The following is a 144,179-nucleotide window of genomic DNA, read 5'->3' as shown; positions in this document are numbered from 1 at the left end:
ATAGCTCCAGTACTGTTTATGTTTTTTACTCAAAATAACCGTTGAATTACAGTTTTTAATTTAAACTATTGATTGTTAGAATCAGCTAAATTCAAAACTCTACTATATCAAGAAACGATAATAATAAATCAAATATCATAAATTTGATTATTTCTAGGATATGATAATTATTTCGACACTGCCGAGCAGAATGGGTCTTTTAGTAAATTCATATTTTATTTCCCGTGCATCGCAGAGAAAATCTACACAAACCTTTTAGAAAGATATTGTCCTGTATATGTACGGAAACCCTATATAAATAAAATAGGCTCAAAAATAAGTACAAAGAATTAGTAAAAAAATAATACCTCCGCTGCAGCAAGCCTGCAGTCTAAGCGAATTCCCATTTACTTGGACTGATTTTAAATTAAATGTATTTTCAGCATTCAGTTTAGTGAGTAACTATGTTTGCTGCTACAAACTAATAATAACTAATAATAGGGAAACTAATAAGTGTGTAGTTTTAGTAAAAGAATAACATCTCAGTATATAATAAATAAATTTGCCAAGTTTGATCAAAATATTTCCATAAACAAGCAACTACAACATTTTACAATATTCTCCATAAGAATAACATAGGAATTTTCATATCAAATTTTCTCCGTACAATAACCAATAATTGTACAGAAATACTTAGATATACTGAATTTTTGGTTTTAAGCTCTCTAAAGAGGTCTATAGATAAATTGGGAAATTTTGTGACATGAGGGGCAAAAATTAGAAAACCCAGATTTTTAGTGGAGTGGAGCTCTGACGTCGACTCTTATAACAGTTAATAGTAAACAGTGATTAACAGTTAAATAACAGTTAAACATTTAACAGTTATATTTTGTTTTATTTTTTAAGTAACCCGTTTTATTAGCAATGGATTGGTTTGTTAGTTCGGGGGTTAAAAGAACAGAATGACGTGTTTTAATGCGAACAAATTTGAAGTGTTTACATGGTAAGACATACAGCTTTTTTAATAATAGTGTCTTAGTCGGTATTGTGTTTTTTCATGTGATAGGCTTACTTGAGAAAGATTGAATTTATAATATTAGCATTCATAAAATAATTAAGTACTAGTGTACCTGTTGCTCGAAATCGAGCAATTGTCAAGTACCGTTGTTATACAGGCGTTATTTAAAACTGCAGTAACTACAGTCAAAATCTTCGATTTCGATAAGTTAAAAAAAACTCAAAGTTTGTATATTTGTATGAACAAGAATACCTTTTACTTAAGTCAGGTAAATGTATCCTTTACAATTTAAAAGTCTATTCTTGAACTTCTTAAGTGTTATGTGTTCAATATGTAAGATAAGTTTCTTTCAGTGCTTTTTGAAAGCTTCTATTTTGGAATATCAGGTTTAATTTTTAATTGAATAATAGTTTTAATCTGTTGAATAACGTGGATTATAAAAATTAAATAGATATTTGAATTTAATGATTATAGTAAGCTAAAGTAAAGGAACTTAATTTTAATTTAGCATGAAACGTATTTTTTTCTGACATATCTCGTAGTTTTTTTTTTTATATTTAATTAGTTCATTTTTGTGTTTGAATGCAAGAAACAAATTTCTCTCGTGGCCATAGAAGGCCTAGTGTATAATAATTATTAATTCATCCAAATACACTATGAGCTATTTCAATGTATGTTCAATTAACTGGTCAAAGGTCTAACGGCGTCTTAAAAAATTATTCTCAAATGTAACATCTGTTATGATCTGGAACTAAGTTTAAATTTTGCACTAACATGAACAATTTTAATCGCAAAAGGTTGTTTGTATTTCCTCAGACATAATGACTTACTTCTTTTTAAGCTGAGAGCATGCAATGTTGGATTAAACAAAAAGTTATGTAACAGTGTCACTGATTTTTTTATAAAATCTCCTACATTGGAAAATGTCCAAACATTTCAATAACTTCATTTAGATTGCAATTGTTTTTTTTTACTTGTTGCAGTATACAGAACCAACCTAATGTTATTCAGTTCTAACTACCTGTATTTTAGTATTATTTTATTACTTTGTGTTCGATTTTTTAGTTTTATTACCCGGCTGGAGCCTACGTGTATCATCTAGTTAGTGAAGATTAAACATGAATAATTTATAATGCATTTTTTTATTATTTGTTTATTATTTATTGTAACATATACAATTATTTGTTTTTAAGCATGGTAGTGCTGATAAACCAAGTGGAGAAATCCTACTATGCTTTATAAGAAAACGTAAACAGATGGAGCGGGGTGGCAGGTAGTCGGGGTGACACGTTGTCGCGAGTGTACGAGGTGACTGTTTTCGTAAACGGCAACGACAGATCGTCACCTGGGCCTAGAGTAGGTGACGGGTAGTCGGGGTGACACATTGACGCAAGCGTGCGAGGTGACAGGCAGTCGTCTCTACACACGACAAACAATCACCTCCAGAGAAGAGGTGACAACTAGACGAGGTGACACCTAGACGGCATCGTTATATTTTTACGAGGTGACACGTTGTCGTCTGTGCCCAAAATACCGAGGTGATGGGTTGTCGAGGTGACACGTAGACGGCTACCCTTGTAAAATATGTGTTCTAAACTTGCTTGGGATGACGATCCTGTAACCCCACATTAAGAGTCCTTGTTCAAAAGTTAATTGCGATTGTCGCACAAAAAATGGGTTTAACATAGGATCCCTCTCATTTACGTCATTTGGCCATCCAAATCTAACATAACCTATTACTCTACTTAGTATAGGATCTAGTGCTGACTCTCATTTTACTTCCACATAACTTAGAGGAAGTTCACTCTCAATTAAACACTGTAAATAGGTCCCTACAATATTTACATTTAAGTCATTGATTTCATCGTTCACAGGATTACTTACTGGTAAACGTGATAGACCATCAGCATTTCCGTTACATTCGGATTTAACATAAGAAATGTCGTACTGATAACCTGATAGAAACAATGCGTAGCGTTGGAGCCTACTAGCTGCAAATGCAGGTAAACCTTGTTTAGGTCCAAAAATAGCTACAAGTGGTTTGTGGTCTGTTTTTAACAAAAAATGGTTACCATACAAGTACTGGTTGAATTTTTTTACTCCATACACTATACTAAGAGCTTCTTTGTCAATCTGTGAATACTGCTTTTCAGTATCATTTAACACTCTACTTGTAAATGCAATAGGTCTTTCAGTACCATCTGTTTGAATTTGACTTAGAACTGCACCTATACCATAGGCACTAGCGTCACATGCTAACGTTAACTTTAACTTAGGGTCAAAATAAGCTAGTACTTGGGCTGATACTAGTTTTTGCTTAACTTCTTCAAAAGCTTTCTTACACGCTAAATTCCATACAAGTTCAGTGTCTTTCCTCAATAACATTATACATAGGGGTAAGTATGGTTGAGATTCTAGGTATGAAACGAGCATAGTAGTTAACTAAGCCTAAAAATGCTTTTAATTGGGTGACATCTTTTGGTTCTGGGGCGTTTACAATAGCTTTGACCTTGTCTTGTGAAGTTGCCAACCCTCGTTTGCTTATGACAAACCCTAGATACTCTAAACTTTCACAGAAAAATTAACATTTACTTTTACTGACTGTGAAACCATTGTCTTGTAGTCGTTTACAAACTAACTTTAATTTACTAATATGTTCAGAGTCATTTTGTCCTGTTACAAGAATGTCATCTAGAAATACCGCTACACCTGGTATTACTTGTAAGGTTTGCTCCATTGTGCGCTGAAAAATACCAGGAGCATATGATATGTCATAACATAATCTATTGTACTCAAACAAGCCCTTATGGGTACTAATTGTACATAACCTTTTACTTTCATCATCTAGTCTTAGTTGTTGATACGCTTGTGACAAATCTATTTCAGAAAACCTGTCTCCATTTTGCAAACTGGAGAACAATTCTTCAATCTTAGGTAAAGGGTGTCTGTCTATGTCTAAGAAAGGATTTAGAGTTACTTTATAGTCTCCACACAATCTTAACTGACCATTTGAATTTCAAAACTGGTACTATAGGGGTAGCCCATTGGCTTGAATTTACTGGTGAAATAATACTCTCAGCTTCTAAACGTGCTAGTTCTGCTTCTACTTTATATTTAAGTGTGAAAGGTAAGGTCCTTGGCTTATGATATTTAGGGGTTGCATTAGGTTTTAGTTTAAGTTTGACTGGTTCTCCTTTAAAACAACCTAGCTTGTCTGTGAAAACATCAGGGAATTCCTCATACAACTGTTTAACTAGCTGCTTGCCCTGCTGATGTACTGTGACGTTTGTTTGTTTGTTTACATTGGTAACTGCGGTGTCGGCCACCTCAGTCGGCGCGCTAGTGTCGACCATTCTGCTAGCAGAACAGCTGACAGTTGTACCATCTGAGCTGTCATCCACAGCTGATTGAACATTGTTTACTTTACTACTATTTGGGATACTAACAACTAGCTGCAGTGCTTTCATCCAATCCCTACCTAACAAGGGGTTTGCACCGTTAGGGACAACATACAGCTCTAATTGTTTACAGATGCCTTCATGTTTTACATTTACACATAGTTTACCGATAGGTACGATCTTTTCGTAAGTGTACGAACTAAGAACTAAGCTTGTTGGTAGTAACTTTACATGACTTAACTTTGTAATCTTTTTCAGATATAACTGACACACAAGCTCCGGTATCAATTTCAAATTGGATGTTTTTGCTCTCTACCTCTAATTGCACTCTAATTGGTTCTACTTTTTTCCTAACTTCTACTCCCTGTACCTGAAATAAGTTAGATATGTCATATACCGTGTCTTCTTCTACACTTTGTTCAGGGACATTTTCTGTGACATAATGTTGCCTAGCCTTAGCTTAACTGTACTTTGAATTAAAATACGACTTATTTCCTCCCCTAGCCTGTCCATTAGTCTTAGATACATCATTATACTGTTTACTAAAATGGGGCTTATTTACACTTCGACTCTTAGATCTACATGCTTTTTCAAGATGTCCTTTCTTCTTACAGAAATTGCAATTGTACTCACGATACCGACATTGCAGAGTATTGTGATTGTTCTTTCCACAGCAGTAGCACTCCCGGGGCTGTGACGTTGCAGAACCTCTGTTGGCTGCGAATCTTCCCCCGCTTCCGCTCGGCGCTGTCCTTGTCGTCTGGCTGAGGCGCTGAAGTCGTCCTCCTGGATTAAGTGTCATCTGGGCTGCTCCTTTCTCGGCGAACTCCATTGACGTTGCCAGCTGTACTGCCTTGTCGTAGGCCAGGTTCTCCTCCCCCAGCAGTCGTCTCTGGATGTGGTGGTTCTTGAGGCCTGATACCAGTCTGTCTCGTAGATGGTCTGGAAGCTTGTCTCCAAACTCACAATGTTGCGATAGCTGCTTAAGTTGTACGATATAATCACTCACTGTTTCGTGTTCTAACTGATGTCTGCGGCTGAATTTAAAACGTTCTGTAATAAACGACGGTTTCAGGTGTAAATGTTTACCGACCGTGTCTACAATTTCCTCGTACGTCTTGGACGAAGGTTTATCCGGTGTGATTAAGTCCTTTAACAATTTATACGTCCTGACTCCCATTACGGTTAGTAGTGTGCTCGCTTTCTTTGTGGCATTAATCCCGTTGCAGTCTACAAAAAGTTTAAATCGCTCTGTATACGATTGCCAAGTTTCTTCGGCACTGTCAAAAGGACCGATATTACCAATTGTTGCCATGTTTGTTGAAAAATACGTTTCCGCTAACTGTCCGAATTGCAAAAAATAACTTTCATTCAACGGCATAAGTGCCTTTTTTACACTTATTTAACTGTCCGTATTCTAATATTACGTCCATAAAACAAAGAATAAAGTAATGTTAGGTGTACCTTACTACACTCACGAAAACGTTTCCGCCAAGAATATGAGTCTGAGTCAATATTCGCGGTTGTTTGACGTTCGTCGACCGTTTCTTCACGTTCAGTTGTCACTTTGTTCACTTGCACTGTCACTTTGTTCACTTGCACTGTCACTTTGTTTACTTGCACTGTCACTTTGTTTACTTGCACTGTCACTTTGTTTACTTGCACTGTCACTTTGTTTACTTGCACTGTCACTTTGTTTACTTGCACTGTCACTTTGTTCACTTGCACTGTCACTTTGTTTACTTGCACTGTCACTTTGTTTACTTGCACTGTCACTTTGTTTACTTGCACTGTCACTTTGTTTACTTGCACTGTCACTTTGTTTACTTGCACTGTCACTTTGTTCGCGAATTTAAGTTTTAAAACGCGATAATATTCCGTTTTCCTCGTCGCCAATTGTACAGTACGTCGACATCGTACTGTACAATTGGTGACAAGGAAAACGGAATATTATCGCGTTCGCCAACCAAACAGGATAACGTTATACGATAGGCCAAGGAAGCAAGATTCAAGTTTGGTTTATAAAATGCAGTAGCCTAAGTACTGAATGTTTTGTAATAAATTAGACAATAATTATACTAAATTAATTAACAAGCCAGTCTATTTGTATTGATTAAACCTAAAAAACTTACATGTATGAACACATGTTTACACTCACTACAGCCAAAATGGTTCATCCTCAAATATATTCCACCATACTTAACCGCTTCTAGCTAAAGAATTTCAACATTACATATTTTTGGTCGAGTTTTCGACCACTGGACGACCTCTAGTATATATAATTACATTCTGTAAATATCTTAAAAACATTTAGAAATAGTTATTTAGAACTATATTTTAAATTGGAGTAATGGTGTTTGGTGGTCATTCTCTTCATAGCTATATTTTGACAAAAAACACATTGATCAACATTAATTTTATTGTAACTGTACTTCGGGTCGACTCTAATGTATTTCGTAATACGCAAACTCCTACTACATGGGAAAAGCAATCATTCTCAAATTTCGCATGGTAATAAAGATCATATCGGCGAGTGCTAACATCTATTTATGGTGTTAACAGATTCTCCAAGGAATACACCACACGGGCCTCAAATTTTCAATGTAATCCTTATCAAAGCAGTATTTGACACAAAAACAAAGGCATAAGATCAACTGTTGACTTGAGAGTCCTTGGGGCCTAGACGTTCTAACTCGTAAAACTAACAAAGAACTACAAAGACAATTTTCCTACAGTCACCCGACAAAGTTGGCTTCCCTGTACTGTTTATAGTACAGAAAGCTGCTAATTGCTGCATATTTATACTTTGCCGTACGGTTTATACTTTGCCGTACGGTTTATACTTTGCCGCACATCAGGATTCCAACGAAACAACACAAAACAGCGTGGTTCTATTATGCACGTAATCCGTGTACGCTTGGAAATAGGTTGGCAACACTTAAAGATAATAATACTATGAGCAGCTGATTGACTATTATAACTACGATTTAACCTGTCATTTCGTGTTTATAGTTTCGGTATTTCTGAACTTTCTGGACTTTTCTTTTAAACGTTTTTAAAACATTCCTACGATCTTAATAAACAAGAAAATACCTTTAAAGCATTTTTTAGGCGCGGAAACCACTTTAAATCACAAAAAACATACGGAACTATATTCTCAAAACGCGGAGCACATTTCTTGCCCAGGAAAAATAGCGGAGTGATACGGACCGCGGGTACTACTTTCTCTAGGGCACCATTTGTGTTGCCAGCTGAACCTAAAAACGTGTTGTATAGTGTTTGAAAGACTAATAATTATTTGTATGTTTTATAGTGACTGTAGGAAAAATATAATGTGTAACACGAGTGAAAAAGGCCTTTGCTGCACTCGAGATCATTCCGCACTCGCCTGCGGCTCATGCGTAAACATTGCTCTCGTGTGCAGCAAAGTGCCACTTTCACCACTAGTTACACAAATAACTATTTCAATCCCACAGTATACAAGATATTTAAATTACAATCACTTTGGTGTTAGTAAAAATATTTTAAGATTGTAAATAACTCTTCAGGGGCTGTTTGAAATTAACGAAATTAACATTGCTCTTATGGCAGGCATATCCAATATGGTCGTTAGATTCCATGGACTCGCTTGGAGAACAATTCAAAACTGCAAAAAACATTTCTTATCTCACAGTATACTAGATATTTAAATTTTAATCACTTAGGCGTTTGAAATTGTTATTTGTGTAACTAGTGGGCGAGGTGGCACTTTGCTGCACACAACAGAAATGTTTACAGTTCTCGAAAAGTTTTTCTAGTGCAGCAAAGGCAGTTTGCACTTGTGCTACCCATTATATTTTTCATAGAGTTACTATAAATCATATAAATAATTAGTCTTTCAAACACTGTACAACACGGGTTTAGGTTAGGTTAACCTAACAGTTACAAATCCAAACATTGAACATTGAAATGGGAAACGCTGCACCAGCTGAACGGAGAAAATTCCAAAAAAATGTAAATTTAAATTCCCATGTTATTATTATAAAGAACAAGTAAACTGTTGTAGTTTGCTTATGAACATATTTTGATCAAATTTAGAAAATGTTTTTATTTCTTACTAACTATTAACATTTTACAAAAAAAAACAAAAAACAGTTTTACCCTCCCTGATGCAGCAAACCTAAGTAGGTACTTGTTAATCTAATTCTATTTAAATAGGAAATAAATTTTATATTTTTAAGTAGACATTTTAGTGTAAATCCAATCAGGCAAATGGAAATTCGCTTAGTCTGCAGGTTTGCTGCGGCGGGGTATTTAATTATAATTCAAGATTTCCGCTAGCCTCCAAGGACTCTTAACGTCATAAAATCCACGGTCGCGTATACTTTAGCCCCCCCCCCCGGGGGCAACAACAAAATTAATGAAAAAGGACCAAAAAATTATATTATAATAGTAAAAAATAAATTATAAAATACCATAACTAAAATATTTATTTAAAATATTTTTTTAATATCTTATAATGCCAAAATCTTCAAAAACACGGCCCAGGCATGTATATGGTAATATAATTACTTTAAAGGAACTCTTGCAACTGTTATCAAGGATTTTAGGACAGAAACTGTGTGGATCATAAACATAAACAAATGACGTTACTAGCTAGAACCAATAATAACATTAACATATGGTTTGGTCGGGCTATGACAGTTAAATTAAAATATGAACACAAACATGACGTTTGCTTTTGGGCTTGTGACTTTATTTGTTAATGATTAATAATGTTTCTGTTATAATATTCAAAAACTTTTAAAGTTAACATACAACTGTTATGAGTATACTGTAATAGTAATGTTGACCTCCCTAGAGAGTGCACATCTCGGTGCTCAGTCCTCCCACTATCCTCTGTGACAGGTCATTTAGTCTAAGGGGAGTTCTTCAATTTGGCTCCAACTTTAATATGTTAAAAAAAAACACACGTTTTCAGCTCTGAACCTCTCACCCGCCGCCATGACAGTATTCAACTTGGCTCCAGCCACCCCTCCTACCAATTCCACCTCCACTACTCCCTCTTTACCCCTCCTATATCTTTTCTACCCCGTCCAGAGTTATTATACATCGATGGTCCAGGCTCACACTTTCTATGTCCTCACGATACCTCCCTTAAAATAATTGGGCACCGAGCTTTACTAACCAAATGTGAATGAAGGCAACGCAAGTTATGTATAAATAAAATGAATAAATAGTTATGTATGCATTATTACAAGTACCAGGGGAACGATCATTTCTTGTGGTGTTTAATTTGTAGGAGACGTTAAAAAAAATAAACGTACGCCTACATATGTTAAGTAATAAAACAAATTATATAATAACATTTTATAATGCTCACGTATTTGTGCTATTTGCACAACATTTGGGTACCGCGCTGTCGTCTCGAGTCATTGAAAACCTAAATAAACTCGCATTTATATTCATTGACTTGCATTACTGACACAGTAAAAAAATGCCAAATGGAAAATTTGGCATTTAAAAATAATGTTCTTACAGTTTTCAAAACTGAGCCATTGTATAAGACAAGATGTTAAATAATCTCATATTTTATAGTTTTCACTGATGAATTTACCCTTACAAATAAGTTAAAGTGTAAACATAAAAACAACAAAATAGATATTAAATACTGCAAATGAACACTTCGAAAACTCTAAGATGTGGTTTACTGCTGTATAATGTGTTTAAAGGCTGAGTTCAAGGGTTTACGAGAAAAATTTTATAGCATTTGCTGTATGCTCTTGAGTGTAGAGCATATTTTATACGAGTTTAAAGATGTTGGTTTTCATACTGAATAACATTTAAAATGTATCTAAATAACAATCATTAATTTATAAATAACAACAAACAATTAATTTCGACGTGAAAATCAATCCATTTTAAATTGTGCCGCGTTTAATTAAGTTGTAAAGCCAATTTCTCTTCGTTGGTCCCCCCTTCATGCTTAATTTAACTACTAATCATTCAATCATCAAATTGAAGGCATGCACGCCAAGTTTTCACATAAAGCATCGGCAAATATTTACCTACAGTATTAGTTGATCAAAACACATTATTTCATTTATTTTCTAATTCTTATTTCAATTTAAGATGTACCATCACCAGTTATAATTTTATAATCCTATATATTTTAGTTTAAGAACCTTCAGTGAAATACTGGCTTTCATTTAAGGTATTAGTTATTCAAATCGGACGAGTTTCAAGCAAACGCAAGAGCCACAACCAACATAAAAATTATTTTATATAAGGTTTTTATATGATTAACAATCATTAGCTCCAGTATTGCTCATGTTTTTCTATACGTTTTATACTCAAAATAATCACTAAATAATTATAGGCTTTAATTTGAGCTATTGATCGTCTTAATCAGTTAAGCTCAAGATACTGTATTACTCAATCAGAAATCATAAATTTGATTATTTCTCGGATATTATATTTATTTTAACGCTGCGGAGCAGCATGGGTCCTCTAGTCAATACTGAAAATATCTACAATAAAGTTCAATGACAAACTCGTTAAATTTGATCTAAATAACTGTAAACATGAACAACAATACGATTGGAATCATATGAAGTCAAAAAAACATCTATTTAACAGCAGTATTGCCAAAATAAACCTGTAAACATTATACATGTAATTATTTTTGTAATTAACTATTTGTGTTTTATTACTTAACTACAATTGAACGAGCGGAAGCGAATCCTGTGGAGTTTAAAAACAGCTGATTAACAACAGTGCTGTATTACCAAAATATACCTGTTAACATTATACGTATAATTTTTTTTATAAACTACTTGTGACCTATTACAAAATAAAAGAATTGAATGAGCGTAAAAAAAAGTATTGAAACAAATTGTATTACTTGACTCAACACAGAATTCGCTTATGACAAATATGTGTGTGTTTGTATCTGTGGAGACGATACAGGCCACGATGAATTGTTATCCAAGCGTACCAACTAACAATTAAGATATGGTAATTTTCAGAATTCCCATAAGAATTACATAGTTTTTTTTATAACTATCCCACCACCACTTAAGATAATTTAATGATTAAGAATACTAAATTGCATATATTTTTTAAGGATTTACAACATGGGTATAGCACAGACTAGGGATAAAAAGTTTTGTTCCCTATAGTGACCAAAATTGAAATAAGTTATTTACTACTAACAACTTAAGACAGATTTTTACCTATTTTCAACCCCATACAACACGTTTACTGTATATTTTTTATCTTAAATCATGAATAGTTTATAGATAATACAGTTTCAAAGGTTTTTACCAAATTCGGTCTAAATTGGAGGTTCAGAAGAAAATTTACAGGGAAAATAGTAAGGTTTATTATTTTTTTAAATTTTTGGACGCCATATTGGAAAAACCCAACTTCCGAGACTCCGATTTTATTAGACTTTTAGTATGTTATTTAACATACTTTTTGGAAATGAAAACCATCAAAAAACCTTTTAGAGCAATTTTTTTAAGGTTAAGGGGTTTTTTTTCATATCTTGACTAGACTATCTCAGCTGTTAACCAGCATTGTTGCGAGTTGCGAATATCATGCGCTCTCTTGTTCTTGTAGCGAAATGTGGTCATTGGATCACTGAACGTCGCAACAATGGGGTCGTCCACGGATAGTAGAACAGACACGGTACATGGGTCAAAAACTAAAAAGAATTAGTCACTGGATGGAATCTAATACTAAATATATACATGTGTTTTCGAGGTTTTTTGACAGTTGCATTGAAATAATAATACAAACATGTTTATTTTCGTTTCATTTGTTGGTTTATGATCGATATCGTTCCTATTTTATAATAAGTTGGATCCTCAAACAATGCGCCCGTTCCGGTGGCGCATCGTCAAAAAATACGATTAGGGTGAAATGTAAAAAAATACGAGCTAAACTTTGTTGTAAAATTAAATGCCCTAAGTGTTCTTGGTTACCCGGGACCGCTTAACTTTTGTTTGTAAATAGGAAGCTACCATATAAATATTTGTAATTTACACAATTATTACATTAATAACTGTCAAATCAATGTAAATTAATCAAAAATCTGCATTTCAATAATGATGTAATGCCCCACCCAGTTGACAAACATTCACCATTTTTATTATTGTTTTTGGCCCAAAAAATAAGATATTTCTAACATTTTAAAAGGACATGACAGGAGTCGTTTTTGAGATCACAGAAAGACAGACAGTACAGTGTATACTGTAGATAGACTTCATAATACACAGTCACAGTACTAACTTCTATAAACATCTCAAATTAAATTGTAATGCAATGTTACAATATTGTACTGCGAAATGTTCTAATTTCTTAGATAATCACTTATAACTGTACTTCGTTTTACTAATTTAAAAACATTCAGTACAGGAGTACGTTGTTGAATTAAAACATTCTATTAATTTTAACAGTTATTACCTAAATTGAAGTAATAACAAATCATTAAGGAGGAGTCATGATCAGAATAGGTTTTACAGCATGTAAAATTCATAAAAAATATGAAAAATAATATTTTTACAACATGTTTCAATGTGAAACTCCTCTTAAACGCGGCCTAGGAGTAAACTACATTAAATTTGAGACTTTGTCAAAAATATTTTATAGATTATCCCATGTTCTCATATTCTCGATTCTTAAAATAACTATTATTATCTAGATAGGAAGCACATTTCAACAATTTCTTTCCATTAAACAATTGTAAGAAGTGAGATTCGTAAAGCATTACTGGTGACATCGGGAAGATAACTCTGGATCCACCGCTCATTATTATTCCAAAGCCTAACCAAATGAGTCTTGGCGAAGATATACCCTGCCTAGGGTTGCAGGGAGCAAGAGAAAAAGAGCGTTGTGGAGGGGTCTGATTAACCTTACAGCGGTGGTCAGATTTGGAGCCAAATACGTGTGCCGCCGTGTAGAGGGTTCCGCAGGCTCACTAGTGTGGTTAAACAATACCTAAAACCAACAAGTGAACACGGTACAAGCCGGGTATGTAGTAATCACCATATTAACCTGGTTCGGAGCCAACTGTTATATCCGTTCCAGCCAAGTATTGGACTATAATAATGGCATCACTGGGAACTTGCCAAGGAACAAAATAATTGGCGAAGTCAAATATGCTATACATTCGACAGCTTCAATCGAAGAAGGCACAAATAAACCCACAAGCAGGGTTGGATATTCTGAGACAAACGGTTTGTAAATAAATTCCTGCTCGGAAACACGTCCCAGTTTCAAAAGCCTAAACTTGATTGAAATTATTGAACTGTGTTTGAGAATCCCTCGAAGTGAGCTGCTACATTACCTTTATTGTAAAGACAAAGTTTTACTTACTTTGGCGCGAGTTTTAAAAACACGCCAATCCTTATATATAATTCTGCCAAATTTTTACCAGAAAATTGTGGACGTCTGGTAAGTCGCAGAAATGTGCGAGGGGTCTTAAATTAAAGGTCTTTGACCCCAGGGACTCGGGAAAAATAGCAGAATCGGATAAAGTTACCAGAAAACGAGATATAACGTAAAATGTTCTAAGAATAGCATTAGAAGCCATTTACTACTCATTTTTGTTTACTTCAAATCATATGATCGTGCTTAATCATCAAGCCAGTACGCAATGTTAACATTTGGATTAATTATTTGCCAATCAATTCTGCAATGTACTATATAAAACCAGGGAAAACGATACCTATAATAATTAAGACTTTTTGTTACATTAAAGAATGTGGAAATAAATTATTTTACTGTGAAACTTTTCAAATTTGTGTTTTTTTAACGTTTAACCACATTGACTAAATAATTAACGATTCAAGATTAAATGAAAAAATTCTGCTTTGTTTTTCTTTCAAAACATATGTTCTAGATTTATTCTACATTTTCTTTACTTTAAATTTGAGATTTATTGAAGTGTTTAATTCATATTTTGTATGAAGTGGAACAACCTCAACGGCTACTCTTAAAAAATAACCTGGGAAAAAAGATGGAATAGGTTTTAACAGGAAATATATATTTCTTAATTAAGTAAGTACTATCATAGATAAAACATACTCCCTTAGTAGATTTCTCATCCTAATGGAACAGCTGAAGACAATTTTATTGTTAGTTCTGTACGGTTTATGTAGAGGTCGTGTTTTGTTTACAATTTGTTTCCCGTTAATACAGTCATTTAAAACCTCGTTTAACCAAATAATACGATCTAATCATAAACAATAAATTGTCCCCTATTTATTTAACCAAACAGTAGAGCACAAATCAAGAAATTAACCCTAAAATAATAGAAACAAAATTTCGTCAACACTAGCGCCCAGTGTGGCGTACATGAACTAGACATGAAAAACGAGCTTCAAAATTTACAATGGGATGAGAAGTCTACTTGTGTTGGTTAGTCTATGGTACTATGACAAGTTCCAATGGGAGGAAAAACAATATTGTTTAGAGATTTACACAGGTACTGTCTGTTGCTCGCAAAAAATTAAGAATCAGCCGATGATTATGCCTAATTTGATAGAATATGTAACTCAATCCATAGATAAAACAGGAAGGGTCTATGTTTTATTTTTATCTATGGTCAATCGCACCTTTAAGAGGATTACCACCACACAAACTTACACTAATTATAGTTTTTTTTTATGTTGATCAGAAAAAATCTAGGGTTTGGTCAATGGGATGCCTTTTTACTTTACCCTAATGTTGTTCAACCTTAACAAATGGAGTATACACTTAGAAATATTAACTGGGTAGGGATGCTAATTTAGCGCGTTTGGCCAAGAAACTAAGCTTACCCCAACACACTTTTATTTGCCTTTTCATATTTGACGAAGACGATTTCCTAAATTCCAATCAGGAAAGCCTTTTTTTATCACCATTAACCACAAGACCAAAGCTACCTTAATAAATCAGTATTTTTATTCACAAACAATTATATGTTTGCTGCCTTTAGCGTTAAACCTATGTAGTGATTCGAATGATTTATTGAAAATAACATCAACAATGGCAAACAAAGACAAACAACAAACTGTTTTTTACACAAAAGATATGTCGTACAGGAATATACATTCTGACACATAGCTAATATATTTCTTAGTTTGTTTAAATTTTAGAATAATTTGTTTTACATTATTGAGCTTTTTAGGGACTTGTGTCCCTTTACAAGCCACTAGTAATCATTATAACTATTAGAATATTGATGAGCTAACTATTAGATGTTCGTTAACTGAATGAATACTTCCTTATTGAATGCAAATTCTTCACAGCTCAAAATCACATTTTCAATTCGTCAAATTTGCATTTGTTATAGATCAAAAAGGTCTGTGATGCATTTACTAATGTCATTGTACGGATAATTATTAAACATAGCTCAAACTTCGTGACTGGTTTCTCTAATCTTGAAACCTGTATTTCAATGAACTCAATAATCAATATTAGTGCTAACCAGTATCAATATCAAGATGCATATTTTTTTTACCTAAGAGAATGAAAATAACATTGTGTCTCAGCAGATAAAACAATGTTTTATTTCTATTTTCATTAGTCATTTTATTTTACTTTATTTTTAATGTAACAGTTTTCTACTGTGACAAAATGTGTGGAAACTCGACAATGTATCTTTGCAACGATGTATGAGTATCAACTTCCGCCTTTAGATTGGTTTTACGGTCCGATGCACAAGATAGATGGAGCTATGCAAACTAATGTGTTATTTTGATCACACGTTTTGCATCTAACGATCTAACAGTTATGTTTGAATGCAGGTTCGGTATCTTTTGTTTCTACAAGAGAAGTGGGCCAATATTTTATAGTGGTTTAATTACCTTTTATTTTCGACCCGGCTTAAAATAGTTGTATTGAATCTACAACCATGGTTTCAACGCCAGTTGCGTCATGGTCACGTAGGTCATAACGAGAAGTATCACGTTGTCAAACTCACATAAACACAAACACAAACACACTGGGACACGTACATAGTTAACAAAATGGTTCTCGGTGACGGAATACAGGCCTGTAGGCCTACTATTGAATGATATCGTCGTGGGAGCCGGCTGGAGAACCAGGGCCGGATTTAGCATTTTTGCGCCCCTAGGCCCAAATAATTTTCCGCCCCCTAGTCTAGTCACAGTTACTTTCCTTCAAACATTTATTAAAAACTATATCATGCCCATATGCCTAAGTTAATTGCTTGAATAACACTCCTCGCTGGAATCATTGCAAGTTTTTAAACACATTTAGCAATTTTATGATTTTAATAATAAATGCTCACGTTTGTGGCCGCGTGGGACTGAAACAAAACAACTCAACCCACCGAGCAATCGAGCATTCCTGCAAAAAGAAAACATGGCCATTGATTCCAATTCCAGGCCCAAAAACATGAACTCCATACAGTACGTGATACCATAGATTAAACATACTCCTTTAGAAGATTTGTCATCATTTTAGATTAGCTGAAACCAATTCTTGTTATTTAAGGAGTATGTTTTATCTATGTTTGAACCTAGTTTATCCAAAATAAAACGATCTAATCCTCAAAAATAGGTCGGCTCCTGTTTATATTACAAGAAATTAAAACACACATCATAGAACTAACCCTAAAATAATAGAAACAACATTACGTCAAAACTAACGTCCAGTGTAACCAACATGAACTACACATGGAAAAAGTTTTAAATAAGAATGTCATAAGAAGACGACTTGAGTTATATTTAATCCATGGTCATACTGCATCTAGGTTATATTTCCAAAGCAAAACAGAGCAATATTCCGGCCAACCATACCGATTCTTAGGTCTGAGGAGAAAATTACAGCATTAATTGTGCTTTGGAGGATATTGATTTGTTCTAAAATCTAATGCAAACTGAAATTAATATTTTTTTGTTTATTTTAAAGGTAAACTCGTCGTTGTTTTAATATTTAACACAACTTATTATACATTTTAACTTGATCCTGAAGATTGTTGTAAACTAATTAAAAGATTAGTTAACAACTTTTGTTTTTTGTGATGTGAGGGTGGTAATGTCTAGCACCATTGACTATACACATAGTCAATGCTAGCACGCATGCGCCCCTAATCACTCTCTGATCACGATCAGTAGTGCCGAGCCAGCCAGCATAGTGGCAGTGCAGTGGCAATACGATGCGTATTCCTTGGGCGCTCGTCAACGTCAACATCCCTACAGCCTACTCCCGTATAACCAATGTTCGTTACCAATTTCGTAACGAAATTGATGCGTAATTCTGAAAAATAGTTTAAATTTTCTTAACAATTATTTCTTCTTATGAACTTCAGAATCACAATGCTTCGGAGTTTTTTATCAGCTATGACTATTTATTTTGATTTTTAGATAGCATAGGTATAAAAAAATTTACTCTCGGCCGTGCGCCCTCTGAGACCTTGCGCCCATAGGCCCGGGCCTACCGGGCCTATTGGGAAATCCGGCCCTGTGGAGAACAGTGTTCTCTAACCCTAACAGCACCAGATATCCATTGAATATTCAAAGTAGTTGAAATATGTCTAAAGATATCTAAATGTAATTAAATATATTTTTAAAATATCTTATCTAAGAAATCTGTAAAATATCTGTTAAGATATTCTATAGATATTTAATAGATATAAAAGTAGATATTTACATAATGTTTAGATGCAATATCCTAAAAATATTGTACAAATATTCAGTGCTATATATCTACGAACAGATAAACTGTAAATATCAATCCTACATTGACGATTGGATATTGATTATAAAGACGATAAATGCTGATAGGTGCATTATTGTTTCATCTAGAACATTTAATATTACAGTTAGTCTTATCACACAGGATCTAAAATCATCCAAAAAATAAAAAAACACTAATGAAACTAAAACCTAAATTGTATTTTTTATGTGGTTATTTTGGTAGATGAATTATGTTGTCTCCGTTACCCTAATCCTTGCTTCGCGTTAAAAAAAATCTTATCATTTTAATCTAAGTCCGAAGTGGACAAAAATTGCATTAGCGATGTTTATGAGAATGACTACACTTTTCCAACGGGAGTGTTTCATTAAAGTCAAAATATTTCCGTCAGAAGGGAAGAAATGTGCATTACACCACGTATAATAACACAAGTCTCACACGACCCAAAAGTTGTGAGAAACAAAAAAAACTGTTAAGGTATTCCGTAAAAACATTATACAATTGACTTTGAATGTATGATTAAACACCTTTTTATAATAATAATACACCTGCTTATAATAATAATAATAATGCAAATATTTTCTTTTTAATTAAAATTCTTTAACTTATTTGAGGAAATTATATGGGTTGATCAATTTAAGGGTAAATATATATTAATCATATAACAATAATACTAATGGTAATTAATTAATCTATAATCAGATACCAGTATTCTCTCCAACTCCCAGAAAAAAAAACAATTAATTCAACAACTTGATGCCTAAACAGAATCATGGTATCAAAAATATTTAAGTATTGCGATCATTGTAGCTGTTGGCTCCTCTTTAACCGCTTGAAAACTAGTAATCTCAACAATCACAGGTAGCTCAGAGGTAAGGTAAGAGGTTCATAAGTTGAAGGTACCAGGTTCGAAACCTGTCCGGGTACAAAAATTTTGTCTAGTTGTTTTTAAAAAAAATTGTTTTTATGAACTATTTAATCAAAATACTCAACTGATAAATGTGCTTTTCAGACTAAATCTTTATTATTTTGTGTTTTTGTGTATTTATTATATATTTTTTGTGATCTGTCAGAAGATATCCGTATAATATTCAGTCGTAGAAGTTCTTAAGATATTGTAAATCTAATATCTGTTGAAAGTAGAAATTAGTGACATTTAAACTTCTTCACAATATCTAACAAATATAAATATCTGGATATTGATCATCTATAGATATCTTAAATATCCAAGTGAAATGTTTATAAGATATTCTATAGATAACTCTGTGCTGTCTGGGAAGTTACATGTTACTAAAAATGTATAATGTCATGAATTTAATAATAATTAGTTTTAATATTTTATAAACTAAGTTTTGATTTGAACAACACTCATGTGCTTTAGTGTTTCAGGATGAAAAGAATAATGAAACAACACGTCATATTGTATGGCCAGTAGCTACTAAGCTAAGACTATAAACCTTGATTGCGCATTTGATAGCATTTATCACTTTACAACATATATTTAATAATTTCTCCAGCATATCAGTTATATATTTGGCACGTTATACTCCAATAACCTTACACTTTTACAAAAATTGAAAAGTACCACAAATTCTCGTAGTATATTGATACTAAGGGAACTAAGGGCTATAAAGGCAGAAGAGATGAATAACATGATATGCCCAAAGTACATGAAAGGGCCTTTTTGAGGGATATAAAAGGAACATCTCCCGAGAGTGCGTGGCCCTCAATGGACACATCACCTCTTTTCTGACAGTGAGACTCTTTTATCTTAAAAATGTGAAATGGTTTTTGATACTTGCCTTAGCCAAGTAATCTGCAGTAGCGTTAAAAAAAATCTAAAAATGTCTAAGGAAGAATCCTATTCAATCTTGTGCTTATTTTATTTCGTTGCAAATATATTTGATATACATTTTTAGACGTCGAAACATCACTAGCTTAACTTAATTACTATTAACTGTTAATTTTACATTTTGTACGAATATATTATTTTGGCACCTAATGCTTATAAGCAATGGTTTTTAATTTTCTAATAAAATATTTATTACAATTTAGTTTTCCCCTAAATAATTTACCCAGAATTTAACTTTGTAAAGGTGCCTAAGGAGAATAAGATCAATTGAAAAATGTTCTTATACGTCTCATATAAATCAAACACATTAATAAATACGCTCCTGATGATAAATATATATATTTTTTGACATGTTCTATTTGTTCAGTGTTCATTTTTTTATGTTTTCCAGAGGTCACACATTATTTGAGTAATTCATGGTTAACGCTTCGTACAACTACAGATGTCAGATAAATAAGTGGGCAAGATTTCGCAGAAATTTGGACTTCGTTTGGTAAACATTGTGATTGTGCGAAAATACATATTTTTACAGTACATTTTTATATTAGAAATGTTTCTTGTTAAATGAAAACACTGTCACAAAATCACTTGCAAATTTATTTATGAAAAATTTCAGGTAGTGTTTGGAGAACTTAAAGAAATCTTATGTTTAGAAAAATATTTTGAACAAGAGATTTCCATACGATTTTATCTATAAGTATTGGAGTATAAATCATTGTTCAAATAAAATAAAATAATCTTGATTTATTATTGGTACTGTATTTACATGAATACATTGAATAGAGTCAAATCTTATAACTAATGTCCTTAATTAAAATATGATATGATAGTTACAAATAAAACAGTTTTTATGTTGTTGTATGACAATGACACTAATACAAATCTTTTATTTTACATTCCTTAAATTTCAAAAAAATCTTTACATGAAAAGATAGGATGGGCCAATAGGTATTCTTTAAGGCGGGTTTTGAAACTGTTATATTTTTCTTCACAAAGAATATTCTTAGGCAGATTATAAAGAAATTTTCGTAATGCTTTCTTTTGCTGTTTCAGAATTTTTTAAAGGTTTTTTGTTGCTAGTCCCGCCATTTATAGCAATACAAGTAAGCCATAGGGAGATCAGATCAAAACAGATTGATTTCGTCTCTGCACATAAAACAGTGCAGATCATAGAGGTGGCAGACATGAGTGAGGTCATAGAGCAGTACTGCAATGATGCGCAGGTGGCTTTTGCACACTGCATCTCAGCCGACCTGGACAGCAGTAAGCAAATGTCCCAAGGAGTAGCAACAAGATTTAGAGATAAATTTGGAAAGCCAAAAAGCACAGATTATTACAGTGATCATTTAACCTACCAGAAAACAAAATCTGGAGCAAGTGTATATAGCCTGGTGACTAAACCTCTATACTACCTAAATGCTAACAATTTCTCAGACTATAAAGATACATATGATATGGCTTTCACTAATCTGATGAAAGATTTTAAAGCTCGTAATCTGGGAATGCTAGTCTGTCCCGCCATGGGGGTTGCCTTAGGGACCGAGTGCATCCAATCCAATTCGTAGAAAATATATTAAAGTTTAAATCATACACTGGTGCAGATGTTCTTGTTGTGACCTATGATGATACCTCCAAGAAAAATCTCCGTAATGGACTTTCACACACTACATTTATTAATTACATTAACAGGATTTTGGTAAATAAGCTTTATAGTGAATACTACTCAAAAAGTAGTTTCCATGAACACAAAGACACATTGCTAAATGTTCAACTGGTAGATGCGACAAGTAGTCTAACAACAGCTACACCCCTGACTAGAGAGGACAGCATGACTCTGACATCCCTTGGTTCCAGTGACTCTGGTGAAGCCTCACAGCTCTCCATGGAAGCCAGTATAGGAGCTCCTCATCAGCCTGACTCCACAATAACAACCAACCTGATGTCTATGGAGGAATATCCACCGCTGTCGACCCGATCAACCCCTGTGTCTAGTGATGAAGTGCTGAATGTGTCTAGAGGTGATAATACGGAAGATGAAGAAATTAGTGGAAAGAGTGATAGTTGTAAGGAAAACGATAATGTCATACCTCCTGCTTCTTTAAACGGTTTTGGAGAAATGGAAAAAATTCCAACTTAGGTAAATTCCCATCAACTTCAAAAAATAAAAGTAAAAATATTTCAAATATAAGAGTATTTCATCAGAATATTGAAAATTTAATTTCACGGATTGAATCGCTGGAAATAGTTTTAGATGAAATAAAACCCCATATCATAGTATTAACTGAACATAATTTAAAAAATGATGAAATGGTCAGACTTGATATAAAAAATTTTAGTGTCAATTCTTGTTATTGTAGAGAGACCACCACAAAAGGAGGTGTCGTTATTTTGTCTAGTAAATCTATTAAGTGGAAGCAGGTGGTAGAAATCAAAATTCATAATCTAGGAGAAGATAAAAAATTTGAGTTTTGTGCTGTGAAATTCATAGTTAATAAAAATATGTTTGTACTAGTAGGCATATATCGCTCCCTGAGCACAAATCCTTTTGAATTTATAGAGCGTTTGAACGAGTTAATAATGAATCTACTTTCTATTTGTAGTAATCTCATAATTGCTGGGGATCTAAATATAAATATTATTAATAACGAAAAAGATTGTAAAGCACTATGCAATATGTTGAGTAGTCATGGTATGTCTCACTTAGTTACATTTCCCACAAGAATAAGTGAAAAAAGTCAAACATGTATTGATAATTTCCTTACATCTATTTCAAAAGCACAAACTAAAGTAGAAGGTGTTATTACTTATCTCTCTGACCACGATGGTCAAATTTTAGATTTTTTATTTGATATACCTCATTGGGAAGGTGGAAATAAAACAAAATATAAGAGATGCTTTTCAAAAGATAATGTAAACCTATTTCTTGAATCACTTAAAAGTGAAAACTGGAATGAAGTTTATTTTTCATGTGTGGAGGACAAATATGATAAGTTTCTCAATATTTTTATGTATCATTTTAACTTAGCTTTTCCAAAAAAAGTTAAAAGGATAAATTATAAGCAACAATCCTGGGTCACAGAAGAAATAAAACAGCAAAGAATCAATATTATTGACTTAGAAAAAGAAGCTAGAATAACAAAAAACAAGGAGTTAAAGAAATATGTTACAGAGAAAAATAAGTTATATAGGAAACTGTTAAAAGATTCAAAAACCAATTTTTATAATAAGCAGATAAATGAATCAGAAAATGTCATTAAAATAACTTGGAAAATAGTAAATACTGAGGTTGGAGTTATGCCCAAAAACAAACAAAATCTAGAATTGACTGTAGATAATAAGAATGTATCTGATGTTTTAGTTATAAGTAATTTGTTAAACAATTATTTTATAAACTGCATAAAAGATCTTCAAACAAAACCAGATATAGAACCTAGTGTACAGAAAAATAGTCTTTCAAGTAGTGTCTTTCCTCATTTTCAGACTTTTCGCTGTGAGCCCACGGATGAAAACGAAATTATTAAAATATTAGATTCTTTAATCATATGGGTTTGATGAAATTCCTGTAACTATAATAAAATCTGCAAAAATACACCTATGTAAAATCTTAGTTCATCTGGTCAACTCTTCTTTAATATCTGGCATTTTTCCAAAAAAATTAAAAATATCCAAAGTTGTACCTATACATAAAAAAGATTCTACAAAAGACATGTCCAATTATCGTCCAATTTCGATTCTGGCATCCTTTTCAAAAATTTATGAAAAGTCATGTACAGAAGATCATCTTAATTCTTAGAAAATTCAAACATTCTAGATATGTCCCAGCACGGTTTTCGGCCCGGAAAATCGGTTTTCACTGCAGCCGTTTCATTTATTGAATCCATCATAGAGTCCATAGGAGAACGTAGTGGGCATATTTATGGATTTAACAAAAGCTTTTGAAAGCGTAAATCATCATCTATTACTTGATAAATTATTAAACTTTGGTGTCAAGGGAGTTGCATACAATTGGTTTAAGTCATACCTTTCTGACCGATATCAGTATGTTGAAATTAACCAAACCATTTCAAATAGGATCACGGGCGCAGCATCGGACTTATGTTTGGTCTCATGTGGCGTCCCACAGGGATCGATTCTGGGTCCTTTGCTGTTCTTATGTTACATAACCGGACTTCCTGAAGCGCTACAGACTGTTCCCCATACTAATTTATGTTTATATGCAGACGACGCAAATTTAAAAATTTCAGCAAAGAACCAAAATTAAATTGAATATTTAAGTTTTATAGAACTAGCTAATATAAAGCAATACCTCAATAATAATAGTCTTTTGTTCAATCCAAATAAAACTAAATTTATCACATTTTCCACAAAGCAAAATCGTAAAAAAATATCTCCAAATATAATGATTGAAGATGAAATTATTGAACAAGTGAATGAGGCTAAATTTTTAGGTCTGTATATTGATGAAAACCTATGCTGGGACAAACATGTCAAACATATATCGAGAAAAATTAACTCTGATTTATTCGCCTTAAGGTGCATTGTCCCTGAAGCGACTCTTGCGATAGTAGCTGAGCGATAGTAGCTCAGCGATAGTAGCTCAGCGATAGTAGCTAACCATGTCATTGTCCCTGAAGCGATTGTTCCAGAGCGATTCTGTATATTAGTTTGCTGACTTTCGAGTGAATTGGTGCTATGAGTGCCATGACACCTCCTAATTTTAAAACGTTTTTACTAGCTCGCTTTTTTGTCCGGTACAAACTTTGCAATAAATTTAGAACTAACTTCCCGACGAGCTAGAGAAATGAAACTAGAGAACACAGCTCACAAATGGATGACAATGTAATACTATAACATTTAATTTTCATATTTTCCTTGGGCTAAGCCCCATGGGCTTCCAAATTTTCCATGTTTACATTTTGAAGTCAGCCGTAAATACTTAAATTCGACAGTTCGAAAAGCTTGGGTAGAGGTACAGGTTCTGCTCCCGAGAGATTCTAAATATAAAATAAGCAGTTCAAAGGAAATATAAAACATATGACTTCAGATAATAAGGGTTTGGTATGTATTAACAGGCCATATAAAATAGATTTAACATATTTACACATTAAAGACTAAAAAGTAGAAAATAAATTATAAATAAAAATCCTTTTTTTTAATGCCACGTTTTTAAACGCACTAAAAAGTAAAAATAATTTATAAATATGTGGAGGGAAATACTTAAAATATTTAAAACTAAAAACGTGGGGTGCATGCAATAGATAATAATAGTTCAATAGGTAAAGATAATTGTAAATCAGCATGCGCCCACGTTTTTTTTTAATCTTACAAGTATTTATTCTCCCCACATATTTATAAATTATTTTTTACTTTATAGTGCGTTTAAAAACGTTGCATTTTTAAAAAGTATTTTCATTTATAATTTATAATAGTAGCGATTTAATATTACGTACATATCTGATATCTTCTTTATGGGTAAAAAACAGTTTTGTTTTCTTTGAAGACATTACGAGCAAAACAAGTCTACACACAACACGAATCGCTCAGCGACTGCGACTCTGACTGCCCTCAGAGCAGACCCGCTACAGTCGCTGTGTTCAGCCGCTAGCCGCTCCAGTCGCAGTCGCGTCAAGGACAATGGTCCCATTTGAAACAACGCTAACCAGTGCTCAGCTACTATCGCTGAGCTACTATCGCTCAGCTACTATCGCAAGAGTCGCTTCAGGGACAATGCACCTTTAAGGCGTATGGCCAGCCTATGCTCATTGCCTGTACTAAAACAAATATATTTTGCTCTGATTCAATGGGGGGGGGGGGGTGGCTAAAGTTAATTGCAACAGTGTTTAACGTGACGACAATCAAAAATATATTATGCAGTCACCAGATATAAAGTTGATTAATTAATGACAATAGTTATGTTATTGAATTTAATTAGTTAAAATAGGATTTTAGGATAGTTTAGGATTCGTGTAGGAACTCAAACTCAACTAATAACTAGCCAAACACTGCATTGCTATAAATAACGTAAATATTAAAGGACCCTTTAGAAAGTGTTATAAGCTACTGCTCATGATAGACGGATAGGCTACCGGTAGAGATAATAAAAACACTCTTAAAAAAGAATGTGACGAGAACAATCTTGTTATTCTTTTTCTTTGTTCTTAGGTTCTTTATTAGGTTTCTCTTCAATTCATACAAAAATTCATCAAGTCGCCATATTTAGGCCTACTTGTAATGGGTCAAAATTATAGAGGGGTTAAGGTTTTATATTTATTATTTAATTATCGGTAGGCCTATTCCTTACCTGGTTGGTGATAGTGGTAAACCCATCATGGTAAGGTAAATAGGCTGTTTTAGGCCTATCCTAGGGTTGAAGTAGGGATAACCTCACTTTTGGCAAAATCACTAAAGACACCAGATTCACAAGTCACAGTATCGCATTGTTGTGTACAAAACGAGTGATAAACCGTTTCCGAGTAACCCCCATGCCTAATATACACCTTTCGGAAGTACGGTCAAAGTTGTTGTTTAGGCTAGGGTGGTGAACCGCGATCACGAATACAATATCACGTACCTGACATGCATACACTTTGTCGCACACTAAGCTACACGTCACGGGTGGAAATTATACTTTTTGTTTAAACCAGCGACGATATTAAAGTTCTGCCGTATAATTTCACAGTCGGCGCAGGTGAATAACAACATTAACAACATAACCTGTACTACTAGTCGGCTGTCTTGGCGTTGTGTTGTGACAGCGCCAAGTTTGAACTCGTGACGTCACCGATCAGCTGGTAATTGAATCAGCTGATTCCCCATCCCTAGAGGATATGGGAGGGGTAAGTAGTGGAGATCCCTTGTGGGCTAGGGATGCGAGGACATTCTAATCCTGCGATAGCTCGGGTTAAGACGTGACATAGTGTGTTCATTAGTGATTTTGCTAAACGTGTGCTTTAGTGTGTCTTAGTGAAGATCCCTGGAGTATACAGGTAATTTGCCGGCTTTATCTTAATAGTGTGTACTATTATTTTTTATTATTTAGCGATAAACCCTCATTTTATTCTTTTAGACATAAAACTCATGGTAGGATCTTTGTCGGGTGTTAGAACGTGTATAAGTCCGCTTTAGCGTATGCAATAAAGAGTGGGTGGCAATAAAGAGTTTTAGGGATAAATATTTCATTTAATATTGTGATTACAATATAAATTGAGGGTGACGGGGTTTTAGCGAATATTTTGCCGGGATATTCAGTAGGTGTTGAACTGCGGCGTCAAAGCGGGCAAAGTTGAACCCGTCTCTGCTGGTCGTGCAAACACGAGGTCGGGTGGAGCACGCTAAGTATATATCTAAGAAATATTCTAAGTGTTGAGGTTGACGAAACTGCAACATTAATTTGTTACAACATTTCGTTGAACGTTTTTTTTTCATTATTTCTAAATTTAATTTAATTAGCTGTTCCCAGGTGTGAACGATGATGATGGTACAGTAGCGTTGTTGGTTACCGGTACTGAGTTCACACCTGATTCACACTACATTTTTGCGTATATACAAATCTGTACCTGTGCTAGGTTGTTGAGTTAATTAAATAAATTATTTTTATCTGAACCCTGGAAACTTCCCAGCACGCGCCGACTTGAGCGATACGCTGGCGAGAGTTGGTGACGTCTTTCTCGCTTTAACTACGGAATAGCGTATATATTCCGAGCGGGAAAAACGGCACGTTACATACTCATTGCCCAATCACAGCCTTACTAAAGTTACCATGATTACTAATCACTCAATCACAGTTTACTAAGCATTATGTCATCATTCCCCAGCTGTTGTATCTGAAGCTGAAATCTGTTGTAACATAGCGCACATCAGACAGAAGTGTAAAACGGAGCAGACGATTGTTGGCGCAAGCGTTGTTTCCATTTTCATTTTCATCAAAGGAGCTGTGATGTTTCCAAAGGGAGGGAGAGGGGGTCGTTATATCAAGAGAAAGACGCTGACAATACGTTAAGCAGAGGTTACGAACGCTATACAGATATTCTGGCAATAAAAATCCTTAAATTGAGGTGACTTATCAAACTCTAATTTTATTTATATAGAAAGATAAATTTTCCAGACCTGTACAAAACTGATTCACGGTATTTTCCCGGTAATCAGTAATAAATGACGTATGTAGTAAACATGAAGAAAGGAAAACTGAAAAAATCACAAAAATGGGGTTTTTGATCGTCCGTTATTTTATTTCCAAAATAGTGAGGCCATATTTTAATGGCTAAGGACACTCTCGCCAATCCTGTGAATACAATTAAACCATTAGAACCATAATCGGTACTCTAGTTTTCTTTAGAGTAGGCTGCGTAAAATGCCTTCTGGGCCGTGACAGACGGACATAAATTGAGATAAGACATGTTTCAACTTCTTCAATGTATATAACGTAAAAATAACCCAAAATATGTATAATTATGAGCAATGTACAGACAAAACCATAACTTTATTTATATATATTAACTGGGTTTGAATTTTCAATATCTTAAAAAATGTATAAAACTTCTTTTAGTTTTACAATTAGTGCTGGGCGGGGGAATAGTGTTTCTCATTTGTTGTGTACGGGGGGGGGGGGCCGTTGTGCTCAATTTGGGGGGGGGGGGTTGCGTCATGAGTCTAGGGGGGGATGGGCACCCCTGTCTTCTATATTGGAGTTCAAAATCATCTACAACTATGCAGGAGTAACAAAAATGAATACTGGTTTATTTTTTTCAATTAAAATGTTTATGGTGTTTCAGATCTCAGCAAAACTATCAATGCCCGATCTGTCTGTTGGACACTAAGAATGAAAATCTGTGAATCCTCGCCACTCTGTGTGGTCATGTCTTCTGCAAAGAGTGTATCTTTGAGGCTTACAAAAAGAAAAATAATTGTCCCATGTGCCAGAAGCCATTGCAGTCTCTTCCGTGAAATTTTCATCTAAAGACTTTAAACACTACAACAATTAACGTTTTATCTTACCATCGATTGTTATTAATTTACATATAATCTAAACAGTGTTACTATATAGATACGATTATACTGTTTTTTGTTGTTCTTGATCATATTGTGTAATTATCATATTGCGATATTAGTAAAGACTATATTGAGGTCTTTTGGCTGATGAAAATGTGCCACGTTAAACTGTATACAGTAGTATAAACTTTTGTGCAGTCAAATTCTAGATTAAGATTTACTGTTGATTATTATTTAGGTTAATATACTCCACAACATGGCTCAAGTTAAAACTGTGTTCTGTGGATATTTATTATATGATTGAAACAAAAAAAACGAAAAGCCAAACAGCTAGAGTAATATTACCAAAGTTTAATGTTTTTTTACTACTGGTAGTTATTTTGAATAAAAAAACTAAAATTAAAAGCTAAACAGCTAGAATAATATAACCAAAGCATAATAGATTGTTTACTAGACTTAATTATTTTGAGAAAAAATAATGAAAATCCAAACAGCTAGAATAATAATACCAAAGTTTAATAGTTTTTTACTATTTGTAATTACTTTTCATCTATTTTTATATTATTTTAGTTCAAATTGAAACTGTGTTTCGTGAATATTATAATATGATTGAAAGAAATAAATCTATAAGAGCTAGAATAATAACCAAGGTTTAATGTTTTTTTTTTACTATTGGTAATTTATTTTCATATACTGTACTATTATACTGAGTTGGTTCGAATTGCAACTGTGTTTCATGAATATTATATTATATGATAAAAAAATGAAAAGCTATAACAGCTAAAATAATTACAAAAGTTTAATGGATTTGTCTACCAGTAAGTTAACCATATACTTATTTATCAAGCTTTATCGGTTATCTATTTTTAGTGTTAAGGTTTATTTATTACTCAGCTTTTAGTACTTTTCTATATTATTTAACAACTCTTAGTTTTGAATTTGTAAGCAAAATACCTAATTCGCCCAAGAGGAATATTGGTACTTACTTAATCATCTTAACCAATAACTTTTTTATTTAATGAGCCAAAACCTCTTATTAAAGCAGAAAAAATCAACCAAAACTAAGTGGATTGAAAGTGGAATTGTAAATCAGCACTTTTTATAAATCTGATCTTATTCAAATGACCTTTGTAAGAATTATATTTAAAATGTTGTATTAAAAATTGTTTTTTGTTATGTATGACCTAGTTGATATTATGTAATCTTAAGTATTATATTTGATCTGATTAATATAAGGATGTAATATTATGGTTAGAGGTATATATCACTAAGAAAAATCATATTTGACATATCACATTATATAAGATCGATATTGTTTTCACGTATTGTATAAAAAATTGCTTTATGAAAAAAATCTTTGATATTTTATATATTGTTGTGAAATTATAGAAATAGACCTACAAACTAGTTAAAAATATTAAGTAAAACCTAGGTCAGTATTTTTCAACATTTTTATTCATAACTAATATTTTCTACTGTAGCCGGGGGCCGTTGGTTGGGGTGGTGATGGGGGTTAATGGTATGGTATGGAGGAGGGAATTCGGGTAATCAGGAGGGAATAAACAGGGTAATGCAATAGGTTAGGAGTAGGTGTGTCTGGACCAAACTTAATTTAAGCGTGCTGAATCTGCTACCAATAAAATTAGGAAGATTGCTGGGGACCAGAGGGACGGAGACCTTTTACCCAGATCAGAACATTTGCCTAGCCAGCTTTGATTTGCACTAATTGAACTAACTATTTAAATATTGACCTATCCTTCCAACCATGAACTGAACTTGGATAATTTCTTACTAATATTGATGAGTGAGGGAAATAATATGTAAATTGAATACTGAATGGCTAATATGTATGAAATTGATTGATAATTGCTAAGCTACATTCTGGAGACATGTGATTGAATTAACAGGTTTGAGAAGGTTCGCTGCCTTAAGGGCAGCGAACCCGGCTAAGATTTTATTTCCTACATTTCACCAGTCGGGCGAGCCAGAAGGGCTCCCCGCTTGTTTCCTGAACTTAGCCAGACATTACTTGTATTTTTAGTCCTAAATAGCTATGGTAAAAGACTTATCCATAATATGAGAGTCCGGGTCGGCGAATTTCAGCTTCCTTTTCATCTGACGGTTGGTAGAGCAAGAAAGAGGAGAGGAGTCGACGTAGGTGGGGAAGCGGGGAGAGACGCTGATGCAATCGCGGCAGGCAACGACTTGAACATGCAGCCCGGCTTTGCGAAATGCACACACTATGTAAAATATAGCGTGTCGCTATGCGTCACACTACTTAATTAGACCTCTTTAATTTCAATACAAAATTTTCACCATATATCAGTTGTATTATTTGTTTTGCATCAAAGATTTTGACCGATAAAGCTGTTTCACTAACTTTAAATTACCACTAGTTATTGTTGTTTGAAGTTTAATACTTGTAATCCTTGTTTGTTTGTTTGTTGCTCATTAATGCAGAGCCAATAAAACACAGTAAAATGAATAAATCACTCTCATTATTTCTGTTTAAACTTAGTTATCGATTTCATATCATGATTAATAATTATTATTTACAGGTATATAACTGTAAGTAGGAACCATAATCATCTAGCATATTTTCAACTTTGGAATATTAATCAATTAACAAAACTGTTAAATTCAAATCATGTTAAAGTCAAACATTAATTTTTATAACAAATGTATTTGAAGTTCAGAGCTTTGCTAGTCTCCACCTTTGATAAACAATTAGTACTTAATTTAAGTTAGTTGTTCAGTTCTAAAATTTAAAATTGGCTTTGGTTAAAAAAGAGAGGTTTTGAGGATACAAAGCTAAAACTTCACAGCTCTGTAGAAACATGTTATGAAATATGTAAGTATTTCAATGAAAGTGATATAATCATTTTGTATGAGTGATTTTTCTACTAAAAGTGCAATAAATTTGTTCCTGCAATTTTCCATTATTTTTTTAACACTTCTCCCATCTTTATATTCATATAAGAAGAACCTCCAATATTCAGTGTACAGTATTGTGTGTCTGCTGACATAGCTTGTATTTAACAGGTCTATGTTGCTGAAATACGTCATACCGTTTCTAGTAAATTAATATTTTCCGATGATATTGTCCTTCCAAATAGACACCAGAAGTATAATAAGTTTGGGGGAGGGGGCTTTGAACAATGATAATTCAACTATCAAAGGATATTTAAGAACATGTTAGCCAACAAGACCAAACCCAATGAAAAATTAGCTTTATTATGTCCAAGTAAAGACGGCTTGAGTAACTGTAATTTCAAGAAGGTTTTAAATTATGTAGAGCTTAATCGAATCACAGCCAAGGTATTTGAGAGTCACTTTGGGCCAATCTCTCATAATGTCAATAAGGACAAATGACAGATTTAGGTCTTGGAAACTGCCACACAGTTGCAAGCTGACCTTTCCTCTAGTGTTGTAGTTAGTATAGGATCATTTTCAATGTTGGAATAACATCTTGATATCGAATGCCACCAAAAATGTAAGTGGAATACACTTTTCTTTTAGACTTAACTCAACTTTTTCAAACCAGTATAGATAGGTATAACTATTAGAAATTCAAATGGGGATAGATGAATGATCAGTTTTGTTGTTTAGAACGGAATCACAAACATGAGTGCTGTCGTAGTGTTTTTCATAAGCAATTGGTAACTTGATGCTGGCCCTGTGTATCTTTAGTACTTAGGTTTTAAACTTTTTTAGTGGCTGACTATCTGCCAACATTTGATTCAGAAACAAACTATGTATATAAAGCAACATACCCACTAGTGAACGCTAGTCATCAGCTTATAATTAAATTTGTAATAATTAAAATTAAAATAATTAAATTTTAAATTGATTGTAATTAAATATGTATATATATTCAACCAGATTTACATAATTTGATGCTTTGGTTTTGTCAACAGTAATACATAAAATATTTACAAAATTCCTTATAGGCCTACTACAAGCACAACTTCACGTTACATTCTTTCCAATGACACCAAAAACATGACAATCGGTTCAGTAGTTTCGGAGGAGTAATTGTCACAAAAAAATCTGCTTGCGTATTAAATAAGTATGGATATATATACTAGCAGAGTACCCGTCCTTCGTACAAGTTTAAAATGCTTATTGCAGTTATACTCAAGGTTTACGTTTGCAATTGGGGAGGACATAGTTTGATAAAATTTGCATTAAATTTACGGTATACTGTGGTATTAAACGTCTACCATAGCCATAATGTTCTAACACTTCACCTAAACAATAAAGAAAAATAAATTATGAAAAGTTTGCAAAAAATCACAAATTATACATGACAATAAAAAATAAACATAACTATGTAAACAATCCTACTTTGACAGTTTTCATTGCATATCACAGTTTTTAGTTGCTGCTTAGTTCAAATTAGCTTTTTACATAAATGCAAAGGAAATTATAGTGCTGCACCCTGTTGGTAAATCTTATAACTTTTTAATGTTTTTGCATATCATAGAACCAGCATTTTTAGTTGAAACAGCTGACTAAATTCTTTATTTCACTTTAAATATGAATACTCATAAGGTTAACATGGAGAGCTACAGAGCCACTGGGGCGGAGCCCGAAAGGAATTTTGAGATAAGAATATGCCTATATGTTAATCGGGAATGTGACCTATCATCATGCCAAATTTCAGCCCAATCCGTCCTGTGGTTTATGCATGATTGAACTTCAAACATACAAACACACAAACTTTCACATTTAAGATAAAATATGTCTGTGAACGTGATAACGTGAGTAATTTTTGTCCGATTTTGATGAAATTTGATTTGAAGGTGTAAGGCGGGATAAACTTGAATGAGTTCTCGAACCAGCATGATCGGATTATGGGAACGGGGTTTTACGGGGGTTTTTGTGGGGTAAAAAATGACTTTTATCATTTTTTGACCCTCAAAACACAAAATTTCCCAATTACTCTCTATACCTTTTTAAAGAGCTTAAAAAAAACAAATAATTAAGTATACAAAAGTGTTTTTGTACGGTTATTGGTAACAGAGAAAATTCAAAAAATTTTAAATTTTTAATTCCCATGTTATTCTTATGGTGAATATTGTAAAATATTGTAGTTTGCTTGTTTATGGATATATTTCGATCAAACTTGGCAAATTTATTTATTTTATACTAAGCTATTATTATTTTACAAAAAAATACATTTCATTAGTTTCCTTGTAGCAGCAAACCTAGATTTATTAAACCTAATGTTAAATCTATACAGGGTGACAAAAAAGTCTGGAAACAGCTTAGTATCTTTTTAACTAAATCCGTTAGAAATGTCAAACCTTTCACACCAACTTTTGTCCATTGTAATATTTACGAAAACCCAAATCCAAATAGTAAACATTTCACTTCAACCTTCATTTCAACTTTTTTTTGTGTTTTGTAACACAGTGACTTTTCCTTAAATTGCAACAAACATATTAACAGCTTATTTAATTATTCAGCTGATCATAATGAAATAGTTATTTGTGTAACTAGTGGGCAAAGTGGCACTTTGCTGCACACGAGAGCAATGTTTACGAGAGGAATGATCTCGAGTGCAGCAAAGACCTTTAGCACTCGTGTTACACATTATATTTTTCCTACAGTCACTATAAAGCATATAAATAATTAGTCTTTCAAACACTATACAACACGTTTTTAGGTTCAGCTGGCAACACAAATAGGTGCCCCAGAGAAAGTAGTACCCGGTCCGTATCACTCCGCTATTTTTCTTCGGCAAGAGATGTGCTCCGCGTTTTAAGAATACAGTTCCGTATGTTTTTGTAATTTGAAGTGGTTTCCATGCCTAAAAAAATGCTTTAATATTTTCTTGTTTATTAAGATCGTAGGAATGTTTTAAATTGTCAAGTGTGTACTGTATTATGATGTTGCGTGGTTAAAGCATGCTCATATTATTACGAGTTGATTCCTTACTTAATTATTTACTTATATTACTATAAACATTTTATTTCATTTCCACGTGTTTCAAATACATTTTTTACGATGACGGAAAAAAACTATATGTAACTTGCAGAGTATCCGTCCTTCGTACGGGGTTAGCATATAAGTATAAAATGCGTATTGCAGTAATGTTATACTCGAGCTTTGCGTTTGCAATGGGGGAGGACACAGTTTGATAAAATTTGCTTACTTAAATTTACGGTATACTATAGTATGACACATCTACGATAGCCATAATGTTCTACCGCTTCAACTAAACAATAGAAAAAAATAAATTACGATAAATTTGTAAATTATCACAAATTATTCATGAAATTAAAAACATGAACATAACTGTAAACAATCCTACTTATACAGTTCTCATTGTGTATCACAGTTGTTCGTTGCTGCTTAGTTCAATAGCTGTTTTTATTCATGACGAAAATAATAGTGCTGCAACCTGTTGGTAAATCTTATAACTTTTTAATGTTTAATGTTTTAAGCATTAAAAAGTTATAAGATTTGCCAACAGGTTGCAGGGTAAATCTTGTAACTTTTTTATGCTTTTGCATATCATAGAACCAACTTTGTTAGTTGTAACAGCTGACAAAATTCTTTAATTCCCTTTAAATATGAATACTCATAAGGTTAACATGGGGAACTACAGAGCCACTGGGGCGGGGCCCGAAAGGGGTTTCGAAATAAGAATATGCATATATGTTATTCGGGAATGTGAGCTATTATTATGTCAATTTCAGCCCAATCCGTCCAGTAGTTAATGCGTGATTGAACAAACAAACACACAAACTTTCACATTTATTATATTAGTAAGATTTATACATTTGATGTATAAAATTAACGGGAAATGTATAGAGAAAGCACAATATCAAAGTGTTAATTTGTATTTAACTTAATATCGACAAAATTTGCGTAATAATACAAAATCCTTCCCATTCATGCAAGTTAAAATCCTTCCCATTCTTGCGAGTTCAGTCGAGCGGTGGTAATATGGGACAGTCTCTACCCTTGTGAACAATAGCTGGCTCGAGTCACGAGCCCAAGCCCTACATCAGGTATACCGGGGGTGATCATGGCAGGGGGGGACCTTTCCGGGGTGTGCATTTTGAAAATGATCGGGGGTAACGTATCCGGTTAACATAAATTGTAATTAGAAAATCTGGTAATTGTAATAAGTGGATATAATTATCTAATTAATACACAAAACTCTAAAATAACTCGTCATATCGACGAGTGCATGCTGCAACTGAAATTGAGTGTCCGCGGTTGGAAACATCACCCCCCGGTCTCTGACGTCAATATGACGTAGGGGGGTGATGTTTCCGGGGGCGACCTTTCCGCGTCCCCCAACGTACATACAGTGCACGAGCACTTCACTCACGCTCTTCTGCTGCTCGCTGCTCTGTCCAGTGTTGAGCTTCAATGAAATACGTTTTCTTCTGAAAATTTTGAAGACTTTGTGTGATAAACAAAACACTAATTGGTTGAATATTGTTGTACGTTTACCATAAACTAAAAAATGTTATATACTTAATTTAAAATGTAATATAGATTTGTTTTCAATATAAAAAATTAACTTTAAGACTGTGAATACATTTATTCAAATTATTGTTTTTAGTTTTTATATGCAGGAGTCTAAGCAATATGTATAACCTATGCTTTAAAACGTAGAGGATTTTTAAAAATATTTTAAACGTTCCAAACAGAGAATAAATTCTAGGGTGTCCTGTACACGTATGAAAAACTTTGTCACGTTATTCAGCTGTTAAAAGAAACAACAAACGGGTATTTTCCTGTTAAAGGGAACATTCATTATTATCGATGATTTTTTTTTTTCGATATATCGATATTAACAAATTGAGACACATCAGCTGACAGCTACGATAAATATTGTTCAGTATATGAAACTGTTCTAAAAAAATAACCTAACATAACTATCCAAACTTGCTATAAAATTTAAAAATTCCGTGTTTAACTTGCCTTTTCTATTATCAAACCCAAACGGAAGTTTTAAATGGTACAGCAAGTTTGGTTGGTTATGTTAGGTTAGCTTAGAACAGTTTCGTTTCTTAATCCATATAGACTATTTTAGCCTAAACAAGATCAGTTACTTGTTGTTGTCAATTTGTAATAGATCTGATCGGAAAACAAAAATATTGATATATCGAAAAAAATCATCGATAATAATGAATGTTCCCTTTAACAGGAAAGTACCAAAAAATGTAATATTGTCCTATGTAATTTTTACAAAAACATTCATAACTCACCGTTTGAGCTATAGCGTTGAAATTCTGTATGGTTATCTTATTGACCTCAATCTTAATACATGCACAAAATATGAAAAAAAACTCTTGAACTATATTTAAAACCAAGGATAGCGTTATCTATAATTGAGACGATATACTGTATATGTATAAAACAACAACCAAAGTCAACAGAGATACGTTTTATACAACGATAAAATGGTGTACAAAGATATCCATCTTGAAAATAAAAAAAATGTAATTCTTGGTTTTCTTTTAGATATTAAAATAATTTGTTTAACATTTTGAGCTTTTTAGGGACCTATGTCCCTACCAGTTATTCATTAAACTAGTTTAAACATAAATAAATATCCACTATACCCATGATTTTCAACTGGGAGGGGATACAAAATAAAAAAATACCCCCTAAATCAATTATTCAGTTTGATGAAATTTAAACCTACTACATGGCTGTGGGCTGTACACAGCCATGAGGTAAGCCAAATAAATAATTAAGCAAATCAGGGTTTACATATGGTTTACAAACTCTAAGCATACAATTATTAGGTGTCAATTGTCTTTGTCCTACATGTTATTTTTTATGCCTTCTGTATATTGTTTCATATCTAAATTATAAAGTTTGGAAAGTTATTTCACAAAATGAGAGTTAGTGTTTGGCTTTTTAAAGGTAGTTCAATATTTTTGTTTTTCGAATATAGCTATTAAAATTGTCCGTAAACAAGTGCGAGTAGATGTAATAATAGATTTTATCTACTTTCAATTAAGATATTATAGTTTGTATATTGGTAATTAATATTCTTTTCAATACTCTACAGACGAAAGTACACTTTTTAAAACCTACAATGAGCTAAGAAAATAGTTTTTTCGCTACACTACTGTAAAATGACATGTTTTTGTTGTATATTTATCACCTGCAAAAATCTGTTATTACATTGTATACTATGGCAATATTATATTTCGTACCTAGGGCCGAAAATGAGGTTTTGCCAACTCAGGGTTTTTAGGTTCGAGTCCAAGTCGAGAACTTAAAACGATCGAGAGCTGCAAAACCATTTTTGGTCCATGGTACGAACACTATTTTTCACCACACTACTACTATTCACAAACGCAACTTTAAGGTTATGTGAAGAAGTAATTTAAGGAATCAGCAAAAATTATAATAAGGCAACGGTGAAAATAAAACAACGAAGTGGCGCAATGCTATGGATACTGTTTGTGTATTTAATATGCAAGCGGGCAGTTTATTTTGCGGCCCTAGGGATGTAAAAACCTGCTTGGTCCCCAAATGACGATGACAGCTTGCACGGTCGGTCAGCAAAACATAACTTTCAGCCTCTAATTAACGTATGTCAAACAGCTAATAACATCATATTATGGTAAAAAAGATTTTTTACTATGCGAAAGTATGTTTACTATTTTTTTTGCCAATGTAAAAAAACAATAATATTTGTTATTGTTTTATAAACTGTTTAAATGTTCAACAACTAAAAGTAAACATTAACTTTAAATTGAAGGCATAACCTAAAAAATTCTATCAGTTTTGTAGTTAAGAAATACAGGGTTAGGCAATGAGAGCACCCCAATTTTCTTTCGTTGTCACACTATAAGTAAAGCCACAATTAATTAACAGCTGTGCTGCTCTGCTAATAATATCAATGAAACAATGTCATTTTAGTAAACATTATGCCTGAGGCTATTAAGACTGAGATTTTGATGTGGAAACCCAATTTTAAAATAGTGATTCTTGTGCAAAAACCCACAGATTGTTTGGACCACATTCCATCCTTGGTCAATTTGGTGCTGTTCAAAATTGGAAAACAACGGTGAACTGGGTAAAATTATTTAGTATAACAGCTTAAAACAAAAAAATAATCTGCTGTTGCCGCGAAACCCTTTGTACACCAGCAAATGTTGAGAGAGTGTGAGCCGCAGTAACTCGAAGCCCGAAGAGATTTGCCAGGAAGCTTTTGTTGTTGAAAGCTTTACGTTGGCTCTTTTTTTTTGGGGGGGGGGGGGTATTCTGATAAGCTACTTCATCACCATCATCATCATTCTATATTGATTTTTCCCTCAAGGGGTACATCAAAAACATACATTTCCAAAATACAATTACATGCCAAAAAACCAAGGTTGGTAAATTAGTTTAACTAATAACTAGGTAAATAAATAATTATATAAATATTAACATGCAATAAATAATTCAATAAATACTTGAAGTTCGAGGTTTTTCTAAGTTGCCCCACAGATTTGCTTAAACGGAAGCTAAGAATTGTCCAAAACTAAAGTGATTCCTGAAGAAATTCTGGAGGAGTATTTGATGGAGTTTTCAAGTGACTAAAAAGGAATGTCAAGTAGGACAAGGACGTCACTTGCAGGATTTTGTTTTCAAAAAATGAAAAAATTACTTTGTTAAGCTCAATTGGCAAAAGATAAGCTGTGTTTTGATGTGCTATTTATATATATTGTGTGAATATGTTTAATTTATAATATAATGGATCTTGTACAATTTATAAATTCGGCCGCTTTCATTGCCTCACCCTGTAGTATTTTTGGAGAAGAAAATGGGAGAAGAAAATTGTTCTTGAAGAAAGAAATTGTTGTAAATTTAATGTGGACAAAAAATCTAATATTCAAAGTTGTAATTGTAAAGTGTACAGTTCTTAAAATGTAAATTGTACTTAAAATTACATACAAAACTAGACCAATTCACGCACGATTTGACGAAGTTGGCGGTCATATTGGAAACATGGCGGCTAAATATTTTTTTTAAACTTGACCAGAATAAAAAAAAATCCAAGGCATTTACAACCCGTCACAACGGCAAAATCCAGCAAACCCGTAAGTTGCAAGAACTCAATTAACGACCCCACGAGCCACCTGAAGACGAGTTGTAGAACTTAGTAACTTCAATACTTATATGGTACATATTTTTAATTTAAAACTAGTGCTACTTTGCGGACATTTAGTGAGTCACTTAAACCTGAAGACCAGTTCTGCTAGGCAGTCAGTACTTTCCCCATTATTGAAAAAAATGTATTAATGCATTTTCAAAAAGTTAAATTGACGTAATTTATAGCAATTTTCAAATTCAACACTCTTCACTGAGTTTTTGGTAATTGCATATTCATGTAAAGAAAACAATGTCTACATCAACATTTGCAGTCCATGCGGTTGTCAGATCAGCTTTAGAGACTGAAGGTTGAGAGAATCTCCCTTGCACTTGCAGATGAGCCGTAGCAAACTGAGCTTCTTGTCGTTGTGGTATGAGCTCTCGAGCTCGTAGAGTGTACACAAGTTGAGGACGAGCTGGTCCTGCAAAGCTCGTACGGGATTGGTATTGATTGCTCCTGTCAAGACTTTGATGGCTTCCTTTAAATGACCCATGTAAAGAAGGCAAACTGCACAGTTGTTCAGCACCTAATAAAAAAAGGTTTAATTACAAACCTCATCTACAAACATCAAGTACTTAACACAGTAAATTGGGACCTATATGTATCAATTATGAAAAAACTGAATACACTGCGTTTCGAGATATCTGTCCTGCAGCATGTTACTGATCTCAAGACAAGATGGTTGTTTATTGTACTTCTTTTGTGTCAAACATGCTGTATGGGATAGAGTTCTGAGAAGCTATTCAAACGCCAATACATTTTCAAAATAAAAAAATCATAATAATTATGCAATGTTCATAACCCAAATAATCTTTTGAATCATTTAAAGAATTTTTTACATTACTACCTATCTTGATTTTCCAAACATTACTTTTGATAAAAATATTTTTTTATGACTGAAAACTGATAAAGTAACTATCTAACAAAGTATCAAAATGTATTACAATTATCTATTCTTAGGCATATCTCACTTCCACTAAATTTAGGGGGGAGAATTCATAGTAAACTACTTGATAGTTTGAATAAGGTGAACTGAAACATCTAAACAATTAAGTTTCATTTGCTCACAGTTGTTGCTACAATTGCAGAAGACAATTAATTAAAACCAGTGAAAAATACTCATGTAAATGTGTAAAAATTAATTTTAATGTTTTAAATCGAAGATAAAACATTTTAACTAGTTTTTTCCTGTGAATAACCGATTGTCCGAAATCGGTATCCTACAATCGGTTATCCTAATACCTCCAATTAATTCCTAGCTGTTATGGATAATCCACTCTCTACTGTGGCTACTTTTTTATACCAAAATACACATAGTTATTTTTATCATTACATGGTCAAGAGTTAAACAGTGCTTGTAATTTTATTTTCTTTTTAGCGAATTTCCCATATAGGAAATATTTAACCAATTTCCCAAATAGGGAATAAACTAACACTGTAGGTCTCAGTGTAAGATCTAGACCCGAGACAGATTTACTTTTTCATTTCAATGTGCCCAGAGGCCAAAAACATCATTCACGAACCAGCATGATCGGACTATGGGAACGGGGTTGTACGGAGGTTTTTATGGAGTATAGATTATTTTTTACCCCTGAATTTTAAAATGTTGGTATTTCTTTCAGGAATATTTTGTAGAGCTTAACAAAAATAATTTAGTATATTGAAGCATTGTTGTATGTCTAACGGTTACAGAAAAAATTCAAAAAAAGTGTAAATTAAAATTCTCATGTTATTCTTATGGAGAATAAATAAACTGTTTTAGTTTGCTTGTTTAAGGATATATTTTAATCAAATTAGGCAAATTTGTTTATTTCATACTAAGCTATCAACATTTCAATAAAAAAACACACCTTATTACCTTTACTGTAGCAGTAAACCTAAGTACTCCTCTTAAAAAAATAATTTTACTTATAATAAATCTGACATTCGTAAGGGAATATTATAATAGAAATCCCACCAGGTAAATGGAAATTCATTAGACTGCAGGTTTGCTGTGGCAAGGGTATTTACAGCATTTATTTCCTTCTTTTTCAAAAATTGATTTTGAATGACAGTATATAAATGTCTTTACCATGAAATTCGTGGGATTGATGAAGGAAGCTTTCTCAAAAAATTTGTATCCCTCCTGAAAATTGTTTTGAGCTACAGCAAGCAATCCTTGGTCAATCAAATCCTGGAAATCTTGGCCAGTGCTTAGTGTCCCTCTAAGAAAAAATAAAATGCAATGAACAATTAGCAAAAAGAGGTGAATAGGTTGATGTATTCAGAATAGCAAAACAATTATTATACAGTAGATGATTTTACAAAAATAACTTAAGATTTTGGTTCCAGCCACATGTTTCCATAAATTAATGGAGATACATAGCATGTAGTTGTTATATATTTGCTAAAAAAAAATTCTGAAGGAAATTAATATCCTTACGAGGGCTTATTACCTTGCCGTTCCAGTTCATTAATCCGGGGTTTCTGTACATTACCAAGCATAGTTTGATGCTGAAAATCAGTAACAGCTGGTTTAGGTGCAAGGGCGGTCCTAGACCAACATTTAGGGGGGGGGTCGGGGGGGGGGGGGTCCTCCCCCGGAAAAAAATGTTAAAATGATGTGCTTAAATGAGTGATTTTTAGCTATTTGAGACATACAAAAATAATAATATACCTACCTTAATGTATAAGATTTCCAGTTTATTATTTGTACCTGGTATAATATTGTCCCTAATGTATAAAAAGGATACTTACACAGTTTGAAGGCAAGTTCGAGCGTTGGTGAACCATGTATCAGCTCCCTGGACATCCCCAAGTTGCAGATATATGCGGCCTAGAGTTGAGTACAAAACTCTCTTACCCGCAGCACTGGCTTCATTCTTTATAACCATATGAAAAACCTCTGTCATCAATGAAAAGTCCTGAAAAGATACAGAGATTTAAAAAAATAAAACAAAGATGTATTTATGTAGAATGTATCTATTTATTGAATGACTTCTTGATCAGCATTAAGTACTTGTTATTAAATTCACAGAAAGTAAATAATAATTATTTGTCTAATAACTTTTGAAACATATCTTTACACTTACACTGTTAACTCTCAAGACGGTAAATATATATAGGTGACACCCGTAGCCTCGCCAGCCGAAAATTATCGTGGCTTCAAACTTCGCGTTAACCGAGAGAGAGTTTTGGGAGCTTAATTCACGCACACAATTCGACAAAAATGGGATTTATTACTTCATTAATTCAATAAAATTATACAATCAAGAACTCACTTAAATTATATAATTAAGGTTTAATAACTTTTTACAAAATAATTTAATTTAATTAAATTGAATTTGAAGTTAAGAAATAAAATTTAGGTTAGAGGGAGCGCGGAGTCGCGTCTGTTTTAATTGACATTTCAACGCGGACTGCTTTGTTCCTTGGTTGTCGGCAGTGCTGATGCGCCTCGCGGACCAATCAGCGTTCAGCGTAGTCTCTGAGCGGCACCCTGCGCAAGGCTCGACCTCTTTGCCCGCCAAATACATTCCCCAACAGAGGCTAGCTCCGTCAGCAGAAAGCCCGAGTCAGCACCGGCAATGAGCATATTCCAGCTTCATAACTTTTACCATTAGAATATTATTATAATTTAAACGAGGTTGGAGATAGTTTGGTGATGCTGGGATATTCATATGGAGACTCAATTATCTTCAAATAATTACTCAAATAAATATTTCTTAAGTTTCTGACCACTGGTTTGGACGATGATCATATTGATTAATTATTGATATTAATGTACTGATAAAGGTGTGATGGTCGATGTTAACACCAAACCAGGCCATTTATACAAATTTGGCAGTTACTCCTACCCTGCCAATTCCTTATTTAATTATCATATCTCCTGAGTAGTCGATTAGAATTTGATTATTAGGAATATAAACGGCTAGGCCGTTACATAGGGTGCGGCAAAAAAAACTATCCATTTTCTGCAGCGCACTGTTCAGCGACAGGTCGTCTGAGGGTGGTGGGAGTAGGCTCGTTGGAAAGCCTATACAATGCCATTTTTTGTAGCCATAGAGCAGTGGTCGTATGAGCTACGTGCGGTTGTTATCGAGTCGTTTTTAAAAAATCATTGCAACTCAGCGGCAGTTCCGTGATTTTATTCAATTAGGTCGACATAGAGAGGTTCCGTCGTGATTATCTGTATGGATGATTACCAAATTATACAGATTATTATTCTAATCCATATGGATGAAAATTAACCTCAAAATTTGTATAACTTAGCGGTCAGACATAGCCGCTTGTTTTCGGGCTGGCCTACGAGGACTGTTTTCCACAGCAGCACGAACTCTATCGAATGTTTGTTGTCTGGCGTCCGATATGACTTTGGAAGGCCTGTCAGCTTCCTTTTCAACGCAGAAGCAGTTGTCCTAAAGTAAGTAACCCACCGCATTATTGTGCTACGCAACGGAACTTCTCCATGTCGCCTTAATTGAAAGAATGCATGAAACTGCCGCTGAGTAGCAATGAATGAATTCACTATTTTATAAAAACGACTCCATAACAACCGCACTAGCTCAGGCGACCACTGCTCTATGACTACAAAAAATGGCATTGTGTAGGCTTTACAACGAGCCTACTCCCACCACTCACAGACGACCTGTCGCTGAACAGTGCTCTGCAGAAAATAGATCGGTTTTTTTGCCGCACCCTGTATAAGAGATGGTAAGTGGTTATCAATTTTGATTGGACACTCGAATCATCATCAGTGATTCGATAGGGTCTGATTTCCCAATTTGTTGATTGATATAAGTAGGGACTACTTATATCCTATTGGCTACCGGAAGTACCCGCCGAGAAGTTCCTATTAGTACAACTGGAATCAAAATTTACTTGTACATTAATTAGGTTATTTTTATTTATAAGTAATCATTATTTTATTGGATAAAACATTCTTCATTACAAAGGAGCAATGATGAACAGATGCATGGTCATTCCATAAGTTATAAAAACTAAAACTAAAAAGTTACAACAAAATTTATATTTTATATTTTTACATTTTTCCTTATTAAGGTCAGTTCACTCATATCAGTTCAGTCTCAGTTGCGTAACAAATTCCTCAGTCAACTGTCCGTCAGTTAGTTTCAGTTATTGATCAAATAAAAGGATTACCTTATCCAACCACAGTTGTTGGTATGACAACTAGTTTCGCTCCTTAGAACTTCATCAGGTCATTGTATCCCAATAAGCAAAAAAATTATTACAAATTGTCAAAAGCTGTATTACAATTGTTGTATAACAATTTTAAAACATTTTGATTTCAACTTCATATTACAACAAGATTAATACAAGATTGAAACAATCTTTAAATTGTTTAACAATCAGTTTATGCAGTATAAAAAAATAAGTTTTAATATGAGTTGTAACTATTTTACAACAATTTTAAAACTGTTTTATTCTTAGTTTTGTTATAAACAATTTTAAATCAATTTTCTTAACAATATTTAAATTGTTTACAAACATTTTAAACAATTGTTAGTGTAGTTCTTAAAATACACGTTTAAACAATTTTGAAATAAATTTAATTTGTTTGATTATTTATGTTTGATTAAATATGAGATGTTTAATCTTAATTAATAATGGGTTGTAGGCCTATCCCTGTTTTGGCCGTTTTTAAACTCACTTGCATTTACTTTGAATGAATGAATGAATGAATTATGAATTTATTCCACCACATATATACAATTTACACAACCAAATGTACAAAAGAAAAAAGGGCTTTATGCAAAACTAAACTAACTAACTATAACTAATTAACTATATACATGTGTAAAAGGTTGTTCCTATCTAATTAGTTCTGGAATTAGCAGACATAGGCTGTGCCTGTGCGTCTGCTAAGTTGCTATAAAGATTATGAAGTTAAAGTGGTGCAATTTAGTTTTATATTTTGTATGAGTGAAAAGTAAAATTAAATGAAAAGTAAAATTAAATGAAAAATTAAATGAATTTCAGCAGTTAAGAAATAGTAATGTAATAAGTGACAGTACTCTACACGAAAAGAACATGCAATAATAAAAGAACATGCAATAAATATCAATAGAAGCGTCGGAGAGAGAGCGGCTAGGGTGTGCCGTCAATGTCGAGGTCCAAGTCAAGTCAATGGTCAAGTCAAGTCAATGGTCAAGTCAAAGGTCGCGGGCCGATCCCGTCGCGCCGGTAAGATGAAGTAATAATAAGATCAGCTTCGTCCGTATTTAAATTAAGTAGCCATTCTTTAACAAGACGTTTAAAAGAGACAATAGATGTGGCGTCAAATAAATTTAATTCAGAATAGTATTTACAAAAATTTCGAAACACTATGTGAGATATATAAAAAGAATTTGTTGTTGAAAAAGTGTTGTATACCTGAAGTGTAGTAATGTGGACTTGAGATGAGTATCTTGTGTTATGAGAATGTGAGGTTTCATTAAATATTCTAGTGCAATTCTTGAAAATGTTAATTAGTAAACATTTGATATATAGTTTGCGAACTGTAAGAATTGATGTTTCCTTAAATAGGGCGTCAGACGGAAATCGTTTGGATTTACCAAAACCAATCTTTAAAAGTGACCTATGAGCAATATTTAGAGGTTCGAGCAAACTTTTAAAACATCCTCCCCAGGCTATAATCCCAAATGAGAGCAAAGATTGGACGTAAGCAAAGTAGGCAATTTTAATTTCTTTTAAGGTTAGAATTCCATTCATTTGTCTAAAGGCAAACATGTATTTCCTGACCTTACTCCTTACACTTTGAATATGTTCAGCCCACTTCAGCCGACGGTCGAAAATTACACCCAAGTATTTATATGAAGCTACCTCTTCAATAGCTTCGCAATTACAAGACAAGTTAAGGAAATCACTACAAGAATGAATTGTTAGGTTTTGTAAATTATAATCTGTGTTTTTACTAATAGAAATAGGCATAAATTTTGTTTTTGATATGTTTAGGGAAAGAATATTTTGGTCTAACCATTTTTTTATAACCATTAGATCATGTTGCGCTTTTTCTCGCACCTCGGGCCACGACTTCCCCTCCAGGAAAATTAGTGTATCGTCAGCAAACAAAAATAACTTTCCAAAAATATTGATTCTCGATATATTATTAATATATATTAAGAAAAGAATAGGCCCTAAATTACTTCCCTGGACCACCCCATAATCGACAGGCATAGGATCACTGTCTGTACCACAAATTGTAACAAATTGAGCTCTGTTTGAAAGATAACTCTTGAACCATTCCAAAGCACTGCCGCAAACTCCAATTGTTTTTAACTTGTTGAGAAGTTTTAAACGATCTACAGAATCAAATGCTTTTTTAAGGTCAAGAAATATTAGTATAGAACGTTTTTTGTTGGAAATGGTATCGTACAACTCTTTGTTTACATCAAAAAGAATATCTGAAATATTTTTGTCGTGACGGAAACCGTACTGATGCTCACTGAGAATGTTATTAGAATGAAGGTAAGCAACCAACTGATCTTTGACAGCCTTTTCAATTATCTTAGTACACATGGGCTGCCTGTCGGGCCGCTGCTCATGGTCGACGAGCCCAAAACAATAGGATGACGTTGCGTCATAATGATTTGTTCATAAATTATTATAATTATACAGGGTGTTTACTGATGTCGTATAAAAGGTTGTGGACTTGCACTTAAATTCATTTTATACTAAAGTTACTCAATTAATAATTGAATTATGAATAATACACTTTTACTGAATACATGTCATTAAATCGGGAAAATTCAATTATGTTTTAAAAAAAAATTGTTTAAACAAATCTTGGTAATATTTGCAAACTAAAATTAGATTACCAATTATGTTCAAATATAAGACATACTTTATCAGGTTTGCATTTTTATCCAAACGTTCAAATTATTTAATAAAATTACTGCTCTTTTCAAAGATTTATGATTATCTTTTATGTATGAGTAATTTGTTTTAAAAAAAATTGGAGGAACAACTGGCTATTATAGAAGTCGGGATGCCCTCATACGTAAACAATAATAATATAAAACATAAATGTTTTTGTTTGAAAGTGATTGCGATTTAGGTGCCGTATATTATTTTTTTATTGAGGAAAAAATAAATATTAAACATTAGTACAGTAATAGGCTAAGTGATATTAGAATATTTCATTACAGTACTTACTGTGTAGAGGAGTAGAATTTCAAATCAAATCAAATCAAAACATCTTTACTTTCCTTACAAGTACATGGGTACAAAAATAGTGTCAAGTATAAAGTACTAAACTAGCCTGGATATAAATATATTTTAAGTATCAATATTTATTCAATGAGTTCCTCCATTGAACGAAATGAAAATGGCGGGTGGAAGTAAAGACGACGAGCACTGTGGTGAATGTAATTATAAAGTTACAAAACGGGAGGTATTTTTTGCGGAGGTATATGTGAAAAGTGGTTTCACCTCAAATGTAGCAAAACAACCAAAGAAGAATGAAAAAAAATTGAAGAATTGAAGGGTAAAGCTATGTGGTTCTGCTCTGCATGTGAAAGTGAGGTTAAACGTTTCATAGACCGTTTGAAAAATGAACATTTGAGTGGCAATACCAATGACAATACCAGCTTAAAATTGATCTGGGATAAATTAGACTTGATTCAAACTAATTACGTTAAAATAGATGAGCGGCTGAAACAAGTTGAAAACTCTAGCAAATCAATTCCAACCCCAAACATTATTGGGAATAGGCCTACCACTACAGACGAAAGTGATCGTTGCACATCCGATTCAAATGTAATGAACAATGAAAATGTTAATATCGAAGTATTAAATGTTTCTAGTGTTTAAAAAATATCTGATGGTTCCAATGATATCGAAACATATGCACAAATAGCAGCCCAAAATAAGACTGCCAATCAAGATACCAGGGCTCTGGGTAGGCCTAAGCCTAACCCCCGTGGCAAGTTAGATAAACTTAGCGAAAAAGAGAAGAGGTTATCTGTTAACCATAGTAAGAAAACTGTCGTGGGTTCTAAGCCTAGTGTGGAGAATTCCAATTTGATTTCGGCTCAGAAGAAGGAGTGGGTGTTTGTATCTCGATTGTCACTACAATGCAAACCCGAGGACATTAAGGAACATTTAGAACAGGTGGGCGTTAATACTAGTAACGTGATTTGTGAAGAAGTTAGGACTAAATTCCCTGGCTACAAGTCCTATAAGGTAGGAGTCAACCCGGAAGACGTAGACAACATTATAAAGCCGGAACTGTGGCCTGAAGGTGTACTTGTGTGTGAGTACACATCACCTAGACCTAAACCTAGACCGTTCCACAATGATAGGAAGAGTTTTTTATGGAATGCGAGACCGCAACGCAAAAAGAACTAACACCTCCTAAAGTCCATATGGAACAAGGCCTAGGCCTATCTACCTCAACATCACTACATTGTAAGTCAAATGTTGTAGGCCTACAGCGTAAAGGATCCTGTGTACTTAAATGTTTATTCTTAAATGTTCAAGGATTACAAGGCAAGCTAAATATGTTAGAAATAGAAAGTACTGAAAACGAGTATAGTATTATCTGCTTAAATGAACATTGGCTCGTTGAAGAAGAAGTGGAGTTCCTTAACCTAGACGGCTTCAGAAGTGCAGCGTTTTTTTGTCGGAAGAATTTCATTAGGGGTGGTACTGGTATCTTTGTATCCAGCCTGATAAGTTTTGAGAATTTAAAACTGGATTGGCTCTGTGTTGAAAAGAATTTTGAATGTTCTGGTATATTTATCAAGGCTTTTAATTTGGCTATAGTATCGGTGTACCATTCACCATCTGGAGACAGCAACATCTTTCTCGCTAATTTGGAACTGTTATTAATATTCTTAGATCGTTTCAAGAGTAATATAATAATTGGTGGTGACTTCAATGCCAAATTTGATGTAAATAATAAACTACAAAGCGTGAAGCAGCTTGTCTACACTCTGGAACAATTTAACTGTCATTACATTAACAGAGCGCCAACTAGGTTCAACGCCTGTCTCGACAACATCTTTACCAACATCTCGGAAGAGTTATATTCTTCTAAAGTGGTCTACCCTGATATGTCTGACCATGATGGGCTGGAGCTTACAGTGGAGTTGGTCCAATCTTCTACTCGACCAGAAATACCTACAGTTGTCAATAGAGACGTCTCTTTGAAGCGTTTACAAGAATTTAAATCCAATTTACTACAAATTGACTGGCTGCCTCTGTTAAACTTTGGTAATTTACCTGCTGAGGACTTATTTAATGTTTTTTTTCTACACTCTTCTGGATGTTTTTTACATAAGTTGCCCGGAGAAAATCGTAAGAAAGAAGAACAAAACTTCGAGTGGTGCAGGAAAATCTTGGCACACACAGGACTTGAAAAAAATTAAAGAAAGGACTATGGCCTATCGTACAATACTTCAAGCTTCTCCTAGCGAGGTGGCACTTAAGGCATATAATTGCAGTCGGAAGATCTACAAATCGGCAGTCAACCAGGCAAAACTAGATGCAAACGACAGATCCATCGAGTCCGCTTCCAACAAAAGCCGAACAGCTTGGAACATCATCAAGAAGAGCACAACCAACAATGTTCCGGATGTCGAGGTGGGAATTTCCCCTGAGGAGTTTAACAACTTCTTCGTCAGCTCAGTAGAGGAAGCCAGAAGTACCATTGATCAGCCTGATGTGTCTTCAGAGGAACTGCTTCGTAGGTCCGGTCGTTGTGAAGCTCACCTTGAATGGAAATATGTGTCCAGTGAGGAGGTTATAAGTGAAGTGCGGGCCATGAAAGTTTCAAAAAGTAAAGATGTGTTCGGCCTCTCGGGTTACATAATCCGGTATATTCTGAGTGCAATATTGCTTCCTTTGGTGTTGTGTATCAATGCGATTTTTAGGGAGGGAGTTTTCCCAGAAGTGCTGAAAATAGCACGAGTTGTTCCTATTCACAAAAAGGGTTGCAAAAGTAATGTCAAGAATTATCGACCAGTGTCATTAGTGCCTATTTTAGGTAAATTAATTGAACAAATTGTAAAAGTTGAATTTGTAACCAGGTATGTACACACTTTGATAGATTTAAGCTTTTTTCTGCATGTCAGTTTGGTTTTCTGAGTGGAAGGTCAACTACGGATGCCATTGATTGCTTTGTTTCTGGGATTTTGGAAGCTTTTGAGGGAAGGAGTCTTGCTCAGGTGACTGCGTGTGATTTGAGCAAGGCTTTTGATTGTGTCGATCATGGTCTCTTGCTGTGTAAATTGGAGCACTATGGCATCCGTGGTTGTCCTCTCCAATTTTTTAAGTCTTATTTAAGTGGTAGTTCACAGTTTGTTGATGAAAAGGGTGTGCATTCCAGGTGCATTGAAGTTAAAACTGGGGTTCCCCAAGGCTCGGTCCTTGGTCCCCTACTCTTTTTGATTTCTGTCAATGATTTGCCACTTAGTATTGAGGGTTCTCAAACCACAATGTTTGCAGATGATACAACGTTCCTAACTGTTCACCCTGATCTCAATAGATTAAAGTTATCTGTAGAACATACAATGAAACAAGCTGGGGATTGGTTTAGTGCCAATAAACTCCTTCTTAATGTAGACAAGACACAACACCTAGTTTGCCATACTAAAAACAAAGATTTGGGCTCAGGTGTAATTTGTAAAGAGGTTAGGCCCATAAAAGTCCTGGGTGTGTTGATTGACAGCAGCCTTTCTTGGTCAGCTCGCATTGATTTAGTATGTTCAAAACTGACAAGAGTTATTTATTTAGTGAATAGGTTAAAAACTGTTGTTTCTGAGAAATATATCCGAGTAGCCTATTTTGCATTTTTTCAGTCAGTGTTAAGCTATGGTCTGATTCTCTGGGGTAACGGTAGTAATATAAGTGATGTTTTGTTACTTCAGAAAAAGGCACTTAGAATAGTAACCAAATCAGCTCTCAAAGCCCATTGTAGACCTTTGTTTATAAAAACTAGGATATTGACTGTCATTAACCTGTACATGTATGTGTGTTTACTTGATGTTAAATTAAAATTAGGAGACTTGGCTGTTAGAAAAGATTTCCATTCTCATTACACTAGATCTAACTCTCTACTTGAAATTCCGTCCTATAGACTAAGTAAATGTGCCAGTAACCATTCAATCATGAGCTTAAAGTTATTCAATGTATTGCACTCTGAGTCAAGAGCGTTGCCTGAGTTGGTTTTTAAAGATAAGCTATACAACTGGCTTGTTGAACATCCTTTTTATGTGATTAAAGAGTTTTTTGATGTAAAAGTTGTTAAGTTCTGATGTTTAGATGTTTAATAGTTTATCTAGTATATTCTCCACCCAGCCTACAGCCTTCTTTTTACTTTTAAACTTTTAAATTTTTACCTGTTATTGTCTGTGATATTAGCTTATTAATCTAGTCTGACTGGGTTACTGTGTAACCCTATTTTACCATAATATGTGACTATGTCTATTGCAAGATTGTTTTGCTTAATGACAATAAAGGATTTCTGATTTCTGATTTCATTATTTAAGGCGCCTTTCCTATTAAATGTTTTTTAAAATTTATAAATCAGATGGCAGTAGGCACCCTAGTTAGTGTTAATAGTTCACGCTCTTTTCAATACCTCAGCATGTAGCAACACTTTATTTCACTGGGTTTACTCAGACTATTGAGGGTGCGCTCTGGGGATAGCCCAACTCCGCGCGGTGGTCAAATTTAAGCCGAGGAAAAGTTTTATGGCCCCCGAAGGGTCCAGTCCCCACGCGGTGGTCACTTTTAGTGTATAGTTTAACTCTGCGCGGTGGCCACATCTAATCTCTACGCTACCCTGTTGTGCTTTCGTATGAGATATGATGTGTTTAATATAAAATATTCTATATATGTTACACTTTTATTTGTTCATAGCTACTTTATTCATGTGACAGGTTAGGTTTGGTTAGGTTAGGTTAGATTAGGTAAATTCAAATGAAACATAAGTATTATATTTTGTACTAATTAACTTTATTTTATTAGTTACTGCAGTTTCGTACAGTTCTAAATTATGTACATTTATAATAATTTCAAACTTCAAATATAAACTCACAGCCGTCAGGGCTGTGAGAGCCAAAATTGACCACCGCGCGGAGTTGGGATAAGCCCTGCGCTCTACCTCAGCTCGGATTTCTCAATACGAGGTTGCAGAACGCCAATGCCCCTATAAAATTGCATTGATGAAGAGCGCTTGCAAACCTTTCGAATCTGGGTGATTACATCGTAATCCTTAAAGTTTTTAATAAACTAACTGCAGATTCTTGTTTTTAAGAATCTATTGGACTTCCTCAGTTAATTGTTTTTTTTCTAAAACCTATGATAAAAAACGTGTATTTTAACTATTTTATCAACCTTCGAGCCCAACATTGTGTCTACTCAAAACTTTAAAAAATGTATTTTTTTATAAAATAGACATACTTAAATCAATGAATCCCTGGAACCAAACAGATTGTAATACTTATGTTTTAATGGACTAACAATGAGATATCATGTGTCTACATATCAACCTTAATTTCCAATGCCACATTGATAGTTGCTATAAGCACTCGGTTCTCTCGGGTTTTCCATAACCTTATGGATTCAGCTCTGTCTAACGCACTCAATTCCAGCTGACTCCCATCCTCACTTCTGCCACTTTCTAAATGATTTTGAATCTGGAAAAAATAATATAAAATAAAATAATCTCTTAATTTCTCTAAAAACATAGGCAGCTATATTGAAAATATTGTACAGTAAAAAAATTAAATTAAGTAAAATTGGTCCTTAACGGCATTCACTTAATGTGAAAAGTTGTCGAATGTTAAGAGGTGTTCTATCTATCTACAATGTATGTGCAACTCCTAGAAATTTTGTTTGCAGAGGTTGGTAGCCTATTTTAACCTTGCAATTGCCCGTTCTCAGAGAGCTCAGCTCTGGGCATGGAACCAAAGTAAAAAGAGTTATTTGTGCAACAAGTGAGCAAAATGTCACTTAATTAAACTTGTGTGACGGCCTGGCATATTTGCCTCATTTTGTTGTAATTTGTTAACTTTGAGCTTAAGCTGATTGGCCTTACTCCCTAAACCTGGCCCGTTGGCTGTCACCGAATATTTGCTAGGTTGATGTGTCAACCGTATTTAGCAATATTGTATTTTATTCAACTCCATATAAGTCTCCAAGTGAACCTTGAAACTCATATTCCAATTCATTTCATCACTTTGTAACCCTACAATAATCCTAACCAGACGTCGTGGCTTGGCCGGATATGCCTTGGAATGTGCTGCATTTGCATGCACGTGTGCCGCGATAAACAATGTTACACTTCTAGACTCGGTTCCTCGCTTCAGTTAGTTTCATTAATGACAGTTGTGATCGTTTGGCTGCAGCACCAGACGGGCGAGTAAATTATGGGCTGAGCGCTCAGCGTGCGCTGATTGGCCGATGACGGTCATGTGACCACGCTGACGCTTCCACTTGGGCGATGCTGAAGTCTCAGATCGCGCCGGAATGTAGCGAACGACGGTAATGTCCGCCGCGCGCGGTCTCGCGCCCTTTCTTTTATCCTTACTCTTTTCTTTTAGTCCGTGTACGTTTTTAAATTCATTATTGTAATTCGTATGTTATTCGGTTAGTCGCGATTTGATTTGTAAATTGTAATGTCTTATTTTTTATCGATGAAATTGTTAAAGATTAATTTTTTTAAGTAATAAAGTGTTAGCTGATCCCTACTCGCTTGTTTTAATATTCGTTCTTCCTGCTCCCAACCGCTACGAAGACTACAAGAGAGGCTGGTGTGACATCTGGTGTCAGCTGGTGGGGTGACTGCGACAATGTCACCTAAAGGTAAGTGGAATTAGTGATTTGCTTGATCAAATTATTTTACTCATAATAATTTTCAAAATTTAAAGTTTAGATGTTTCTGGAATAAAACGTGTTTAAATCGATTAAAAGTAAAATAAGAATCATTTTCGTGAAATTTTCGTGAAGAAAGAGTTATTTTTCGATTTATTAGGTAATTTTGAAGTAAATAGAATATTTTGTTCGTAAACTTATTTCGCCATTGTACACGTGATCTAGGATGCATTGGGTCTCTTCCCCCCTCCCACAGTGTTGCACTCTGCTGGTGCTGTTGTCGTGTCAGAGTTGTCGTGCGTTGTATGTTGCGTTGTGAGTGAAGACGCCATATTGGAATATTTTGTCAGATTGTTGGTGAACAATGATTGGTAATAGATACTTGATTAAAAGTTGCTAGTATAAGGAGTAAGAAAGAAAGGGAATACAGAAATAATTATTGTGGGAGGATGGGAAGCAAAATTTCGAAAATTAAAATGTTTTTGTACTTGTGAAAATTAAAAGTGGATGCGTTCTGCATCGATTCAAGACGGCCGCCGGGTTGGCTTGCTGTCAGGTTGTCAGTGTCCATCCGCGGGATTTTATCCCGGAAAAAGGGAATTTTTATACCTCGAGTGGGATAAATGCGGGATTATTTTTAATTGTTGTGGGGAAATACCGCTTGTCGTTAAAGTGATTGAAAAACGGAATTACGTTGTTGACGTGAATATTATGAATCACTAATGGAATATTATGGTGTTAGGCCTACTGTTGTTAAATAATTAGCAGGAGAAATTGGGAGAAAAACAAATCGTTGTAAAACATTTGAGATTGGCTTACTAACATGCATGTAGGCTAGTGGTGATTTACTAACTTAGTCTAAAGTTAACTTAAGTGGATTGAACTTGAAAGTGAGTTGGATGGTAAAGCCTGGGCGTTAATGGAGGAGCCAATAACTAAAATGGATTTTAAATGAATTGGACCCAATGGAGTTAAAATGTTTGAAAATTTTTAATTTATTGGTAACAGTGGTTTACTGAAAGTTTGTTTTACTGGATATAGTGACAGCATTACCTGCTTACTCCATTAATCAGGACAAAGGGCCCAACTCACTTGACAGTTCTGATAGCCTTAAGTATTATAAAAATAAGAACTGGATTTTGTACTTTATGATAATTGGACTTAGGAAATTTCCTGGAATCTTACCAGTGATATTGTGTAATCGTAAAATAATTTGGGGAAATAAATTATTTGATGTAGGCCTGCACTATCTATTGATTAGGGAAAGACGGATTAATGATAATCTTTGAAAATTTTGGTTAATTACTTTGAAAAACCGAGAAGGGTAAAGCGAGAATTAATTGTTTTTATGTGATGCGTCGATGAAAAATTACCTGGTTTCCATTATTTAGTCCTTGTCTGAGTAGGCAATGGGGTCATGCGTTTTGAATTTGTTTTTTTAAATTACTGAGTAAAAAGTTGTACCTGGAAAAGTGTTGTCATTGGCGGGATTTTTGTCCCCGCATCGGGATTTTCCCAGCATTGGGATTTTTCAAACTGTGGCAGGGATGAAACGGGTTTTTATCCCTCCATAGGGATTTGTTTTGATTTTTGTGGGATAAAGGGAATTTAAATTTAAATTTCCTTATGGAATGGGGATTTTTTTTACTGACTTAGGTGGGGATTTAATTAGGGATTTTTATTTTTTTTTAGACTGCGAATTGAACGCTGAATATTCGAAAGTGAAACTAGGGCTAAAGCTATTTTTTTGTGGAATTCTTGTTAATTTGTGGATAGTCATTTGTTCATAGCTTGCGTTTATTTTTAATTTGGGTCGGGTTAATTTATGTCCGTTGCGACTTCACACTTGTTTTGTTTTGTTGGAGCCAGTGTCGCGACTCACCCCGACCCCCCGACCTCCTTTGTCCTCTGGTGGGACTTGGGTCTCATTGAACTCCCCGTAGTTGTTCTTTTCTCAGGTTCCATGGGCGCTTGGTGGTGCGTCTGTTCTCCGTGTCCATATTTCTCTTCTTTTCCCAAACACTCGTCCATGATCATAAGAAGTTCGTTCAGTTCTACATTCTGATCAGAGCACTGCTTGTTCAGGTGGTGCGGTGGTGTAAGGAGCGTAGCGATGCGATGGTGAGTTCGCATTCTTCCTCTCTTACGTGAGGTGTTCTCTTTTCTTTTTCCAGGTGGTGCGTTGGTGTAAGGAGCGTAGCGATGCGATGGTGAATTCGCATACTTCCTCTCTTACGTGAGGTGTTCTCTTTCTTTCCCAGGTGGAGGTGCAGGTGCTCCTTTCTTTCTTTTCTTAGAGTCCCCGGGGGACCGAGTCGTTGGGTCCCACATGATGGAACCGGGGTGGTTGCTGGGTTGGGAGAGTTGTTTGACACTGTGCTGCCGTATCGGGTTTTCTTGTTTTAAATTGGTTAATTGATAACTTGTGGGTTTTGGAAGTTTTTTTTTGTTGCTTATCTAATGTTTTTTTTGTAAACGTAGGTTCCGGTATGTTAGGTCTTCCAATGGGCTAAGGGAGACGTCACACTGGGCCGTGGATAATCCCTCGCCAGAGGAAGCTGTCGTGAAAAATTGGAGGAACCCTTGATTGGTTAAAAATAAACTGTCAAGCTGATGTTAGTAAAAAGAATAAATGTTTGTTATTTAGATAAATTGGTTAGTAGTTTATGATAATTATATGTAAATGTGCACTGGATAATTATTTTTGTTTGTTATACAGAACAGTTTTATATAGGAGTGTAAGCCAGACCTTGCTGTCTCTGTTGACTGGGACACATGGAGACTCCTTGCTGCGGACCTGCTGTTGGAGTAGCAGCTCAACACAGTCCCACTGTGATGGATCTGGTTTGATTAGTGTATAAGTCAGTAAAATAACCCAAATTGGTACCTCTAATTGGCCCTGAACTGAGTTGGGGTTGTTGAATTATGCTCGCTTTAGCCTTGTTGTAAAAGTAGATGAAATATAGGACTTCGCGGGGGAAGAATTATGTCGAAAATGTGAAAAATTATGAAACAGTTAGGAAAATTTTATTTTGAAAGGAAGTATATCAAGTATATTTCTGGTGTAGTTTTGGCTGACCGTGGGTCAGTGGATTGGCTCTTAGCCTGGAAATTTTGTGCATTGGAAGCATGCCCCATTCGGATATGGGCATCGTTCAATGGTGAGTGGTCAGTGAGGTGGAGGTGTGGTCTGAGCCTCAGGTGTTTGGCCACGTTTGGGATTGCCTTGCTTGCCGCGCGGTATTACATCAGGCATGGTAACATGCTAAATTCCCTGTGGACTAGGTCCAGGTGTCGTGGAAGTGTTGTGGTTTTTTTTGGTGGGGGACCGTTTATTAAGTCGAAGTCACAAAGTAAGCATGAGCTCCATTAAAGACTCTGCAAATTTGTACTGTTGAGTTAGGCCTGTTCATTTGGCAGCAATTAACTCGTGTGGGACCCTGAGAGTCCTGGTAAGGATGGTGTTTTTTTTTATAAATGTTGGCGAGAAATCTTTCTGCCGGTGGTCCCCCTGTAACTCGGGTGTAAGAGTGTTTTTGCTCGTACCTGCGTACGCTTGCCTAGCCTAACTTGCTAGCAGCTACCAGTTGTACTTGAGCGTGGAGGGGAGTGGAAAGAGAGCGTCCCCTGAGCCTAATGTGTTTAGTGCTGTAAGTGTAAGAGTGTTTTTGCTCGTACCTGCGTACGCTTGACTAGCCTAACTTGCTAGCAGCTACCAGTTGTACTTGAGCGTGGAGGGGAGTGGAAAGAGAGCGTCCCCTGAGCCTAATGTGTTTAGTGCTGTAAGTGTAAGAGTGTTTTTGCTCGTACCTGCGTACGCTTGACTAGCCTAACTTGCTAGCAGCTACCAGTTGTACTTGAGCGTGGAGGGGAGTGGAAAGAGAGCGTCCCCTGAGCCTAATGTGTTTAGTGCTGTGAGTGTGAGAGTACTCTTGCTCGTACCTGCGTACGCCTGCCTGGCCTAACTTGCTGGCAGCTGCCAGTTGTACTTGAGCTGTAGGGGAGAGTGGTGAGAGTTTCCCCTGGAGAAAGTGACACGTGTCATGTTGATGTGAATTGTGAGATCTCACGTCAGAACCATGGGTAGTTTGGTTACTGATAGTTGTAGAACGCCTGCCTGATTTATTAGCAGCGTTCTCTGGTGAATTCGAGCGTGGAATTAGTGACGATTGTTGTCTGTCTTCTGTTAAGGTGGAGAGTACGAGTTGCTGACCTGCTCCATGACGGCCTGGAGGGTAGCGAGCTGCAACCATGGCCTACGCAGACAGGGCCACTACTCATGTGAGGGGGGCTGACAACAACGGAAACGTCTGGCGGAGACCAGGAGGTTCCAGTGGCAGGTTTCAACTATAAACCAGTCACGAGTCACTGTTGGAGTGAATAGCGCTATTGAGGATAGACTGAGGTGATCACCGAACCCTGAAGGTAAATGGTACCATGTTCCAAACGAGCTCGACTTCAAGTTACCGGGAAACGCGGCGGGAAGACTTTTATACGGAAAGCAAGACACTAAAACGAAATAGTGCGCCTGCAAGAGCGTGAATTCGCGAAAGAGTAGTGTGATGATTCGGAAAATTGGTTAACGCTAATGTGTTACTTATTTACAGGAGATCTCCTATGGACAACTTTACTTAGGTTGATCTAGGTAGTTGATAAGTGTTGTGACTGTCGATTTGTTCTTATGTTATTATGTTATCGGTTATGTGTGGTGGTTATTTTTGTTAGGTCTTTGGTTGTTTCAATGACGAAGGACCTGGGCGATTGTAATGTTATCGCGGAATACTAGGCTCCTATATTGGTTGTTGTAAAGAGTGCTCAACTTTTAGTTTAAAAAAAAAAAAAAATCTTTTAGCTCTTGACCCGTGCGTCTGGTATTTAATTAAATGTCTGAAATTAATGGATATTTCCACCTGTAGAGCTGGAATGGAGGAGCTACGAGAAGGTTCAAACAGCGCTGTTTCCCACTAACTTCCCTATACCCTTTTCCTAACCCACCCGAATAAATAGGCTGGATCGTAGACTCGTCCATAACAGTTAGTTTTGAAAGTTAAAATTGCAAATAATCAGTAATATGTTAAAGAATTTAACTGGCATAAGCCTGGAAGGGCCTTGTTTAGAGAATAGCCGGCTCTCTAACCCTGGCTAGTGAGCACTCCTAGAAACGTTAAGTTTTCTGGTCTAAGTAACTACAGCAGTAGTTGGGTTAAAATGTTGTGTCGTGGGTTGTTTGTGTAGTTGTGTTTACTCTTATGTTAGTGAGTTGGATAAAGGTTAATGTAAAAAGGGGCAAGTAGACTGGTCATGCACAGGGGTGACTGAGTAATGGATCGACCCCAAGTGAAAGCTCGTGCGGCTTCTCCGGAGCGAGTGAGTAGCGTTCGAAATTTAAACCAATGCGCTGAGCGCACACATTATGTTTGTGACTATGGATATAAATGATAGCGTTCGGTACGCCTTACCTATGAATGATATAGTAAAATTAAAATCATGAGTTAAAAGTTTGTTGACAGTCTGCTGGTCCGCGGTGTGTGATTAAATCGCTGTGAAAGTAGTTTGCGGAAAGTGCAATCGTAAGTTTTTTTTTGTTAATTAGTTTATATTTTGTTTTGTGAATTGGGGCATTAATCCAATTTGAGTCATTGATGCTGTGTGCTAAGGTTAAATGTTTGATAAGGATAGGTACATGTAAGGTGTATGTTAAGTGTTAGGGATACATGTGGTATCACCGTTGGGATTAATAGGCGTTAGGTTGATTAATGTCGGGTCGTAGATTTAACAAGGCATGATGAATTTTTCGTGAAATGTTTTCTTTGTTAAAGTTTAGTATGAGGGGTTAAGTTTTACTAAGTTATATTACCTTTTATGTTGTTGTATCTTGTAAATTTTAACTGTGAGTTCTTTTTGTTCAATACGGTAATTGATCCAGGTGTCTTGTTTTGTATTTAGTGCAATAAGTGTTTTTTTTTTTTGGGGGTTACCGTTGTCCTGATTGATGGTCAAGTGGACCATGTAGTTAAGTTTTTTTTTTCTTTGTAGTAATTTACTTAAGTAATCTTTGTAAATTCGGAAGGACTATTAATCGTAATGTGTTGGAAAATTGTTTAGTACTTTTGTTATTGTATTCGAAGAAAAGAGTAAGAGACGTATTATCAAAATTCGAGGGGGGTTTAAATTTTTGGGAATAGATAAAATTTAAATCCGCCCAAGCCACATGACAGATACCTTCCAAAAACCTTTCCAAATCTTGGCATAACTTGGAGACAGAGAAAGCTATGTCGACAGAATTTGTATAATGTACTTCAGTAGATTGAAGCTGCGGCAGAGGGCCCAGTTGGAAGGGCAGGCTGCATGCCGAGGACGGCATGAACTTGAGGTGGGGGGAGTGTGACGGCCTGGCATATTTGCCTCATTTTGTTGTAATTTGTTAACTTTGAGCTTAAGCTGATTGGCCTTACTCCCTAAACCTGGCCCGTTGGCTGTCACCGAATATTTGCTAGGTTGATGTGTCAACCGTATTTAGCAATATTGTATTTTATTCAACTCCATATAAGTCTCCAAGTGAACCTTGAAACTCATATTCCAATTCATTTCATCACTTTGTAACCCTACAATAATCCTAACCAGACGTCGTGGCTTGGCCGGATATGCCTTGGAATGTGCTGAATTTGCATGCACGTGTGCCGCGATAAACAATGTTACACTTCTAGACTCGGTTCCTCGCTTCAGTTAGTTTCATTAATGACAGTTGTGATCGTTTGGCTGCAGCACCAGACGGGCGAGTAAATTATGGGCTGAGCGCTCAGCGTGCGCTGATTGGCCGATGACGGTCATGTGACCACGCTGACGCTTCCACTTGGGCGATGCTGAAGTCTCAAATCGCGCCGGAATGTAGCGAACGACGGTAATGTCCGCCGCGCGCGGTCTCGCGCCCTTTCTTTTATCCTTACTCTTTTCTTTTAGTCCGTGTACGTTTTTAAATTCATTATTGTAATTCGTATGTTATTCGGTTAGTCGCGATTTGATTTGTAAATTGTAATGTCTTATTTTTAATCGATGAAATTGTTAAAGATTAATTTTTTTAAGTAATAAAGTGTTAGCTGATCCCTACTCGCTTGTTTTAATATTCGTTCTTCCTGCTCCCAACCGCTACGAAGACTACAAGAGAGGCTGCTGTGACACTTGCACAGTGTGTAAATTTTATGGAGTAAAAAAATACACTATGCACACTAGTGATGGTCAAAACCAGAAATTTTGAATCTTAAAACCGAAACTTAAAAATCAAATCCTGAATCTCAAAACCTAATCGCGAAACTTTTTACTATCTAGATAGGCCTAAAGGTTATAGGCATAGAAATAAAAGAACACAGGTAACAATAAAATGTTTATTATGCAATCAACACTGAAATAAGTGTTGAATACAACCCTGACCCTAACATAATAATATGAATGTGACTAACAATGAAATTTTGAATTTGTATGGGAATTTGCTTTGCCTTAGAGATGTGTTGAAAATGCAGGTGATATTTGGAAGTATAGAAAAATTGTCCTTAATAAAGCGAATTGGAATACTATCAGATCCAATAGCATTACGGTGAATACGTCAAATAGATTTCAGAACACCAGACTGCAGTACAGGTCTGAAAGTTAACATAGGATATCCTAATTCTTGTACAGGGGAGTTTCTTAACTCAGTTATGTAACTTGATTGATACTTTGACCAAAGGAAGAAAAGAAAGCGTTTAATTCATTGAGATGAATATTGACTCTCTGTGCGTCAGGTTGTTTCCCAAGCCCAGATTGCAAACATGATTTCATTGTTCTAACTTCTTACGGGAATTCAAAACGTTTCTCAAATGCTGATTTTAAAATTGAATTGAGAATCTAATAATGTGATTGAATGGCAATTTACCTGTACGATTTGTGTTAAAATACAAGTTTAATTTGTTTTCTTAAAACAGCTTTTATGTAGGTTTTTTTATGTGCGTGTATGTGTGTGTTGTGTGTCTTCGTTGCGTTACATTCTGACGAGTCCTGGATTAACAAATTAAGGTGAGTGAAGCCCACAAGCTCATCAATACAGTTTAATAAACCTCGCCTAAAAACATGTCTTTAAAAAATAGGATTGTGGATTAATGGATTATACAAACATAATCTATTTCCCTTCCCATTTTCGCTCTCAAAACATTACACAATATCTATCAATGACCTGTTAAGAAAAGAACAATGAAAATTCTGCTCTCAGGAAATTAAAAGGGGATGTCATACTCCCGTCTGATAAAGGTGGTGCTGTAGTTGTGATGAACACACAAGATTACAAGAATAAAATAGCTGACCTTATCAATGGAGGACAATACAAAAAACTTGATCGTGATCCAACAAACATAATCCAGAATAGAATTAAATACCCCCGCCGCAGCAAACCTGCAGACTAAGCGAATTTCAACTTGTCTGATTACATTTTTACCAAAATATTTCCATAAATAAGACATATTTATTCCCAATTTAAATAACATTAGATTTAACAAGTGCTTAGGTTTGCTGCTACGGGGAAGGTAAAAAGTGTTTTTTTTACCATATGTCAATAGTAAAGGATGAAATAAATGAATTTGCCAAATTTTATCAACATAGCCTATATATATATAAACAAGTAAACTACAACAGTTTTCATTTTCTCCATAAGAATAACATAAGAATTTTAAATTACACTTTTTTTTAATTTTCTCTGTGACCGTTAGGCATACAACAGCGCTTCAATATACTAAATTATTTTTTTTTAAGCTCTACAAAATGGTTGAGAAAGAAATTGCAAATTTTTTTGTTTTTAGGGTAAAAAATGGGAAAACCCCATTTTTACCCCATAAAACCCCCCCCATAAACCCCTGTTCCCATGGTCCGATTATGCTGGTTCGCGAACTCGTTCGAATAAACGTAGGTTTACACGTTTGTACCAAATTTCATCAAAATCGGATCATTTTTGCTCGAGTTATCGCGCTAACGGACACATATATAAATATATATATATATGAATTTGAACGGATGGTGTTTTTGGTCTCTGGGGACCTCAAAACGAAAAAGTAAATCGGTCCCGGGTCTAGGTCTTACCATGAGACCTACGGTAATAGCTTATTCCCTATATGGGAAATTCGCTAAAAGGAACTGGCCAAGATTAAACCTCTCGTCACAGATCGCACATTTTTTCAACTAAGCCCACAATTTAGTAAAGCTCCACATTTGTATGGCCTTCCCAAATTGCATAAACCAGGCATTCCTCTGCGTCCGATAGTAAGTGCAATTGACTCACCTTACTACGAACTATCTAGGTTCCTCTTCTTACCATTGCTGACACCTTACTTTGGTCAATCTGATAGTTTTATAAGAGACTCAACAGATTTTATTGACAAAATAAACCCACACAAACCCAGCAATAGCACTATCCTCGTCAGCTTTGATGTGACAAACTTATTCCCTAACGTTCCGATCAACCCTTGTTTGACAATTGTGAGGGTAAAGCTTGAAAACGATGTCAATCTAGAAGACAAAACCAAGATCCCCATATCCAACATTATGGAACTACTAACAGTCTGTACTAAGTCAAACCACTTTCAAGTTGAAAATGAATTTTTTGAGCAAACCCAGGGTATGGCGATGGGCGGGGTTCTAAGCCCCATTTTAAGCAATATTTTTATGAATAGATTTGAGCAGGATGCAATTAGATAATTTCAAACCAAACCAAGAATCTGGCTAGCTATGTAGATGATGTGTTTTGTATGTGGGAGGATTCAATGGAAGAGCTTATGAAATTTAAAGACCACCTAAATAATCAATTAGACTCCATACAATTCACTATTGAACTTGAAAAAGACAATAGGTTACCATTTTTAGACGTGCTAGTTGAGAAATTGGATCAAGGCTGGCTTACTAGCGTCTACCGAAAACCCACTGCTACAGGACAATATCTAAACTTTGCTTCCAATCACCCAACTCATGTCAAAACAGGCTTGGCTATCGGTCTTATCAAACGGGCTAAATCCATTTGCAGCAACGACAACATTAAAACAGAACTAGACAGTATAAAACAAAATTTAAAGAACTGTGGCTATCCCCAATCTATTTTTAATAAGGCCCTAAACAAAGTAAATAACTCCAGAGAATTGGAACCCACCACCGAGGAAAACCCCATTACTACTGTTTGTATACCATATGTTAAAAATGTCTCAGAAAAATTAAGGCGTATAAATTCAAAATACAAAATTCGTACCGTTTTCAAAAGTAAAGATACATTTCATAGCCGTCTAACCAAACTAAAACCCGAAAATGAACAGCAAAATACAAAAAATATTGTTTATAAAATTCCTTGTTCGTGTGGTAGAAACTACGTAGGGCAAACGTCAAGGCCAGTGAAGGTGAGGATTAATGAACACATTAAAAAGGTTAAAAATAAAGATAGGTATGACTCGAAAATCTGTGAACATGCATTAGAGACAAATCATACAGTAAAATGGGATTCCAGCAAAATTCTATACAAAGAACCGGATTGGAGGAAACGGAACATGGCAGAGTCGCTATTTATGGCTATTGAAGACGAGCCTCTATCACGACCATCGGTGGACATTAGTGCTGTTTATTTACAAGTAATTAAAGAAGAACTACTGAACTAGAACAGCTGAGAGACAAGGCCAAGGATGTCAAAGGCTTATCTACAATAACCAGTACGTCCACCAACCCCCCTGCCCTCCCTCCCTCACCAGGAACAGCTGATCCGGCAGTCGTGGTTAGGTGTTCAGCTCGTGTACACGAGAGAAAAAAGTTTTTAATTCCCTGAGGAAGCGGGACGTTATTTTTGGTCCCGTGAAACGTCGGAGTAAATCCAAGGACGATTTTTTATGTGCGTGTATGTGTGTGTTGTGTGTCTTCGTTGTGTTACATTGACGAGTCCTGGATTAACAAATTAAGGTGAGTGAAGCCCACAAGCTGATCAATACAGTTTAATCCACAATGTCAGTAGTGATGTTTGACGACAGATGACAGATATTGTGCAATGTTTTGAGGTTAAGAGGGGAAAGGAAAGGGAATTATGTTTGTATCCACAACGTCACTAGCGAAGGCAGACAACCAATGACCTTGGCAGGAGATTTGCGGCGTATGTTCTATTGTCAACAATAATAATGACACTATTTCGGGGTGTTGGCAGTTTCAGTTTGAGTTTCGAATCTCTAAACTTTCCGATCAAATCTCAAAACTGAAACTTTTCCTAAGAATCGGTGGTTTCGAGATTCGGTTTCAACACATCACTATTGCACAAAAATTGCAAATTATATTATAATATGAGAAAACTTACTTCAGCAGTAACAAAATATAATATAACATAATTTAATACAACGATGTTTAACAATACAATTACAAACGTTTTTACAACATTGAGGTTGTGTTTTTTTTTTTTTTTTTTTACTGAGCTCCGTTAATTTTTTTACAACATTAAAGGTGTAGAGATGACAGAATAAACCATGACATTGCCAACTTCAAAACTCAGCAAATGAAAACTACTTTCTCTTCGTATACTGTACTGTTAAAAAAGAAAAATCTTGTGCATTGCAAAACTTTGACAATCTAAAATATTTTGTATTGACGCATGTACTATTCTCCCACGAATATGTAAATAAAGAGCATTGTCTATTGTCTATTGTCTATTGTTAATCATCTCCATGAATTCATTATTACCTTTTTTAACAAAACTTATTTTTTCCTACAGTTACCTAACAATGTACATGTTCTCTCACTGATTTGAGAAAGCAAAGTGGCCAATTCGCTCATCAGTGAAACATTGTCATGTTAACATGTTAACATTGTCTCACTCTAATTACTTTGTCTCACTCCAGATTTGCAACGTGAAGACACGTTTCTTTACCAATTTATTTGTTTTATGGTAACTGTAGGAAAAATATAATGTGCAACTCGAGTGCAAAGTGCAATCGATAACTAACTAGTTGCACAAATAACTATTGATGATGGTTTTTTATAACATTTTACATGATAGAATTAATTTAATCTACCATTTAATCTACTATTTAATTTAATATGTCCTGTTACTGCTGATAATTATTACAGGGCTGCGTTAAGGGACAGTGGAGCCCTGGGCAAACCCAAAAGCAGTGCCCCCAATTTTTCCTAGTGCAGGCAGGCGGTGGTTGAGGGGCACCCGGTGGGCGCCCCCAAACCTTCGGTGCCCCTGGCCATATGCCCAGTCTGCCCGATTATAAAAGTGGGCCTGAATTATTATGTTTAAATAAGCCCAATAAAAAAAAATCCAAACAACACTACACGCAAAGTAAAATATTGAGAAATCACTGAAATCAGCTGTTTTCAAACTAATTCTGGTGAGCGAAATGCCCCTTTTTGTGATAACTGTAGACAAAATGCTTTTACCTTGCGAACCGTAGCAAGCACAGAGAACAGCCGTTGAAGTGCCTCGTGGTGACGATTGCAGTGACTTGGTAGCGAGGCTAGCAGTAACCTCATCTGGAATGGAATCATCGTACCCATCCTACCTCCATACAATTCAGGATAGAACTGGTAGTAGAGGTCTGGCCTATCACAGTCCCACCACACTGCAGCTTCTGTGTCGGCGATGTTCAACTCTCGCAACTTTACCAGTAGTGATAATCTTGTGAACCACAGCTGTGACGGACAGTAGTAAGTAACAAAGGACTAGGAGGATAGCAGGCTAACCTGAATGCAAAAGAGTCCAATCTGGCACAAGAAACACAATTATATTTTTAACTATACGCAAAACATTGATGGTATTTTCAACTAAGGAAGGTATGATTTTTTCATCTCAGTGACAGTGAAATATTCTATCCTATCTAATGTTTTTTGTTTGGTGAAGTGTTGTGTTTGCCAGTTTGGTTTCTTTCCCATTCAGTTAATCCTGCTATCCTCACGAAAAATCCTAATAACCTAGGCCCTTAAGTGCACTATGTTACATCCTTAAGGAAGGTATGAGTTGAAGAAAAAATGCTACAACTACCCAGAATAAATCAGCCTCCTTGTTCTGCAAAAGTTAGGATCGTTTTCCTCATTTTGATTTACTGTCATCATTTTAAGTTCTTTTCATGATATTACTAGTAGCACTTTCTCTTCAACTAACTCCTTCCTTAGTTAACAATGCTGTCAGTGACAGTAAAATATTCTAACGATGTATTAAGTGTAAATTATGAGTTTCTCTTTCCCATTCAGACAACCCTGCTATCCTCACAAACAGGGCCGTAGCAAGGGAAAATGTTGGTGAAACTAAGAAATTTGCACACATCAAAGGGGTTGTGTGTGGGGGGATTTTTCTTGAAAAAATACAGTAATGTGCAAATTAGTGAGTTCTAAACTTTTTAATCATGTTTATTTCACTGCAGTATTTCTAAAAGACAAATTTTTAGGTTTGATTTTTGATGTTTTATCCAAAATCGTGAACCTCTCCCGCAGTCACTGAGATGTTATCATCAACTCCTGAATTTGTGGCATTTCCATAAGATATCATCATTGTCAAATCAAGAACATTTACCGCGATTGCAGAAACATAATTATTGTCACCAGTCGGTCATATTAGCGAAATCGTGAACATTTTCTGCGGTTGCAGAGACATCATCGTCATCACTCGCTACAAGGCAAAATCGCTGACGGTTGGAATGAATAATGCCGAATTAAATGTTATCCCACCCCAAAGACAGGAATACATGTTTTTCGCAAAAATTTCCCGAAATGTTAGGATTCATCCATCTCTATTTAAAACACAATAATAGTAGGCCTCACCTCACCACCCCTAGCTACAGCCAAAATATATTATATTAGCTTTATATGACACCCGCTCACCAGGGTGAATGGATGAGAAGACATCTTTGTTAATGACTAAGATCAGCTGATTCTTTAGCCAGCTCGGTCCAGTTTCAAACCATTAAAAAGGAGTTTGGCTTTTCTCGGGATCAAATTGGCAAACTTCTGTATACAGTAGAACCTCGCTAATCCGTCATCTACGGGACCGGGAGCATGGTCGGAACAGCAAAAAGGTCGGATTATCAGAGGAATGCGTTTATTGACATAAAAACGTAGTAAAACTGTATTTTGAACAGACCACGGATAACTGATAACCACGGTTAATCCAACATGACATAAAACAGTTATTTTCAACTCATAAACTAAATGGACGTTAATGTAATAATTTGCATATTCCATCATAAAAATACAATTAGCTCTAGCAATCGTGTAAATCGGATCGGTACAACGTAAATAAAAGGTTGTGAGTTTTATTTATCATAATAGAATATATATTTTGCATGTTTGACAGTTCCACTTTTTGTAGCTTAATTCTCCTTGGTTCAAATACTATATAAACTCATTTTTTGTTCTCATAAGAGGCTTTTCAGCAAAAGTTAAGATCGCTTTTCTTATTTTGATTTTATATTATCTTTTTAATTTCTTTTCAATATTAAGACACATCAAATGTGGCTAGAGTTTACTACAGATATTTGTGGACTTATCTTTAACCCTAATTTCTATGATTGCATTCTATTAGCTTAAGACTCACTTGTATTGAGTGAACAGTGTGTTTACTGGGCATTCCAGCTTTGCCTACACCCTGTCCGTAAATGTTGAGGAGACGTCCAGTTAGATTGACAGCAGCTCTGTAGAATTCTCCCTATAAAAGTACCAAAGATTAACAGTACCAAAGATCTACTGGGGAGTGGGAATGACCAATACAGTCAACTCCACTAATCTATCATTGATTTAAGGATTTGTTTACACTGAATAATTCTTCCAGTGTGTTCAGCATAGTTTAGCTTATGTGGTGAAGTTGTTAGGCAATAGGTTGAATTATAATTCATATTCCTGGATTTAGATTTGTAAAGTACTGCTGGGATAGTTCAAGAGTGAATAACGTCTAGCGGCGAAACCCAGAGTTGCTCGTCGGGTCAAAAAGCGATGGAGAATTATGTTTGAAAAAAACAATTGAAAGCAATCCTTGTAGGTAGCTTGAATATTTTGTTTGGAAATGTTTTGATTTGGTCGTTGGGGTGGTGGTACGTAAAATTTCACTAACTCGACCATTAGTGGGCCGAGAGATTGTCGAGTTTGGAGGTAGACGAGTTATTTTAAATGGGTTTTAATAAATGAATAGGTCGAGTAATTGACTAATTTTACTTTCTCCCCCATACATAGTATATTATGGAGAAAGAGTCAAAATCTTTTATCTGCCCGCAACTCCCGAATCTTTTACTATCGACTTGTAACTGTATAAAACCATGTTTTTTAGTGATTGAATGTGTTTGAACTAAAATATAAACTTTTAAAGGTATTTCGGTTGATATTGTTGTCTCCCTTATCATATCTTTCCAATACAGACAGGGCCGGATTTCCAAATAGGCCTATGGGCGCAAGCTCCCAGGGGGCGCGCGGCTGAGTGGAAAAAAATGTTTTTTTATATGTGGAAATAAAATTAAATAGCCATAACCTAGGCCTAACATATTTTTTGAATTTATTTTCAAAAATTCTGGCTAAGTGATTGAACTAGTATTTTAGTTCAAAAGGGTCTACTGCGATGTCATATGATAAACCTATTACATTTAAACAAAAGGAAAAAAAGACACTCAATGTGAATGTGTATCCAGGATAATTTCTTTGAATAAGTTCAAAATTTTGGTTGCAAATTTTAATTTAAATATATTTTAATACTTGTAAAAAAATTTATTTTATTTGTTCTAATGGTGATTTTTTAGAGTGTGTTAAGTTTACCTGTGTCAACTCTCGCAGGCCCCTCTCATCTTGTGTAACGTCATTAACGGTGAGGACTTTGCGGTGAGCTGCCTCTGCTTCACCCAGTGTATTCAACACAAGCTGTCCCACATTGTCAACCTTAGCAAGAACAAAGTGCTTTTAATACAGTTGATCAAAGTTCATCCTTTTGAAAACCTCAACAGAGTTTAGTTTATATGTACTAGAATGTATCGTGCATGTAAAAAATAATCAGGATAAATTTTAATTACAATGTGAAACACATAAATACAATACCAGAAATGAAAATAATATAGTTTTACCAAAACACAACCTAGAAATGTACAAAACTAAGCCCTCATACTCTGGTGTGATGTTTTTAAAGCTGCTAGCCAAATAAATAAAAGATATTAATGGTATTAAAAAGTTAAGACAAAAACTCAAAGAATTTTTTGTAGAAAAGCCCATCATCTAATCTATAGATGAACTGTTTATGAACGTATACAGCTATATATAGTTTTATTTTCTTTATTGTTTTGCTTAGGTAAAGTATTTGTAAATAGTATTTATAAGCTTACACTATTTATTGTATGTTTTGTCAGGGGTGCCCATCCCCCCCAAGGCTTATGATGCAAATTCCCCCCCAAACTGGCTAAGACCTGTCCTACCAAAATCTGTCGTGGAGTTCTGAGTCCACCATCCTACCATCCACCTCCGTAAATTTTGATGGTACAAATGACAATGTTTGCTATGCATATTTCAATATTTGGTACTTATTATACTTATATTGAAATGCTGGTCAAAATCTTTAGAAATATAATTCAACTATACTCCATAGTTGGATGTCATTCACTGGCTTTTAACTCAGATAAGTGGTAAGAAAATATCAAGCGACATACACGTCTCAAAATACCGTAAAAGTATTCAAACGGTTTCAATTTTATTTCAATAATAATTTAGTTATTTAAAATATAGGCTACAATACATTTGTATCCCTAACTATAATTAAAGTGAATAGGCTAAAGACGATTACAGCATGTCACATGGTACTGTAGCAAAGCAAATAAAGCATTTTATTGACGTTGAAGTTACATAAAAGATATATTTTTTCAAAAATGCTTTGATTTTGGACAGACATCTTTACCTAAGCTCAATAACACTTAACTGCTAAAACCTTTCGTTAATAAAACACAAACCTAATTCAATAATTCACCAATGTGAATAAAGCAACGTAACGAAGTGACTATTCGCACGTCAAAATGCTCCACTTCCCGTTCCCGTTCCAGATCCAGTTACAGTATTCAGTTACAGTTCCAGGTATTACAAAATAATGCAAAGGGAATTTTCAGAACGTTCAGTTACTGAAGCCATTTAGGACATTTAGACAGCAGTGCCCATTTGAAATAAAGCTTCGAGTTTCTGAAAATGGAGAAACTCTTGACGTTGTTACTTATATTGATCAGCACTCACACATTCTCGCCATGAGGTAAATAGGCCTATTTAGAAATAGGTATTTGTTATATTTTACCAAATGTCATTTTTTTAATAGGACTAATCTTTTGTTAGATTAACCTATATAAATTTAAAGAACAAAAAATTTATATAGGCCTACGTTATATATTTTGTAATATTTTGTATATTACAAATTTAGCTCTGTTGTTACTTGGGCAAAAATAAAATATATTGATTAGGCCTATTAGTCAGGTTGGGTAGCAGGAAAATATTTCAGTTCTGGCAGAGAGGCTGCAATTTTAGGTGGTTATAGTATACAAGTTTCTGAACCTAAAACCACCCAGACCCCAATTTTTAAGGACCTCGGTCGTCCGTAATGCCGTCATCAAAATGGCGGCCGTAAGAGGATGCTGGGTCCCCATGAATTGGCTATAACGACCGAATGCCTGAACCGATTTCAATGAAATTTGGCACACAAGTGCTTGAATACATTATCTCGGCCTGGGTTGAAAATGGTCAAGTTTCATCAAGTCATTTCAAAATGGTGGCTGTTCAAAACTAAAAAAAATTATGTGGAAAATAATTGTGAATTGTTTTATACAGGGTGAGTTTTAAATGAGTTCCCCCCCCCCCTACTTTTTTATACATTTCTTAATCTATCAACTTTAAACCATGTCAGATCATTCTAGTGTAGCAAGTACTTCATTTTGACTGGGTTTAAATTTTTGGCCGCCATCTTGGATCCGCCATTTTGGATAAAAAGTTATTTTTTCAAATGTTAAGGTAGGGTTGTGACCCACTGTTTCAAACAAGACTTTTACGCTGAATACGATGCTGCAATCTGTTTAAAAAAATGTTGATCCATTCTAAAGTTATGAGAACTTTTTATAACTTTATTTTTAGTCCATTATAACATTGTGCATTTACAAACTAAGGCCATAATCTCAAAATAGTGCTAGATAAAGATAAGTGGACACCACCATTCATTGTTGGCCTATTTTCACTCAGTTATGACGGATGTATTTTTTTCAGCCGCCATCTTGGATCCGCCATTTTGAAGTATGATAAATTATTTTAAATATGAAGGTGGTGTTGTGACCCTTCATTGTGAACTACTTTTTATGTTGAATTCAATGCCGCAATCAGTTTTTCATTGTCATATTTGGTTTTTGAAATATTGGCATTTTAAATCAAAATAATTGTTATATTTTATCAAGAAAGCTTGATAACAAAATACGGATAAAATAAAACCCAGTCAAAATGAAGTACTCGCTACTCTCATACATACATAGATCGATACTTAGATCGATCATTGTCAGATAATCCAATCATTTTACCCAGTTAAAATGGTCTCACGCTAAAAGCTTCAATCTCTTTTGGTTAATATAACCCTAAAATAAGGTAACTGTCATTTGCTTATAACATCATTATATATTATGAAATCAAGTTACACCTTATATCATTCATTATAATTCATTCCAATCTATTATATCAATACTGGAGTTTAGTTTTTAATGTGATTTAATTGTTTACGTTTGATACAAAATTTTAAAATTGATTATAAGATTTTACATTATTTTTCTTACTATTATGGCACAATAGTTCAATAGTTTAATAATACACATTTGCAGACAGGAGACAGATGCAATGACTATGCTGTGTGACACTGCTCATGATAATTTAGATAAATCATTTGACTGCTTAGAGTTAAGTTCCATTTCAGAATATTCTGGTTTTTATGATCACGGTGCTGGGGCGGATAGTTTATGTATTTTTCAAACCAATATTAGAAGTTTCAATAAAAACTCTGATGAGTTGCTAGTTTATTTAAATGATTTTATTGCTTCTCTAGATGTCATAGTGTTGACAGAGTGTTGGCTGGGGGAGGGAGGGGAGGGAACCGGTTTGGACGGATTTGACATGCACCAGACTGATACACACAAAAACAAAAATGACGGAGTCATTGTTTACACTAACAAACGACTTTCTGCTACGGCAACACAGGTTACTTTGGGAGATGTTTACGGGTTGAGTATAGCTTTTTCGTTTGATAAAAAACAAATGTTAATACTTGCAGTTTACCGTACCTTTGATAGTAACCCAGATTGTTTTGTGAATGAAATTGAAAAACATTTTAACAGAATCAATAAAAATGTAAACTGTATTTTTATGGGAGACATTAATTTTGACTTAATTAGAAGAGATTGTATAACTGAAAAATATTTGGATTGTCTATTGGGAGGTGGGTTTGTACAATGTATTGATAAACCTACAAGAGTGTCTGGGGTATCGGAGAGCTGCTTGGATCACATTTTTGTGAAATATAATGATGAATGCAATATCAAATCAGCTGTAATTCAAACGACCATCACCGATCACTACAGTACTGGCCTTACTATCACTAAACCCACTACGACACAACCTGCTTACTCGGCACAAGACACTACACCACACACGTACATAGACCATGCGTTACTATCATACCTACTGACACATTCTAACTGGGCCCCTGTTTTAAACTCAAACGACATTAATTTTTGTTCTAGCCATTTTAGTAATATAATTGTTAATTGTATAAATTCTTCAAAGAAATCAGTTGGTAACAAATCAACAAGGCTCAATAAACTCAAACCATGGATAACCGTTGACTTAATCAGACAGATCAGATTTAGAGATAAAATCAGCAAACGAGTAAAAAGACAACTCTTTAATTTAGAATTGAAACATTTTTACCATAATTTAAAGAGAAATGTTAATACTAACTTAAAGCAAACAAAACGGAATTATTACCGATCAAAACTTAATGAAGCATCTAAGAATCCCAAGAAGCTATGGGGATTAATCAATGAACTGGCTGGCAGGGTAAATAAAAAAGAACCGTTTCCTATTGAAAAATTTGTTTCTAGCTCACAATCTCCGATTTCTACATCATACAAACGAGTAGCAGATGAGTTCAATGGATTCTTTTCTGGAGTAGGTAAATCACTCGCTGACGCAATTGATTATAGTGGGGACCCAGTTATGAATGACTCCGACTACCGCCTTGATTGCGACTTTACGATTCAACCAATCACTGAACTAGATCTCCGGCGCTATGTCTTCAGTTTAAGGGGAGGGTCTGCTCCGGGCTATGATGGTGTATCGGCCGACGTCATAAAAAATAATTTTAATATTTTGTGGGAGCCACTTTTACATATAGTTAACTTGAGTATCACCACAGGATCCTTCCCAGAATGTCTTAAATTAGCCAAAGTATTTCCTCTATACAAATCAAATGACATCACAAATAAAACTAATTACCGACCAATCTCCTTGCTTAGTGTTTTTACTAAGGTGATTGAAAGAGTGGTGAAAGACCAATTAGTTACTTACTTACAAATCAATAACATACTCAGTGAGCGTCAGTACGGGTTTCGTCAGGACAAAAATATTTCAGATGCGTTGTTCGATATTAATAAAGAATTAAATTCTGCGATTTCAGAAAAAAATCATCCATTATTAATTTTTCTTGATTTAAAAAAAGCATTTGATTCTGTTGACCGTTCAAAATTATTGAGAAAAATGGAAGACATTGGTATTCACGGCAACTCACTTGCATGGTTCCAAAGCTACCTTTGTAACAGATCACAACTTGTTTCCATTAATGACATTACTAGTAATGTATTGCCAGTAGACTATGGTGTGGTCCAAGGCAGCAACCTTGGTCCAGTTTTATTCTTAATTTATATAAATAATATTTCCAGACTAAACATTTTTGGTCAAATCTTTTTATTTGCCGATGACAGCCTAATTTTCCTGCAAGGAAAAACCTGGCCCGAGGTGTATGACAAAGCCACACACGATCTCATGATAATTAAGAAGTGGTTAAATCAAAATGTTCTTTCATTAAATGTTTCTAAGACAAAATTCATGCCTATTTCTATTAGCAAGAGTACAGACTTCAATTTAGCCAATTTAACAATCCACGAATGTGACGATTATCAAAGTAATTCTTGTAGATGTGAAAGTATAGAAAAGGTAAACTCTTATAAATACCTAGGTGTATTATTTGATGAACGATTAAAATGGATAGATCACGTTAATTATGTTAGAAATAAAATTAGGAAATTAATTTTTGCTTTCAAACACATGAGAGAAGTTTTGACGGTTAAGGAATTAAAAATGGCTTACTTTGCTTTTGTTCAATCATTACTTTCGTTTGGTATTATAGCTTGGGGCGGCTGTTATAGGAGTACCTTGGAGCCATTAAATATTGCTCAAAAATCAATTTTAAAAATAGGATTTGGGAAATGCAAACGTTACGCGACTGACGCTTTATTTAAAGAAATAGGAGTCCTCTCTATTCGCCAGTTGTATGTGAAATCAATATTAATAAACATCCATAAAAATTACAATAACATTTTTCAAAATATTTCACATTTATATAATACAAGATATTCTTCTAGAGTTGGAATCACCACAATTCAAGTGAATTATACTTTTTCTACGACTAATTCATACTATGTTTCACACTTAGTCTATCGTAACATATGTAACATTTTTAAGGATTTCAAATTTTTTGAATGTGACTCTTTAAAGGTATTTAAATTCCGCGTCAATGATTTCCTTTTCAGTTTAAATATTGACGAGGCCGATTCTATTATCACGGCGGACTACCGGCGCACCTGATCCGACCTTTGCACTGACTGACCTTGGCACTTTGTTTGGACTGTCCGCAGTCGAATTACTACTTTCTACTCCACTCATACCCAACAATCCACTCATCACTCTCCACTCTCTTCACCACCACCATTACACACGAAACTCACACACACACACACACACACACACACATACGGGGTTTTACCGCATACTCGCAAACACCTAATTGTGGCATCTTTCAAACTGCGGCCACCAGTAGATGAAGGAAGGTGGTAGAAACATGTGTGCATCGATATTTTTAATGAACACTCCATTTTAACATCTAACATTCCAGTTTTTAATTGTGGCACCTTGCCACAAACCGGTATATATAAACAGTGTGTGGACAGGATGCCACTAATGCGTTGTAGCGCTTGAGCGGTGTGTTCGCCCCCCCCTACTTCTCGCGTGCGCTGTTGCCAGTTCTCCGTTCTAGTTCCTTCATTCCGTTCTGTATTCATGTGGCTATGCCCTAGCCGCTGTAGCTCATTGCCCGAGCTCCTCACGTCCTCTTTTATTAGTGTAACCATTTTTTTACATGCAGTTTTTCCATGCTCCAATAATTTTGAAAATTTAAAGTCAATGGACCAAATGAAATGTGAGGATTACATAAAACTACATGCTATGTCGTTGATATTTTACCGTCACATTATATGTATGGTTTACGAACTTAGATACTTGGATTAAAGGCCTTAATGTGCTGGGTAAATTATCTGTTTCATGGGAATATAAAAGAAATTTACCTTAAAATACACAATAATAGTGACTCTGTTTTTTCTGTATGCATATAATTAATTCATGGTAATGCAAAAGTATGTGTAACGAATTTTTCACCACACTTAGATGTTTTAGCTGTTTTACATACGTTAATTGGTGGCTGAAAGTTATGTTTTCCTGACCATGGCAGCTGTCATCGACATATAGGGGCCGAGCAGGCGTTTACATCCCTAGGGCCGCAAAATCACTTGTTCGCTTATTAACTTAAAAGATTAATGTATATTAAATGCACAAGCTGTATCCATGGCATTGCAATAATAGACTTGTTTTTTGTCACAGCTGCCTAGACAACTATTTATTGTTATTTTTGATTTTGCTGATTCCTCAAAATATTTCACATAAATAAGAGGTTATATTGCAAAACATACTTGGGTAAAAAATAGCGTTCGTACCACGAGCCAAAATGGGTTTGCAGCTCTCGATCGTTTCACGTTCTCGAATTCGTCTCGAACTTAAAACCCGATCTAGAGTCGGCAAAACCTCGCTTTCGGCCCTAGGTACGAAATATACTATTTTACGGTGGATTTAGAGACCCAAAGATTCTCACCCCGTTGCGAAGCACGGGCAGAAACACTATAGTTAATTATAAGATTATAAAGTCTTTACTGTTTTGTCTGTACATTGCGTAGATTCATGAAGTGTTTGGTTATGTCTACGTTTTATATAATAAGAAAGCCGAAACGAGTCTTATGTCAATATCTGTACGTTTGTTTGATTGTTACTGTCATTGTGCCTGTAACGCCAAAATTCCAATTCACGTGTCCTACCTTGGGAAAACTAGAGTACCGTTCATGATCCAAATAGTTTTGTAATTGTTTAAACAAATTTGCCAAGTTTGATCAAAATCTGTACACCGCAAACTTAAATACTACAGGATAATAACTATATGTAAGATAACTATGTACTATGTAGTCATAAAAAAGCAAACTACAACATTTTACAATATTCTTTATAAGAATAACATGGGAATTTTAAATTTACAATTTTTTAATTTGTCCTGTTACCAATAACCGTACAAAAACACTTTGATATACTAAATTATTTGTTTTCCAAGCTATTTAAAAAGGTCTGGATATAAATTGGGAAATTTTGTATTTTTAAGGTAACGTTGATCTTATCGGTACTTATAATCTCCATTTCATATATTAGTAACAATATGTATAGTATCAAATTCAGTAATAACATTGACTACTGTATTTAAACCTTAACACAAGTGTTTATATAGTCAATGAGGCTACTGGTGCTACCGCTGATGGCTTATGCATGAGCACGTTAGTAGCTAGCAGACAATTTGCCAACTAGGAACATGAAATCAGCTGTTCCCCGTCCTCACTGACGCGGTTGCTCGCCTAGCATGTCAACAGCTGACTGCTGTAAAAATTGGATGAGGCGACAGTAACTTTTTCTAGTACGCTTCTTTTCCATGACATCTGCCAATTCAATTTTGTCCTAAAAAATGTATACACATCTCTAAGATTTGTTGCCAACTAACCAGCAATTCAAATAAAAAAAACTATTGTTAATCATCCCTGCAAAACTGCTAATAATTCATGTTCAAATTTTCATCAGAATTCCGTTAGTTTAAATCAACGATCACATAAGACCAATAGATGGAGCACGTCTATATAGCTAACATACAAGCAGTTGAAGCCAGGTCCGCCATCTTAGTGCAGGTTAGAAGTGGTAGATGCCAATGAAAACGGCACCAAAACTCAATGTCCAGCTTCAAAATAACTTGACATTTAGCCTATTTATACTAAAGGTAAATCGTTGAAACTTCGTATGAAAGATGTCAATTAGTCTAGAACACTATTGGTTCTAATTAAAAGCTCAAAAGTTTATATTTTCTATTTTAAATCTTGAAACAAAGTCGGAACATTTAAATGAGTTTTAAAATATTACATAACAAAGTTCGTCGGCTGCTACTGTTTTTATTTCTTCGTCAGGTAAGTAAAAAAACAGTGGATTTTGTGGCTAAAGAGCTAAATTTCTTGGATCATATTTTTTTTATTTTTTATAAAGGAGAGTTGTATAAAGAGTTTCAGAAACCATCTTGTGACTTTGAAAATGTTTACATTGTAAACCAAACGCCAAACCTTTATCACACTTTAATACGATATAGATACATATATTATAAATTAATTTGTAGCTTTTCAGAATTTTTCTTTCGCCCAAAAAGTTTTTGTTGTTAATTATGTAAACTAACTTCTTCTAAGATACGGTAAACGCTAGAAAACAAATTAAAAGCGTATTTTAAAGGCCATTGTTCAACCGTCATGAATTGTTACATACCAACCTTTAGGGCCCATTGGTGACATTGGGGGGTGGAAGTCTAAATTTAGTTCATTACAATTACGTCAATGACCTTGAGCTCTGCTAGTAAGATGCTGTGGTATGGTGGCGTGTCGGGGAGAAGGGTAAAATTATTGTTCATGCTTACTCATTCGCTCTTACCCACAAACAAATTTATTTCAAGCCTAAAATGAAGAATGTAGATCTAACTTCTATATTCGTTTGGAAAACGTCAGTATGAGGCAAGTCTAGACTGTTCCTATGTCTGCGCGGTCCATCACAAGTTACTTTCTTTACTTCTTTTTTTTTGTAAGCCTATGTGTCGATTATGTATCTTGTGCAATGTAAAATCAAGATAACGTTGTTCAAACTAAGATATAAGTTTGGACTTCCTTGTGTGACCAAAATGGTCGCCTACAGAGCAACAGAAGAATCTACCATTTCTTATAAAATTAGTTTTATCGACATTTGCAGACAGTTTTATATAATTATTTTTAAGGAAACCCAAAATCTATTGACAATCATAAATTAATATGATTTGAACTTTTTGCCTTATACAAATGAAATACCATGTGCATATTGGTCCTCTGGTCCTGTTAATACAATTTTTTGAAGGGTTTCTTTTATAATTTAAAACTATATCATTGAACAAGCATTTTCAAGGACTCTCTGCAGTTTTGCGTGCTCTTGCAACTACTAATTCAAGAATCAGTTTGATGACCGATTAAAAATAATGTGTTGATACGTTATAAAAGTTCAACTGTTAAATATCATAGTTTTTGAGGGAGGGACTGGAAATTTAGACTATATTAAAGATTTGCATTCATAGTAGAACATTATAGACTTTAAGTAAACCAACAGAAAAAAGATTGTTTAAAATTTTCAAGTTCATTTTAGAACAAACTGTTTGCTCCGCCTCCCAGTTAACTGAGAATTTCAAGAAGTAGAAACATTTTAAATAAATAATAAGTGAAGTTAAATATATCCCATAGGGTTTTTGAAAAACATTACACAAACTTCACGGTCACGGATGCCAATATACTTCTAACCATACTAGGAATTTCCTAAAATTGATATTGTACGTTGAAATAGGTTTATCTATCTATCTATTCTATTCTATATTCTATTCTATATTCTATTCTATATTCTATACTATTATAAAGAAGAGAGGGTGTCTGTGTGTGTAATTGTATGAGCTAATCTCAAAAACTACTGATCCGACTATGCTCAAATTGCACACAAATGAAGCTACAGCTCCGAGGATACATATAGAACTATTACCGCTTCGATATTCACCTAGGGCTTTGCCCCGTGGGCTTTCAAAATCTGAGATGATAGATTTAAAAGTAAATATTGATTGATGGTATCCATGGTAACAAAGAACAAACCTAGTAAGTTTAAAAATGTAAACAAGCAGAACTAACTGTCAAATTGATTTTGATTTCACAATTCAACACAGCTGGTTCAAACCTTATTAAATACTGCACGAATATTAGAACAGAGAGGGTAAGGATTATAAATTTAAAATAATGATGTCACTAGCCTGAATGTAAACGTTATTTAACATTACCTAAAGGAGCTGTCAAACCATATGTTAATGTAATTTCATTATTATAGAATTGTTTCAGTTACAGTACTTCATTTGTTTATGATCTAACTATACTGAGTCTGTTATAATATTTGTGAAATGTTGTAATAATATTTATTTATTTTTATAATAATTCATTGTAAAAGAAATCATTCGATGGATATAGGAAATAATCAACATTCTATATTGCCTTATCAACCTAGGCCCTTATCCTGAGTTATGAGGTATATTCTTTTGATTTATTTGTTTGTAAACAGTAATATAATCCCCCTGCCCCAGCAAACCTATAGACTGAGCGAATTCCCGTTTGCCTGATTATAATTTCACTAAAATATGTTAGAAAATTGCCCTATTAACATGTTTGGAACTATTGTGATAGGTTTTCGTTTACAGTGCAAACCATTAAACACATTCTTTTATTATAGGTATATGTGTGCTACACTATAGGATACCGTATAAATTAAAAGACCATATTTTCTTAAACCGTTTCCTCTCCCATCACTGCAATGATCATTTTCTACTTATATGCCAACCCCGTACGAAGGACGGGTATTCTACTAGTTATTAATAAAGTTGAGAATACTAAAGGTTCTACAAAACAAAACATTGAATAATAAAAATACATTTGTATGAAAGTAACAGATAGATTGACAAAATTGTAAAACGATTGTATAATATCTAACAATATCAAATTATTTACAGTATCACGGTTACAACTTTTAAACTACTCTTGTTATGACTCAATGTTAACCTCTTTAGGACCTTTCATTTTATGCTTTTGTTAGTGGGGACTGGTTAAAACACCACAGTAGGTTTTACAAATATGATTGTGAGATGATATTATAATCTGAACTAGATTATGCGTGTTGATAATAATATTTATTTTAATTTAAGTACTTTAATTGATACGGTTATATGTTTACCTCATATAACATTTGAACATGGATTGAAACATTAGATGTCTTTGGAATACTCTGAGAGTGAGAAGCAAAACATAACTTTCAGCAATGATGCATCGAAATCTACCTTTACTGAGTGATTCAGAAATGTAATTGTAAAATATTTTGTCAACATGACTAGAATGTTAAAAAAATAGATGTATCAGCACGAAATAGTTTGTAAGATTAAAAAAATGCAGTCTAGGACAACTTATATAGCGTTCTAACCTCAAACATTGTTATTGTTTCAATGTAAAAATTCAACTGATACAAAATAACTACGTTACCAATTTATGTTTGTAAACAAAAATCAATTTTTTAATTGTGGTGTAATAGCTATTTACATTGCAAGTGTTGTAAGAGCGTTTTTACTTCACGCAGGTGAATGTTGTGCAACGAGCGGAAGCGAGTTGCATAATTCACCTAAGTGATGTAAATACGCTCTTGCGTAACGTGTAACGTACAAGATTTTACCTGACCCGACAATATACATGGGTTTACGTACAATATTTTTCATTATCCAATTCACTCATCTTCTATCAGTAACGTTATTTTACTAACAAAAGCTATTTTACTAACAAATTTCAAAATGCTTTCTCAAATTTATTTATGGGTTTTGTACAAAATCTTATTTTAATTTGGCTTTTACAGTAAGTAAACAACGTTGTATCATTCTATGGTTGTATGGTCTACATGCATTGGATTAACCATAAACATATATTGGCCAGCATATATTGGCATTTTTGATTGCTTATAACCTCTTTGGCTCTGTTGAACTCTTTTACCATTCTCTTTGCGAAGTTGATCCTATCCATTTCGGCTAATATGAGGTACTACCGTTACCGTTCCTAATATTAGGATATCTTTGTGTGCAAGCTGTTCCCAAACAGCTATAACAGTTACTAGATTAGGAACGTAATGTGACGTCATTTGGAACAGACGTGCATGGTAGCGGCGCACGTCTGACGTGCGAATAGCCACTGCCATAAAACAACAACAGTAACAATAACAACATACAACATAGAAACAGCTGGTTTATAGTAATACGGCAACACCAACATCAAGTGTCACTACTCACTTTACCCGTTCTGTAATTCATAGCAAATACATTTACCAACTTGGCACTGATTATTGAAACATATAAACAGTTACAAACATTACCTAGAGAAACTAATAAATAGCTTCACATGTACCATCGATTTTTAAAGTTAGTCAATTATAAAAAAATGCAGTTAACAATTTCTCTTAAAGTATTTGTTTTATTTAAGCTGGTGTTTAATAAACACAAAATTTAACGTAGAAACAGTCAATGTCAATTGCAAAATGAGTTGATTGGAAATACTAAAGAGTAAACATTTTGCTTACACCAGTGCCCCTTTACGTAACCATACAAGAAACATACATCAAAAAAAGTTTTCAAGTTTTTTTTGTCAACCTACTTGCCATATCCGAAGTCAATGATATAATATGGTTGCTACTCCTCAGAGAGTTGGTAGTAACTTACAATCAAAGCAAATTGTGTGGCCAATGGTTTTCTTAAAATTATGTATACTTATCTCATTGTTTTTATAAACATTTATTGCCCTAATCCAACCACATGTGAAGCAATTCAAAATCCGAACAACAATTTGTCAAAATCAAATTACTGAAAAAGTGTTAACATTTTAATTTCCATAGCCTACTCTTTTTTACAAAAGTCTATCAAGAACAAAATTCTCATTAACTGGAGGAGAGAGTCTAGAGGTTTACACAGCAACGGTTTTACAATCTTACGTTAAAATCATCCTGTTACCGGACAAATAAAGTATTAATAATTATGGCATTGCACATAGTACAAATAAGTAAACCATATATATGCTATATTTACCCAAATGCTGAATTAGTGTCACACACGTTGAATATTTGCAGCTGTTCACTTGAACAAATTGTGTTATGCCAAAAGCTAATATAGAACAATAGTGTCGGCTAAAGTTATGGCTTCGACATTCCCTTACATTCAATACAGAAGAATCATGAAAATCTGTTAAATAGTAAATTCAACAGGTTTATCTTGTACCTAAATTATCCTATTATCAAACCCTTGAAAGAAGTATAATTGTTTTTATGTAATAGCTTGAAATGAATTTTAAGTTAAATAGGTTACCAGGAAGTTAATTTATTTTATCTCTTTAAAAATGTAACAGTATCTTAGTTTGTAATTTTACCTTTTGTAATGTTTTGTAATATTGCTTTCAAGGAAAAAAAATACATTAATTTCTTATTCTTATTCTTCTATTGGATGAATCTGAATGTAAACATTTTTGTACACTGATCCACACAGTACATTGGCTGTTCCCGCTCCCGGTCACTACGCAACAGCAGAAAATGTGTTAAATGAAAGCCTTCCAGTAAATCAAACTTACCATTTCTTCTTCAGGTGAAACGCCTGGCATCGTGAGCAACTCTCGTTCAGGAAAGTAAGTTCCAGGTGTGGTAGTGGCTGCTGTGATCAGCGCTCTCCTCGTGCGCTCAGACGGTATCCACGCATCACGTCTTCTTTCACACTCCCCGGCAGTACTTTTTGTTGTTTGTATCTTCATTCCACCCAAGTCAACATCATCATCATCTAAAGAATTCATTTTGTTATAGCCTAATATTTTGTATAAATAGATGGGGTTAAGGTACTACTGTCACATTACACGTTGAGTTGCCAAAATGACTCCTCAGCTCAGCTCAAACCAATACAATAGCTACATAACAATACTGCTGTAATATGTGTACTGTAATATGTAATATTGAATATTTTTATTCCTAGTGAAATAGTCAAAGCTTTTTCAAACAATTTATTTGTGTGTATTAAAAAAAAGTCTAACTACCAAAATCTACACCTACACCGACCTCACAGGGAAACCAACCCCCACCCTCATTTATATGATTTATATGTCGGTCCCTCAACCCAGACTTGGGTGAAAGAGTTGAATGCTGCTGAGGCAATAATTGCCCAATGTCAGGCCTGAAATCTCAAACCAGCTAACACACTTGCAGAAAATAGGGTAATTTTGCGCCAATTTGTAATTGACCAAAATAGCAATAATGATGCCAATGCTGCGCATGAGAGCAAACAGCGGCTTGCGCAAACTGATGAAAGCGTTGCCGGCGAGCAAGCGATACCTCCTTCTTCTGTTCAGTTTCCTTCTTGCGTACGCTCATTCTTCCCTTATTGGGACGAAACGAAGACAGTGAAAAAGGCTGCACTGGTAAAGGCGACCAGAATACACAGTAGTAACCTAGTTGTTGCCGCACATAAAAATTATACTGGATCTAGCAGGCATGGATGCTCAAACAGTGTCTTGCAGAGCAGATCATTTTGAGAATGCCAAAGGTCTTGGCACAGATGTGATGAATGTCTGGCCCAAACTCATATGATGAGCCAATAAGAATCTAAGAAATAGTCTATATCCAGAGAATTTTATTTAACGCTAAAAAATTTCAACTTATTCTTGGTGGGATTCAACATCATCTTTGGTCAAGTCTTGGCTGAGACATCATTTAAGAGCCTTAAGCAAGGACTCAAAATCATGGAGGGAAGCAACTTTCCACAAACAGTTTTATATCGTCAGCGAAACAAAGAAAAGGGATCTTGATAACTTTCTTGATGTCTTCAAAGAATATGTAGTACTGAAAATATCTGAAATTTTGTTGGATGTTTTCATGATAAATATGCAACAAATCCATATTCACACCAACAAATCCATATTCACACCACAAAACCACATGAAAACCAGCTCACATGAATTAATAAAGACAGTAAAACTCAACCTGTTGAGGGAGTGTTTATTGTACTAAACCAAAGTACAATAATAGTTATCACGATCCCTTGTCAACTCCTCCTCATCCTTAGTCACATAAGGACTCAAAACTATGGTACATTCATAATATTGGCATTTTATCTCTAACCCTTCATGAAACGATAAATTAAGTCAATTAATTAGTATTTGTTTGTTTTTCTTTTAGCTAAGGTATTTTTAAAAGTTGCTGTTAGTATGTGGAATTAGGAGGTTTTCAGAGTAAACAAATCCAAAAACACTCATATTTGCACCACAGCCCTCTATGAAAGCCTGTTACTATTAGTGGCCAGGATGCATCCACTTTTCATGCTGGATAAGTGTTTACCGACTCCCTTTCATTCAATCATATCAAAAGTGGAATTTCATCAATAGTACAGGGTAAAAATTTCATCAGATACAATTTTTACCTATAGCCTACCTCCATGACCCTTTATGCTAGGCCTACTTAGTTTGTTTTCAAGCAATTTTTACCACATGCACTAAATGCATGGAATTTTGAGGTTTTCAGAGTATAAAATGGAAAAAAATATATTTTACGCCATACAACCCTCTTTGAAAGTCTGTTTTCATAGTCTGACCAGAATGACTTGTTACACTCATCATGGATATGTGTTTACTCTCTTTCATCCAATCATATCAGAAGTGGTCTCTTTAAATGTCATGGGATACTATTTTTTACCGATACCTCCGTAATCCTTTATCGAGGAATAAAATATGTGATATACTACTTTGTTTGTATTTTAATCTATTTACAAACAGATCCACTAAAGGCAAATCAATTTCAGGTTTTCAGTGCATAAAATGACAAAAACTTATATCTACCCAATACAACCCCATGTAAAAGCCCATTATCATAGTCTGATTAAGATGATTTGAGAAACTCATCGTTAGAGCTCATCATAATAGTTTATGGTGTATAATGTGTTTACTCTCTTACAACCAATTATATCAAAAGTGGAGAATCATTAACAGTGGTTACTTTAAATTTACTTCGGTCCCTAAGGTCTCAGCAAGGCCGTAGCCAGAAGTTAGAAAGAATGGAGGTCTGGGGGTCCTACCCCAGGAAAACTTCATATTTTTAAGAGCCGTTTGGTGACTTTTTAAAGAAGTTTTTAACGCCTAAAGTCCAAATCTCCAAAAACTCCCATTTCACCTGTTGTTTGTCATGAACAGGTAGACATTTTTAAAACTAAACTATGACCATTGTATTTTATAAATTTTAAAACATACTGTAGGCTACAGCAATAATTTTTACTAGGTACTAAATTTCTGGATTTTGGGGAGGGTTTGACCCCCTAACCCCCCTGGCTACAGCCTTGGGTCCCAGGTCTTCGAATCCCGTCAAATTACCAATGGATTTTTATTTTATCCATGTGATAATGCCGCAACCCCTAGGTATAGCCTAATTTTGTGAAAATCAATCCCATGCCTAGGAAAATAAGTTCTAGCCTGGAAATGTGTAACACATCATTTCAGGCTTATAATAAATTCATAGTATTTCTATGGATTCTAGGGTTTCCCAACGCAGACTGATGAAATGGACCCAATAGTATCACGGGGCGCGACCACAGGAAACTTGATGTCAGGTGCTGGACACAAGTGAAAAAATCCTCAGACTCTTTTGCATTATGTGTCCTCTCTTTATTATGTATTATAAATGGTGAAACTTAACTTAAAGAGGTGTCTCCCGTATTACTCCAAATCTTATCAATAGTGGAGGATTAACCTTAAACAAATTATGGGATAAGAGGCCCATATTGGTAATTTAATCTGTCTTTCATACACTAAATATTTGTCTGTTTTTTACGCTCTTTAAAAATTTTTAATTAATAAAAATGAATTTGGACGTTTTTAAAATAAAATACCCACACGCATATATGTATTTGTTGTTTTAGAAAATCAGTAGATATATTGTTAAAGCCAGGTGCAGACCCTCTCCTAAGTGAGTTAACGTAATGTGTGACATCATGTTCAGTGACTGTGTGTAGCGTGAACTGTGAGTAATGTCTGTAGTCAGCGTCGTTCAGTATTGGGGTTCCTCCAGTCAATATTACTGGCCAGATTTTGACCAACAACAGAGAAAAAAGTATTGAAATCACTAGCAATTCGCTTTAATGTTTCATCGTTTATAATATGCGATTAAGGAAAAAACTTCTGTACAGGAAACGCATCTCGAGATTTGACTCTCCCAGACAGCTCATTGATAACACCCCAAAGCACTTTAGGATTTTATTTCCCCTGATTAATTTTGCTTCTATAATATTCTCTCTTTGCAGTTTTTAACAATCAACCTAAATTGCTTCTAACATTGATAAAATGAATCCTTAGGTTTTCATTAAATGGTTGTTTTTTTTTTTAGTTTTACTAAGTTTGTCCCTTTCACGGATTTGTTGAACGAGATCCAGCATTATCCAAGGTTTTATCTTTTTAAATCTTGAATTATTATTTGATAATTTTCTTGAGCTTTCATTAGACACTGAAATAATTTTGTTAAAACGCTCAGAACAAACATTGGTATCGAAACAGTTCAGAACGGTTCCCCAATCTGCGTGAGTAAGATTGTCGGCAAGTAGTGTGCTGTCAATGTAAGTGTGGTGTGTCTTGTCGTACTGGTTGTTGGATACATTGTCCGTGGTTACAGTCAAATTCAGTGCAGTTCCATAGTGATCGGTGATACCTGTCTCAAAAATAGCTGTATTTATATTTTTTAATCTGCAATACGGACAAATATATGATCCAGACAAGACGTAGAGTTATAGGAGACACGTGTGGGTTTATCAATACTGAACTAAGCCATTGCCTAGATCAAACAATTTAAAAATCTGTCAGAAATGTGATTACCTTTGAGCAAGTCAATATTTATATCACCCACAAAAATCATCTTTACATTCAAAGGCAAATCATTAAAGAATTCTTCGAATTCAGATAAAAATAAGTCAACGTTGCCGTCATGAGTTCTGTAGGCCTACAGTGTAGTGAGAATGTATTGCTCACTGTGTAGAGCGTAAACCAAAATCGTCTGCAATAATAATTTGTACAAAAGTGAAAGCCAGACGATTATTACATTATTATTAACATAAACTAGTACACTGTCATTCTGATTGCGATTTGTTAATACCCCATTAACAATACACCGATCAACAGAAATACCCATAGACGCACACCATACATCCCTCCATTCAACACATACCCACAGCCACATTTAAACCCCAATGGGAGAGGACAATAGGTTGTTACCCCTCCCCCTATAACTATAAACCAGCCGCTAAGGCCAATCATTTTTATCAATAGACGCCCTCTAGCTTACAAGCCCCAACAATTAGCACCATTACCGAAACCAGATCTGTCACAGCACCACTAAATGATTTTGCAATTTTAAATGTTAAGATAGCCAATCATTCAATACCAGCATTGGTAGATACAGGAGCCTCATGCTGAATCATATCCAACCAATTATTTAAAAGAATCAAATTAACTAAGGGCGTTCTTGATGGGCAAACACACGTTGTCAACGCTACTGTGATAACAGCTTCCTCCACTCCGTTAAAATTAACACATTATGTACACCTACACTTTATAAAGTCAGTTACCTTGCATGGAACAGAAAATTTTATATTGCCAATCATCTCCCCGTAGACATCATTTTGGCCTAGATTTTTTTTAATTCAACAAAAGCAGTGATAAACATAGCCCAAAACGCAATAACATTTTCCTACACTATTCCATTATTTCTATCACTAGGTCCCCCACAACAAACTAGTGACTAAGAGGATCCACCAGGCCCTAAATTTGGTACCAACTTAAATACGGAACAAAAACACAAGTTAGAAAAGTTGTTGTCCAAGTTCCCAAATACAGTTACAAAAACATCACAGGTAGGTACAACAAATCTAGTTCAATATCGTATCACCATTAAACCAGACCACGTCGTGTACGCTGCATACCTTACCAATTTTCACCCCCCAAAACAGAAATTTTGCGACAACACATACAGGAACTTCTCAAAGATGGTGTCATATGCCAGTCGACATCTGAATTTGAACCGCGCTGTGGCGGTTATGTTAGGCACGCTGTATAAAGGTGGCTTCCGGATAATACCAATTACCTATTATTCTTTCGGCAGTAAAAAACTACACTAAGTATACCTTATATATAAATTTTGTTTTTAGGTAGGCCTAGGCCTACATATCTTATTTTCTTTTACAAAAAATATTACTTACATATTAGGCTACTAAAAGCCAAAAGGCTCATGTGTTAAAGTACCTGCCCAGATAGGGGGGAATGACGACGGAACAGCGGCTCAGTGTCGTGACTAGGTTACGTTCATCTTGTCTATTGTCCTCATCACGAACGATATCAGAAAAGTGATTGGACCGCAAAATTTGTGCATTTTGAGTCTCGATATTGTACGAATAATAAATAAAGATCAGGTAGAAAATGGTATACTCGTCAATGTAGTGAAGTGTGAGAAATGTGGGTAGAAATATTTGCTCAGTTGTGAAATGTTATTTTTCCTGTGCAAAACGTTTGAGCATTCAGAATCAGAATCGTTTTATTGTCCTTGAGCATTACATACATGCAATAGACAGTGTCATTTTTAACATACAAAATACATGACATAGACTACAATTAATATTAGATACCGATAGGTTCATTCATCTGAAGAAACAAAAGCCAACTGGCCTTAGAGGTATTTATTGAATACTGTACCTTCATGTAAATTTTTAATTTTGATATCTTAATTTTTAGTTTTTTAAGGACTACCTCCTGAATCCTAATACGTTATACCATAATTTTAACCCAAATAAATATTAGTTAGTAGCTGATCAATACATTTTTTGGAGTTATTTGTCAATCAACAATGGCATCACTTGCTGCTAACGAAAGTGAAGGTGAGGCGAAGCAAGTTGAAGAGATGATGAGAAGAAGATTAAAAGCATATCCTTGGCTAAAAATAGAAAATTATCAGTGACTATAGAAACACTAATTTAAGTGATCCATTAACAGTCAATTTAATATTTCCTTTAGAGGAAATTTCAACTCATTACGGGGATATAAGTTAAATGGGCTGGCTGACTAGTTACAAATACTGGTAGCCTTGTTAGCCTAAGTTATTTAGGAATGTATAAGGATGGTAGATCGTTCTTTATGAAAATTTCAAATCTTTTGAGAATTCGGGGCTGTAGGTTTATAAGGTGTTTTAAGTTAAAGGTTAGATTAAGTTAGGAAGGTAAAGTTTAAAAGTTATAGGCTAATGAACCGAGTTGTTAACTTAGTTTATAATGTCTCCAGACTATTTTTGTTTAATTACTTAAACACTGGGGAAACGGTCTAGAGAAAAGGTAAACTAAGAACTCGGATCATTATAACCTAACCTACCTTCAAAAAACATAATGCAGTCACAAATAATTCTCATAAAAAATTACCTACCATCCATTCATGCCTTTTCTGACATCTAAGGCAATTTGCTAACGGTTAGAAGTTTGGTTACGTTAGGTTTGATCAGATTTGTGGCAATTTTAGGTGAATGTAAGTTACTAGACGCTTTATAGGCTTTTTTCCCTTTAAATAATTTCCCACAGATCATGCTTTCCCCACCCAATAACCCCGATTCCCACCTGTCTCTATATGGTATGGGTTAGGATGGGTTAGATTTTTTTAAGTAGGCCTAACTTAACTTAAGTTATTAAGGTAGTGTCAAAATTACTTTAAAACCTCATGTGTCCGTAATGTAAATTCTGTTGTTTCAATTTGTTGTATTGTTAAGCATATTGTTCTTTGCCTTTGCTTGTAAAATTTGTTGCACAGTAATTATGTCCATTTTGAATTGTTCCTTTATAAATTAGCAATTTGCCATTGAAATAAATGAAATGTAAAATTTACCATAGTAGGCCTGAAAGAGACAAAAATTAAAATAAATCTAACTTAATAGGAAACCCGAAAGACACAGATTTGCTGATATATTTATACGCTTACCGTCGAACACTCAAAATACTTTTACCAATGAGTAACTTAGACTGACCGTAAAACTATAACTTTACGACAGTTTATCTGTCTGTACAATGTTTATCTAGATAAACATAGCCTACCTGAAGTCATGACGCCGCTGTCAGGCAACGAAAAGCCTACCCCTGTCTCATCTAGGGAAACATGTGAATAGATATCACGAGATACTACAGGAGAGCTCAGCATATCAAAGAAACTACTACCAGGTTGAGTTTTAGTTTCTTCAGTCTTACTTGGTTCAATTTGAAGTGACGAAAAAATTCTGCAAACTACTGGTTCCTCAGAAGTGTTAGGCCTACTCAGCTTCTCTGTTTTACTCTCATCTTCTTTATCATATAGAGATACACTAGGCATAATAGCATCATTATTACTAGCTCTAACACTTGCTTCCGACTGGTGTTTGGACATAAAATCAGTAGGCCTATTTGTATCAATATTTTCTAAATCTTCATTTAAGTCACAGTTTGATCCAGTGCCGGCAACATTTTTTATAAGTGTTGATGAGGATAAATCGTCAAAAAAGTTAGCAGTTTTGTTTGCAGACTGCTGAAAATATTTCTTAGTGGAATGTGTTTGTTCGTCCATTCTGTATTGGGGCACAGACAATATAATACGGGGCCTAGCCCTAGTTCAGATTGTAATCAAACTCACGTACGAATGAAACACATAAGCATGAATGCTACAACTTTATGTAGTCTAATCTTAACTAATTTTTAAAATACATCTAAAATACCTAGGCCTAGGATATAATGATCCAACCAACTTAAATTCTGTCTTTCTACACTGGCGGGCACTGAACTACAACTCCCGAACGACCCGAACTAGACTATTTTTATTTTAGTTAAGAAGGTCGATTCACACACATCAGTCCAGTCACAGTTCCGTTACAGTCCAGTTGCAGTCCAGTTACAGTCCAGTCACAGTTGCATCCGCAATTTCTCACTCAATTGTCCGTCAGTTGGTTTCAGTCAGTCTTCCGTCTCTAATATTTACAGTAATTTACAGTCAAAAAATTTAAATTTTAAACCTATATTCTATTAAATTATCATTGTCCATCTTGTTGATTGTTACAAACAGTACTCAAAATACAAACGCAACCATTTAAATAACAATAACACTATTTTCTAACCTCAAACAGTTCCGTCAGGCGTCCGAAGAATCAAAAAGTATCGTTGGAAAGAAATCTGAAATTGACTGACGGATGCCAGCAGAGCGACTGACGGAACTGCAACGGATGAGTGTAGATAGCGCAATAGCAAATCCATTAAAGAATATTTTTGTTAACTGTGACGTGCCTGAAGTGACTGGACTGTGACGTTCCGTAACTGATGTGTATGAATCGACCTTACAGTAACAGTACTGATACTTGGTGAATGGTATTTGGTGACTGTGAATTAGTGTGAATGAGGAGACTGGGCACTGGCTGAAAAACAAACAGAACAACTGAACAGTGAACACACAGCAGACGGCACATAAACATAACCTCTAGCTCTAGCTCTAATAATAATAGCAATACCCCCGCCACAGCAGACCTGCAGCCTAAGCGAATTTCCAGTTGTCTGATTACATTATATTTGACTAAAATATTTCCATAAATAAGACCATAGATAAAACATACTCCCTTGTGTTGGTTAGTCTATGATAAGACATATTTAATCCCAGTTAGCATTAGATTTAACGGGTGCTTAAGTTAGGTTTGCTATTAAGGGGAAGGTAAAAAGTATTTTTGACCAAACGTCAATAGTATAGTATGAAATAAATAAATTTGCAAAATTTTATCAACATAGGGTAAACTGTGGTAAACTACAACAGTTTTCATTTTCTCCATAAGAATAATGTGGGAATTTTTAATTTACACTTTTAGCGAATTTCCCTATAGGGAAGTAGCTATTACCGTAGGTCTCATGGTAAGACCTGGGCGCGGGACCGATTTACTTTTTCATTTTGATGTCCCCAGAGGCCAAAAACACTAATCGTTCAAATTCATATATATATATATATATATATATATATATATATATTATATATATATATTTATATATATATATTATATATATATATATTTATATATATATTTATATATGTGTCCGTTAGCGCGATAACTCGAGCAAAAATGACCCGATTTCGATGAAATTTGGTATAAACGTGTAAACCTACGTTTATTTGAACGAGTTCGCGAACCAGCATGATCGGACTATGGGAACGGGGGTTTATGGGGGGTTTTATGGGGTAAAAATGGGGTTTTCCCATTTTTGACCCTAAAAATAAAAAATTTTGCAATTTCTTTTTAGACCGTTTTGTAGAGCTTAAAAAAAGAAATAATTTAGTATATTGAAGCGCTGTTGTATGCCTAACGGTCACGGAGAAAATTAAAAAATAGTGTAATTTAAAATTCCCATGTTATTCTTATGGAGAAAATAAAAATTGTTGTAGTTTACTTGTTTATGGATATATATTGATAAAATTTGGCAAATTTATTTATTTCATCCTATACTATTGACGTATAGTCAAAAAACACTTCTTACCTTCCTCGTAGCAGCAAACCTAAGCACTCGTTAAATCTAATGTTATTTAAATAGGGAATAAAAATATGTCTTATTTATGGAAATATTTGAGCAAAAATGTAATAAGACGAGTTGAAATTCGCTTAGTCTGCAGGTTTGCTGCGGCGGGGGTACTGTATTTTTATTTTCTCTGTAACCATTAGGAATACAACAATGCTTCAATATAATAAATTATTATTTTTTAGGCTCTACAAAATGGTTGGGAAAGATCTTCCAAAACTTTATGTTGTTAGGGTAAAAAAATGGGAAAATGGGAAAAATTAATGTATATATAAAATTGAACGGATGGTGTTTTTGGCCTCTAGGGACCTCAAAAGGAAAGGTAAATCGGTCCCGGGTCCAGGTCTTACCATGAGACCTACTGTAATAGCTTATTCCATTCCCTATATAGGAAATTCGCTAAAAACAAACAAATAACAATAATACCCCCGCCCCAGCAAACCTGCCGACTAAGCGAATTTCCATTTGTCTGAATTGATTTTCAATTAAATATATTTTAATAACATTAGGTTTAACAAGTACCTAGGTTTGCTGCTACAAGGAAACTAATAAAGTGTGTTTTTTAGTAAAATATTGATAGCTTAGTACAAAATAAATAAATTTGCCAAGTTTGATCAAAATATATCCATAAACAAGCAAACTACAACATTTGACAATATTCTACATAAGAATAACATGGGAATTTTAAATTTACAATTTTTTAAAATTTTCTCCGTTACCAATAACCGAACAAAAAAACTTTTATATACTAAATTATTTGTTTTTTTAAGCTCTTTAAAAAGGTCTAAAGAGAAATTGGGAAATTTTGTGTCTTGAGGGTCAAAAGTGAGAAAAACCAATTTTTACCCCATAAAACCCCCCGTAAAGCCCCGTTCCCATGGTCCGATCATGCTGGTTCGCGAACTCATTCAAGTTTATCCCGCTTTACACCTTTAAACCAAATTTCATCAAAATCGGACAAAATTTACTCAAGTTATCGCGTTCACGGACGTATATATATATATATAAATCTATATATATATATATATATATACATATATAAAAATTTGAACGAATGGTGTTTTTGGCCTCTGGGGACATCAAAATGAAAAAGTAAATCGGTCCCAGGTCTAGGTCTTACCGTGCCACCTACGGTAATAGCTACTTCCCTATAGGGAAATTCGCTAAAAGTAGTACCATGATAAAAACATACTCCCTTAACTTACTCCCCAATGTGTTGGTTAGTCTATGGTAGTACTAAACTAAACTGACTGACTGGACTGAAGAACGACAAGTTTACAGACGAGACCTTCTCTGGAGGACCAACCCCCCACCACCGCGCCGTGCTGAACGGTCCCGAATCGTACCGATCAGGATGTATTCAACATGTATACATGTTGGATGTATTCAACTCATCCACCCTGGTCATTGGAGACCTCAATATCGATGGACTCAAGCCTTCGACCGAGAAGAGGCTGCTGACAGAAATCTTGACATCATACGACTGCAAGAGAATTGATTTACCTGCAACTCGCGTCTCGCTTTTTCTTCTACATCCATTGGGTGAGGTTCATAACACCAAGTTTTCATAACTCCAAGTACTTTTAAATACAACATTTCATAACACCAAGTAGAATTATTTCCAAGTAAATTAAAACCAAAATATCATAAGTCCAAGGTTTCACAACTCCAAGCGTTCATAACACCAAGTTTTCATAACAGCAAGTTAAAATAAAACCAAGTAATTTAAAATAAGAGATTTCATAACACCAAGTACATATTTGCAAGGATCACAAGTCCAAGGTTTCATATCTCCAAGCGTTCATAACACCAAGTTTTCATAACTCCAAGTAACAATGGGTACAGTCAGTGCAGGAAACGATAACACGCACACACACACACACACACCCATTACACTCACACAAGCTGGAAGAGAGGTTCCGATGTTCGCGAGACTACCTATTCGAAGTGGTGCGTTCCCTGTCGCTTTGCACGTTCATCTAAATTGTAATACAAATTGTGACAGGATGAAATTTACATATTTAAATTCTGCGTAAACTGATGTTTAATACTATATAAATAAAATTTAGTTTGGGCAGATGATTAATTTTTAATAATGCAAAATATAAAAAGGTTGCTCAATGTAAACATGAAAAAGTAAGTGAGCGAGGATTTTTTTCATTTTTTGGTCAGATGAAAACTTTCAGCGAGAAAAGTATAGATAATAAGATGTTCTTCAATTTTTGTTCCAAACATTTTTTCGTAAGACTTTTAGTTTGTCCAATAATCGACTCAGATTACCACCACGAGGTATGAATGAATTAGTTTACGCGCACAGTATTTTAGCAATTGCCGTCTTCCAACAACAATATTACAGACATATTTTTCTGTAAATTACACACGTTTTAAAATTGCTAAACTATAAAAAATAATTAGTATTGGTAATAACGTCTTCAGCGGTACGTACGAAGTTTCGACATTTGTATACATAATATTCGTGGTGCATAACGCAAATAAGTCGTAGTGCCTATTTTCCGTTTATTTTTCATACGTTTCCTATTTTTCGGAAAAGATTTACACATGATTAATTCAGGTTAAGGTTTCATCTCTTGTAGCATTCATTTGTAAATATAAAATTTGATTATAGTTACAATTACTTGTTCCCCCATAAATCTTTACTAGGTGAACCCGTGCGAATTCGCACGAATAATAAATTAGGAAATTCATCTATACGTTAAATAGAAGGTTTTTATAATTTAGGAATTCTTTACGTACCTACCTTAATGAGTTAAGTACTTTAATATAAGTATAGATGTCGTCCAGTGGTCAAAAACTGGACAAAAATCTATCTAATGCATGAACTAATATATTTTTTTTAACCCGACGCTGAAAATCTAACATGTAATGTGTGTTCCAGTCTTTAATTTGTTTTCATTTACTGTTTACTTGTCGATGTTAATTCGGGAGCGTTTAAAAATCTCCAAATTTCACAAACTCCAACGCTAAAAATATTAAATGAACAGACCGTTTGATAATGTCCAAATTTCATAAGCTCCACAACAATAACCTTCAAATAATCACTGTTTCACAATGTCCAAATTCACAAGGTCATTTTACGCGGCCTATTCAGCCACATCTAGAGTACCGATCAAAATTCAAATCATTTTTTTGTATTCACTGAATTGGTGAGAGTGTCTTCGGCTATGAAATCGCTTCTTTTGAAACAAAATGACGAACCATCAGAACCCCAATTTAGTTAGATTTTTGTTAAATTTTCCCCCTATGAATACTATTACATTTTATGAAATAACTAACAGCTGTTTGGATTAATTCTCACTTCTAGCTGTCACTGATATATTTTCATTGTACGTTGTTTACAAATACCGCAACCATTTCCGATCACGTTTTATAAGAAAATCCTAACCAATTGAGATTAAAAAACGTTGTGCCTTGCATAACGGAATTAATTAATCGCAGGTACAACAATTAATTGTTGTTGAGTTTTGACAACCGAGAAAACGACCGTGAATCTGTGTTGTACTTGTATAAGGCTGGACAACTGTAGTAGATATAATAGGGCAATATGACCCCACTTCCGGCATTTTTTGGCCCAGAACTTTTAAAATTTTCGGCGAAAAAAATGTCCGAAGCCCCAGGAGCTTTTTTTGGCCACTTTTCTTAAGGACCCAGCTCTCGACCTATACACCCATATATAAATTTTTTACTTTTTTAATACTGAAAAACACGTCTGGAAATGGTGAGCTTTTTTTGACCACTTTTTTAAAAATCCGGCTCTTGGCCTATACACCCCTATATAAATGTTCAATACCATTGTATAAAACCATTACTATTTCAAATCCACATCCATCCACATGTATATTCTCAAAATCATCAACTTAACAGTGCGAGATTTGCACGTGAACCGGGCGCGCTCCCGGCCGCGGGCACTGCCACACAGATCAAGTGAAGCGGTCATGCGACTGGGGAATCCCCAGGTGGCGAGAGTCTATATATAGAAGTGACATCCGGGTGGTATTTCATTCATGATCGTGATGCTGACTTGTACACTGTGTCCCGCCTCGCTGTCCAAGAAGAGCAATTTGGTCCGTCATTACAAGTTAATACACCAAATGAAGGTGAAACTGTGCAAGGTTTGTGATTTAATCTGTGATAATAATGTGGCTCTAAAATCGCATATATTACAAAGGCATAAGAATTGTAACTTTTGTAAAAAAAATGTTGTTGGTCATTTTAAAAGACATGTCAATTCTTGCAATAAATGTCCATATACAATGATTAAATTTGTTGGTGAATCGATTAGAGCTGAACTTAAAAATACTCTTCAATCTTGTCCTCTGCCAATAAAATGGACTTTAGTTAGGAGAATCAAATTTATAAAATATTCAGTGGATCAAAATGGAAAATTAGTTAATGAGAAAGAATGTATTGCAGATTTTAGAAGCCTTACTATCCTAACCATTGAGAAGAGAGATTTAAAGCATCAAATTGAAAATGCTCTTTTAAAGATTGACACTTCCATGCACAAATACCAAGCCGAAGGTAGTGGATGGATATATGACCATACTAAATATTGGCAGTTGCACGTTTACAAGTATAAGCCCCTAACTCCAAAGTCATATATCCCCACACCAAAAAGTATTAAATTGACAAAAGCAGTTTTAAATATAAAGAATGCTGATAATAAATGCTTCCTTTGGTCAATTTTAGCAGCTTTACATCCAAGGAACTCCAATGAACATGCTGAAAGGGTATCGAAATATGCACCCTATGAAAATCAGTTAAATATGACAAACATAAAGTATCCTGTTAAAATATCTGATATAGATAAATTTGAAAGACAAAATAATATAAGTGTTAATGTATTTGGAGTTGAAGACCAAAAATTTATATATCCATTAAGAACAACTAAACTGAATAGTAATACTCATGTAGATTTATTATTATTACAAGAAGGTCGTAAATCACATTATTGTTTAATTCGTGATTTTAATAGGTTAATGCTGCGGTCTACAAAACACGACCATAAGAAGCATTTTTGTAAGCTGTGTTTACAACATTTTTACACTAATGATAAATTGGAGCATCATATAACATATTGTAAAAACTTTGATGCCCAACGAGTGGAAATGTCTAAACAAGATACATTACAATTTAAAAACTATAAATATCAACTTAAAGCTCCATATGTGATTTATGCTGATTTTGAATGTTTTATAAACTCAAACAATCATACTCCATCTGGATTTGCATTTGTTGTAGTGAGAGATTCTAAGATTATTTCTGAAGAGTTATATAGTGGTGAAAATGTTATGGACGTGTTTTTCAAAAGATTATTTGAGACTTATGACTTCATTAAAAGTCAAATGGCGATATATATTCCTCTTGTAATGACTCCTGAACAAGAGGCATCTTTCCAAAACTCAACGCATTGTCACATTTGTGAAAAGCCCCTATATTTTGATAGGGTACGTGATCATTGTCATTCATCTGGCCGTTACCGTGGAGCTGCCCATAATGATTGTAATTTAAACTATAAAGTAACAAAGAAAATACCAGTATTCTTCCATAACTTGAAAAATTATGATGGACATTTAATAATGCAACACTTGGGAAAGTTTGATCGTAAATTAAATTGCATAGCCAAGGATATGGAAAAGTATATTTCATTCTCAGTTGATGATTTAGTATTTTTGGATTCCTATAACTTTCTGTCCCTTCCATTATACAAATTAGCTTCCAATTTAAATACATTTAGATTCATAGACAATCCACTACTACAACGCAAAGGTGTATTTCCCTATGAATATATGACAGGACCAGATAAGTTTGCAGAGTCTCTACCTCCAATTGAAAAATTTTACAGTACTTTAACTAAAGAACATATCTCTCCCATGGAATATGAACATGCTAAAAATGTCTGGACCCATTTTAATATAGACAATTTACAAGAATATCATGATTTATATCTTAAAACAGATGTATTGCTACTGGCTGATGTCTTTGAGACATTTAGAGACCTGTGTTTAAAAGATTATAAACTTGACCCCGTACATATGTATTCACTTCCAGGACTAACATGGGAAGCCTGTCTTAGAATGGCTGGTATAAAATTACAATTATTTCAAGATATTGACATGCATTTGTTCATAGAAAGTGCAATCAGAGGAGGAGTCAGTATGATTTCTACACGTTACGCTAAAGCCAATAATAGATATATGGGCGAACATTATGATCCCAATCAAGAAAGTGTGTATTTAATATATTTAGATTGTAACTCGCTATACTCCACAGCTATGTGTGAGACACTACCCGTGGATGGATTTTGTTGGACGAATGAGATAGACTACAAATACAATCAAAATGATGAGTTTGGATACATTTTAGAAGTTGATTTAAAATATGATAAAAGCTTACATGATTTACATAATGACTATCCATTAGCACCTGAGAAAATGAATGGCAAATTAATACCTAATTTAAATGACAAAACTAAATATATTTTACATTATAAAGCATTACAAAAATATGAGGAATTGGGTTTGGTTGCTACAAAATACCATAGAATTTTAAAATTTAGACAGTCCAAATGGCTTGCACCCTATATTAATTTTAATATTGAAAAACGCAAATGTGCTAAAAATGATTTCGAAAAAGACTTTTACAAATTGTTAAATAATAGTCTCTTTGGTCGAACAATTATGAATCAACGCAAGTTTCGTGACATATATCTCAAAGATGAGTCACTATTAACAAAATATGTCACTAATCCAAGGTTTGACTGTAGCAAAAAGTTCGATAACAATTTACATGCTATACATTTAAATAAATTAGTTGTAAAGTTTAATAAACCTATATATTTAGGAATGACAATTTTGGATATTAGTAAAGTAATAATGTATGATTTTCACTATAATTATATGTCAAAATTTAAGAACAAAAGATTTCTTATGACAGATACAGATTCTTTAATGTATTCTATAGTTACAGAGGACTTTTACAAGGAAATAGAATGTGACTTGCACTTTTTTGATACCTCTGGATATAGTAAAGACCATTTCTTATACTCTGATAAAAATAAAAAAGTCACTGGCAAGTTTAAAGATGAATTAGATGGTCATATTATGTATGAATATTGTGGTTTAAGACCAAAGTTATATTCTTATATTCCTCTAAAATGGTTAAATGAAGAAGACAAGCAAGCTTTAGAGGTGAAGAAAGCTAAAGGAGCTGATGCTGCCACAGTTAAACATCTCCTCAGACATCAACATTATTTGAACTGCCTTGCAACTGGGCAAGATTACTATGAGAATGTGACAAGGATAAAATCTACAAATCATCATCTTCAAACCTTGACCATGAACAAGAAAGTACTATCATTTGACGATGACAAGAGGTTTATTCTAGAAGATGGCATCAATACCCTTGCACTTGGTCATTATAAAATTGATGTTCAATAAATTGTATGTGTAGATATATTTAATGATGCAAAATAAATGCAAATGTTAAAAAACTTCAGTCTTTTATTTATTTACCCTTACCATCCTCTTGATAGAATTGATCAAACATAAATCTATATTTGCCATTATTCTTTGACCTTTCTTTGTCTATTACGAAAAAGCCATATTTAGTTTTATCCCAACATTGATGACAGAGATTTTTAAATTGTTCAAATGAAAAGTCATTACCAACATGATTGTGATATACATGTTTTAAATTTAAATCATCTTGTTTGAATAATATTAGGAAATTTACATTATCACGTAAATGTTTGTGTACTTTGCTGTAAGATTGACACAAGTAAAAACAGTTAATATTTTTATGTCGACCCATTGAAAAAAAATGTGTAATATTTTGACTATTTATGTCATCAAATACAACAACTGACTGTGATTTTACATCATTTGGTGTGATTTCACAGTCAGTAAACGTGTGTAATTTCACTTCGTCACACAAACTAAATATTTCAATTATTTTTTTATATTTTTCTTGTTCTAAAGATTTAGATATTAAATATAAGTTTGTAAATTTTAATCCTTCCTTTCTTACAATTAAATTGTAAATTACAACCGTCTTCCCACTTCCACTTGGACCACAAATAACACATCGAATATTGGTAGGAAATAGACCCAACTTCTTTGGTATATTTTCCTTAGTATGTACTATTTTAAATTTATGTTTTTGTTGAATAAAAGACATTTTTTATATAATAAAAATGGTAAAAAATGATAATAAGAAAACATGTAAAAAAGGCAAAGGTTTATTCTTAAAGCCTTACAGGGGTCGAGGGTTATTGAATACTCTTATAAATAACCTTCCATTTAATTTGAAAATACCAACATATCAATACTGTGGACCTGGAACGAATATTCGTGAGAATTTAGCTAAAAATGTACCTCCAAAAAATAAGTTAGACTCTTATTGTAAAGAGCATGACATATTCTACATGAATAATCCCAATACCGCTGCTCGGAACAAAGCAGACATGAGATTAGCAGACTTAGCTTGGACTAGAGTAACGGCCAAGGACGCAAATCTTGCTGAAAGAGCTGCAGCTTATGCGGTGACAAATTTGATGAAGGCAAAAGCAAAAATGGGAATGGGATTAAAATTTAATAAAAAAGATGGACAACTACCAGCTGTTAGAGGCCGCAAAAGACGTGCCTCACTTCCGGGGGGTGTACCTAAAAAACGAGCTAAAAAATCTAACACCAAAAGTAAAAGAGTGCGGAATAGTTAATTTAGACAGTTCATCTGGCACACATTGGACAGCATATCGTAAAAATAAAGATATTGTAATTTATTTTGACCCATTTGGAATCCAACCTCCAAAAGAAGTAATTAAATATTTTGAGGGACATAAAATATTCTATGCAACCGATCAAATACAAGATTTAAATAGTTCTATTTGTGGAATTTTATGTTTATCATTCATAAAAAATTTTTGTTTATAAAAATGGATTCATTTACTATAACATTTTCGGGTACAGAGCCAGAGCTAAAGTCAGTGTTCTTTCCTCCCATAGAATTAAATGATGATTATGTAATTGGATTAGTAGATTTTCAAAGTTATAATTCTATATTTAATGTAAAAAAACCACTTAATACTTTAACATATTACAAAGTAGAGAAAAAAACATTACCAAAGGGAGAGATCTTAGTTGATGATTTAAACCAGTTATTAGATGGTAAACTTAAAGTTATAATACATAAAAATGGAGAAGCATTAATTAATACTAAAGTCAAACTTTTATTCAAAGGACTTATTCCAAAATTAAATCAACTTAAAGGCAACAAATTAACCATTGGAGAAGGTGATGATGTTTTCTATTATGACCACAAAGCTCCAGTTACAAAAGAAATTTCTGAAGGAACATATGAGGTGGTTGAGCTTGCAAAGGAAATTCAAAAGCAAATCCCAGACTTTTTCCTTACAGCTAATAATAAAACTATGAAAGCGACATTACTTTCTAGCCATGTGTTTGATTTTACAAAACCATCTTTAGGGTCTGTTTTATTGGGATTTAAAGGTGTTTCTACTCCTGGTGTTCAGCTTGAATCTACAAATAAAATAAACATTAATAATGTAAATGTGATTAGAGTAAAATGTAATATTGCAAATGGGTCCTATTTAAATGGCAACAAATCACACACCATACATAGCTTTTATCCAGAAGCTCCTCCTGGCTACAAAATTATTGAAGTTCCAAGAAATATTATATATTTTCCTGTAAATAAGAGAAGTTTAGATGTTGTCAGTATTACATTTGCCGATCAACACGACAAGGCAATTGACTTTAACGGAGAAGAAACTACAATTACTTGTCATATAAAAAAGATATGAGAATTTATAAGAATTTATCTATAAGTGTACAAAATGCTAGGTTCCTACGATCAATAGGACTAAAGTTAAAATTTTCTATTAATAAAAATGGAAGATTTTCTAGACGTTACAGGGAAATCCCAATTCGACGATAGTGTGGTTAAAATTACAAATCACTCCTATGTTCCCCACAACACTTTGGCAATAAATAATTCTGATGAAATTCGAATATGTATTAATAATCAAGATTTGCTAACTCTCCCATGTAGGAGTTATCTGTATATTAAGGGAGAAATTGAAAATCATGATAAAGGTCATTTTATAAATAATGCATTTGCATTCTTATTTGATGAAATTAGATATGAAGTCGCAGGTAAAGAAATAGACATTGTAAGAAACCCAGGAATTTCTAGTCTTATGAAAATATTGAGCTCTTACAATAAAACAACTAAATTGTCAAATGTAGCATTTGATTCTGACACGAATTTAAAAGAGTTCCATAAAGGTGGCAAGTTTAGTACATGTTTGCCATTAGAGCTGTTAATGGGTGTATTTGAGGATTTTAATAAGGTATTAGTAAATGTCAAACAAGAATTGGTATTGAAAAGATCCAAAAATGATTTGAATTGTATATTAACAACCGCTAGTGCTCCAGCCAGTGGCACTGCTGATATGATTCCCAAAATTACACTTAACTCAATTCAATGGGTGATGCCACATGTAATACCATCAGATGGGGAGAAGTTACAATTACAAAAGATGTTATTGCAAAATAAAAATTTGCAAATTGCATTTAGAAGTTTAGAGCTGCATGAACTTCCATCATATCCCAATACTACAAGACATACATGGTCAGTAAAGACATCTTCCAGTTTGGAGAAGCCTAGGTATATTATACTTGGTTTCCAAACAGCTAGGGATAATAGTGCACGAAAAAGAACTGATGAATTTGATCACTGTAAATTAAAAAATCTCAAAGTATTTCTAAACTCTGAATATTATCCTTATAGTGATTTAAATCTCGACTTTGAAAATGGAGATGTCTCTAAAGCTTATGAGATGTTTATGAGGTTTAGAGAGACTTACTATAATACTATCCCAGATCCTATGATTAGTAGGGCTGAGTTTATGAAGAAATATCCACTAATTGTAATAGACTGTTCTAGACAGAACGAAACAGTGAAGGAAGGAATTGTTGATATTAAATTAGAGATTGAAACTGCAGAAAATGTACCAGCAAATACATCTGCATATTGTTTAATAATACATGATAAAGTGTTTGAGTACAATCCTTTGTCAAATGAGATAAATAAAATGTAAATAAAAGATGAAAAACATTCAACAAGAATTGGTTGACTCTGCAAATCAAATACGAGAGAAATATAGAGCTTTAAAACGTGGCAAGTTTCTAGAGGCTGAAGAGAGGTTCCAAACATTCCAACCTTTAATAGAGCCATTACAAGAATTAAAGAAAATCACATCTATTGGTAAAACAGAGAAGCCTCAAATGGAGATACTCCCAATGACTCCATCTAGAATATCAATGATACCAAGATTACAACCAATACAACAATCCACTCCACAGAAATTAGATTTTGGTCTTTTAGCATCAGACTATTTAGGAAATTACCTCAGTAAAAGTAGTATGACAGACACTACATATGGTATTAGACGAGAAGCAAATAAATTTTTTATTGGAAATAAGGAAGTTGATATTGCCAATGATGATGTTACAGTTGCAAATAAAACTTACAAGGGGACAAAAGGCTTGTGGCAGTTGTTAACTTTAAAAGAACCTGAGGATTATACTCAGGCTGATTTGCAAAATTATAAAGAAATTTTGGAAGCTACAAATGGGCATTTAAAGAGTTACAAAGATGGTGCACCAATTTCAAGTAATAGACATACTAAATATCTTAATATAATTAAACCTCTATTTAAATCTGTTGGTGAAGGTTTGAGACAAGTGACTGGTAATAAAATAGACTATATTTATTGGGATGATCCTAATGAGCTTGTAGATAGGTTAAGACTTCTTTGGCTAAGTCGCCAAGCCGGTAACTCAGGAGTGGATAATGAAATAGATTCCATTATTGAGGAATTGAGAGAAAGTGGTATTATTTATTAAATAAAAATATGTTTATAGATAAATTTTATCGTTTATATAATCCATATAATAAGCCTGCAGAACCCAGGGCTAGTAGTGAACCTACTTTGAATTTACAAGACGATAGTTGGAATTGTTTAAACCGTAAAATTGGTAATGTTAAAGATGGAGAGTTTGTAGATGATGTATCAACTTTGGGTCAGACATTAACTAGAAAAGGTGATGTCTTTTTACAAGGTAAAACTAAATATGAGTTTTTAGAATCTAAGAATAAAAATTGGAATGCTAAAAAACAGAAAATTACTAATGTGGAAAAGGGTGAAAGTTTAGATGATGTGCCCACTTTACAACAGACTTTAATACGAAAAGAAGATGGTAAATTTGTACAAGACAATAATAATTATGAATTTTTAGAATCAGAAAATGGTGTTTGGAATGCTAAGAAACGGAAAATTACTAATGTGGAAAAGGGTGAAAGTTTAAATGATGTGCCCACTTTACAACAGACTTTAATACGAAAAGAAGATGGTAAATTTGTACAAGATGATAATAATTATGAATTTTTAGAATCAGAGAATGGTGTTTGGAATGCTAAGAAACAGAAACTTAGCAATTTGATGGAAGGTACAGATAGTAAAGATGCTGTGAATGTTTCACAAGTTCCAAAAATGGAAGCAGGCTATTGGGATTTTAATAATAAAAGGTTAGTATGTGTTAAACCTGCCATTGATGACACTGACTGTGTTACAAAAGAACAGACTATAACTTTTGATAATAAAGAAAAATGTTGGGATGCCAAAAAACAATATATAAGAAATCTACCAATGGGGGAATATTTAGATGATATTTGTTTAATGTCACAAGCTATGTATTATGATGGATCAAAATTTGTATATGCAGGAAAAAAATTTAATTTGATGGAATACAATCCTGATTTATTAGTTGCCGACCCTACATCTTTGAGCGGATTTAAGTATATAGATAATAGACCATATATACCAGAAAACTATGTATTTAAAAGAATGGAAGATAATCTATTGATTGGGGCTAATGGTAATATATTTACAGTACAAGGAAAGGATGATGTTATAAAAAATGAATGAAATTGCATACGAACTTCATAAGCCTGCAAGAAAGAATTTCATTAGAAGGTCTTTTAAAGTAATAGGTATAAACGAAACCATACAAATAGATTTAATTGATATGCAAAACTATGCTAGAGAAAATTCTGGCAATAAATATATTTTAACTTTAATAGATATATTTTCTAAAAAAGCTTATGCTGCTCCACTAAAAAATAAGACAGGGTTAGTGGTTACAGAAGCCATTAAAACCATTCTACCAAAGGGGGTTAAAAACATTCAATCTGACAATGGAAAAGAATTTTTTAATCAATATTTTAACAAACTAATGAAAAAATTAAATATTAATCACTATCACACATTTTCTACAACTAAGGCTGCAATTGTGGAGAGGTTTCAGAGAACTTTAAAGAATTGGTTATATAGGGAATTTAGTGCTCAGGGGAGTTATAAATGGTTGGATTTACTTCCAAAGTTAATTCGAAAATATAATAATAAAGTGCATAGATCTATAGGAATGAAGCCTAACCAAGTGAATGTTAAAAATAGTAAATATGTGCATGAGAGGTTGACTTCTAAAGAAGTGCAAGTTAAAAAGCCAAGATATAAGGTAGGTGATAGCGTAAGGATTTCCAAGTATAAACATGTTTTTAGTAAAGGTTATACTCCAAATTGGACAGGAGAACTATTTACAATAGCAGAAGTTAAGAATACAAAGCCTGTGACTTATATCTTGAAAGATGAAAATGGCAATATAATCAGAGGAGGCTTCTATACAGAGGAGTTGTTAAAGACCAAGTATAAGGACATGTATTTGGTAGAGAAGATAATTAGGAAAAAGGGTGATTCATTGTATGTCAAATGGCTTGGGTTCCCAAGTAGCCAGAACTCATGGATTTCCACTAAGGATGTCCAAGGGAGCACATCATGAGCCAGGAGCATGCCCGGTTCACGTGCAAATCTCGCACTGTTAAGTTGATGATTTTGAGAATATACATGTGGATGGATGTGGATTTGAAATAGTAATGGTTTTATACAATGGTATTGAACATTTATATAGGGGTGTATAGGCCAAGAGCCGGATTTTTAAAAAAGTGGTCAAAAAAAGCTCACCATTTCCAGACGTGTTTTTCAGTATTAAAAAAGTAAAAAATTTATATATGGGTGTATAGGTCGAGAGCTGGGTCCTTAAGAAAAGTGGCCAAAAAAAGCTCCTGGGGCTTCGGACATTTTTTTCGCCGAAAATTTTAAAAGTTCTGGGCCAAAAAATGCCGGAAGTGGGGTCATATTGCCCTATTATATCTACTAACTTACGTGTTTTTAATCATGGTCGCCAATAGCTTTCGTCTCATTGACGGCGCTTCAAGGACAGTTGTGTAAAGTGTAAAGTAAAATACCACAACTGCAGTGGGTGATCGCAGATGTTGCTGCGATATTGTAAGATCTTTACGTTTTCACTGTGATCGTAACAGAGGCTTAACGGGCTAAACTCGCTTTCCCAATGTGTCACTTTTGGTTCCTCTTTAGGCTGCAATGACTGGACCATACCGGAAATCTTGGCCCATGGCCCATCTTCTAGGTACGTAGACCTACCTATACACTACCAAATTTTGACGACAATTCTTCAAACCGGTACTTTTCCATAGATTAATAGATTACATGGCCTACCCACTTAGAAATTAAATCTGCAAACTTCCAAAACCCCAGCTTTGTGCGATTTTTGTGACATTTCCTACTTATGTTTGCTAGATATATCTATCAGTGTTTGTTTAGAGATTACGTCATCCACTTACTAAGAAACCTTTGTTTGGATAAAGGTGATTCTTCAAACTGTCATCGATATGTTTATATTAAAATTTGCTTACAAATAATGTTATTAATGAGAAATATCTTGGATTTTCGAATACTTTTTTGAGATCATCCAAAAACAAAGGAGATTAATAACCATGGGACTCGATTAACGCATTTAATTGGCCCGAAGTCGGCCGTAGTTCCACGAGAACCATCTCCAGAAAAAAGACCCCATAGAAATAGATGTTTCAACCTAATTAACCAGGCATGATACAAGAACTAGAGCACAGAACAAACAGTAAACATTTAAATATTCTGGTAAAACATTAACCGAGGAAAACTGACACATGCCTGGCTTACAATTAATGTAGTCGACGGTCTGCTTCCGTCTAAAGAAAATAAGCCGGGTACATGAGCGTGGCGACAATTGACCCGGCTCAACACTATCAAAAATGTCAAATACTAATTTTGTATGTACTTTGCTTTTTTCTAAAGCGTGGCAAATTCCCTAATTCAATTCTGTGTATTTTTGTGTGCATGTATGTTGGTAGTGCATTAATGTCCTTATTTCTCAATGTTTCGTGGAAAAGACAACATCTCCTTAGTCAATGAAAGTTTCAACTGCAATAAAGTGTGTAGCGGTGAGGTTAAGAATTTAAGTATTTTAATTACTTTTAATCAGTGTGGAAAGCAGCTTTTTAAATAGGCCGACCTTAGGGCTATGCCTCATATATCTATAAGGCATGTTTTATCATTGGATATAAAGTATGGACTCACACGATATGGTGACATTTAATTACGAACCACTTGCTTTGGCTTGAAACTGTCGGATATTGTATTTGCAAAGATTTACATGTATTCCTATACAGCAACAGTTAGTTTTGCCAGCATATCTGGGAAATACACACTAAATTCGCAAACAACTCCTGTTCTGAATATAAGAAGGTTTCAACTTAGTAATATCATTTACACGACATTTATGAACGTACTTTTATAATTTAATTACAAACCTAATTGATTACAGAACATTATGGGTATTACATTTTGCCAGGGGGGTGCAAGTGCTCTTCATTATAAGGCTAATAACGATAGGTAGTAAATTCTTTAAAAAAAGTATTATCTCCATTTCTTTTACTAGGTGGCGTTCTATGACTTCTAATGTTTCAATAATTTGCAAATGGGTACTGTCAATGATTTAATTTTTAAAGTTTTAATTTTTGTATGATGCATTTCTTTGAATTGCAGCTTAAATATTAACAGCAATTCAATGATACAGCTGATCAATGATACAGCTGATCAAAATGTAAACAAGTATGTTCTTCATAAGGATACGGTAACATGGGAACTTTCAAAGCTAATGGGGCAGAGCCCAAGTGACTTTAAAAAAAAATGTAAGGCCAGTTTGCAAATCTACGCGACACACTATTTCCAATGAGACGTCAATGGATAAAATTAGGTTAAGAAATGTCGGAGGAGTTCAACCGACAAACTTCGTGTTCGCGTATTTATTATATAGATATACGTATCACGTTTCGTTTAGCCTACAGGCAGAAAACGTTGCCCATTACGAAAATATTTATTAATTCTTTTAATAATGACTCTAGAGAAGATTTATACAAATTAAAAGGTGTAGAACAATACAGCTAACAGAAGTGGCCCTGTAACATTTGGTCATAACTTGAACCCATATGACATTATGGATCCTTTCATGTTCTGGAATTGCTGGAGAGTTGCGTGGAGGGGCGAGCAGGGGCGTGTGGGACTTGTTTAGTATCCATACTGGCAACCTGCCTGCCGCTTACTTCGAATTGTCAGTGTTACCAACATCACGTGGCTTCCGTACCCCGTCTTCTGAACTGTCCGTTTAAAAAATGTAAATCTAAGTAAGAAAGGCCAATATCTCTTGTAAGCTTTAATGATGATAATTTTTTTAAACCATTCCCTATAAAATAAACGGTATCAGCAATCTAACATATACATTCTCCCAAAAGATTGTCAACAACTTTTATCATGGGCAAGCAGTGGGAATAACTATGATAGTTCAGTAGTCAAAAAATCACAAAAGTTGCAATAACTTTTGAACCGTAATCGTTACAGTACTGGGGGTTGCATTATTTAGTTTAGCATTATAAGGGCCACAACACTATAATTTTGATGAAAATCGGATTTACAGGTTACGGAGAAAATTCTAATGTCATTCTTATGGAGAATAATTTAAGGTTTGTAGTTTGATTGTTTATTAACATATTTTGATCAGATTTGGAAAATATATGAATTTCTTACTAAACTATTAATATTTTACAACAAAAACACGTTTTCCCCTCCCTGTAGCAGCAAACCTCGTTAAATTAACTATATTTGAATAGGGAATAAATGTGATATTTTTAAGGAGGCATTTTAGTGTAAATCCAATCAGGCAAATGGAAATTCGCTCAGTCTACAGGTTGGCTGCGGCGGGGGTATTAAATATATATATTATATATATATAGGGTGTTCAAAAAAGGTGGGGACATATTTAACTTAGTGATTCCTTGGGTCAAAATAAATAGAAAATCAGGAATAATTTTTTTCCAAAATCGTTTCGTTAACCAGATATCCGCCATTTTGTATTTTTTACATAAACATTTTTTTTTTTTTAATATTTTTGATCGATCTTTATGAAACCTGGTATGTATGTTAAGGTAGACGAGACCCGTGTCATAAAAAAGGTTCATCTCGATTCAAATTAAAATTTCAAAATGGAGGCCATTTTAATACTTTTAAACTCAAATTCCTCGAAAATGACAGGTTTTATGAAAAAAATGCCACAAGCACTTTTATTTAGCATTTTTAATTATTTATCAAACGATACCAAATTCAAAAAGATCGAATAAGAAATAGCTGAAATATTACGATTTTTAGTTGTAAAAATGGGGCAAACCTCCCCTGCCCTATTCTACCCCATTTTACAACTAAAAATCGTAATATTTCAGCTATTTCTTATTCTATCTTTTTAACTTGGTATCGTTTGGTAGGGAATTAAAGATACTAAATAAAAGTGTTCTTGACATTTTTTCATAACATTAGTATGGCGTAAACTATCCTACGTAACTCGTCCAAACTGTTTGTACCGGACTCGTATGGTAATCCCGTACTGTCTCGCACGGGAACGACCACACTCGTCCAGTACTTACTTTTAGGACTAGTAACGTAATATACTATTTCTTTATGCTGTTGCAAGGGGAAGGTAAAATTATCTCCTTAACAAAAATCCTTAAAACAATTCAAATAAACAATATTACATGTAAAATGCCTTTTTTTCAAGTTTATATTTCCAAGTTTATATTTGTAGCCAACTTTAGGCTGACTTTTTTGATTATTTTCCAGAAATACATTATAGTAATTTGTAGGAAATTTTATTCTCTATCAGAATATTACCTTCCACTTTGGTCGATTTCTTCACCATTTCAAAGTTATTTGCAAAAACGTTTAGCAACCTCCCAATTTATAATGGTGAGAAAATACTGAACTAAAGATTTTGTGCAATTAAATCTACAGTTCTACTGAACCAATTTTATTAATTAATAGGTCATTGGAAAGCCTAATTCGTGTAGATTTGCAAATAATTATGAAAGTTAGATTTTTTTATTTACTAGGTGAAACCTGTCAAAGTCTGACAGTTGCTGTTGAGGTTGCAATCAAGACAGTTTGACTATAAATCGATGATAAGAACTCAATTTTTTTATATTTGGGTTGTTCGTGATTTAGCAGTGTGCTTTAGGTACGTCCGATTCAAATAATCAATAATTCAAATGGAAGCTGGTATTTCACTGAAGGTTCTTAGGTCTAACGCAATTAGAATCGAGTAAATATATCAAAAACTAAATTCCATATCCAAGATCTAATTAAATTTATGTTTTCTGATTGAGCGATTCAGGATATCTTTAACTTAACTGATCAAAACTATCAATATCTCAAGTTAAAGCCTTTGAAGTATTTTAAGACAAAGACATATAAAATAACTTAAATAAAATTTGAGTTACGTATCATTGATTGCAGATAAGTACCTAAACGATTATAGTTATTGTTGATTCGTGATTCAGCAGTGTGCTTTAGGTAGGATTATTAAGATTGGAATCTTAATAATCAATAGTTCAAATGAAAGCTGGTATTTCACTAAAGGTTTTTAGACCAAAACATATAGGGTAATGTAATTAGAACTGCTGGAATACATCTTTAATTGAAGTAAAAAATAAATCAAATGTAGATTTTTTTGTTAAGAGTATTACATTAGATAAATTAATAGTGATGCTTGATGACAAATATATGCTTGCAAAGCTTTATTTTAAGACGAAAATTATGAAAATCAGGCTGGCAGAAGAGCCAAACAAGCTCGAAAAAACCAAATTTAACTCCCATAAGAAATGTACAGGGACGCATTTTGCGCATAACTCGAAATATACATAAAAATGAATGCCGATGATTGATGGCAAATCTCTGGTGCGTCCATACCTTTCCAAAATTATGAAAATCGGTAGGGTAGAAGACCCTTATCCCGACTTAGAAAAGAAGAACCAATTATTTTTATAGATAGCAATAGTTGGTTTGCCAGTACAGTATGCATAATCTAAACATACGAAACATGTGTTAATAATTTAACAGCTTATTGTTATATTGCTATATTGATTTTTCTTTGATTAAACGTTGTTGTTAACAATTTGCATTTGTGTTTAAAGTGAGTTACTTATGTTAAGTATGCGATTCTAATGTTATGTGCTTTATCTGTACCATTAAAATTAGTGAGTAAAGTTGTGTATGGATTTCACAACCATTATTTTACTAGAGACCGTTGTATTTAACCACAACGGTCATTGTTGCTAGTAGTAAATAATTATTCAGTAAGTAAAGAAAACAAAAATGCGTCGGTAGGTATAGGTGCAATGATGCGGCAACGGCTGACTGTATTACCGCGGAGCGGACAGCGCAGGAACTTGTGGCGCTGACTGTACTGCACATTCCACTTGGAGATATGAAACTTTGGAGTTATGATCACTTGTACTTATGAAACTTTGGAGTTATGATCACTTGGTGTTATGAGTACTTGGAGATATGTTTACTTGGTTTTGTGAGAACTTGGTTTAGTTTAATGGTTGCATTTTCATTGAGTTTTCGATTACTTGGTGCTGTGAAACTTTGGATTAAATATAACTTGGCGTTATGATCACTTGGTCTTATGAAACTTTGGAGTTATGATCACTTGTACTTATGAAAACTTGGAGTTATGAGATGATCCCGCTCCATACGCCTACCTACGGCTATCACCAAGCAATCAAGTCACACCAGACGGATGGTGACCGCGCGTAATCTTGACCAGCTGAAGCACAGACAATGGTATAAACATTAAAGTATTTGTCTGTGAGCTGAAGGTTCAGCTCTGCTCTCAAGAAACTTGGGAAAGTGTACTCAACAAACACGACGTTGATGAGGCCTACAACGAGTTCATGCACATCGTTACCACAAACCTTAATCTTGCCTGTCCATACAGAAAATCAAGAGGTAAGAAAATCAAAAATAATAAATGTTTTTATGATGAAGGTGCTAAAGAGCTTAGACAAAGATTCTTGGCGGCAAATAACCGTTATATTTTGACTGGACGTGCAGAAGACAAGTTAATAGCTAATAACTTTAAAAAATCTTATGACTTGAAATTGAATTCACTTCTTCGAGATTTTAATGCGGAGCGCATTCGGAACTCTGACAACAAGAGCAAAGCTGTATGGGATGTTATAAATGAAGAGCGGAAATCCACAAAACCTACAAAGGCCGAAATTACATCTCTTCTAATAGATGATACCCGCCAGGAGGACCCTCAAAAAATTGCTCAACACTTTAACGATTATTTTGCAACGATCGCAGACAAAACCCTAGGCTTGGACAACTCTGCACCTCAATCACTTCAACTGCCCAAGGAAGAAGCTGTTAATTCAAAACTAGAGTTCTTCATGCCAACTCACGAACTGGAATTAAAAACTATCATAGACTCCTTGAAGTCTAAGTCTTCAACTGGCTTGGATGACATATCAAGAATGGTCAAGCACTGTAAAAAAGAACTACTTCAGCCCATTCTTCATATATCAAATCTATCCCTGGCCCAAGGCGTCTTCCCCTTAAAAATGAAACAATCAAAGATATCCCTAGTGGAAGACATCAATAGAAATCAATAGAAAAAATCTATTGATATCACTAGATGCTTAGTGATATCAATAGATGTTCATGGATATCATTACAAGTAAATACAAACAAATAGACATCACTGAAAACTTAGTCAATACATATCACTAGACATCTATAAACATAAAATATATCAATATAGATCATTAGAGCAAACAAATCGTTCATTGATATCAATAGAGAATATTTTTTTAATATGTTAGATGTAAATATAAATCAATAGACATCAATACGGGTAAATAAAATTCAAAATATCTCTAAAATGTATCACATATGAGCATTATGGATTATACAAAATATCAATGTAAAGTGGTTAAATAAACAGTAATAAAAATGTTATTTTTTGAAAAAAGGAAAAACTCTAGTTTTAGGTCATAGACGTTAGCTGAGGTACCTAAAACTCAATATAATTTAAAAATATATCATTTTAAAATTGTTGTAAAACATTTACAACTTGTATTAAATCTTATTTTTTAAACTGCCAAAAACTGATTGCTAAACAATTTTAAAATTGTTATAAAACAAAAAAACAGTTTACAACTTGTATTAAAACTAATTTTTTTAACTAAAAAAAAACTGATTGTAAAACAATTTTAAAATTGTTGTAAAACAGTTACAGCTCGTATTGAAACTTATTTTTTTCAACTGCAAAAAACTTATTGTTAAAGATTTTTTAAATTGTTTCAATCTTATATCAACATTGTTGTAATATGAAGTTTAAATCAAAATGTTTTAAAATTGTTATACAACAATTGTAATACAGCTTTCGACAACTTTTAACAATTTCTTTCTTAATGGGTTATTGTTAGGGATAAAAATCGCTCACAAATTCATCATTGAATTCCTTATTTCTAGAAATAAATAAAAATAAATTGTATTGACACTATTCACATCACCCAAGTAGCAAGAAAACAGTTTGAACTGTTAATAAAACAGTTTTGAAACATGTTAAAGCATAATTACATGCATAGGTACATGCTTGAAATGACACAAATGCCATTGAAAAATCTTAAGTTTAATTATGAGGCCTAACACAGCTTCTCGCATTCAAAGTGGCTATCATTACTTAGTCAGACATGAAGTGTCCGTGGCGTAATGGCTTAGACAGCCGGCTACCATGCTGGAGTCCCAGGTTCAAATCACGAGAACACCAAGAGCTTTTTGACAAGAATTTTTTTACTTTTTCATTTTTATTTTATTTTTAGTGCATAGTAGATGTGATTCAATGTGTTGAAACAAATTAAAAATTGTTTTTTAACAAGCTACAAATTATTTTCAATTAAGCTAATGACTCGGATCCTATATTTACTTGTATTGATATGTATTGATGTGTATTGATGTGTATTGGCCCAAATACACATACGTATCAATACGTATCAATATACAATTTTTGTATTGATATATATTGATCTCTTCCACTAGGGATACCCTTTACATAAAAGAGGGAAAAGGGATTAAGTTGGCAATTTTAGGCCAATATCACTGGTGCTAAAATATCACTGGTATCTAAGATAGTGGAGAAGGTTATATTATCCAGGCTACTTGAATATATGATTGCAAATGATCTCCTGACTTGACAAATGATCTCCGGCTGAAACCGAAACCGCAGTTGAAGAAGTTGAAATTGAAAGCGAGGTTACTAATGGTGAAGATAATTACCTAATTACCGACACAAGTACTGTTTCTCAGGCGAATAATCTCTATTCCAGTGTGCTAAAAGCGGCCCCTAAGGCTACTAGAGCTAAGGATCATAAGGACAATCGTAAAAAAACGGGCAAAAACAACAGCAGTGAAGTCTTAATAGGGACCAACAAATCTCAGTCAAGTTTGAAGCCTGCGTGTAAACATTCTCAATTTTTCCTCTCAAGAGTTTCACCGGACATATCGGAAGAAGTGGTCACGAAGTATTTGACTGAAAAGGGAATCCCTCAAACCGAGTGTTACGAACTTAAAACCCGATTTAAATCGTACAAGTCATTTAAGGTAGGAGTGCCGACTAGCTCTGCTCACAACATCTTAGACCCATATTTTTGGCCTTCAGGAGTCTTGGTTAGGAATTTTATTCCCTTTAAACGCAGTGTTTCACCAGCGGGGAATCCGAAACCTAGAGCTTTTTTAGGGAGAACTGTCTACCGCACTCAAATAACATAGGCCAAACTGGAAATAGGCCTAACTGCTACACTCCGGTTACCCTTACTGTAGGCCTACCACATGATCTAAGTTATACCTTGCCCACGGAGTGTAAACAAGTGGAAGCTTTCTCTGGAATTAATACACAAACCAAGATTGTGTCATTGAATGTACAGTGTATGAGAACCAAACTCGATCTTTTGACCCTTTTTGTCAAAGAAGTGAAGTGTGACCTTCTGTGTGTCTCAGAACATTGGCTCGTCATCGAGGAACTTGACACCTTTAGATGCATAGCAGACCTATACATTGTAAATAGTTTTTGTCGCAGCTCCCATAAAAATGGAGGGGTAGCTATTTATGCTTCAACACGCTTCAACTGTAAACAAGTGAACCTTGACAATTTCTGTGTTGAGTTGACTCTGGAGATCACTGCTGTGGAGATTGTTGAATTATCCACCATATTAATTGCTGTATATAGATCACCTGACGGAGACATTGAACGTTTTTTTACTCAACTCGACCTTTGTTTGCAATACCTATTTAGACTTTCAGCCAAGAAATTTGTGATCTGTGGCGATTTCAATCACAGAAAACGTACTACTATACCCAGAATGCCAACCGCATGGTAAAAAGCATTAAGCGGTTTGAGAGAGCTTTGCCTGTCAAACCGTAGGCAGCGCCACCAGCGTTGCCATGCAATAGCATAGCAACGCTGGTGGCGCTGCCTACGGTTTGACAGGCAAAGCTCTCTCAAACCGCTTAATGCTTTTTACCATGCGGTTGGCATTCTGGGTTATAGTAGTACGTTTTCTGTGATTTCAATGTTCATCTAGAACGCCCATCAAGAGAGGAGGCCAACTTCTCGAATCTGCTGCGAACTTACGGTCTTTATATAACCACAAGACTACCAACCCGAGGGAGTGCGTGCCTGGATACCGCAGCTACTAATTTTGACACCTGGGAGTATACGGTGGAAGTTGTCAACGCACTGGTCGCAGACCATGATGGAGCAGTGGTCCTGAACGTGAGGACAACGGAAAGGGTGAGTGGACCTAATAATAATAATAGGCCTATACTAGATAACTATGTCATTGAGAGAAGACCTGTAAATAGTGAGAGTTTTGCTTTGTTGCGTAGGATGCTAAGTACTGCTAGTTTTAATGTTCCTAGTCATTCCCCAAAGCCTGATGTAGACTTCCTAGCCTTCTTTAGTGCAGTTAAAGACATTTTTGATGCTGTTTTTCCAATTAAAGTTCTTAAGCAAAATTCAAGGCCGGTCGGTAACAACTCCTCCAGAGGAAAAATCAAAAATTGGTATACTCCAGAACTAGCTAAGATGCGTGCTCTTACTCTTTTACTGCATGACCATTATAAAAGTGCCATTGAACCCCAACTGAAAGCTAAATTCTTTGATCTCTATAAAAAGGCAAAGAGAGAATATGGCAAAAAGGTCATAGAGACAAAGAAGGTAAGGAATGTAGAGAGAATAAAAAACTCTCCAAACACATGCAAGGCAGCATGGGAGATAATAAATGAGCATAGGAAGACGAGACCTAGTCCTGTGGCTCACAAAACACCAGATGAATTCAATACCTTCTTTGTCCAGGTTGCAGAAAACATTGTTTCAGGCCTACCAGCTGTGCAACGGGACACATCACTTATCTGGATGGATAAGGATCCAAACTTGGAACTTTCTAACTGGTCGAAGGTGAGTACACAGGAAATCTTAAGTATTGTTCATAATTTCAAGAATTCTAGGAGCCAAGATGTTCATGGCATGTCCTGTGAGATCCTGAAAGCCATTGTGGATGTACTAGTGGAACCACTCACTAAGCTAGTTAATGCTTGCCTCGCTAAAAGGAGTTTTTCCCGATTGCCTTAAAACAGCCAGAACAGTTCCTATCTTTAAGAAAGGCGACCCTACAATTTTGGCAAACTACCGGCCGATATCGATCCTCCCAACCTTTTCTAAGATATTTGAAACTGTTATGAAAAGGCAACTTGTAGAATGGCTTGAGACAAACAATCTTTTGAGCAACGCACAACATGGCTTCAGAAGAATCAACCTAGCTAACATAATTACAGATGCTTTTGAAAGTAATGAGTCTGTTCACCTGAATCTGTGTGACCTCAGCAAAGCGTTTGACGTTGTGTCACATAACATCCTTTTAGACAAGCTGAAACTATACGGGATTGGAGGGAGTGTGCTTGATACACTTTCAAGCTACCTACAGGGGAGAGCGCAGATCGTGTCTTTGTACGGCGCATCTTCTAGTGTAAGAGAGGTTAAACATGGTGTGCCACAAGGGTCTATTTTAGGCCCACTTCTCTTCACCATCATGATTAATGATCTGTGGCTCAATGGTCGAACGCTTTTGTTCGCGGATGACACAACCCTTATTACTACAGGTCGGGATATAACCCAACTAAGACTTGAGGCCGAACACCTGCTATCCCAGGCCAAGGATTGGTTTAACGCTAATCAGCTTAAAATCAATGAGGATAAAACCCAATCTCTGATTTGTAGCCTAAAAACTGTGGAGGAGGAGGACCCAGTGAAACTACTCGGCTTTTGGATAGACTCCAAATGTAACTGGAATTCCCATATAGAAAAGGTATGTGTGAAACTTTCCCGCATAATCTATCTTCTGAGAAAACTGAGATCAGAAATCACTCTGCCTTATCTGATGAATGTTTACCACGCCCTCTTTCACAGTCATATAACATATGGCTTGGTCCTGTGGGGTCACTGTCCAGCTGCACATCAGGTTTTACTACTGCAAAAGATGGCACTTCGGGTGATTACTTTTGCGGGATACTATGACCACTGTCGCCCGATTTTTGAAGAACGGCAAGTTCTTACTGTGTTCAGCCAGTATGTTTACAACATCCTTGGTCTCCTGAAGGAAAAGGAAGCGAACTTTGATAGAAGGAGAGACCAGCATACTTATGACACACGGAATGCAGTAGACTTGGATATGCCCCGATGTCGTCTAAGCAGATCTCTGAAATGCTACCCACGGTATGCTATTAGGATTTTTAACTCACTTCCTAAAACGATAAGAGACTTGAAGATTAAGCCTTTCAAAAAGACCCTTCTTAAAGCACTGTTGAAAAGGCCATTGTACTCGTTGGCCGAGCTAGAGGAGCCGCTCTTTTCCACCCTGAGGTATATTCAAATAAGTCCAAACCGCCATGCCACAATGTTTTTTAGTGTTGTAAATATTAGTTTTATAAATTTGTATATAGTAATTAATTGACACAATCTATCCGATAATGTCGGTCAACGATGAAGACATCAAGTATCAAGTATCAAGTATGACTAAAAGACAACACGGCTTCATCAAAGGCCGCTCAACTATGACAGCTCTGGTGGACCTTTGTGAACATGTGATGGACTGCCTAGAAGAGGAGGAGACTGTCGCCAGAATTTTCATTGACCTAAGCAAGGCATTTAAGACTGCTTAGGCCATGATCTGATCCTGTCAAAACAAGAAGCCTTGGGAATTCAACATATTGCCCTGAAGTGGTTTTCTAGCTACCTTTCAGACAGATAGCAAGTAGTTGAAATCCACCGGACAGACGAAAAAGTATCGAAGATGTTTAGATCCAGCCCACTTCCTGTCACAAGAGGCGTCCCTCAAGGTTCTGTCTTGGGGCCAGTGATGTTCATTCTCTTCACCAACGACCTACCAGAATGTGTAAACGCTTATGTACAGTGCTTTATGTACGCAGGTGATTCTGTAATCGTATCCTCCAGCAAGTCCTTGGAAACTCTCGAAGTCAAATCCTACATTGCCCTGAATGTTGTATTAGACTACTGTCAAAATAACAACCTTGTGTTTAACGAAGACAGGACCAAGCAATATAAACCTTTTATTTAAGAGCCTATTTTAATTTATAAAAAGATTCTGCACATCTATAAGCACATATCTTTCTAACATGTCCGCATGGCCCCCACATTTAATTGTGGGCCCTGTTACCAGGATCTGGCTCGGGCCCCCTACCAACCGGGGGATGTGGGGGTATGGAATACCCCCAACTTAGAGAGCTTAGAGGGGGGGGGGTCCGGGAAAATTGTGAAAATGTCATGTATTTTAGTGAGTTTTAAAGGCAATCTAGGTATTAAATTTTTGAGTGGTAAATGGCACTTTTGCAGTCTTTTTAAGGAATAAAAGAGTTCTTCAATGAGTTTTATAAGACTTAAAATTACAGGAATTCAGCAATTAAAACTATTATATCAATACACAAAAGCTCCGTGCCTATTAATATTTTGTCTTTTTTATTTCCCTGTAAAAGGGTTTGGCTATATTAACTCCTAATTGTACTTTGTAATATGGAGTAGGAAAAAAACTTTCGTAAATCGAGTTTAACAGCTTAAACACCAATGAAATCATATTTTATTCAGTGACAATTTTCATCAAGAATTTTAACAATACTACATTTTTTGGGAGTGGATGCCTGAGCTGCCGAACTTGCGCGATTAGGCTGGTTTTATGCACCGCGACAGTCGCGAGTCGTGAGTAGCGCCACGTCTTGCGGCTGACCAAAATGTCACGCGACAGCGACACTTTTTTGTCGCGTAAACTCACATCCGGTGGTGGGGGAATTAAAGGAATCAGTCTGTTCTCAATCCAATTTTGTGTGTCGTGTTTGTGATGTAGAAGTGATTATTAAGTTGTTTAAATATAGACCCTGTAGTGTTGTACACGTAATGACAAAACCCCAGTTATTTAAACAACACACGTAATTTACAGTTGGAATTGGGTCAACTCTCTTAAAAATGTCATTACATAATATAATGATGTAATTCATATTACAAATAAAGGGTAAAGAACTCATTTATATACTTATTATTAACATTAATCAATATAAATATATGGAGAATATACAACGTGGAGTATGAAAAATACTACTGTCGAGCCGCGACTGTCGCGTGCATAAACGTGCCCATTTGATCCAATATAACTTGAACCGCGCGCGACACATTTTTTGAAGCTGCGATTCTAAAACCTGTCGCGGGTATTTAGAGATCTCCGAGTCGCTCGCGCGGCAGTTTGTCGCTGTCGCGGTGCATAAACGCTCCCATTTAACTGAATAGAACTTGAGTCGCGCCGCGGTGCATAAAACCGGCCTTAGTCACGGAGAAAAACGAATGTGCACGAGTAACGCCGAGAATGACCGATGCTGTCGATGCCGATGCTATCCAATCCATGCTGTAGTACAGTTACAGTATTATACCGAGCGAATTGGGAAGAAAACTTAGGTCAAAATTATTACAATCTTTCATATTTTTTACTTAACTCCAAAAGTAAAGAATTTTTAAGTTTGTGTCAAATAACCTAGATAGCTGGCTGTTCTGCTGTTGTATAGTACATTACATACATACGCACCTAGTATTCAAATATAAACTAGCCTAGAATCTAGAATTAATACATTTTAAATGATTTAACTTTGTTTTTTGTAAAATATATATATTATTTTTTATCTTCAATTTATGATCTGCTGTAAAGTAATCTTCGATGGAAAAAAACGGGTACCAGAGTTGCACCAGCCCCACCCTTGTGGGGGCCATAACATGTGTGTAGATTTTCCCTGCGATGCACATATGAGCTGAGAAAAAAAAGGGTTTTCAATAAGCATGCTTGTGTCTATTAATATAAAGAATTAGCCCCATGTTAAATCTCCATAAGACAAGTTTAATTTACATTTTTGACCCAATTAATTAACATAAATATTTTCAAAATATATAAAGTCTGCACATATAGGACCGATAACCTTTCTTTTGATACAACCCGCATGTAATTCGGTCCAATAGTATGGTCAGGCTAGCTGTCATATGTTTTGAAAACTTTTTTTTTATTTATTAGATAATGACCATTCATTGTCAACACTAACACCGCCAGTGAAGAGTTAATTGTACGTCTTTAGAAAATCACGAAGTACAGCTGATGCAGTAGGTCTAGTTGAAAAAATGTATGATGTTTTTGAGAACAAGGGCTTTGCTTGGGCCACTTTTGTCACCTAAGCAAGGCCTTTGATTGTGTGGATCATGGCCTACTCTTGGACAAGCTGCAGCACTATGGTGTAGATGGGGTGGGGTGGCTCTAAGCCTTCTCAGTTCATACCTCTCAAATAGGAGGCAAGTGGTCTGTGTGGAGGGTGAGCGATCTGCTATACTGGGGGTGGTATGTGGGGTCCCCCAAGGGTCCATTTTGGGACCATTTCTTTTTTAGTGACCATTAATGATCTGCTCAGTAATGTCCTTTGTAGTACCTACTTATATGCAGATGATTCAACCTTTTTGTCATGTGGACCTGATATAGAGCAGTTTTCTGAAATGAAATGAAATGTTTTATGGTAGTTCAAGTAAAATCCAGGAAGTATTGTTAGGTATTACAAAAAAAGGTTATCAGAATTGTTATGAAGACTGATGGATTAGCACACTACAAACCACTATTTAGAGAGTTTCAGGTGTCATGACAACAGTAAATTTGTATATTTTCCAACTTTTATTGTTTACCCACAAAAATAGGGACAATTATGATTGTAGAAATAATATACATAGATTTAGCACTAGAAACTGTATTAAAATAAATGTACCACAAGTTCGTTTGGAAAAAACTAGGTCCGGACACATTTTTATGGGCATTAGGCTTTATTGATTACCAACGGCTGTGACAAGATTTTAAGAGAAAAGTGCATTCATTCTTAATAAGTAACCCATTCTATAATGTAAAAGAATAGGCCTACTTTGATTTGCCTGATAATTTATTTAATTAAATAGCATAGAGCATTATATAGACATATTTTTCTAACTTTTTTGCAATCTCTCGCCATGTACACTGTATTATTGTATTTTTATATTTCATTGAACCTCAGTCTTATATTATGTCTTATATTATGTAGGCTTACTTAGGTATTCATTGAATATGTGACGCATACAATTGTATGAAAACAACTTGACTTGTCCATGCATGTAAAAATGTAAAAATAACAAATAAACGTCTTATGTCTTATGGTCAGGCTAGCTGTCATAAGTTTTGCACAAGTTTTTTAATTATTAGGATTCTGTGTTTGCTGGTTAAAGCAGTTTGATTAACATAGTTTGTTAGCAAATTTCCCTATGGGGAAGTAGCTATTACGTATTACCGTAGGTGGCATGGTAAGACCTAGGCCCGGTACCGATTTACTTTTTCATTTTGATGACGCCAGAGGCCAAAAACACCATTCGTTCCGTAATAATAATATAAATAATACAGTATAACAATTTGAACGAATGGTGTTTTTGGCCTCCGTAGATTATGTAGATTTAGATATACATTTATGGATATATATATATACAGACACTTATATAAATATATGTGTGTCTGTGCACGCCATAACTTGAGTAATTTTTGTCCGATTTTGATGAAATTTGGTTTAAAGGTGTGAGGCGGGATAAACTTGAATGAGTTCACAAATCAGCATGATCAGACCATGGGAACGGGGTTTTATAGAGTAAAAATTGGTTTTTCTAATTTTTGACCCTCAAAACACAAAATTTCCCAATTTCTCTCCATACCTTTTTAAAGAGCTTAAAAAAACAAATAATTTAGTATACACAAGTGTTTTTGTACGGTTATTGGTAACGGATAAAATTCAAACAATTTTAAATTAAAAGTTCCCATGTTATCTTTATGGAGAATATTGTAAAATGTTCTAGATTGCTTTTTCATGGATATATTTTGATCAAACTTGGCAATTTCATTTATTTTATACTAAGCTATTAATATTTTACTAAAAAACACACTTTATTAGTTTCCTTGTAACAGCAAACCTAGGTACTCGTTAAACTTAAATGTTATTTGAATAGATTTAATTGAAAATCAATTCAGGAAAATTTAAATTCGCTTAGTCTGGCAGGTTTGCTGCGGCAGGGGTATTTTAATTTCTATTTGCATGGATCAATATTATTTGTTATGTTCATAAAAACATTTAGTTGAAATCAGCGCAAAGTTGTTATTGAAAAAGACTTGTAGAATATGGTAGTTATAAGAAAATTTATTTTAATCTTACAATTTACAGGATTTTCTATTGACTATATGGTAACAGAATTTGCATTTCATGTTGCTTGAATCAGTCATTTCAAACTGCACAATACCTTCCTAATCACATTTCGATAAGTTTATTTATAAAAGTATAATTTTCGTAAATAAAAAAATCAAATGATTTGAAAAAGTCGTTTTTGTATTTTCACAGACGTTTTCTCTCCAAAAACATCAATTTAAACTTATGGTGTCTACTTTGCACTCTTTGAGAGCCACATTAGATTAGGAATCATAGCTTGGGGATCTGCAGCAGTATACCAAATAAAAAAAAATTCTCTCATTACAGAAAAAGGCTATATAACCATAGAAACCATCCCAATAACTCCAGGGCAACCCCAAACCTTTCTTAATATCAAACGATTCCATGTCCCTACAGGGTGAATCAGACCACCTGTACTCATATTTTAACAGTATATACAGCCGCTTGTGTAACTCACTGAACAGGGGTACAAGTGTTTATCCAATTCTAGATTAGCTAGGGATCTGAAACTTTTTGTGGAGGTCCGTCTCGGTCCCAAACCATCCAGTAAATCCAAAAAAGTTACATGATCTAATTACAACCCCTCCCAAAAAAATTCCCTTAAATCCCTCTTTTTTGAGTAAAACAATTTTTTTACCGGTTATAGCTCAAAACAAAAACCGTAAGAACTAGCAAAGATTTGCAAGGAAAGAATTCTCATAGTCAGGAATTAAATTTTCTACAAGACACTCTTAGGCATTTAAAAAAAATCTCACTCCAACTTCAAAAAACGCCCTACTTCTAAAATTTGTAATGTCTTGGATCTTCAACGTGTTTTTTTTTTATTTTTTTTTATTACTTTTCGGACATATATTTGTACTTTTAATGATCCCAACATTGAAATAAAAGTGCCTTAAATGACATTTTAAAATTGTAACCCAATAAACAAATTTTAAATGGTGGATTTCCAATAAAAAAAGGTTGTTTTTTAACGCTTGTTGGGCCAACCTTTGTGTACAGGTGGTCTGATTCACCCTGTATATTCAAGAAACAATCAAATTCCAAGCCATAAGAAACCAATGTCACAAGTTGTCATGGATATGACATCAAAAGTTGTCTTTTCATATCTATGACAGTAAATACAATTATTCATATTCTGTTGGTACTGTAACAGATTAATAGAATAAGTTTAGGGGGCATGAATTGATCTTTCTGTGGAATTCCTTCTAGTCGTGTTGGCAACACTGGTCACTATATCTTAATAATAAAGTGAGTTTTGTATAGCTTTTCATCATGATACTGAAATAAGATAAATTAAATGTATTACTGTCAAGTTAAAAGTAATTTCGTATTACAAATTTTTAATGTCGTGCATTTTGAAAAAAAAAATCCATCGTTTGATCTGGCTGGTTCGATCCTGAGCGAGTAGCATCTTGATGGTTCAAAACTGGACCTACCTGTACTTGATCATTGGCCTGGCAAAAAACCGATCTTAGTCAAACATAGCTACACATATCATCTCACTCAATGTCTTAAAGAATTGAATTGAACCTATGGTTTATTCTCTCTGAGTGTGAAAAACTAAGGATATCACATACTTTGATAAATATAAGACTTTATTTTGTGATATTATATTCACACGGCTTTAATTATATCAAAAGTGTTACAGTATCTACATTTTGGTTTATTTACCTGGAGTTTTATTTTGACAAATTAAATGTCTTCAGTGTTTTCACTAAACCGCCTTTAAAGGCAGCCAAGGAGCAAAATTTGCAGGGAGTGAGAGGTCGAGTCGAGGTTTGCCACACCATTAAACACATTCTCTTAATAATCTTGAATCTCAATTAAGTTACAAGAAAAAATATGAATACTTTAACTTGGAATTTGCACAAATTATATGGTTATCCTGGTTTTCTAAGATTAATTTACAAATTTTACAATCATAGAAATTTTTCAAAGTTAATTGAGTATTCAGCTTAGTAGAATTAATTTAGGGACAAGTCCAAGGAACTTCAAATTTAAAGGATAAATAAAAACACTGACATCTTCTATGGGCTTATTTCATTTATTCAGTTTCCTACTTGTACAAAATAGATCACATTATTAGTGTGAAATGAGGCTTTTGTAAGGGAGACGAATGTAGATAACAATGGAAAGATAATCAAATTTGTAGGACTGCTGGGCTAAGATATTTACACACCTAGATCTCAGGCAGGCGGACACCTACAAAACATATTTACAATACTCCTATGTTAACTTGCTATCTGTCCATATATCATTAAGAACAAAATGTTTAAACACATTCAAAGTATATCTTAATGGATGACTGCATGATTATTTACAGTTTTTTGTACGAAAATTCTTGATTCAGTTGGCTTTTGGCATTTTGGTAATTTATTACAATATTATACACATATCTCTGTTTAGTTATTAGGCTAAATATACATCATAGTTCAATAGACTTATTGAGAAATAAATAAGAGGGATTATGTTCATCAATTGATTGAAGAGTGAGTTAATCGCGCCTGGCTCTTCTCTTTGTCTTCCACTATTGACTTTTAGATACTGAGGATATCCCATCTATATGGACCAGCATCTTAATTCAAAACACACTTTGTTGAATGAGCCAATCACAGAGAGCAGTAACATCTAGTTATATTTATTCTGTTAGTTTTTCTTACAGAGATAGTTGATGTGTCAAAAAAGATGCTACCAGATTGACCAGTGCACTCTGCCGTTGGCTCAACTCACTTAAGGATGGTTTGTCTAGTTCTACCAACCAATAGTCAAAGCTTCCATTTAATAACATTTTACAAAATATAATATAATTAAATTTAGAATTCATCCTCTTGTGTACAATTCGATCTCATTATTGCTTAAAACAATCGGTGAAAGACAAATTGAAATAAAATCATTATGTTAAAGCCAAATTTAATTCTTATCAAATTGCTCAGTTAATTGTATCAAGAAAAACAAAAACATAAAAAAATTATTGTATATCGCAAGTGTTTAACTTTTTCAATTTAAAATATACAAAAATACTTTTACGCCACACTACACTGTTTTAACAGACTTCCCACGCAAGGATTTAGTCTAGAAAACACAGCTGTTTGCCGCCAGCTTAATCAAATGGGGTTTCATTACGTACTACTGTACTGTAATGAGTTTTACCGGACACCAATCAGCTGATTATATTTGACAATGAGTGATTAAAAAGTAAAACATAACCTCTCTTAGGGTAGTAGTGATTGTTCGTAATTTAGTCAGTAAGAATATATAAGGATTTGTACAGTTTTTTTATCGTTACGTTAGCTTAGAGTAGAATGGCGTAAAATATCGTACGCCACTCGTCCAAAATGTGTTTACCGGACCCGTATGGTAATCCCGCACTCGACTTCGTCTTGCACGGGAACGACCACAATCGTCCAGTAAAAACCTATTTTCTGGACTAGTAACGTAATATAGTATTATGCAGATAAATCATAAAATTGATTACTTTTTAATAAAACAAAATTAAAAAAAAAAACCCTTAGGCATCAGAGGCAACCTAGAGAAAAAAATATAAATGCTAAGCAACAGATATTGGTTTATAATCAAATAAATTTCCGATTCTCCAAAGACATCTACCACTGGAAAACTAACAACGGTTTATATAACAGAGGCAATGCCATTATTTTTATGCTGGTATCATGCAACAAATGGTATAGTTTTCAAATGGTATTCATGCTGGTATGCTGGCATCATGCAATTTTTCTCATGCCATTCAATATCTGATCACTGTAGAGTACACCAGGTTCTTTATTAATAATGATTTTTTTTTCGGAACAATTACTTTAATTGATAGTCCCAAACAAAAACAGAGAAGGCTATGAGATTTTTTTAAGTGTAAGTAAGATTTATCACACGTTATAAGGATATACAGGCTAGGTTACTTTAATCCAGGGATCCATTTTGTATAGCTGTTATAGAGTTGACATTTGGTGGATTATAGTTAGCAACTGCTTAGGGACTATAGGCCTTGACAGACAAAACAAATGTTAATGGTAAAATGATGATATTATCACGGTATCTAGAAAAGTACTTCAACAACTGTCGGTAGTTAATAGTCTATAGGTGAATCAATTTTTTAACTAATCTACATCATCATAGTTCCTTAAGATCGAGAAAATTGTCCTTGCCTGAGTGCAGCTGCAGGATTCAAGCCCGAACCTCTAGCTCAACTACTGGGTGTAAGCAACTAAACGTTAACTTTTTTTAGGCAACCCATAAAAAGAGTAAACATTTTTTTTTAATCTTAAGAGATTGACATTTAGAAAGAGACACAAATTAGAGCAGTTTACTAAACAAATTCGTAGCTAAAAACTTTCCTTTAGGACCTTAATTAATTTATTGTAAAGAATTTTACGCCACACTACACTATTTTGACGAACTTCCCACGCAAGGATTTAGTCCAGAAAACAGCTGTTTGCCACCAGCTTAATCAAATGGGGGTTCATTACGTACTACTGTACTGTAACGAGTTTTACCGGACACCAAACAGCTGATTATACTGTATTTGGCAATGAGTGGTACTAAACAAAAACATAACCTCTCTTAGAGGTTATGACTAGCGATTGTTAGTCCTTTAGTCGGTGGTATATATAAAGATTTGTATAGATTTAGTAGTATGGCATAAAATATCGTACGTCACTCGTCCAAATTTTGTTTACCGGACTCATATGGTAATCCTGTAATAGACTTCTGTCTCGCATGGGAACGACCACACTCGTCCGGTAAACACCTATTTTCAGGACTAGTAACGTAATATACTATTACCACTTCATTTCCATTATTATGTAATCAACAATGCATGAAGAAACTAATTGGAATCATCTAGTGTTTTGTGCAATTTAAAAGCCAGATTTCTTTCATGATTTAGCAACGTTGGTTTACTCAATCTATGACACCCTAGATACAAATAGATGTTTTTGAATGATTAAAAAGTATCTATCTATAATGGATGAATCAAAAAACAGTTTGTCTTGTTTTGATTGCAACATTAAAAGTGGGGGTCTGTTGGTATATTGTATTAATCCATTTGACAAATATGAACTTTTAATTGTCCATAAAAGGAATACAAAACAGATACCCATAAAACAAAATTGTAATATCTTCACTTCTTAGAGAAAGATCCACTAACCTGTAAGACGTATAAACTAAATTAAAAGAAACTACAAAACACTAGTTTTGCATGCTTTATTTGAACAACACTAGATAATTATCTTATTATGATTGTGGGTGGTGTTAAATTTTCACCAGGGTAACAGTATTTTTGTTTTTGGAAAACAAAGCTAAAGATACTAATATTAATACAAAAAGACATGTCAAATAGCTTAATTATTAATAGTTGACTTTGTCTTAAGTTTTACAATATTAACATCTTTGATTATTTGATAAAAGTCCTTTTAAAACGGCAAACACAAAATAGTTTAACCAACAACATTAACGCCTAAGACTCTGCCTACCTGCAACTGAAAGTGTGATATAGTTAATTTACCTAAGTAGTTACAAAATATTAAAATTATAGATTTATTACTATGATTAAATATCATAACAGTAACTGAACATTATCTTTCTAACCAACAAAAAAAAACTAACACTCAATAACCGATCCGAAGCGATCATAACAAAATAATAAGCATACAAAATGTACATCGGTTAAAAATTACAGTGCCTGCTTAAGTGGGACAGTCAATCTCGGACAGAAGCCAGTTCCTTCATTTCAGACACGTTTAACAAATGATTTGTAACATACTCATGAGCAGGAAACGATAATTTGAATATCATTAATACAGTTGACACTTATATGACTAGTAAGCAGGCATTTAACCAAGAGATGGGAAGTCATGCTCATCATCAACTTTTGGAGCACTTTGACGATTCTGTTGTTGACGCTGAGCGTAAGTACCGGGGTTCTGGTCTCTGTCACGCTCACGGTCTCGGCTCTGAAACATGGATAGCAATAAAGAGGTGTACCAGATTACAGTGGAATGCTCAAGTACTGGAACTGAGAATCGATGGTGAAATGTTGGTACCAATACCTTCGGTAGTATTTTTATTTACTCATTTACAAAATTCAAATTTTCAAACATGTTAATTATTTTTCACTTAACCCTTTGAGGTCAAATTTATTTTTTATTTTTCGGCGATTGCCATTTTAGCAGTTGAGTAAATGGCGCCCGGCGACCTATACTTGCCAATCAACCGCAAAGATAAACTTTATTGATTTTTTTTCCTGAGTATGGTTGCCATTTTTGAGCAGTCGGGAAAATGGCGGGCGGCGACCTATACTCGCCATTCGACCACAAAGGGTTAAGGCTATTTATTTCAGTGTTACAGCAGAGTCTTGGTTATCCGACCTTCCTCGGCAATATTTGATTTAACTCACAGTACTGGCTGTCGCGCGAGGTAGTCCGTTTTGCCAGTCCCGACTGTACGCAGCTACTATACCATATATAATTGGAGTTATATAGTAATAGTTTCTCTAAATGATTTATTTTTCATGCAGTGCTTAAAATGAAAAATCTAACAACAGATTATATGCACCTTGTTAGCGATGGGGCGGGAACTACGCGGCCCTCCGAAGGTACCACCACCACCAGCTGCCTCCCTGTCAGCATCTCGAGGCTGAAAGAAAAACATATCAATGTATACTACAGATAGAAAATCTAAATATTCATATAAAAATGTTGCCGATTACCAGCGAAACCACAAGTTGAGAAATCACAAAGTAAAAGACAGGAGTGGCAAAAAAAGTTCTCTTGATGTACTTGCTACGATGTATCAGAAATCAGAAATCTTTATTCACTATTGATCATATTACATGAAATAGGCTTCGTCATACAATATAGGCTAAATCTATCATAATACTAAGGAAAAGAAAATCTACACATATAACAATCATAAACCTATATAATACTACTGACAATAACAACATTTCTTGGTCAATTCTATCTACAAATTAATCTAGGATCACAGGACAGTCTAAAAACTCAGTTAAACGATAAAACGGATTTTTTAATAGCCAATCGTGAATTTTCTTCTTGAAAACATTGACTGGTGCAGTTCTAGCATATGAAGGAAGTTTATTAAAAAATCTAATGCAGTTAATTTTGTGAGATGACCCAGTTTTGGCTAATCTTTGCATTGGGATATCAAGTCTCACCTTCCCTCTTGTGTTGTGGTTGTGTATGCTCTCTATTGTGACAAATTCTTGTAAGCTCATTTTGATGTGCATTAATGAGCATAGAATATACAAATTTACAACAGTGAGTATTTTAAGTTTAATAAATAATGGACGACAGTGCAATTATACAACACAAGAATAGCACTCAATTTCTATTCTATATAGGCATGGTCATATAACACTAGAGTTATCAGATAACACAAACCATTTGGTACAGATGGTAACCTGGGAGTGAGATGAGGTACATGCAAAGATGGGATTGTTTTTGGTCGTGGAGGAGGTGGCATGCCGCAATCGATGCGAGAAACACAGCTTTTGGACTTGGGTTTAATCTGACTGTGAGGGGATTTAAAATATTGAAATATCGGGATATTCGATTCAAAATTTCTAAATAGGTTCGAATTGAATATTTAAATGATCAACCTACCATTTAAAAGTAGGTTATAATGAATTATTATTCCAAATTAAATAGGGATGGACGGGTCCCGAAATTTCGGGAAATTTTCGGGAAAAAAATATTCCCGATTTTCGGGACGGGATTACATTTGATTCGGGAATTTTTCGGGACGGGATTTGATCCAATCGTCGGCGATTTTGCCGCTTCGCGAGTGACGATGACGCCGCTATCACGAGAGATGTTCACGATAGTTCCGCCAACGCAGGAGGCGAAGTCATTTCGACGATCGCGCCGTGACCGCGGAGTCGTACCGACGATCCCGCCGTAACTGTGAGTCATACCGACGATCGCGCCGTGACCAAGAGTGATACCGACAATCGCGCCATGACCGCGGAGTCATAACGACGATCGCGCCGTGACTGCGGAATCATACTAACGATCACGCCATGACCGCGGAGTCATACCGACGATCATGCTGTGACCGCAGAGTCATAAAGACGATCGCGCCGTGACGGCAGAGTCATACCGACAATCACGCCGTGACCGCGGAGTCATACCGACGATCACGCCGTGACCGCGAGTCATACCGACGATCACGCCGTGACCACGCGTGATACCGACGATCATGCCGTGACCGCAGAGTCAACCGACGTCACGCCGTGACCGCGGAGTCATACAGACGATGGCGCCGTGACCGCGGAGTCATACCGACGATCATCCCATGACCGCGAGTCATACCGACGATCACGCCGTGACCGCGGAGTCATACAGACAATAGTGCCGTGACCGCGGAGTCATACAGACGATCGTGCCGTGACCGCCGAGTCATTTTCAACGATCGCGCCGTGACTGCGGAATCATACCAACGATCATGCCGTGACGGCGGAGTCAAAAAGACGATCGCGCCGTGACGGCAGAGTCATACCGACCATTACGCCGTGACCGCGAGTCATACCGACGATCATGCCGTGGCCGTGAGTCATACCGACGATCGTGCCGTGACCGCGGAATCATACCGATGATCACGCCGTGACCGCGGATAGAGTAATTTAATCCCGTCCATCCGTAAAATTAAATGATTATTTATATTGTTTCATAGTTCTAAAAAGTATATTAAATAAAAAATAAAGTCCTACTACGAGTTTACTGTCAAGAATACGTAAGATCGGCAGAATAGAATACAAACAACTGACACGAGTGAAACAACACGACACGGGCACTGGCGCAGCAGCTCAGGTAAGTCGAGTCGAATCCAACGAATCCTAGGAAAAGATTCGGATTCAAGATTTGATTAACGAGATTCGAGAGTCGTCTTAGATGAATATTATTTTAATAGGGATAGGCCGATAAAAAAATTTCTCGATTCAATATCAGTTCTGAAATATTACTCTCGATTCTCGTCATTCTCGATACCGATTCCATATAAAAACTCATATCTTTAAGGAAGTTGCCATGGTCAATGTTTTGTTGTTAATTTAAATTCTGAATCAGACAACCAGCGTAGTTCATGCCGGCCCAAAATTATCGTGCGCTCTCAGTTATTTATCGTATCTAAGTGTGATAAGTAAACGGAGTCAGGGAACCGCTCTTGCTTTTTACAAAACGAAATAGTCGTAGACTGAAAACATCCAAATTGAGGTAGCACTGGCACGGCAACTCTACTAGAAAATCGAGACGCTGTAAAACGTTGTTATGTTGGTACCACTAGAAGAACCAACCAGCTCATTGGCTGTTGGCAATTGCAATGCCATAGTTCCAAATTACTACTCCCCTAGTAAATATGGCGGCCAACGTCTTCTCAATTCTCGCATTCAGTGCTACTTTCGGTTGTAGCTTGTAGCTCTAGTTCAGTGTGAGCAGCTATTGCCGCCACTATTGCGCAACTATCGCAATAAGTATTTGTCTGTGTTCGTGTGTTCGTGTGTGTGTGTGTGTGTGTGTGTGTGTCTGTATTCACCGAATAGTGGCATCCTTCACAGGCACGTGGCCGTACTGTGGCACCTTCAAAAATTGTGGCACCTTTTTCAGGGTGCCACAGCTAATTCGATCATTTTTTGGGTTTTCCAGCATTAATACGTCGTTTAAACATCACATGCCACAATTGAGTATTTTTGAGCTCGTTGGTGTGAGTTTAAGTAGCGCAGGTACACGCCGAATTGTGGAACACGAAACCATACCGGTAGCTAGCGCGCCTCGCGCCGTCCGCTGGAACTATAACTTCCCTAATGCTATGTTGCCAATTCTCGCGCCAGCCTACACTCTAAATAGTGGCACCATGCCACAATTCAGTATATATCAACAGTGTGTGGACAGGATGCCACTTAATGAGTTGTAGCGCTTGAGCAGTGTGTAGAACAGTGCAACAAGCAACTAATTTAAACTAATAATACTGTACTGCCACGTACTATAAAACAATTTAAGTACCATAAATAATATACTTTTGCTCCGAGTGGTGAACAATGTTTTACATTACAAATATTTTGTGTAGTAAATAAATATTTAAATTGATTTTATGACACCATTAAAAAAATTATTTTTGTTTACAAACATAAATTGGTAACGTAGTTATTTTGTATCGATTGAATTTTTACATTGAAACAATAACAATGTTTTAGGTTAGAACACTATATAAGTTGTCCTTCTTTTAATTCTTCCGTCTTCTAATTTTTTATCTTACAAACTATTTCGTGCTGATACATCTATTTTATTAACATTCTAGTCATGTGGACAAAATATTTTAAAATTACATTTCTGATTCACTCAGTAAAGGTAAATTTCGATGCATCATTGCTGAAAGTTATGTTTTGCTTCTCATTCTCAGAGTATTCCAAAGACATCTAATGTTTCAACCCATGTTCAAATGTTATATGAGGTAAACACATAACCGAATCAATTAAAGTACTTGAATTAAAATACATATTATCAACACGCATAAACTAGTTCAGATTATATATCATCTCACAATCATATTTGCATACTACTGTGGTGTTTTAACCAGTCCCCACTAACAAAAGCATAAAATGAAAGGTCCTAAAGACGTTAATATTGAGTCATAACAAGAGTGGTTTAAAAGTTGTAACCGTGATACTGTAAATAATTTGATATTGTTTGATATTATACAATCGTTTTACAATTTTGTCAATCTATCTGTTACTTTAAATACAAATGTATTCTTATCATTCAATGTTTTGTTTTGTAGGACCTTTAGTATTCTAAACTTTATTAATAATAAACCTATTTTAACATACAATATCAATTTTAGGAAATTCCTAGTATGGTTGGAAATATATTGGCATCCGTGAAGTTTGTGTAATGTTTTTTAAAAACACAATATGTTATATTTAACTTCACTTGTTATTTATTTAATATATTTCTACTTCTTGAAATTCTCAGTTAACTGGGAGGCGGAGCAAACAGTTTGTTCTTAAATGAACTTGAAAATTCTAAACAACCTTTTTTCTGTTGGTTTACTTAAAGTCTATAATGTTCTACTATGAATGCAAATCTATAATATAGTGAAAATTTCCAGTCCCACCCTCAAAAACTATGATATTTAACAGTTGAATTCTTATAACGTATCAACACATTATTTTTAATTGGTCACCAAACTGATTCTTGAATTTTTGAATTAGTAGTTGCAAGAGTACGCAAAACTGCAGAGAGTCCTTGAAAATGCTTGTGCAATGATATAGTTTTAAATTATAAAAGAAACCCTTCACAAAATTGTATTTACAGGACCAGAGGCCCAATATGCACATGGTATTTCATTTGTAGGAGGCAAAAAAATTCAAATCATATTAATTTATGATTGCCAATAGATTTTGAGTTTCCGTAAAAACAATTATATAAAACTGTCTGCAAATGTCGATAAAACTAATTTTATAAGAAATGGTAGATTCTTCTGTTGCTCTGTAGGCGACTATTTTGGTCACACAAGGAAGTCCAAACTTATATTAGTTTGAACAACGTCATCTTGATTTTACATTGTACCAAGATACATAATCGACACATAGGCTTACTATGTGTCTTATTACTTACTATGATGGACCGCGCAGGCATCTTGCCTCTAAGACTGACGTTTTCCAAACGAATATAGAAGTTAGATCTACATTCTTCATTTTAGGCTTGAAATAAGTTTGTTTGTGGGTAAGAGCTAATGAGTAAGCATGAACAATAATTAATCCCCTTTTACCCTTCTCCCCGACACGCCACCATACCACGGCATCTTACTAGCAGACCTCAAGGTCATTGACGTAATTGTAATGAACTAAATTTAGACTTCCACCCCCCCCCCCCTCCAATGTCACCAATAGGCCCTAAAGGTTGGTATGTAACAATTCATGACGGTTAAACAATGACCTTTAAAATACGCTTTTAATTTGTTTTCTAGCGTTTACCGTATCTTACAAAAAGTTAGTTTACATAATTAACAACAAAAACCTTTTGGGCGAAAGAAAAATTCTGAAAAGCTACGAATTAGTTTTAATATTTAAGTTTAAAAATATGTATCTATATCTTAATAAAGTGTGATAAAGGTTTGGCGTTTGGTTTGCAATGTATTTTCAAAGTCACAAGATGGTTTCTGAAACTCTTTATACAACTCTCCTTTATACAATTTAAAAAAAATATGATCCAAGAAATTGAGCTCTTTAGCCACAAAATCCACCGTTTTTTTTAACTTACCTGACCAAAAAATAAAAACAGTAGCAGCCGACGAACTTTTTTATGTCATATTTTAAAACTCATTTAAAAGTACCGACTTTATTTTAAGAGTTAAAATAGAAAATATAAACTTTTAAGCTTTTAGTTAGAACCAATAGTGTCCTAGACTAATTGACATCTTTCATACGAAGTTTCAACGATTTACATTTAGTTTAAATAGGCTAAATGTCAAGTTATTTTGAAGCTGGACATGAGTTTTGGTGCCGTTTTCATTGGCATCTACCACTTCTAACCTGCACTAAGATGGCGGACCTGGCTTCAGATGCTTGTATGTTAGTTAGATAGGCGTGCTCCATCTATTGGTCTTATGTGATCGTTGATTTAAACTAACGGAATTCTGATGAAAATTTGAACATGAATTATTAGCAGTTTTGCAGGGATGATAAACAATAGTTTATTTTTATTTTTTTTTATTTGAATTGCTTGTCAGTTGGCAACAAATCTTAGAGATGTGTATACATTTTTTAGGATAAAATTGAATTGGCAGATATCATGGTAAAGAAGCGTACTAGAAAAAGTTACTGTCACCTCATCCAATTTTTACAGCAGTAAGCTGTTGACATGCTAGGCGAGCAACCGCGAAAGTGAGGACGGGGAACAGCTGATTTCATGTTCCTAGTTGTCAAATTGTCTGCTAGCTACTAACGTACACATGCATAAGCCATCAGCGGTAGCACCAGTAGCCTCATTGCCTATATAAACACTCGTGTTAAGGTTTAAATACAGTAGTTAATGCTATTACTGAATTTGATACTACACATATTGTTACTAATATATGAAATGGAGAAAAACATTACCCTAAAAATACAAAATTTCCCAATTTATATCCAGACCTTTTTAAATAGCTTAAAAAACAAATAATTTAGTATATCAAAGTGTTTTTGTACGGCTATTGGTAACAGGACAAATTCAAAAATTGTAAATTTAAAATCCCAATGTTATTCTTATAAAGAATATTGTAAAATGTTGTAGTTTGCTTGCTTATGGATATATTTTGATCAAACTTGGCAAATTTATTCAAACAATTACAAAACTATTTGGATCATCAACGGTACTCTAGATTTCTCAAGGTAGGACACGTGAATTGGAATTTTGGCGTTACAGACACAATGACAGAAACAATCAAACAAACGTACAGATAATGACATAAGACTCGGTTCGGCTTTCTTATTATATAACACGTAGAAATAACCAAACACTTCATGAATCTACACAATGTACAGACAAAACAGTAAAGACAGTAATCTTATAATTAACTACTAGTGAACCTGTGCGGCTCAATGCCCCGCAAAAACATATTATGAATTTAGAAAACAAATTCATCGTGTTATATATTGACTCGTCAAAAATTAAATACAGTAATAATAAAGCATTAGAAGGGAAGCAATCCAGCCATTTTCTAGCTGTATGTCTATTATATTTAGTAAATTAATAAGTGTTCAAGTTCAAGTGTGTTACAGGGTAGTTATTTTTTAAGAGATTTAAAAACACATTTAACAAAACATTTTATCATATCAAACCAATAGGCAGTGAATGTAGCATATACCTATGTAGCATATTTTGAGGGTCATAAAATGCTGCTTGAAGAAAACACTTTTAACAATATTTTTTAACAAAAGCACTTCCATAAATACTACGATTTTAGTCTTAAAGTCACCTTCAGGAATATTACCCTGGTCAGAATTTTCCGTAATCAATATGCTTATCCTACTATTAAAAGATGTAGCCTTACTTAAAACAACATATACAGTATATAGTTGCTCATGACTGAAATTGGTCTGGCTAAGAACATTGCTGCTCTTTAATTAAAGTGCTTGTGCTGCAAATGCCAAAGATAACAGAAATTAGCATCTTTCCATTTTAAAAGGTAACTGTGTTTCAGACGGGCAATTTTTTTATCCTCAAAATCAAAATATGTCCTTACTCACTTGTTCCATGTTAGGACTTTACATTCTACTTTACATTGTTGTTAACCGTTCTGATCACATGAAGCCTTGTGCCATTAATGAGGCCCTTTTTGATGTATTAATATCAATAAAACCACTGTCTCCTTTTATTAGTATAATCTGTGTCTTGGCAATCCACTGACCTCTATATTTAAAAACTCAGTTGGATTTTTTAGATGGGTGCCTCTGCCTTCGACTGTTTTCGAGGACCCACTCTTCCCCTTGGCATACTGACAGTTAATTACCTAACTTGTAAAGTTCATGTAGTATTTCATTAATACTGTTAGTTTATAAAGAAAATTAGATAAAAGGTACTTGGCTTGGTGCTTTCATAACTGCAAACTCAAAATACACCCAGAAGTAAAAAAGAATCAAGTTATTGGTTAAAAAAAACTATGTTTGTGTAAAAACATTATTCACATGAAGTAGATGATTTGTTTGATTTCTCGATCAGCTGTTTCGTTTCTAATGAATTAATAATGTCAAAGATTTGTGATTTTAAATACATCAATTATTATAGTAAAGTTTTCTAAATATGGTAACTTATTCTCAACTAAATTTTACTATTCCCAACAGGAAAATAAAGTAGTGAGATCCATTATGAGTAAAGTTTAAGGCACACAATCCTTGATTGAAATGTAGTATACATTAACAGTCATAATACACAGCAATTATTATGCAGTAGACTTTGACTATTTTCAAGTAACAAACATATGTTTCTGTAAATAAAAATTATCTCCCTTGTTATCCTTATGGAGAAATACAAAACTTTAAAGGGCCCCAGGGCCTCACTCTCTAATTATTTCCTTAAAAAGAAGGTTTCCTGCACAACTTCACGTTACGCTCTTTCCAATGACACCAAAAACATGTCAATCGGTTCAGTAGTTTCGGAGGAGTAATTGTCACAAAAATCGTGCTTGCGTATTAAATAAGTATAGATAGTGTTTCTGCCCGTGCTTCGCAACGGGGTGAGAATCTTTGGGTCTCTAAATCCACCGTAAAAAATAGTATATTTTGTACCTAGGGCCGAAAGTGACGTTTTGCCGACTCGAGATCGGGTCTTAAGTTCGAGACGAAGTTGAGAACGTGAAACGATCGAGAGCTGCAAACCCATTTCGGCTCGAGGTACGAACGCTATTTTTCACCCAAGTATGTTTTGCAATATAACGTCCCTCTTTATGTGAAATATTTTGAGAAATCAGCAAAATCAAAAATAATAATAAATAGTTGTCTAGGCAGCTGTGACAAAAAACAAGTCTATTGCAATGCCATGGATACAGCTTGTGCATTTAATATACATTAATGTTTTAAGTAAATAAGCGAACAAGTAATTTTGCGGCCCTAGGGGTGTAAACGCCTCCTCGGCCCCTATATGATGATGACAACTGGCATGGCCAGCAAAACATAACTTTCAGCCACCAATTAACGTATGTAAAACAGCTAAAAACATCATAGTGTGGTGAAAAATTCGTTACATATACTTTTACATTACCATGAATTAATTATATGCATACAGAAAAAACGGAGTCATACTTATTGCGTATTTTTATGTATATTTCTTGTATATTCCCATGAAACTGATAATTTACCCAGCACATTAAGGCCTTTAATCCAAGTATCTAAGTTCGTAAACCATACATATAATGTGACGATAAAATATCAACGACATAGCATTTGACCCATTGACTTTAAATCCAATAATTGTCAAAATTATTGGAGCTTGGAAAAAACGGCATGTAAAAAAAATCGTTACACTAATAAAAGATGACGTGAGGAGCGCGGGCAATCGCAATGAGCTACAGCGGCTAGGACAAAGCCACATGAATACAGAACTGAATGAAGGAACTAGAACGGAGAACTGGCAACAGCGCATGCGAAAAGTAGGGGGGGCGAACACACCGCTCAAGCGCTACAACGCATTAGTGGCATCCTGTCCACACACTGTTGATATATACCGATTTGTGGCAAGGTGCTACAATTGAAAACTGGAATGTTAGATGTTAAAATGGAGTGTTCATTAAAAATATCGATGCACACATGTTTCTACCACCTTCCTTCATCCACTGGTGGCCGCAGTTTGAAAGATGCCACAATTAGGTGTTTGCGAGTATTCGGTAAAACCCCGTATGTGTGTGTGTGTGTGTGTAGACAGACACTCACACTGACTGACAGTTAAACTAGGACGAAGCAGACAGCACGACGATTTAGTAGACAATACTCAATACGATTATGATTCCCAATCGACGCTCGACTGTGGATTGAATTAATACTTCTTAATTAATATGTTATTTAAAATTGTATTAAGTATACTACTCAGAGTATACTACTGTATCGATAAACTAATTTAAAATCACCAAAGTGTACCTACAACAACCATAAAGTAGACACGAAAAACGAGCTTCATAATTCACAATGGGATGAGAAGGCTATTTGTGTTGTTTAGTCTATGGTTCAACCAGCTTTCTTGGAAAATAAAACAACCGTGTAAAACCCTATTTCGTTTGCTTTAAATAAAATTTTACTTTGTGGTAAAAAGTAGGAATACCGATACCATTTTTTTGTCACACCATCGGTACTTTCGTCTTGATCTTACTCCAAATTTAGCTATATTTCAACATGTAAGATATTTTTTTCTTTTCCTTCACTCATCTAAAATAACATACAATTTCTTAACGAACATTTTTGGGCTTGGACGACTTGGTTCCGGCGTTGGTATGGCGCAAGTAGGTGCCCATTACCTAACATAAAATGTTGTTATGGTTGAGGAAGTAAGGTTTAAATAGACAAAAAAAATTATTTTCATTTTATGCTATGGAGGTTGGGATTTCTTTATTTCTTGATTTACGGCAGGGAAATCTGTTCTACAGTATAATACAACAGTAAATGACGGATCATTATTTTATTTTATTTTTCAGAATACAAAATTAACAGAAAATGTAAAAACCACCAACTAAAACTCTCGCTATACCTAGGCCTGGGTCATGAATGATACATTATTAATGGTAGGGGGAAAAGGAAACGGTGATATAAATAAGTAAACACAATCATATCTAACTTTTTATTTTTGATTACATAAATTATAGTTTTTGTAGGCTTACATTGTATTATACTTACATAACATGCTGTCTTAAGTTGATCTCAAACTCAATTGAACTTAAAAACTCTTCGATTGAATATTCGCTCGTAAATATTCGATATTCGGAATAGTAAAAATATATTTGATTCGATTTGAATCTAAAAATCACTATTCGGACACCCCTAAAGATAGGTGTTATTTTAACGTACAAATGATCTGCGGTAACCTAGAAAATGAAAATCACAATACTAGGTTGGCCGCTAACCATTGGTAAGCTGGAAGAGTCGTCTACAGAACCTCAAAAAAATTAGTGGCATTTCTGCTGCTCAGGCATTGCCGGCTCGTATCGCCTTTTTTCTTTTGTCAGTATTTGTCATTACAATGTTTTAATATTGACATGATTGTGTCAAGTATAGTCAAAGTAAAAAAAAAAACACAAATTAGTTTTATACTTAACCCTAGATCTGGCGCACTAGAAATTTCTGTAGTGGCGGAGTCATTTTGTGCACTCGGTTATTGTAACGTATTTTTTGTCGTAACACATTTATTTATGAATATAAGTACATATGTAGAATATAATGATGTAAAAGGTAATTTTTTTTAGCAATCCTTTTGGGCACAGTAGCAGGTTTTTTTTCAAATTTTTGGGTTTTGCAAATTACAAATTTTAAAAGCTACCCACAAAAATGCAATCTAAAAAAATTCCTACACATTTGATTCAAATGTAAAAGTTGTGGCAAATTTATTTCCCTACGTCAAAATATAAATATATTCTATAAGTTCAAAAAAATAGAAAAGTTATAGAATGTTTTCCAAAACAACTTTTCCCCCCTAAAAAATGCATTTGTTTTCGGCCATATAGAAAATTTGGTTATAAA

At 34.6% G+C, this 144,179-nt stretch overlaps 2 protein-coding genes across 4 annotated transcripts in view; both read right to left on the bottom strand.

Annotated features, from left to right (window-relative positions):
* Positions 1-39,191: 39,191 nt before the first annotated feature.
* LOC128998039 (trafficking protein particle complex subunit 12) lies at positions 39,192-93,016 on the bottom strand. 3 transcript variants are annotated; one of them, XM_054423982.1, is made up of 9 exons: positions 92,916-93,016; positions 84,752-84,954; positions 70,644-70,763; positions 69,439-69,549; positions 67,290-67,541; positions 53,543-53,689; positions 42,783-42,949; positions 42,118-42,250; positions 39,192-40,572 (listed from the first exon to the last, which is right to left on the bottom strand). In XM_054423982.1, exons 2-9 carry the CDS (start codon positions 84,926-84,928, stop codon positions 40,330-40,332), a joined length of 1,350 nt encoding a protein of 449 aa, XP_054279957.1. In that variant the 5' UTR covers positions 84,929-84,954; positions 92,916-93,016; the 3' UTR covers positions 39,192-40,329. The 3 variants fall into 3 exon arrangements, with proteins under 3 accessions (XP_054279957.1, XP_054279955.1, XP_054279956.1); XM_054423980.1 differs by having other exon boundaries at positions 92,266-93,014; XM_054423981.1 differs by having other exon boundaries at positions 92,416-93,014.
* A 34,965-nt stretch (positions 93,017-127,981) lies between these two features.
* The window catches only part of LOC128997772 (plasminogen activator inhibitor 1 RNA-binding protein-like), an 82,779-nt gene continuing 66,581 nt past the window's right edge, over positions 127,982-144,179 (bottom strand). The window contains exons 7-8 of the mRNA XM_054423449.1: positions 132,521-132,601; positions 127,982-131,919 (exon numbers count right to left, since the gene is read on the bottom strand). Coding sequence (XP_054279424.1) covers positions 131,800-131,919; positions 132,521-132,601 — 201 coding nt within the window. The 3' untranslated portion in view covers positions 127,982-131,799. The remainder of the gene's footprint in view (positions 131,920-132,520; positions 132,602-144,179) is intronic.

Source organism: Macrosteles quadrilineatus, unplaced genomic scaffold (assembly GCF_028750875.1).
Source record: "Macrosteles quadrilineatus isolate MER2022 unplaced genomic scaffold, UCM_ALF_1.0 Scaffold_7__1_contigs__length_78375512, whole genome shotgun sequence".
Classification (NCBI taxonomy): domain Eukaryota; kingdom Metazoa; phylum Arthropoda; class Insecta; order Hemiptera; family Cicadellidae; genus Macrosteles; species Macrosteles quadrilineatus.
The sequence above is the reverse complement of the archived record's forward strand: the minus strand, read 5'-3'. Positions and strand labels throughout refer to the sequence as shown.

Bases quoted from the DNA above. Each gene is read 5' to 3' on its own strand.
- LOC128998039 (XM_054423980.1), bottom strand. From the start codon at position 92,767: ATGGACGAACAAACACATTCCACTAAGAAATATTTTCAGCAGTCTGCA. The intron at 53,690-67,289 runs GTAAAAGCATTT...TATTTTTTCCAG, and splicing joins TGCTTGCTACGGTTCGCAAG to ATTCAAAATCATTTAGAAAG. The intron at 42,251-42,782 runs GTAAGTATCCTT...ATTTTTTCTTAG, and splicing joins CGAACTTGCCTTCAAACTGT to AGGGACACTAAGCACTGGCC.